The 128,546-nt window shown below is 46.4% G+C and overlaps 3 protein-coding genes and 1 pseudogene across 6 annotated transcripts; 3 read left to right on the top strand and 1 right to left on the bottom strand.

Moving 5' to 3' along the window:
* The first annotated feature begins 15,401 nt into the window (after window positions 1-15,401).
* Window positions 15,402-28,603, top strand: Txndc15 (thioredoxin domain containing 15). 2 transcript variants are annotated; one of them, XM_048447729.3, is made up of 6 exons: window positions 15,402-15,650; window positions 17,007-17,097; window positions 19,945-20,426; window positions 24,127-24,290; window positions 26,849-26,979; window positions 27,976-28,603. In XM_048447729.3, the coding sequence occupies exons 1-6, from the start codon at window positions 15,408-15,410 to the stop codon at window positions 28,170-28,172; spliced, it is 1,308 nt and encodes a 435-aa protein (XP_048303686.3). In that variant the 5' UTR covers window positions 15,402-15,407; the 3' UTR covers window positions 28,173-28,603. The 2 variants fall into 2 exon arrangements, with proteins under 2 accessions (XP_048303686.3, XP_048303687.3); XM_048447730.3 differs by lacking the exon at window positions 17,007-17,097 and having other exon boundaries at window positions 15,485-15,650.
* A 6,239-nt stretch (window positions 28,604-34,842) lies between these two features.
* On the top strand, window positions 34,843-90,085 carry Pcbd2 (pterin-4 alpha-carbinolamine dehydratase 2). Of its 3 annotated transcripts, XM_085699604.2 has the most exons (6): window positions 34,843-35,197; window positions 42,045-42,176; window positions 71,140-71,284; window positions 84,778-84,816; window positions 87,718-87,798; window positions 89,838-90,085. In XM_085699604.2, exons 1-6 carry the CDS (start codon window positions 35,117-35,119, stop codon window positions 89,861-89,863), a joined length of 504 nt encoding a protein of 167 aa, XP_085555730.1. In that variant the 5' UTR covers window positions 34,843-35,116; the 3' UTR covers window positions 89,864-90,085. The 3 variants fall into 3 exon arrangements, with proteins under 3 accessions (XP_085555730.1, XP_085555731.1, XP_085555732.1); XM_085699605.2 differs by lacking the exon at window positions 84,778-84,816 and having other exon boundaries at window positions 35,011-35,197; XM_085699606.1 differs by lacking the exons at window positions 71,140-71,284; window positions 84,778-84,816 and having other exon boundaries at window positions 35,084-35,197.
* Window positions 38,996-39,300, bottom strand: LOC125408906 (ATP synthase F(0) complex subunit e, mitochondrial pseudogene; annotated as a pseudogene).
* Window positions 90,086-93,204: 3,119 nt separating the features above from the next.
* Catsper3 (cation channel sperm associated 3) lies at window positions 93,205-112,532 on the top strand. Its single transcript, XM_048447728.3, has 8 exons — window positions 93,205-93,387; window positions 98,304-98,457; window positions 104,741-104,980; window positions 108,739-108,921; window positions 109,841-109,981; window positions 110,395-110,514; window positions 111,293-111,447; window positions 112,354-112,532. The coding sequence occupies exons 1-8, from the start codon at window positions 93,290-93,292 to the stop codon at window positions 112,451-112,453; spliced, it is 1,191 nt and encodes a 396-aa protein (XP_048303685.1). The 5' UTR covers window positions 93,205-93,289; the 3' UTR covers window positions 112,454-112,532.
* Window positions 112,533-128,546: the final 16,014 nt, after the last annotated feature.

A 128,546-nucleotide genomic window follows, 5' to 3' on the forward strand; every position in this document is an offset into this window, starting at 1 on the left:
CCTGGCTGTCCTGGAGTTTACTCTATAGATCAGGGTGATGTTGAACTCAGAGATCCACCTGCCTCTGCCTCTGCCTCCTGAGTGCTCGGATTAAAGGCATGTGCTACCACCACCTGGCTATTGTTGCATTTTTATTTATTGTGATTGGGTGTATGTGTGCGCGTAAGTGCGTGTAAGGTCAGAGGACAACTTGTGGAAATTGATTCCGCTGGGTGGGTTCTGGAGATCACACTCAGGTGGTCAGGCCTGGCAGCATTTTTTCTGCGAGCCATCTCACCAGCCTGTTTTATACATGCTGTTCCTGCAATCTTGCAGAATTCATATATTGCCTCTTAATACGGGTTTTTGTTTGTGTGTTTTTATTCCTAATGACTTCTCTTAATTGTTTTGCTAACACATATTAATTCCACATATTTAGAATGTATTTCAGAGCCTGGCCGTGGTGGAACATGCCTTTAATTCTAACATTCAGGAGGCAGAGGCAGTCAGATCTCTTGTAAGTTCAAGCAAGGTCAGCCTGGTCTGCAGCACAAGTTCCAGGAAAGGCTCCAAAGCTACTGAGAAACCCTGTCTCGAAAAACCAAGTAAATAAATAAAAATTTAAAAAATGTATTTTGATTATACTCAATCTTTGTTGGCCCCCTGCTCCAATCCCCTTTCTCTTCTGAAGCAGCTCCCCCTCTATTATGTCTGGCTTTGGTTATCCAAGAGTTTGAGGAGTGTTGCTTGTGAGCATGGGCACCATTGGTACACTGCTAAAGAAATGTCTTTCTCCAGCAACCATTGGACGCCTTAGTCCTGAGGGCGGGGCCAGGCTTCAGGAACCCTGTCCCTACATGTGAATGACCCAGTCTTGTGCAGGTGGCTGCAGTTGCTTCAGTTCAAGCCTGCACAGTGTCCCACATTCCACCCCATCCGCTGGCTTACCTTCTCTCTGCCCCCTTCCACTGTGTTCCTTGGCCCTTAGAGGGGGTGACAGACATGTCCTTGTCTTAGGGTCTCTGTTGCTGTGACGAAATGCCATTGTCAAAAGTCTTTTGAGGAGGAAAGGATATGGTTTACAGTGATCATCGAAGGCAGTCAGCACTGGAACATGGAGACAAGCTGCTGCGGAAGCCCCGAAAAATGCTCCTTACTGGCCTGCTCTTCGTGGCTGTCCGGCTCAGCCTGCTTTCTTACACAATCGAGGATCAGCAGCCCAGGGGTGCCCTTCCGCATCCATCACTAATTAAGAAAATGCCCAACAGGCTTGTCTTCTGGAGACGTCTTCTAAGCTGAGGGGCGCTGACACGGAAACTAGCCAGGACGGTTCGATTGGTGTCTGAACGTCTGTCTTTGGAGCCTGTCCTGGAGCTAACTTGTAGACCAGGCTGGACTCGAACTCACGGAGATCCGCCTTCCTGAGTCCTAGGATTAAAGGTGTGCGCCACGCCACCACTGCTTGGCTTAAACTTCTGTCTTAATCTGTTGCTGTGATAAAATGTCCTGACAATCAAACAGGGAAGAAAGGGTTTATTTGTCTTAAGTTCAGAGGGGCTATTAGTTCATTGTGGTAGGGACAGCGCAGCTGTAGGCCATCCTGGCAATTGGGAAGGAGAGTGAGCAGGAACTGGGACCAGGTTATAGAACCTCAAAGCCTACCTCCTAAGTGTATAACCTATGAATCCATGCCGTCACCTAGGACCAAGTGTTCAAACATGAGCACATGGAGGGTATTTATATTCAGACCACAACAGCATCCAAGAGTAACTTACTTTCCTAACTTCGATCGTTATGAATCTCTGCAGTTGCTGCTGCCTGCTGCAGAGCAGCCTCTGACCAAAGCTGACAGCAACACTAATTGTGGCTATAAACATAATTATTTAAAAGGAAATTTGACAGGCACAACAGGTCCATTTAGCAAATTCTTTTTACCTCTTGCTTTTATTTTTTAAAAAATATTTACTTATTTTTAGTTTATATGTGTGTGGTTGAATTTGTTTTTTATTCTTTGCTCTTTGGAGACCCACCACCCAGCTCCCATAAGACTTAGTCTTATGAATGCCCAGCCTCAGTGTGGCTTATTTCTAGCCAGCTTTTAAAAAAATTATCCTGTCTACTTTTTGTGTCTAGGCTTTTACTGTTCTCTATTCTGTGGGGGAATATTATTTTAAGGTGTGTGACTTTTGTTTAGGCTGCTTTTGTTTTACTCTGTGAAGTTATGATTTTTTGCCTGTCTAAAACACCTGATGGTCTAATAAAGAGCTGAACAGTCAATAGCAAGGCAAGAGAAAGATAGGCGAGGCTGGCAGGCAGAGAGGATAAATAGGAGGAGAAATCTGGAAAAAGAAGGAATAAGATAGAACAAGGAGAGGAGAACGCTAAGGGCCACCCCGTCACACAGCCAACCATGGAGTAAGAGCGAAAGTAAGGTATACAGAAGTAAGAAAAGAAAAAATTCCAGAGGCAAAAGGTAGATGGGATAATTTTTTAAGTTAGAAAAGATGGAAAGAAACAAGCCAAGATAAGGCCAGGCATTTACAAGAAAGAATAAGAGTCCATGGTGGTTTATTTGGGAGCTGAATGGTTGGCCCCCCCAAAAGAGTCAAAGAGTAAAGTAAAGAAGAGCCAACAACATTATTCTATGTCTTTCTTCTTACTCTGTTCTTGGCTGGGTGGCTGGCCCCTGGCATACTCTCTCCTCCTTTTCTTGCTTTTCCTCTTCTCTCTCTTCTTTTTATTCTCTCTGCCTGCTAGCTTTTCCTGTTTCTCTCTCCTACCTAGCTATTGGCCGTTCAGCTCTTTATTAGACCATCAGGTGTTTTAGGCTGGCACAGTAACACAGCCTCATAGAGTTAAACGCAACATAAAAGAATGCAACACATCTTTGCATTATTAAACAAATACTCCACAGCATAAAAGAATGTAATACATGTATAATATTCTACAACAGGCCCTAGATGTCATTCTATTGAGAGTATTCATTGTTAGGTTCAAAATGCTCCAGCTTTACACTGTAGAAGCCATTCAGGTTCCTTGGGCATTTAAAGAAGATGTTTATTATTTTTCTAAGTGCATGATGCATTTGTGTGGGCATGCGCATTTCAGGGCACAAGTGTTGCAGTCAGAGAACAACTTTGTGGAGCTGCTTCTCTCTTTACGTGAATTTTGAGATTAAGCTCAGGTAATCATGTTTGTACGGTGAGTATTTTACCTGATGTCAGCCCTTCCTTGGTCATTTTCACTTTGGATAGCTTCCTGTGTCTTGGAATGACTAAGAAATAAAAGATTGCCAGGCGGTGATGGCACACGCCTTTATTCCCAACACTTAGGAGGCAAAGGCAGACAGATCTCTGAGTTCGAGGCCAGCCTGGTCCACAGAGCAAGATCCAGGATAGCCAGGGCTACAAAGAGAAACCCTGTTTCAAAAAACAAACAAAAAAAGAAAAATAAAAGATCTTTGAGATAGCAAGAAAATTTAGGCAATAAATAAAATGTTTTAAAAGGAACTTAACAGAGACCTAATTTTTATTTTTCCTAGAATGATCTCATGCTCACTATGTAGCAGAAGGTGAGCTTGAACTCACGGTGCCACTGCCATAGCTCCCAAGTCCTGGGATTATGGGTATATGTCTTAGTGCTGGGCCAACAAAATCATATTTACAATTTTATTCTTAAATACAGTAAGTTAAAGAAAGGTAGGTTAGATGGCTGGAGATGTAATTTGGTTGAATGCTGGCTTAGTATAGTCAAAGGCCTAGGGTGGGTCCCCAGCAATCCATGAAACTAGGGGTACTGATTCATACTGGTTCGTGCCTGCACCCCTGCAATCCTGCACTTGGTTGGGATAGGCAGGAGGATCATACTCCACTATATTCATCCCGAGTATTAGACCAGTCATTGATTCATAGGACTCTGGCCTGGTTTTGTTTGTTTTATTTTGAAACAGGGTTTCTCTGTGTAGCCCTAGCTGTACTAGAACTCTCCTTGTAGACCAGGCTGGCCTTGAATTCAGAGATCTGCCTGCCTCTGCCTCCCAGTGCTGATATTAAAGGTGTAGGCCACCATCCCCAGCTAAGACTCAAAAAAGGAAAGCAGATATCCCCAAGGGCTCCTTTTTGAAGTGATGTATTTGTTCTAAGAGGAATTTCTAGTTCAGATCAGATTCCAGGGTGTCCCTTTATAGATAATAGAGTTGGGAATTAACAAGCCTCAAGCAGGTAAATGCAGGGATAGTTCAGGAGCCTGGTACTCCACTTGGTTTGGACTATGTGCCCCCTCTTCCAGTAAGGCACTTGGCAATCTGGATCCTTACCTGCAAATGCCACACACATCTCTCTCTTAGCAATGCGTCTAGTCACCTGTTAGCATACTAGGATCCCTGCTGGTCCTGAGATGCATACACATCCCACTCTGAATAATGGAATAGATTCCTCCTCCCCTGAACGACTGTCACATTTGGACAGATTCTACTCAGGTTTACTTAGCTTTATGTCCCATTCAGAGAGCAGAAATGCCAATCCTACCTAACTGTCTTGGGTTGTATTTACAATAAAGCAAACTGTCCTCAAAGTTGATTTCCAGGAGAATACCCTATTGCCATCTCCCCCCCCCCCCCCCCCGCCCCCAGACAGAGTGTCTCTGTGTAGCTGTCCTGGAGCTAGCTCTGACCAGGCTGACCTTGAACTCACAGAGATCCACCTGCCGCTGCTGGGATTAAATCTCAAATGCTGGGATTAAAGGTGTGTGCCACCACCCCCTATTGACATTTTAGCCTGTGCATAATTGGGCATGCATATGATTAAAGTCAGGTGCAGTGTGGGAAGGGACATATACATTAGAGAAATAGTTATAGAATAACCTGTCAATCAACATAGAAAAGCACTGAAACCATAACGCTTAGAACCAGCCGTTTTCTCCTTTAGGCTCAATAAAAAAGAAGTCCCAGGTAATACTCTTTCTAACCTGTACTATTGTTTTCCTTTGAATAAAGTAATTTTGCTGCTTTGTAATCTGTACCCTTCATTCTTAAGTAAGATGCCAAGATCCTGGGAACCCCGTCCAGACCATCCCAGACCCCACCACTAACAACAAGCCTACTCCTTTTGTTTTCCGATTACAGCCCTGGACCTCTTATTGGAAGAAGTAGGTCGCTGGGGGCTGGGCTTTGAGAGTTTGTGCTTCGCCTCATTTCCCAGTTTGATCAGTGCTTCATGTCTGTGCTTGAAGATGTGACTTCCCAGCTTCCTATGCTGCTGCTGCTGCTGTTATGGACTTCCCTCAGGACCCATAAACCACAATGAACTCTTTCTTCCATAAGCTTTTGACCATGATGTTTTGTTACAAAAGTAACTAGTACACACTTTTAAGAAGTACTGTTTTGTTTTTCATTTGTTGAGACAAACTCACTGTGTATACCACCTTGAACTTGAGCTTATTCTGCCTCTGGGCTGGGATTTACAGGCATGAGGACCTATCCTGGTATGGCCGCCTGCTCCGCAGAGGAAACAGCTTGTCTGCTCTTGCTCTTTGTGATAACGGGAGGGAGTACTCACCTTACCTTCTCACATTTATCCTCCCCTAGACTTAATCTTAGAGATGATCGCCTCTGGTAATCTTAAACCCCTCCCCATAGGCTCCTCACTCATAGTGTCTAAATTAAGCCAGTATTTATTCTGTGGCAGGATCTTACTTCACTGGTGTCAAATTCCCAGGCTTAAGTGATCTTTTGTTTTGTTTTGTTTTTGTTTTGTTTTAGTTTTTTGAGACAGGGTTTCTCTGTGTAACAGCCCTGACTGTCCTGGAACTCACTCTGTAGACCAGACTGCCATGAATTTAGAGATCCATCTTCCTTTGCTTCCCAATACTGGTATTAAAGGTATGAGCCACCACCACCTGGTTTAAGCGATCTTTTTAATGCTGGGACTATAGGTATGTGCCACTGTGTCCAAGTCCAAATTAGCTTACTTAAATGTGATGTTTATAAAAGTGATTATTTACAATTATTAATATATGTTAACCATCTGCCACTATGCCAGTTACCCCAGATGACAAGCTTACAATGTAGAGAGGTTCACTTTGGCTCGCAGTTGTGGAGGCTCCAGTCCATGATCAGCTGGCTCCATTGCTTTTGGGCCTGTGCTGAGGCAGCACCTCTTGCAGGAATTATTTGGTAGAGCCGGTTGCTCGTGGGAGGCTAGGAAGAGAAAGGGGGAAGAGACGGGGCCCTGTAGTACCCAGTGAGGGCACACCTCCACTGAGCCGACGACTTCCTGGGAGACCTCTCTTGGCATTCTTCTGTAACATGAGGGGGCCGACTTGTCGGGGTTTCCGTCCTGCCCAGTACCCCCCAGCCGGCAAACCCCAAAGAAAATCACATACGGGACCCCATAAGATTATAAACTGACTGGCCCATTAGGTCAGGCTTCTTGTTAACTCTTATAACTTATGTTAACCCATTATTCTCATCTATGTTAGCCATAATGGCTCCGTACCTTTCTCAGCTGGGTAAGTTACATGCTGCCTCTTCGGTGGTCTGCGCAGGAGTGGTGAGGGAGCTCTGCTTCCAGAATACTCCCAGTCTCTTTGCTCCACCCCTACTTCCTGTCTGGCTTTCCCGCCTATACTGCCTGCCTGGCCAATCAGCGTTTTATTAAAATGATTGACAGAATACAGACAATTCTCCCGCACCATTTCCCTCTTTTTTTAAAAAAAAAAACGAAAATACCCATAATCCATTTGTTGGGAATGTGGGCGTAGTATTTCAGGCTACTTCCTGCTGGTTGGGGGCGCTGATGATCTTATGGGGACCTAAAGAAAATTTAGAGTTATAATCAAGTCCTGACTGAAGTATCCTGTGAGTCTTGATCATCTCAGGCAGCAGTCTTGAATCTGTTCTGGATGTAGAACTCTGTCATCTGGGCCATCTGTTCCTGTCGAAGATTTCTCAGGTGGCCTCCCTTGGTCATACTGGATTTTTCTTAACTCAGAATGAATCCACCTCTCATTTTCTGTGGAAACAAAAGCAAAATCTCTTCTCCAAAGTAACAAACCTTTTGACTTCAGTCTTGAAGCCAAAGTATTTTCAAAATGCCTATCTTGGGTTAGTTCAGCAACATTTATAAACAACAGTCCTTTAGCAGCTGTTGCTCCTTCCTCAGCATTCAAACAATTCAAAGAGAGCATAATAGCATACAGTATCAAGATTCTCTGTATATTTTCCATCTTTATTTTAACCTCTATTTCTCTTTTATTTTTACTTATACTTTTTGAGACAGGTTCTCTGTATATCTTTGTCCTAGAATAACTCCATAGACCAGGCTGTCCTTGAACTCACAGAGATCCTTTCGCCTCTGCTTCCCCAGTGCTAGGATTAAAGGTGTGTGCTACCACACCTTGAACTCAGAGATCTGTCTGTCTCTGCCTCCCAGGCATTGGGATTAAAGGTGTGTGCTACCACACCTTGAAGTCATAGAGGTTAACTACCTCTGTCCCTTAAAGTCTCAGAGGTCAAGGTACCTCTGCCTCCCAGGCATTGGGATTAAAGGTGTGTTCTACCACACCCAACTACTCTTTCTTTTTACTTTAAGAACTTTAACTTTTATCCTGCATATATTTTTAACACACTGTAAACCATTTAAAGGTTTTCTTCAACTTCAAATCTTTTACTATATATCTCTCTTTTTCTGACTACAGGAGTCTTTAAGGAGAGGATGAAAGCCGTGGCTTTGACGGCTAAATCCTTGTGGCTGAGGTACCAGCCAGAGCTGTGTTCACTGCCACAACTCTATGGCGTTTCAAGGTCCTTGCCAGCAAGCTGCAGCATTCTGCTCACAGACCACACTCAGTCGGACTACCTGCCTGAAAGAGTCAGAGTTTGCCCTGGCAGGACAGCCCAGAAAGCCGGCATTTTAAAAGAGCGCAGCTTTTTTCCTGCTACGGCTGAAAACCGAAAAGCATGCGTTCAGCTTTTCACCAACACTGTTTAAGTGTTTCACGGCAGGACCTCTTAATGAGCTACAAAGTTTTGCAGCTAAAGCTGAGTCAGGAAGCCTCTCTTAGATGAGAGCATTTGCTTGCCTCTAGCAAGCAGAGCAGACCTGAGAAATTGCTGCTACCAACAAAACATGCTTTACTCTATTCTTTCCCAAGCTTTCTCAGGCTTTCTGTGGATTCATTTATCCACGTCTGGGCGCCATATGTAATATGACGGCCGGCTTGTTGGGGTTTCTGTCCCTCCCAGTACCCCAACAGCCGGCAAGCAACAAAGAAAATCACACACAAGACTCCATAAGATTATAAACTGACTGGCCCATTAGGTCAGGCTTCTTGTTAACTCTTATAACTTATGTTAACCCATTATTCTCATCTATGTTAGCCATAATGGCTCCGTACCTTTCTCAGCTGGGTAAGTTACATGCTGCCTCTTCGGTGGTCTGCGCAGGAGTGGTGAGGGAGCTCTGCTTCCAGAATACTCCCAGTCTCTTTGCTCCACCCCTACTTCCTGTCTGGCTTTCCCGCCTATACTGCCTGCCTGGCCAATCAGCGTTTTATTAAAATGATTGACAGAATACAGACAATTCTCCCGCACCATTCTTCCATCTCAACAATGCCAGTTGGGGACCCAGTCCTGACCACAAAGGGCTTTGGTGGGCAATCCAGATGTGTGGCATAGCATTTGCAGTGAACACAGCATAGCAGAAAAGGCTTTGAGTTCAGGCTAGTTAGTATTCTAGCATTAGCTTTGTGACCTAAACACAAAGTTTTGTTTCCTAGTGTGTCACATTGGAATGACATCTTTGTCTCATTAACTAGCCATGGTGCCGGCCATCCTGGAGCTCACTGTGTAGTCTATACAGTAACTATCTTGGAGGAAATAATAAATTATTGAAGGAGTTCGTTTTAATCTTTGTTGTAACTGTGAGGGCAACATCAAGGGACTCACAACTGCCTATAACTCCAGTTCCAGGGAATCTTATGCCCTGTGTCCTACACAGTCAACTACATACATCTAATACACATAAATTCACAAAGGCACACATCGATACACAGAAATAAAAACTAAAATGAGTACATTGAGTCAATTTTGTCAAAACAAAAAATGATAAAATTAGAAAAATTACTGAATATATTTCTCTACGTTTATTAAATGAATTCAGATTATCTTTAGGATCTTCCATTGCAAAATGAAATATGATTATCTATATAAAAAAGTAGTAACTTCACATTTCTGTGTTTTGTTTTGCTGTGTATATGCTAGGTAAGTGCTCTACCATGTGAGCCGGAAGCCCAGCCTAATATTAACTGTTTATTGTCAGTGCCTGCTTCTGCTGGGTATGTTCCTCACACCCACAATCACAACACATGGGAAGCCAAGGCAAGGAGGATCAGCAGTTCAAAGCCTACTGGCTACACAGAACTTGTCTTCAGAAAGCAAACAAGGGGCTGGAGAGATGGTTTCTCATTTAAAAGCATGCACTACTACTGTTGCGACCATCATAGGTTCAATTCCTGACACCCACATCAAGTAGCTCACCGCTATCTATGAATTCAGTTCTGGCTTCCCTCAGGCACCTGTATGCATGTGATGCATTTAAAGTCATGAAGGCATATGCAAGTCCTCATAAAAATAAACCTAAAACAAATGCTATGAATCAGGCATTTGGGAAGAGCTTATCAAGATGCCTCTTGCATGGTCTCTCATGGGGGCTGGAACAGGTTGGCAGTGCTGGGGGACTTGTTTACCTTTCATTATTATTACTATTATGATTATTATATTTTGTTTTTTCAAGATAGGGTTTCTTTGGGTAGCCTGATTCTCCTGGAACTTGCTCTGTAGACCAGACTGACCTGTAACTCAGAGATCCTCCTACCCCTGCCTCTAGAATGCTCAGATTAAGATTTTTTTTTAAGATTAGTGAGTAGACAGTTTATTAAGAAAGAGTGCACTTCCATGGAGGAAGTGGGCCAAAGTTGGAGAAAGGTTAGATGCTCAGTGACACTCCATACCTAGAAGATTGGGGTTTTTATAGACTGTGTTAGTTAAGGTTTCTATTGCTGTGAAGAGACACCATGACAATGACAACTCTTATAAAGGAAAACATTTAATTGAGGTGGCAGCTTACAGTTTCAGAGATTCAGTCCATTATCATCATGGTGGAGGGAGCATGGCAGTGTGTTTGCAGACATAGTACTGGCTACATCTTAATCAGAAGGCAACAAGAAGTGGACTGAGACACTGGGCAGTATCCTGAGCATAAAAAACCCCAAAGCCCGCCCTGCACTTCCTCAAACAAGGTCATACCCATATCAACAAAGCCACACCTCCTAGTAGTGCCACTCTCTATGAGATTATGGGGGCTGGTTACATTCAAACCACCACATAAGTCATCTGTGTGGTATACACTTCTCTACCCATTCTTGAGGAGTGGTGATCCAGTCTTCCTCACTGCCAGCTGTTCCTCTCACTCCCTGCCCTGCTACTGCTCTATCAGGGTTTCTCTGTGCAGGTTTGAGCTCCTTCAGAGCGTGGCAGACTCTGGGTAGTCTGAATGCAAAATTGGTGGCATGGGCTCCCTTGCAAATCCTTCAGCAAAGGAGGGTGAAGCTGTGCCTTTAATATTATGAGTCTTACGGCCATGTAAGACTCTTCTGTGGAGGGTGCATGGACCAGGAACCCACACAGATTCAAAGGGAGGAGCTTGATTCTACCTATGATCAGGCTGTAGCAAAACTACACCACAAAACCACACTGGGATGTTGAGTTGTGACTATGGGAAGTAATTTGACACGGGGACCTAAAGCACAGTGTTTGCCTGGACTTGTCTGTGTGCTGAGAGCAGTGGGAAGGTAGGTCTTACAACTCCTCAGATGAGAAAAAAATCTGTCGGAAGTCAGCTTCGACAAAGCTTGTACATTACAGGCTCGGAACGGGAACGTGAGGATTAGAATTATTAAGCAAAAGCAATGGAGATATGTGAGAAACAGAACAGCATCAGGAGGGACGTTCAGTGAATACTGAACTCGCCTCCCTTAGTTTCCACACGGTTATATACTTCACGCCAAAAGGGGCGGTGGCGGGGCAACAGACTTTATTAACATGATATAAGGAATAGACTTGAATTCTTTGAACCTTGGTCTAGGTGGAACGAATCCACTTCGACACTCAAAATACGAATTAACCACACCCTAAATCAGAATCTCTCTTTTGTAGCTGCACCTGTTTTTATACTATGAGAGAGTAAAGATAAACTCTCTGACTTCCACTCAAGAGAGAATAGGCTCACAGCTTTGTGGGCCCTCACAAAAATCTCAACTGGGCGGTGGTGGTGCAAGCTTTTAATTCCAGCACTCAGGAGGAAGAGGCAGGCATATATCTGTGAGCTCATGGCCAGCCTGGTCTACAGAGCAAGTTCCAGGACAGATCCCAAAGCTATAGAGGAACTCTGTCTCAAAAAACAAAACAAAACAAATAAAAAAAAACAAAACAAAATAAAACAAAGCAAAAATCCAAGCAGGATTTAAAGAGTAACCGCATATTGAACAGAAAGAAAATCTAAGCAGGTTTATCAAGGACAAGCTAGGACCCTAATAACAGGTATAGGTATATGGTTGTATGAAACAACTGTAATTAGTATCAACATTTTATATGAATAATCCTAGCCACATGTCTTGACACACTTTTAACTCCAGCAAAACCCAGGACAGACCTGAAGGTTTCTAATCCTGTCACTGGAACTGGGCAGGTGCCGCACCTGCTAGTGATGAGATAGTCTAATTAGGGTTATCCTGTGCCTTCCTTTACTGGAGTGACATTAGAGCAGGTGTGTACATTATGTCTTAGGGTTTCTATCGCTGTGATGAACACCATGTCCAAAAGCAAGCCATCTCTGAAGGAAGGCAAGGCAGGAACTAAAATGGGACAGGACCTGGTGACAGGAGCTGATGCAGAGGTCATGGAGGAATGTTGCTTACTGGCTTGCTCAGGCTGCTTTCTTATAGAGCCCAGAACCAACAGCCCAGGGATGACTCTGCAATGGGCTGACCCTCCTCACTGCTACTGTTATAAATCATAATGTAAATATCTGTATTTTCTGATAGTCTTAGGTGTCCCCTGTGGAAAGGTTGGTGACCCATATGCTGAGAACCATTGTAGAGGCTTGCCTGTAGTCCAGTCTTAGGAAAGCATTTCCTCAATCGAGGTTCACTCCTCTCAGGTAACTGTAACTTGTGTCAGGTGACATAAAACTAGCAGCACAACATCGGCCCTGTTGAAAGAACACTTACAACATCTGTGACACAGAACGGAGGGAAAGGGCATAGTAAAAAGGAGATCACAGTGACACTGGTGTGCACAGGCTGAAATGCACAGATGAGTGACATCATTCCCACCTCCAAATTCACATTCCCTCTAGTGCTTTGTCCTATTTGCTTTCCAATAAAGTAGGGGAAGTGTGGGAGACAGCAAGATTGTGCTGAATGAGTGTAGACAAACTCTAAAACTTGAGCCTTTTGGTTCATCTGTTCTTTGTTGCAGATTCCCCTGAATACACTTGAGGACTTAACCATGGTAAAAACATGGTTATGTGACTTATCCCTGGGGTCAGATTAGTGATGCATTTGTCTGACCTAATATTCTATCTGTTGGGCAAAAGGAGACTTTAGTTGTACTAGAATTGCAGGATCCAGTTAGCAATGGCTACTACTTTGAAGTGCTTATGTGCACCATACCCTGTGCTCATCACTTTTACATGGGCACAGGATACTATGTATTTCACCCCCATTTTATGGATGAAATAACTTTCAAGAAAATGTTATGTTGTGGAATATAATTTTAAGGTGTGTTACATTTGCTTAAGGATGTAAAGATGTGTTGCTTTTGTTTATGTTGCATTTGTTTAACTCTGTGAAGCTGTGATTCTTAGCTGTCTAAAACACTTGATGGTCTAATAAAGAGCTGAATGGTCAATAGTGAGGCAGGAGAAAGGATAGGCAGGGCTGGCAGGCAGAGAATAAATAGGAAGAGAACTCTAAGAGCGAAAGAAGGAGTAAGATAGACAAGGGGAAGAGTATGTCAGGGGCCAGTCACAGAGTAAGAATTAAAGTAAGATATACAGAAGTAAGAAAAGGAAAAAAGCCCAGAGGGTAAAGGTAGCTGGGATAAAATAAGAAAAGCTGGCTAGAAACAAGCCAAGCTAAGACTGGGCATTCACAAAGAAGAATAAGACTCTGTGTGATTTATTTGGGAGCTGGGTGGCTGATCCCCACAAAAGAGCCAAAAAGCAAAGAGTAAAAAACAACTAACAATACTACATAGCTCTAGAATTCACTATATAGGCCAGTTTGGCTTATGGAACTCACAATCATCTGCCTGCCTCTGCCTCCAGAGGGATTAGAGGCATATACCACCATACCCAGCCTATTTTTTTTTTAAAAATTTATTTTGTATGAATGTTTTGGCTGCGTGAATGTATGCTTACCACAACTGATGGTAGTCAGTTGCCTGATGTCTGAGAAGGACATAAGAGGGCATAAGATCCCCTGGAACTGGAGTTACAACCAGTTGTGAGCTACCTGATGTGGGTGCTGGGAATTGAACATGGATCCGCTGCAAGAGTGGAAAGTGTGCTTAACCTCTGAACCATCTCTCCAGCCCCAATATAATATTTCTTTTTATTTTCCTGTGTGTGTGTGTGTGTGTGTGTGTGTGTGTGTGTAGGCTTATTATTTCTTATAAATGCTTGGTCTTAACTTGGTTTGTTTCTTGCCAACTTTTCTTAAATTATCTTGTCTACTTTTTGCTTCTGGGCTTATACTTTTCTCTGTTTCTGTATTTCTTTTCCTTCCTTCTTATTTTGTGTCTGGCTGGGAAGCTGACCCTTTCTTTTCTTGATCCTTGATCTTCTCCTCCCAGATTTCTCCTTCTATTTATTTGCTGCCTGCTAGCCCAGCCTATCCTTTCTCCTGCCTTGTTATTGGCCATTCTTCTCTTTATTAAACCAATCAGGTATTTTAGACAGGGAAAGTAACACAGCCTCACAGAATTAAACAAATGCAACATAAAAGAATGCAACACATCTTTGTATCACTAAAAACAAATGTTCCACAGCATAAACAAATTAACACATCTTAATATTCCACAACATAGTGAGACCCTATCTCAAAAAAAGTTGCATAAAGTACTGATTTAATATTATTGTATGCCCAGGTGGTGGTGGTGGTGCACACCTTTAATCCCAGTACTCTAGAGGCAAAGGAAGGTGGATCTCTGAGTTTGAGGTCAGCCTGGTCTACAGAGCCAGTTCTAGGACATTCAAGATTACAAAAACCTGTCTCAAAAAACCAAAATACTTATTTATTTATATTTCATGTTTATGGGTGCTTTTCTGCATATATGCATGTGCACATGTGTGTGTGTGTGTGTGTGTGTGTGTGTGTGTATGTGTGTACCATGTTAGTGCACGGTACTGATGGAAGCCAGAGGCAGCACTGCATCTCTGGAATTGGAGTTATAGATGGTTGTGAGCTGCCATGTGAGTGCTGGGAATCAAACCCTGGTCCTGTGCTCTTAACAAGTGAGTCATTCCTCCAGGTTCTGGCTCTGCAGTTTAATGTCTGAGACTTGTAGCTCACAAGTCCTCAGAGGCTTATTGCTTTGGGCTTTGAGTGTCAGTAGCCAGCACCCAGCTAAGTATTACAGCTTCTTGACTCAGAGTGCCAAGACTTTTGGCTTGTAACCTTTGGCTTTCTGCAAGAGCACATGTGCTCTTAACCTCAAAGCCATCTTTCCCTCTACTTTTCCCTCCCCTCCTCTCATTTTGAGACAGGGTCTCACTCTGTAGCCTAGGATGGTTTGGATGTAGCCTTGACTAGCTTGGAACCCACAGTAATTCTCCTGCCTCTCAGGTTTCCTAGGCATGAACCACCACACCTGGTTAGGTCTTGGTTCTGAAGATGCTTCTAAAGAAGTCTTCCATTGTCCTTGAGTTCAAAGTACTTAGCATGCTAAAGCAGCATTATCTTCTGAGCCCCAGTGTTAAAACCAACTAATCAATTAAAACTTACTTGCCAGATGTTAGTAGATTATAGAATGCTCAGTTACAAAAAAACCCAAAACTTAGCAGTTTGAAATTTAAACTTAACTAGATTTGCTAGCGTCACACGGTGAAGTAATCAAGAAAATCAAGAAAATCTGCGACCTCCCAAGGTTCTGCCCCTCCTTCATTGTGTACCTACAAGCTTCTTAGACTTTATTTCTGGAAACGAAGGGTATTAACTCTGCAGGCAGGTGCAGTATGTGCTGCAAGCAGCCAGGAGATTGCCTGGGAGGCCTGCTGGAGCCCTGCTCTGATCTCGAAAATACCCATGCCAAAGCGTCTTCCGGTACAGGTCGCACGCGACTGGCCGGAGGTCGACTGCCCGACTCCAAGATGGCGTCTGCAGCAGCCTCCAGGAGCCAAGATGGCGACCCGCAACCGCGCCTGCGCTCTCAGGTCTCCTCCCCCCTCCCCCCAAGCCCGGCTGGGGTTGGGGGCGCGTCTACCGTTGCCGTGCGCCGGTTGTCTTCCACCGCAGTGGCTGTCGCCGCGGCTCCCTGTCGCGCGCCATGCGTCTCCTCTGCTGGTGGCAAGTACTGCTGTGCGTTCTGGGCCTTCCGGCCCACAGCCTGGAGGGTGAGTGCGGGCCCGGCCGGGGAAGGCGGCTGCGTGGGGGCGACGCGCTGCTCCTCGCTCGCCCGGCGGCAGTGCGGGGCTATGCGGGGCTATGCGGGGCGGCTGGCGCTGGAGGCCCAGCCGGTCTGAGCGGAGGGAGTATTTGGTGCTGGCCGAGGCATACCCTGATTGTTGCTGTGGCCATTAGAATCCCAGAGCCCTGCGTGATGCCTGCGTCATGGTGTCAGTCCCGGTCAGTCCTTCCACCGGCGCCGGGAGACAGCTTCTGTTAATACCGTCATCTCACTTGCTGGATGATATGCCCAGGCTCACAGGGGATAAGCAGTTTGTCTGTTCGCACTTCCTGGTAAAGACCAGAGCCTGAAGTCTCTCTGACTTCAGAGTCCCTGCTGGAGTCTATCCTGCTGGACCACTTTTCGAAGATGGCCACTCTTGCTCAGTAGGTATCTGCATGAGAGAAAGACCAGAAAACCAACAGCAGATTACTGGGGCCCATGCGTATAGAGACCCCCCAAATGAGGAAGGGAGCCACTCCGTGGGGCTAGAGTGGAAAACGGAGAGAGGCCTTAGTTCATGGCTCTTTTATCCACCCCATTAAAATCCATTTCTTTAGAATTTATTTATTATGTATACAGTGTTCTGCCTGCAGGCCAGAAGAGGGCACCAGATCTCATTACAGATGGTTGTGAGCCACCATGTGATTGCTGGGACTTGAACTCAAAACTTCTGGAAGAGCAGCTGGTGATCTTAACTGCTGAGCCATCTCTCCAACCCCCTAAAATCCATTTAACAGAAAAAGGTTTTTCCTTCCCTGGGGATGTCTTGCAGGGAAGCATTGCTGAACTCAGAGAACGGTGGTGCATAATAGCACAAATTATTATTATTTGGTGTTTTTGAGACAGAATTTCATGCGACCCTGGCTGGCTTTGTAGTCACAGTTCTCCAGCCTTCACTTCCACACCAAGAATTTTCTGTTGCCGGCGTTTGTTCTCAGACAGCCCTGACTGGCCCCAGATTGGTGATCCTGCTCCTTGCCCAATGCTGATTACAGACCTCAATGCTTCCACTTACGGATACCTCACCTGAAACTGAGACTCAGGACCAGTAAATCCCTGGTTCATGTTATACAGCCAGAGTTGAGGGCCAGGGTGTAAGCCCATGTCTGCCAGATCTCACAGCCAGGAGTTGCTGTTTTCATTCCATTTGCTCACTGGCCTTAAAAACGAGGAAGGTGTATGGATAATGGGCTCTCTTGACTTTGGAAGGCACTGGAACAAAAGATAAACGGGTGAGAGTGTTTGTTCTCCTCGCTTGGTTCCCTGGGGCTAATTACTGGCCTGGTCTGTCCCTCACCAGAAAGCAGCAATGCTGGGAATGCCAGGAAACAACTTTCTTCAGCCCCTGCTAGCTGTCCCAAGGCAGCATCTCTGCAGCAGCCATGAGATCTGTGAGTGGTACCCGGCTTTCCCTTTACCGTCCTGATCTTAGCATTCTTTAATGTTTAAAGCCAGATATGGCAGCTGAGGCCTGTGATCCCAGCACTGCAGAGGTTGAGGCAGAGTCAGGAGTTCAAAGCCAGCCTTTGCTATACAAGACCCTGTAACAAGTAAACAAAAGAAACAAAACAATATTACTTTTAGTTTCTCTACTTCTGTGCACACATTGATAGTCACCCGCTACAATCTCAGGTTTTCCAGGGTTGGTAGTCACTGTGAGCTCATAGCAAAATGCAGGCTACATTCATACATTCATGTGGACTCTGAGGATAGCCCCAACTTACTAGGGCATTGGTCATTTGCTAAGATATAGACAGAGGATAAAGGAACCATCCCAGCTGGTTCCTTCTCAGAGTGACTGAAAATGCCCCCCCAGCAGATACTACTGATAGTATTAGCACATGGGGCTAACGGTGCTGCCCAGGTGCCTAGGATTGTGGGTTAGCACCTGCTCTGGCAACCCAAAATCCTATGGTAGACTTTACTAGGCAGTCAGATAGCAGACTATTATTTTGTTATTTGTTTGTTTGAGGGCTGTCTCACAATGTAACCCGTCCTAGTTTGAAGTTAGAGAATCCTCCTGCCTCAGATTCCCCATTTCCAGCATTACCGGTACAATTTACCACATCCAGCCCATTTTCAGAGTCTTCCCATCCATTGTATGCTGTGCACTACTGGCACCGGTGTGCAGGGAAATACATCGTATGCCGTGTACTGCCGGCACCAGTGTGCAGAGAAATGCATTATATGTCGTGTACTGCCAACACCTGTTTGCAGGGAAATGCATCGTATGCCGTGTATTGTCAGCACCTTTGTGCAGGGAAATGCATTGTATGCCATGTACTGCTGGCACCGGTGTGCAGGGAAATGCATCATATGCTGTGTACTGATTGATGGCACCGGTGTGCAGGGAAGGATTAGGCGAAGTAGAGAACCTGCCTTCCTATCTGCAGGGCAAGGCAAGCATCAAATGAATATAAATTATTGAATGAATTATAAGAGTGGAAAATATATCAAGGAAAGCACAGGACATCACTGGGTGCCATCTGGAGATTTCTTGCCCTGATCTAAAGGTTAGGATAGAGGTCCTTGTAGAAGTGAAGTTTAGTGCCTCCATTCAAAGGATATTGGATTCACCTGGAGGTGAAGAGGTGTGGGTAGAGGGCTTTTTTAGCCGAGAAACCATCCTCCGAAATGGTCCAGGGCAGGTCGAGGACAACCAGAGTGATGGGGACCAGACACTATAGAGTATAAATCACGCGGGTCAGGGGAAGTCACTGAAAGTGTGTATATTGGGGAGAAGTGAGAATAGGTTTGCCCAGCAGATTATAGTTCCCCTTGGACCGCCATGAGGAGCAACTTTACGGAGGAGCTCTGGGAGATGGAGGTCGGTACAGCAGTTGTGCAGCGGGAGGTGGCTGTAGCCTGGTCTGGGCAGTGTTACTGGAGGGGGCAACAGTGGATGGAGTCCGGTTGTGGCATTCTACATCTCTTTGAACTGTAAGCACCCCTGGCTACCGTCACTGTGATGTTCATGTCCTAGGACCGAGGACATCTCTCCTCTACCCCTCACAGTAGTCATGTACGTTTCCCCACATTGGTGGCATTTTCTCATTTGTTATGGAAGCATGCTGGGGATTGCCTTTAGGAAGCTGAGGTTCGCTGCCCCCCCTTAGCCCCAGCCTGTCCTGCCTTTCCTCGTTAGGCTTCCTTGCACAGAAGGCAGAGGGTCTCCTGAGAGAGGCTGAGTGGTGGGAAGGCCCCAACTCTGGGTGGTGCTCCCTGGGAGAATGGGCCCAGTGCCCCCATTATCGTTTTACTTCCCGAGCAATTTACTTGAAACTCGTGATACAATAATTGTCATTTGATGCATGGCTCAAGCTATGATCAGTTTGTCAAGTTAAAGAAGAAATTATCCCTCCTCTCTTTTGACAGGGTCTCACTGTGTAGCCCTGGCTGGCCTGGAACTCACAGAGATCTGCTTGCCTCTGCCTCCCAAGTACTGGGTTTAGAGATGTGGGCCCCTGTAGCACGAATTCTAATCGGTCTTCATAATAAAAACCCAGAGTCAGATATTAGGGGGTGAAAGCTGAATGATGAGAGAAGCAGAGCAGTGGCCACTAGGTTTTACCTCTAGGACAGCCTCCGACCAAATGGGGCATCCTGTCTCTACAAGTCCAAGACTGGATGCTCGGAGCTCCTGTCTCCTCCCACCTTATAGTCCTCTCTCCACCTCCCTAGTGCTGGGATCAAAGGTATGAGTTCTGTTTCTCTTTTAGATTGATTTAATCTCATGTAACCCAGGTGGCCTTGCACTCACAGAGATCCATCTGTCTCTCAAGTGCTGGGATTAAAGGTGTGTGCCACCACTGCCTGTCCTCTATGGCTAACTACTGTGGCTTAGCTCTGCACTCTGATCTTCAGGCAAGCTTTATTTGTTACAGCACAAAGTATCGTCACAGGCCACCATCATTATTATTTTCTTAGTGTCTCTGTTATCTTTTCCTAGCTGGTGGTCTTCACTGGATGTTTTTTTTTATTTCTTTATTTTTAAATTGTACTTCATGTGGCAAATCACAGATTTCTAGTGTGTTCTGTGTTTATCTTTTTACTTGGCATCTATCAGTACAGCACTCCTGACTATGGTCCATAACTGGAGAAGGTAGGTGACTCTGATAGGAAAATGGAAACCTTTTCTCTCCATCAGGGTAGTTCTGCTACCCTTATCTACTTGGAAGATAAGTCTTTGGGATTTGTTGGCTTTGGAGTCAACATGACAATATGCTGCCTTGCTTTAGTTGCAGAGGAGAGTGGCCATGCGTGGCGGGAAGAGCAGCCTGGCCCCCCTCTTCAGGTTGGGGCCCTCTATCTGCATGAAGAGGAGGCCGCACAGGGACATCAGGGCCAGGCGAAGGTGGCAGAGCCTGCTGATGCCTCGCTGGGGCCCGGTCCTCGTGGAGATTCCGTGGTGGTGCTGTCAGTGATTCCCGGTGCAGCCGAGGACCAACGGAGTGTGGAGGCCCCAGATGGTACCTGCAGTGCGCTGGGTGAGGAAGACCCTCGCTGCAACCAAGAGAGCCTCTTCGCACTGCATGGTGCGGGCGGCTTCCCAGAGCGAGAAGAGGAGTACTACCCGGAGCCTGGAGTGGCGGAGGCCGAGCCTGTAGCCACCGAGGATGCCAACAGCACCGACAGCCTCAAGTCTCCCAAGGTGAACTGTGAGGAGAGGAATGTGACCGGGCTTGAAAATTTCACCCTGAAGATTTTAAACATGTCCCAGGTAGGAAGCCTGCATTAATGATGTCTGTCTGTCTACCTGCCTGCCTCTCTGTCATTCCTTTGTCTCTCCAAACTCATCTTATGCTTTAATACTCCATTGTTTATGATTTAATGCTCTGATACTGATTCGATACTCTATACTTAGGATTTAATACTCCAGTGTTTATGATTTAATGCTCTGATACTGATTCGATACTCTATACTTAGGATTTAATACTCCAGTGTTTATGATTTAATGCTCTGATACTGATTCGATACTCTGTACTTAGGATTTAACGCCCTAGTGCTCGTCAGCTTTTAGATGGACGTTCCCTGGGCTGGTCTCCAACACCTGGGCTCAGGGAGCTGTGACCAGAAGGCACACGAATAATAAAATCCCAGAGACAGATATTGGGGTTCAACCTGAAGTTCATAAAAGCAAAGCAGCCAGCCACTGGGTCTAACTTCTACCTCAGACCGAAATGGCGATCCTGCCTCCATGAATCCTCAGCATGAGACTGAGCTGAGACCTGTTTCCTTCTGTTTTATATTCCTCTGTAGGGCTGGGATTAAAGGCGCGTACCACCACCGCCCAGCCTGTGTGGCTGACTAGCTCCACTGTAAGCGAGGGTGGTGTTGAGTGACTTGTTCTCGGGGCATGTATGGGAAAAGATGAAATGTTACTGCCGTCCGCCATGCAACACTGGACAGGGTGCTGCAGGCCTGGAATCCCGGTTCTGGGGAGGCTGAGACCTGCAGCTCCTGCTCTTTTTTTGACAGGTCTCAGAAAAGACAGGTGTTTGGGCAGGTATCCTAGGTTGGTCTTGGATTTGCTATATAGCAAAGCATGACCTATGACCTTAAACTTGGTTCTTCTGCTCCCACCTCTGGGTGCTGGGGTCGCAGGCCTGGACCACCACACTTAATTTTATGAGGTGCTGGGGTTTGAACCCACGGCTTTGTCCATGTAAGCACTCTTGTAGCTGAGCTGTATTCCAGCCTGCTGTCTTAAAAAGAAAAGATTTTTTAAAAAATTAATGAATTAAATGTGCACTGGTGTTTTGCCGGTGTATACTCTGTGTGAGTGTGTTGGATCCCCTGGAACTGGAGTTACAGATGGTTCTGAGCTACAGTGTGGGTGTTAGGAATTGAACCTGGGTCTTCTGGAACAGTAGTCCTCTTAACCACTGAGCCATCTCTCCAGCCCCAAAAAGATGTTTTTTAGGTGACCAAAAACTAGTTATTCTTGTGATAATCTTACCTCCAAGTCTCATCAAAAACATTCTACTGATAGGTGCTTGGGGTCATAATGACATTTTTCTTTTCCTAGAGTTGAATGATAGACACCTGGCTAGCATGTGTAAGGCCCTGGCTTCAATCCCCAGCACCACCAAACAATAAATGACTTTAAAAAAATCTGAATGAGGGGCTAGAGAGATGGCTCAGCAGTGAAGAACATTCTGCTCTTCCAGAGGATTCAGGTTCAGTTGCCAGCACCCGTATTGGATGGCTCACAGTCACATGGAACTCTGGCTCCAGGGGATCCACTGCCCTCTTCTGGCCTCCTCAAGCACCTGCACTCTGGTGCACACACCAACACTCAGATCTACACACATGATTAAAACATAATAAATCTTTTTATAAGAAAAGAAAATCTGAACTTGAAGCATAATTAACAAGAACTCAGAGATGTAGATTGGGTTCAACCTGAATACCTGAAAAGCAAAGCAGCCAGCCACTAACTCTTACCTCGACCTAGGTTTGAAATGGTGTTCCTGCCTCCAAGAATCTCAGAATGAGACTGAGACTGAGAGCTGTCTCCTCCCATTTTATATTTCTCTCTAGTTCTGGAATTAAAGCGTGCACCACTGGAATTAAAGGCATGCACCAGTCGGTTTCTGTGGCAAACTTGTGTGGCTACTGGGATTAAAGGTGTGTGTCACCATTTCCTGGTCCAAAAGGCTGACCAGTGGGGCTGTTTTACTCTCTGACCTTCAGGCAAGCTTTATTAAAATACAGATGAAATGTCACTGCATGAACTACTAAAGCTACAGCTGAATATTTCTGCTGGAAAATGTGTTACACTGAGAAGTTCTCGTCCTCTAAAGAATGTGAGTCTAGTGTTTGTTCTGCAGTGAGTGAGTCCATTGTACCAAACCCAGCCACGTTTCCAGATTCTTAGATAAGCGATGACTCCCCAAGGGTATTCTGGATAATGGCTGACAGTTGCTGTCGATGGTCAAGAAGCCAGAAGGGCAGGATACAATCAGCCTGCTTACATGAGAGAAGCAAACTCTAGCTCTGGGAGCCATGACAGCTCAGTGTCATAGAGGACATGGTATATTTAATTCATGAAGCTTCTCTGGGGACCAGGGTCAGCGGCTCTCACTCCTTCCAGAGTGTCTCCTAAACACTGTTCTCAGGCCATGCAGGACTGGTTTGCTGTGTCGCACATATGACCAAGCCAATCTGGGTTGTAGCTTAAACAACGGTGGCAGGAGCAGTGCCCCTTGGCTTGCACTACCCTTTGGCCATACACGTTGATCTTATTTCTGCCAGGATGGCACTTGGGAAATATTTGATGTGCTATCTTTTTCTTCCCAAAACAAAATACCTGAGGCAATCAACTTAAAAAAGCTCAGTTTTGGAACCATCGCTTCACTCCACTGCTTTTGGGCCTGTGGTGAGGCAGCATACCATGGCGGGATCTCATGCTGGGAAAAACCTTCCGTGCTGGGGACTGGGAAGTACAAAGAGAATGAAGAGACCAAGGTTCATGGTGGCGCACACCTTTAATCCCAGCCCTGGGGAGGATGAGGCAGGTAGAGCTTTGCAAGTTTGAAATCAGCCTGGTCTGTATAGTGACTTCTGCATATATAAGTTAGCCAGAGCTATATAACGAGACCCTGTGAATGAAACAAAGAGGTCCAGGTTCAGCAATCCCCTTCAAAGTCATGCTCCCAGGGGTTAAGAGCACTGGCTGCTCTTGTAGAGGACCTGGGTTCGATTCCCTGCTCCCACATGGTAGCTCACAACTGTCTGTAACTCTAGTTCCAGAAGATCTGATGCCCTCTTCTGACTATCACAGCGCCAGGCACACACGTGGTGCACAGACAAACAGCACAAGACTCATAAACAACAAAGGCATGCTCCAGTGACCTATGACCCCCCCACTAGAGCTTACCTTCTGAAGTTGGAACTATTTTTCAATATTCCGCAGGCTGAGGAGTGAGCTTCCAACAGGAGTGCCTGCTGCTTTTCCAGAGGACCCAAGTTCAGTTCCAAACACCCATGTTGGGCTCACAACTGCCTGTAATTCCAGTTCCAGGCAACCCAATATAGTGGCTTCAGGAGAGGGCAGAGATAAGTGTGCCCTGGCCCTCATAGTGCTTTTCTGCCAATTCATGTGTTCTTTGGTTCCAAATCCCGACAGTGGTTAAGGGGTTCAGTCTCCCTCCTCTCCGTTCACCCGCTTGCTGTTCACTCGCTGGAGGCAGCTGGGAGTCCTTCTTGGGTATCCTTTTATAAACATGCACGTATGACTTTTTTTTTGGGGGGGGGTTGCTTTGTTTTTTAGACAGGGTCCCTCTGTGTATCCCTAACCGTCCTGGAACTTGCTCTGCAGACCAGCCTGTCCTTTAACCTAAGGAGTTTTTCCTCCTTGCCTAGGCCACACATATGCATTTAATGCTGATTTCTAACTGTTGTCTCTTTCTCTACAGGACCTTATGGATTTTCTAAACCCAAATGGTAGTGACTGTACGCTGGTCCTCTTCTACACCCCGTGGTGCCGGTTTTCTGCCAGCCTGGCCCCTCATTTTAACTCTCTGCCTCGGGCATTTCCAACTCTTGGCTTTTTGGCATTGGATGCATCTCAGCACAGCAGGTATCTTTGGTGGGGTTGTGGCTTGTTCTGTTAACTGATGGCCGTAGTCATATAATGCCTTTGTTGGTTAAACTTCAAATAGGGACTAGGCAGTGGTAGTGCACACCTTTAATCCCAGCATTTGGGAGGCAGAGGCAGGTGGAAATCAGTCAGTTTGAGACCAGCCTGGTTTACAAAGTGAGTTCCAGGACAGCCTGGGCTGTGCTACATACAATAGGGAAGAGGCCTTTGTAAAGGATGGACGGGAAAAGGCAAACACAGAGGCTGCTGGTTGCCAGGTTCCTCTGAGCACTGGTGGTGTTGGGTTCTAGAAGTCCGTAATGAAATAGTCCTGTTGTGTGTGTGTGTGTGGGGGGGTATAAGAATGGCAGGAAATGGCATTTGATGGCAGGGACATGGCTAGAGGACCAGGTTAAATTAGCACAGATAGTATCACGTAGGGGGTCTCTGTGATGGTAGCCTACAGTGTGGGTCTCAGCCCTGTGCTGTGCTGGGTCTGGGCATGTTTTTGTTTTTTTAATTGTTGTCTTCTTTTTAAAGTGCATTTATTTATTTATTTATTTATTTACTTACTTACTTACTTATTTACTTACTTACTTAACGTATATATATGGATGTTTTGGCTGCATATGTGGCTGTGTACTGCATGCCCATGGAGGCTGGAAGAGGCTGCTGGATACCCTGGAACTGGAGTTATGTGAACCACTAAGTGGGTGCAGAGAATCAAACTCAGATCCTCTGAAAGAGCAACCTGTGCTCTTAACCGTTGAGCTATCTCTATTACCCCTTCTTTAATCTTAAAAAGATTATCATTTATCTGTCTTTGTGCATGTGCTTATGTGTATGAGTGCCTGAAGATGCTAGGAAAGGGTGTCAGGCCCTGAGAGAGAGAGAGAGATAGAGAGAGAGATAGAGATAGAGAGAGAGAGAGAGAGATAGGGGAGGTGAGCACTGGACATGGGGTGTCAGGTCCCCGAGAGAAAGTTTCATTATTTTTACATTTGTTTATTGATTTAGTGTGTGTATGTGTTTTGACTGTTTATGAAGAAATAAGTTGTCCCTCAAATTAATAATTACCATTTTTAAAAGACTTATTTTGTTTTTTAATTTATGGTGTGTTAGGGTGTGTTAGAGGAACAGAACTGATAGACGGAATCTGTATATGTTAATCAGGGATCTGTTAAGAGTGGCTTACAGGCTGTGGCCCAGCTAATCCAGCAGAGACTGTCTCCAGCAGTTGTTCGGTCCACGAGGCTGGACATCTCAGCTGGTCTCTAGTCTACACTGGAATCCCTAAGAAGTAGACACTAAAGTCAGCGAAGGAACGCCCCTGAGCAGGGTGGAAGAACTTGCCAGCTAGGGTGAGGACAAACAGGCAAAAGGCTAAAACTTCTTTCGTGTTCTTTTATGTAGGCTGTCACCAAAGGTTTGGCCAGATTTAGGGTGTGTCTTCTTAACTCAAATTATATATATTTTGGGTGGGTCTTCTTACTTTAAATGACCCAATCAGGAAAATCCCTCACAGGTGTGTCCAGCTGCTTGGGTTTTAGTCGATTCCAGATGTGGTCAAGTTGGCAACCATGATTGGTCATCACATATGGTATGTGAGTGTCTGCATGTGTGTGGAGGCAGGAGAGTGTCAGGTCCCTGGAGCTGAGGTTATGGGCAGTTGTGAGCTGCCATACACAGGTCACTGCGCCATTCTCTTCAGCCCTAACTTAGCGGCACGTCTCGCTGCTCCAGGATAGTGTCTACCACGCCTGGCCTCAGGATAGCCACACTGGCCAGGCTCCAAAGCACACTAGACTCTGGCACTTAGGCCTGCACTCCCTCCCAGAGGCTGTTGGCAACGGCCTCACTGCCTTCCTTTGCCTCCATTGAATATCTTATGCCTGAGTGTGAAGGACCCTTGTTTTCATTACAGTGGCTGGAGCATCTGTTTGATTCATCTGTCAGTGTCTGAAGGACCAAAGTTACATGGCTCGTCCAGCATTGACTGTTTAGTCATAGGAGAAGCCGAGGCTTACTTAGTGAGGTTAAATAATTTTCCCAAAGGTCATAGGGGGTTCTGTCCTTAAACGATGGTCAGAACCTGGACTTGTCTGTGTGAAGGCAAATCAAGCCTGCAGGCTGGTTCTTCCGAGTTCTCCCTTCCTAGATGTCAGCCTCCTGGCGTGTAGGTTGATTCATGGATTCCTTTGAACCAATTTGCCAAAGAATTGCTTACTATGCTGATCTTTTTTGAGGGAGGGATGGGCATTATGAAGTTTGATTTTTTTTTCTTGTCAAATAAATTGACACACTTTGTTTTATCCACGAATTAGAATTTTCTGGTCTGTGTTGTTTTGACATTTGGAATTTAAATAGTGGAACCACGGGGTCATGGCTAGAGCTGTGTGCTAATATTAATTGAGTGGGATGGCAGAGTAGGAATGCCCGAACCCTGACCCTTGAGGAAGTGGCGAGGAGCAGACCAAAAGTCAAGAGTTTGACATGGGCAAGCCATGTGAACAAGCGTGTTTGGGATTTTCTAACCTGCTGCCTTCTTTCTCCTGTAGCCTTTCCACCAGATTCGGCACCGTAGCTGTCCCTAACATTTTGTTATTTCAAGGAGCTAAACCCATGGCAAGGTTTAATCACACAGACCGAACTCTGGAAACGCTGAAAATCTTCATCTTCAATCAGACAGGTATGCAGAAATAACATCCTGAGGGGGAAGAAAGACATGATCTCACTCTGCAACCCTGGCTGTCCTGGAACTCGCTCTGCAGACCAGGCTGGCCTCGAACTCACAGAGATCCGCCTGCTTCTGCCTCCCGATTGCTGGGATTAAAGGCGTGCGCCACTGTCATGTGTTCCATTTATTAATCCGTTTGCAGATGTTGTTTGAATTCCTTAGTGTTTGCCAAAGCTTATGGCCCTATGGTTTATTTCTTGTAAAAAGTTTGATTGTGGTGAGCTGAAGAAATCTTCCCCTGGAAACTGTCTCTTTTTAAAGACTTACAGCCTTGGCCATGAGGGTCCCCTTCTCTCTGAGGCGTACTTCCTGGAAATGAGTACAGTTTAGAATGCACCTCAGTGCACATTCTGCTCAGTTTTCTTCTAACATGAGTGAGCAAGGATCCTCATTAGCTCAGAGGTGAGAGGCTGCAAGGTCGCTGGGAATCCGGAGCCTTGTCCTGGATCCCTGACTGGTGTGGGGAGAGAAAGCCATTGATTGTGTGTAGTGCTTGTAACTAAATTCTAGGTGCCTGCTATCTTTAGCGATCATTGGCCCAGTGGTGGATAATCATTCAAGCGATTCTCTCAGTAACTTATTTAAAGGCATCTTGACTTTAACATAAATCAACCCATGGGAACATTTGCGAGTGGTCTTACTTGTTGAGCTTTGGTCTTAAGAGAACAAAAGTCTGCTCTACCAGGACGTTGGCTAGAAAAGCTTTGAGGAGCCACAGAATCTCTGGAGGTTTAGCTTTGAACTGCTGGACAGATTCCTGACCCTTTGATGTGCTGGGAAGAAAGGCAAGTGACAAATCGCCCTGGCACGCTGGTGAAATCCGTCCAAGAAACGCTCACGTGCTGTTTGCTTTAGGGTCGCTTGTCATTTTGCATGCCACGCATCATGTTGCAGACAAGCCTTAGATGTGTTTTCTCTCTAATTTGAAACAATTGATTTCTCTTTCAGGTATAGAAGCCAAGAAAAATGTGGTGGTAACCCAAGCTGACCGAATGGGCCCTCTCCCCAGCACGTTGATAAAGACCGTGGATTGGCTGCTTGTATTTTCCTTGTTCTTTTTAATTAGTTTTATTATGTATGCTACCATCCGGACTGAGAGCATTCGGTGGCTGATTCCGGGACAAGAGCAGGAGCACGCGGAGTAGAGGCTAAAGGGAAGAGGAGGTGCCCAGCGGGACTGATGTTACAGTCGCGGGCATTTTCTCCCCAAGCAGAAGTTGAATTCAGGAATCAAGTTCTTGTTGAACTACTGGAGGGCTGGAAGGATTGCGTGTGGGCGTGCTCTTACTGTGAGAATTCACAGATGCAGAAGCGCTCGCTAGAATCGACTGTTCTTGATTTTAATACTTGAACATGATGAACTCCTCTCCCAGTGTGGTGAAGCAGGAAAGTGCTGTGTGAGAAAAGTACCAGGAGGGGTGTGGGCCTCTCGGTAGCACCTGATGGGAAGTAAAAAGTCACATGCCCATTGTCCTGTGGTCTCTGCTTTCTCTGAAAGAATTCCAAGTGGTTTCACTTGTTTCTAGGAATAGCAGATGTTAGGGGGAAAATAAACATTCTAATTAAAACCTGTTAATTCCGTGCTGGAGCATAAACTTCAGTCAATTATATAACAGTTTTGCACTATTTGAGCCTTAAAACTCTGAGCACTGAGCTGGGTGATAGTGGGCAAACCCTTGGTCCCAGCACTTGGGAGGCAGAGGCAGGTGAAACTCTGAGTTGAAGGCTAGCCTGGTCTACTGAGTGAGTTCCAGGATGGCCATGGCTACAGAGAGACTGGATTGAAAAACCAAAACAAACGAATCTGACCCTGAGCTGGGTTGAGATCCAAAGGAACTATGAAACACCATTCTTGCCTGAAGGTTGAGTCTGGTCATGTTGAGGACACATTTAGAAAAGAGACGACATGGGCTGCTGGGATGGCTTAGCACATAAAGACGCTTGCCACCACGTGTGAAGACCTGAGCTCAGTCCCTGTGTCCACATGGTGGGAGGAGAGCACTGACTTCTAAAAGATGTCTTCTGACCATGTGCACACAGGCTTAGAAAAGTGCACATTTTATAGAGACAACATATAATTTATACAAGCCTCTTTTTAAAATTATTATCATTGTTATTGGTTTTTAGAGACGGTTTCTCTGTGTAGCCCTGGCTGTCCTGGAACTCGCTCTGCAGATCCTCCTGCCTCTGTGCTTTGCGTCTTTTGAGACAGGGTCTCGTTGTGCAGCCTTGACTGGCCTGGAGCTTGCATTGTAGACAAAGCTGGCCTTGGATTCGTGGAGATCCTCCTGCCTCTGCCTCCCAAGTGCTGGAATTAAAGGCCTATGCACCATGCCTGGCTTGATAAATTACTCTTATACTAATTTAGACATCACTGCGTATGGAATATTCCTCATCCTATAGAAATAGAGTGTTGTATTGAGAGCTTATGACTTTATGGCATGTATAACGTCACGAACAGCCCTTGCTGGGTGTCCACTGGAGAAGGGGACTGTGACTCAGAACACCATTATGTCTGTTTGCAAATGAGCAAATAGGCTGAGAATGATCAGGCTACTTGCCCAGCTTACAAAGACAGTAAGTTCTCACCTTGACCTGTAATTACAAATCAGAGAGGGAACAAACAAGCCTTAGTGATCCCGTCTCACAGGGACACTTGAGTCATTTCTGTGTGAATTCCAGGTACTGTTTAAAATTCTTTGCCGTACCGATTCAGTTACACATACAACTCAGAGATTGCTACTATCAAGTCTTCATTTCAGAAGGCAAAATGAAGCCTGGAATAACCCTTCGTTGTAAGGTTTTGTATTGTGTTCTTTGAATTGGAGTCTTGAGATGTAGCTCAGGCTGGCCTTGGACTCTGGCTCTCCCTGCCTCTTCCTCTTACTATGAGATTCCAGGTGTGTGTCACCACACGTGGCTCCAAGCCTACAGGAATGGCTCTGCCTTATTCTCTACCCTGGCCCGGGTGACCTTTGGATGTGTTTACCTCTGGTCTTTCGCCAGTGTGTTTCCGTGACAACAGAATTCAGCACTGGTCAGGGACCTTTCACTGTGATAAACTAACCCAAAGTGAGAGATGGAAGAAAGAGTTTATTTTGGCTTATGGTTCCAGAGAGAGTTGGGAATGTTGGGGAGGCAGAGAATAGGAAGGCGAGAGATCACCTTTTTAGCTGCAAACAGGAAGTGGAGAGAGTGGACTGGAACTGGGGCAAGGCGACAGACTCCCAAAACCTCTCCCCAGTGACACATCCTCCAGCCAGGCTCACCCTCTGGAGGTTCTATAACCCTTCAGACAGCACTACCAACTGGGGACCAAGTGTCCAAATGCTCTAGCCAGGTGTGTGTGGGGTGTTGCTCATTCAAACCACCAGAAGCAACTTTGATCTTTGTTATTTTTTGAGACAGCCTTCTGTGTGAGCTAGACTGGCCTCAGACTCTCCAGCTGCCCCAGCCCTGGGTGCCTCTATAGCTACTGGCGTGTGCTACCACACACATCTGGCATAACACCTTTGTTTATTTTGCTTATCAAATGATTAGTAGTTCACTGTTGCAAACACTTTAAGGCCTTTCCCTTTGTATTTAGTGTGTGTGTGCTCAGGCACGTGCGTCATGGCTCACAGGACGAGGTCAGAGGACAAGATGTGGGAGTCAGTTTTCTCCACATGTGGGTCCCAGGCATTGAATTCAGGTGGCCAAGCCTTGGTGGCAGCATTTTTACCTGCTGAGCCATCTTTCTGGCTCCCAGGAGTTTTCTCAGCCTTAGGGGTAAAATAGGCTTTGAAGTAAATTTAACATACTTGTCTATTAATCTGGATATTATCATAATATTCTCGTTTCCTTTGGAGTATCTTCTGGAATGAGAATTAGTCTTCTAAAAATGAGTTTTTAAGCCAGGCACAGTGGCGCACGCCTTTAATCCCAGCACTCGGGAGGCAGAGGCAGGTGGATCTCTTGTGATTTCTGGTCTACAGACTGAGTTTCAGGACAGTCAGGGCTATACAGAAAAACCCTGTCTCAAAATACAAACCAAAGAGGAAACATATCCTTTTTAAATATAATATCTTTTTTTTTTTGTTTTTTGAAGCCAGTGTGTCTAGAAGAGCAGCCAGTGAATGTCCTTAACTGCTGTCCCCAGCCCCGAAGAGACCAGGTCTTAGTCAGTGTTCCATTGCTGTAAAGAGACACTATGCCCACGGCAGTTCTTATAAAGGAGAACATTTAATTGGAGTGCCTTACAGTTCAGAGGTTAGTGCATTATTCTCATGGCAGGAAGCATGGCAGCACATAGGCAGACCTGGAGAAGGGGACATGGGGCTGGAGAGGTGGCCCCATGTGAAGCCCCTAAGCATGCCCCCAGTGACACACTTCTGTCATCAGACTTTTCTCTGGTCTGCCAACATGGATACTTGTTAATTGCAAAAGCTTGGCCTTTAGCTTAGGCTTGTCTCAACCAGCTCTTATTTAGTCTGTGTTCTGCCACACGGTGTTACCTCTCTTCCTTCCTGCAACTCCTGTCTCCTCTCCATTCTGGCTGGTGACTCTGCTTTTCTTCTCTGTCCTCTCTGTCCCCGGAGTCCTCTCTGTGCCCAGAAGTCCCATGTAACCTCTTTCTAGCTATTGGCTGTCCAGCTTTTATACCAATCACAGCACTACATTTTCACACAGTGGAAAAATAATCCCACAACACACTCCTCCAACGAGGCCACACCTACTGCAACAAGCGCCCCCCCCCCCCACGTCCTAATAGTGCGACTTCCTGGTGTCCAAGCATTCAGATCTATGAGCCTATGGGGGCCATTCTTATTCAGACCACCACAATGGGAGGCTTTATTCCAATCTACAGTCTAGGGAGTAGAGAGGGTGACCAGGATTCCTAGCAGACCATTGGCTTTGCTTCTAATATTTAACTCAAACTACCTACATGGGTCCCCTGGAGGGAACGCAGAACAAGGCTATTTGTTGCCTGGAGAGGAGGAATGGACATTAGTCAGAAAACTGGGGTGAAGGGGAGGAGGTGGAGGAGCCGCTCAAGATTGGTCCCATTATCACAAGCCAAGCGTGACTTCCACCAGAGAGAAGCTCCCAGGAAATCTTTGCTAAGGGGCTTAAATCTTATTAATCTGGGTGCTTTTTTAAAATAATTATTTTTTGAACTTTATTTTTTATATGTATGTCTTGCCTGCATGTATGTGCACCACGTGTGTGCCTGGTCTACTGGAGGCTAGAGGAGGGCGTCAGATCTCCTGGTACTGGAGTTACAGGCGGTTGTGAACTGCCATTTGGGTGCTGGGAATAGAACCCAGGTCCTCTGTAAGAACAGGAAAGAGCCCCTAACCTCTGAGCCATGGCTCCAGACCTGAGAGCCTTTTTATTATTTTTTTAATATTTATTTATTTATTTATTTATTATTTATTTATGTAAGTATGTTTTTTTGAGACAGGGTTTCTCTGTTGCTTTGGAGCCAGTCCTGGAACTAGCTCTTGTAGACCAGGCTGGCCTCAAACTCACAGAGATCCACCTGCCTCTACCTCCCAGATGCTGGGATTAAAGGTGTGCACCACCACAACCTGGCCTGAGAGTCTTTAAAAAATCAAAAAAGCAAAACAAAAGTGTGTGTGTGTGTGTGTGTGTGTGTGTGTCTGTGTGTAGCTCAGAGGACAATTTGTGGCAAGAGCTCTCTCCTGCCACTAGAGGGTCCTGGGGACCAAACTTAGGTCAGCAGGCTTGGCGGAAAGAACCATTACCTGCTGAGCCAGCTTCAGGGCCCACCTGGGGGCTTCTTGGGTAAGAACAGCACTCACAGTGCCTCTGTTGGATGATGAGTCACTTTCCTAGGCCCTAACACCTTTCTCCTGCTGCTTTATAGCTAGACTTGAGATGCCATGGTCTAGACGAGCGTAAGGAGGGAAAAGATGCACCACTACGTTGATAACACACAGCTACCAATTCATTTTCTGTTCTCAGCTTCTTCCTCCCTCCTCCTCTTCCAATGTGTAGGCCAGGCTGGTGTCAAACCTCAAACCCCGCTGCCTGTCCTCCCGATGCTGAGATTCCAGTAAGTGTCACACGCCCTGCAGGGATCCTCACTTTAATATGCAAATTTCAAAAATATTTTCCATAGTCATAAGCATTCAGTGAAAATACTAGAAACAAGACTTTTAGTTTTTTTTTTTTTTCTGTAGTAGCACGAATTCTAGTTGGTCTTAATAAATAAAACCTGGAGTCAGATATAGGGGTGAAAGCTGCAGGATCAGAGAAGCAGAGCGGCAGCCACTACAGAGACCTTTTACCTCTACCAGTGCTCAGACCAAAGAGGCGAGCCTGTCCTCAGACTGCATCTCCAGACTGCATCTGTCTCCACCAAACCTCAGACTGCCTGAGTTCCTGTCTCCTCCCATCTTATATTCCCCTCTGCCCAGCCATATCATTCCTGTCTCCACCTCCTCAAGTGCTGTAAAGATGTGGGATTCCAAGTGCTGGGATCACCTTTGTGTGAGTTCAGTTTTTCTTTTAGACAGATTCAATCTTGTGTAGCCCAGGGTGGCCTTGAAGTAACAGAGATCCCTCAGCCTCAGTCTCAGGAGTCCTGGAATTAAAGGTGTGTGCCACCACTTCCTGGCCTCTAGTGGCCAAGCTCTGTACCCTGATCTCCAGGCAAGCTTTATTTGTTAAAACATAAACAAAATATCACTACATTTTAGTTTTTCTCTGCATAACAGTCCTGGCTGTCCTGGAACTAGCTTTTTAGGCCAGGCTGGCCTCAAACTCACTGAGATCTGCCTGCCTCTGCCTCTTAAGTGCTGAGATTAATGGTGTATACCAGCGCTGCCTGGACAGAAATAAAACTTTTAAATTCTACTCCTGGCACCTCATCCTTAGGCATAAGTCTAAAGAAACGCACGCTGTCACCCAAGTTACTTCAAGTCAGTTCTGCCGGACCAGTGCAGCACCCTCTGAGTGCTTTAAGTCAGTGCCGCCCTCAGACTACCCCCAGTTTTTCTTTTCCAGATTGTTACGTCTTGTCAGTCAGGTAAAAAATGGGTCAAGACTGAAGTCTAAATTTTAGGCTATTTTGAGGCTTTATATTTTCTAAGTTCATTTGGGATATAAGACTGCTAACAATTGTGAAATAAAATATGCATTTTTGAGATAGGGTCTTATTATGTAGGCTGGCCTACAACTCCCTATGTAGCCCAGGCTGGCTTCTAATTACTAGCGATTTGCCTGCCTCCGCCTCTAGAGTTCTGGCACCATGCCTAGCAAACTGATAATATTAATGTGTTAATTTAGAAAAAAATAACGGAGCTGGACTTGTCCGTAATCCTTAGCTTCTGGAAGAGCGAGGCAGGTGTTCAAAGCCAGCCTCGGCAACATTGTACCTGGGCTACGTGAAACTGTCTCAAGAAAGGAATACAATAAAGTTACTTAGTTTAAAAAAGAGGAAAAAAAAAAGAAAGAAAAGAAAGGTGACCAGCCTGTGGTGGCACAACTCCTTTAATTCTAGCACTGGGGAGGCAGAGGCAGGTGGATCTGAGTTCGAGGCCAGCCAGGGCTACAGAGTGAGTTCCAGGACAACCGGGTCTACACAGAGAAACCCTGTCTCAAAGAACCCAAACCAAACCAAACAAGAAAAGGCTACACGCTGAACTAAAAGTCGCAGCAACATTTTAATCAAAACTTACCACAGTGTTAAAACCCTGGCCCCACACACCATTTTAAAGAGTGAATTTTATTGTCAATTACATCCCAAGGGAAAAAAATAGCAAAAGAATAATAAAGATTAATACACACATATGGCATATAAAAGAACACGTCTCAATGCACGGGAGGCAATTTGTCTCGGCCGGTCCCCCGGTCTCGGGTCGCTCCGGGGTGCTGCACCTGTGCGCGCGGCACAGTCGCTGCAGAAGCCAAGGCCACCAAGCGCGGAGGGGTGGCCCACGGACCGCGAGGCGCTCCCGCCAGCGTCCGCTCGCCCGACGCAGAGAGCTCAGGCTGCACCCAGCAGCGGGCGCGGCGGCCACCCCGCTCCGGGGGCCTTCGGGGCCTGGGCCGCGTCAGGCAGCGCGCCGGACAGCCCGGGGCCATGGCGGTGGTGGTGCGAGCGCGGGGCGCCCTGTGGGGGTTGGCGGCGCTGAGCGGCCGGGGTGCGAGCCGGGCGGCCATGGTGAGTGCAGCCGGTGCCGGAGAGCGGGCCTGCGGCGGGGAGGGGGCGGCTGCGCGCGCACCCCCGCGGCTCCCACGCGTCACCTCGGCGGAGCGCCGTGCGCACGCCCGCCCGCGCCCTGGCCCTGGGCTGGCAGAAGCTTGAGGACGCGTGTGAGTTCGAGGCCAGCCACGGCTGCGGGGTGGCACCTGCTGCAAAACAAAATACCCCGAGTAACTTCCGTCGTAGTTTATGAGCTTGTTCACCGGAAACAATATCGTGTAGAAAAAAAAAAAACCCAACATTCTAAATGTGAAGATTAGTGGCGAAGTCGATGGGCCGTGGTCGTTCCGTGCGCTGCGGGCGGCCCCGGGCGGCAGGCTCCCCTAAGTGGTCACTGAGCTGGGCAGCCTTGGTCGTGAGCTTTAGGAAGATTAGTAAATTACCTTTCCCCCCACGTTCTTGAACGGCACATCGATTTTTCTCACTACTTCTAAAAAGGACAGTTTTCTTATTTCAAACGTTAGTATTTTACACGTGCGTTGTGGCCTGCCATTCCTGCGCCTAGGTAGACTGAGGCAGGAGGATTACTGCGAAGCCAGCGGGGCGTGCTGGGAGCTCGCTGGAGCGCGCGCAACGAGACCCTCTGGGAGGGGTTGGAGGGCGTGGGCTGGAGGGAGAGTGGATTGAGGGGACGATTTAACACCAGCGCCATCTAGTGGAGAATGTAGTATGAAGCTCACCATTTCGTTTTCAGGAGCTTATGAGAGCCCGTTTGAAATTTTTTTATGAATAAATCATAGACATGGTTTATATTCCTGTAAAATTCTATAATTAATTCCCGAAAACAATAATTTTTCTTATATTGCACAGTAGAATTGTTGAAGTCAGAAAATTACTACTGATAACGTTCATTGTTTTTGACTAATGATTTAGAATTTTTTTTTCTGCTGTAATCCAGGACTAGTTATTGCATTTGGCTAGTTAACATTATTTTTTAAGTTAGTAATTTATTTAAAATAATTTTTATACAAGTGTGTATGTGTGTGTTCAGGTACTCTAAACATATTCTCCTGTGTGCCCTTCCCCACTTGTTCCCTTTCTTCCAATAAAAGAAGGTAGGAAATTTCATTTTTTTGTTTTGTTTTATTTCGTTTGTATTGAGCTATATATTTTTCTCTGCTCCCCTCCTTCCCCCTCCCCTTTTGCCCTCTCCCATGGTCCCCATGCTCCCTATTTACTCAGGAGACCTTGTCTTTTTCTACTGCCCATGTAGATTAGATCATTTTGTTTGTTTTTGATGAGCTAGGTCTTATGTAGCAAAGGCTGACCTTGAACTCTGGATACACGTGTGTTGTGGAATATTTAACTGTGTAAAGATGTGTTGCATTTGTTTATGCTGCATTTGCTTAGTTATGTAAAGATGTGTGACTGTTTCTCCTTATCTGCCTAAGGCACCTGATTGATCTAACAAATTGAATGGCCAATAGCTAGGCAGGAGAGGGGTATGCGGGGCTGGCAGGCAGAGAGAACAAATAGAAGAGAAGAGAGGAGAACAAGGGAGAAAAAGAGGAAGATGCTGGGAGCCAGCCAGCCTCCAGCCAGACATGGAGAAGACAGGAAAGTAGAACATACAAAGTGAGAAAGAAAGGTAAAAAGCCCCGAGGCAAAACGTAGATGAAGAGAAACAGGTTAATATAAGTTATAAGAGCTGGTGGGACAAGCACAAGATAAAACTGAGCATTCATAGCTAATAATAAGTCTCTGTGTCATGATCTGGAAGCTGATTGGTAGCCCAAAAGAAAGACTGTTACACATTTTCGCTTCTGCCTCCCTAGTGCTGAGAACACAGGCATGTGCCACCACCTGGCTGTGAAATTTCTTTAACACAGAATTCTACACAGTTTGACCGTTGTCACCTAGGTGTGTCTCAAGGCATACTCCTACCCAAAGTGCTGCTGATATTATGAAATCATGGTGTCTGGAACAGAATGAGCCAGTCTCTGTTGGGCACCATCACATTCACGGTCTCTGTCTTTCCCCCTCCTTTCAACCCTCCCTCCCTCCCATACCACACTGTCTTTCTTTGAATCTTGCAATGGGAACATAGATCAGGCTGGTCTTAATCACAGATTCACCTGCCTCTACCTCCTCAGTGCTGAGATTAAGGTGTACAAGAAAAGATCTCTTTAAGTCTTTCAAAACCAAAATAAGCAAAGCAAATCCTGGCATTTTGACACTGTAATATCCCTGCTATAGATAGGCCCAAGGTCCCTGGAATCCAGACCGGCCAAGTGTAGCAGACAGCAGTACAAAGTTACAGTGGTAATTGTTTACCCTCCCCAAGCCCTGTGCTGCTTCACATTTCCCTCCACACTTATGAAAAACATTCCCTGGCTACTGTGGAGTGTGCTGGGGGCTGGAAAGATACCTAACAGTTTAGATCACTTGCTGCTCTTGCAGAGGACCTGGGTTTTGCTCCAGTGCCCCATAGAATGGGGCACAGCCATCTGTAACTTCAGTACCAGAGAGTCTGGTGTCCTCTTCTGGCCTCAGTTAACATATGTGCACACAGTGCATGTGTGTGTGTGTGTGTGTGTGTGTGTGTGTGTGCATACATACACACACTGTATACACCCATACACAGGCAAAACACATAAAATAAAAGTAAATAAATCACACCGTTAATCCCAGAACTGGGGAGGCAGAAGCAGGTAGATCTCTGAGTTTGAGGCAAGCCTGTTCTACAAAGTGAGTTCCAGGACAGCTAGGGCTGTTACACAGAGAAACCCTGTCAACCCTGTCTCAAGAAGAAAAAAAGTAAATAAATCTTTAAGAAATAAATCATATTACTCCCCCTCCCCCACAAAAGGGTTCTGCTGTCTTTTGGGGGCCATTAGTGTTATATAGTTGAATTAGCTCCATTTCACAGTCCTGACTTGTGGAGTATTAATTTAAGATGTGTTTATGTACTCATTTATTGTGTTTGTTTAATGATGCAAAGATGTGTTGCATTCTTTTATGTTACATTTGTTTATGAGGCTGTGTTACTTTGCCTGCCAAAATACATCTGATTGGTCTAATAAAGAACTGAACAGCCAATAGCTAGGTAGGAGATGGATAGGCGGGGCTGCCAGGCAGAGAGAATAAATACAAGGAGAAAAAGAAGAAAGAGGTGGATTGAGAAAAGGAGGAGCGGAAGATGCCAGGGGCCAGCCACACAGCCAGCCACAGAATAAGAAGGAAAGAAAAGATATACAGAAATAAAAAAGTGTAAAAGCCCAGAGGCAAAAGGTAGATGGGATAATTTAAGTTAAGAAAAAGTAGCTAGAAATAAGCCAAGTTAAGGCTGGCCATTCATAAATAGGAAAAATTCTCTGTGTGATTATTTGGGAGCTGGGCAGCGGGTCCCAAAGAGTAAAGTCACTCAAAGAACAAAGAGTAACCCCCCCAAAAAAAACCCAAAGCAACAACACTGACTACAATCTCTGTTGCTGGGTGGACATCTTTTATGAGCCAGCCTGCATGCTTTTGGTCTCCAAAGGGTTGTGGAGAGCCCAGCACCAGAGAAAACAGCACCTCTACAGCTGCTGGATGATGATGGCTTCGTCCATAGTGTATTTCATAGTCTTCATTGCTGACAAGTCCCTGTGAAAAGCAAACAGAGGTGTTTGACAGTTTGGCTTGTTTCCTATAGTTTCTTTGTGAATGGAGGTTTCTCTGCCCTGCAGCTGATTTTAAATAACCACTCAGAGGTGTAATACTGATTACAAACTGATTGACCTATAGCTCAGACTTATTACTAACTAGCTCTTTTTTTCCCCACACGACAAAGCTTTATTCATCCTCAGCGACTTAAGAAAGGCAAGCTCACTGGCGCTTCACTTGAGTATGCTGTCATCTTGAGCTTCTGCCCGTTCTCTTTCAATCCGTTTGAGTTCATCTAGTCTCTTCTTTTCCTCCGCTGCCACCCTCCTCTCCTCCTCTGCCCAGGGCTTTAGGTAACTATAGCGCTTGGTGCCATAGGCCATGCCGAAGACCAGGGCTGAGTACCGGCCACGCTTGATGAGCGGAGAGACCTGAACTGGGGGCACCATCTTGTCCGTGACCTTCGCACCGGAAGCTTAACTCTAGCTCTTACATTTAAATTTAACCCATTTCTATTCATCTATGCATTACCACATGGCCATGACTTTTATCAGTTTGCTGGCTTCTTGTTTCTTTGGCTACTGGCTTGCATCTCTCTCCTGACTCCACCCTTCTCTCTGTCTCTCTGTTTGGCTTTCCTGACTAACTGTATTCTGCCTGGCTATGGGCCAATTTAGCTTTTATTATCAACCAATGAGAGCATCATATTCACAGCATACAGGAAGATTATTCTATAGCAGACCTTTGTGTGAAAAATTTCAGAACTCAGTGGATTTGGTAGTATATATCTGTAATTCCAGCGCTGAGGGGCTGAGGCAGGACAATTGTCATGAGTTCACAGTCAGTCTGGGCTAGTGAGAACTTATGTCACTCAGAGTGAGTGAGTGAGAGAGAGACAGAGAGAGAGAGAGAGAGAGAGAGAGAGATGGGCAATATTATTTTCAGCTGTGTGACTTTTGTTTGTGCTGCATTTGTTTAACTCTGTGAAGCTGTGCTGTCTAAAACACCTGATGGTCCTGATAAAGAGATGAACAGCCAATAGTGAGGCAAGAGCAAGGATAGGCAGGGCTGGCAGGCAGAGAGGATAAATAAAAGGAGACCAAGAAGCAACAAGAGACAAGGAGAGGAGGACACTGGGGGCCAAGCCACCCAGCTACATAGTCAGGCCATGAAGAAAGAAGTAAAGAAAGGTATACAGAAATAGAGAAAGATAAAAGCCCAGAGGCAAAAAGTAATTGGAATAACATAACTTAAGAAAAGTTGTCTAGAAACAAGCCAAGCGAAGGCTGGGCATTAAAACTAAGATTAAACCTCCATGTGTGATTTATCTGGGAGCTGGGTGGTGGCCCCCTGAAAAGCCAAAAGAGTAAAACAACACACAACAGAGAAACATTTCAGAGCTATTTTTTCCCCCAGTCTTGGAACTTGCTCTGTAGACCAGGCTGGCCTCAAACTTAGAGATCCACTTGCCTTTGTCACAAGTGCTTGGAATAGAGGCATGCCTGGCTATTCTTTATTTTTATTTTGTGTGCCTCATTGTTTTGTCATGGGAAGTTTAGGGTCCTCAAAAACAAAACTGAAGTTATAGTTGTGAGTTGCTGTGGGTGCTGGGAGTTGAACCTGGGTCCTCTGGAAGAGCAGTCAGTGTTCTTAATCACTGAGCCATCTCTTCAGCATCCCCTCCCCAGCTATTAATTCTTAGAATTAAATACTTATTTTGAATTACTTAGCCCCCCCCCTTTTTTCTTTTTGAGGCAGAGTTTCTCTGAATAGTCCTGGCTGTCCTGGAACTCACTCTGTAGACCAAAGGTCTTGAACTTGAAAATCTGCCTACCTCTGCCTCCTGAGTACTAAGATTGCTTATTTTGAATTACAAGATTTTAAATGTGTCTACTTAAGATACATTGTTATTCTCCCCTTTTGTAGTGAGAGAAAGTAGATGCTATATCAGGGAGAAAAAGCTAGAAAATGGTCTTATTAACCCCTCTCTCTCTCTCTCTCTCTCTCTCTCTCTCTCTCTCTCTCTCTCTCTCTCTCTCTCTTTCTCCCCCTGAGACAAGGTTTCTCTATGTAGCCCTGTCTGTTCTGGAACTCACTCTCTAGACCAGGTTGGCCTCGAACTCACAGAGATCCACCTGCCTCTGCCTCCCAAGTGCTGGGAGTAAAGCTGTGCTCTACCACCGCCTGGCGCTTATGCTCTCCTAACTGTATGGATGTCTGTGATAAAAAGTTTGAGGATTCTGGAAGCAGGAATGAGGTGCAGCTTCATGTACAGAGTCTGGAGCCTGCAGCTCCACCCCTCCCCCAGTGCCTTCAACATTAGCTCAGTGTTTCGGGGGACAGTCTTGCTGAGAAGGTCTCACCAGAGCCCATAGTCACCCCGCTAAAAGGTGAGGCCTGAGGTGGCTGTAGGTGCTTAAGCTGGAATGAGAAACTGTGTTCATTGTTTCTAGCAATGTGTTCATAGTGTGTAATGTTTTAGGTAGCAAAGGAAGGCACAGGATGAATGGCTCCAGGGCCGAGTTGTGACTGTCCCTGGGGAGCAGGGATGAGGTGGACAGTGCAGACAGGAGCTCCGGATGTTCCCGGTGGTCCCGTGACACATGAAGGGAGTGTGTTTCCCTGGCGCTCTTGTTTTCAAAGCAAGGACCTTTGCCTGTGGTAGAGGGACTGTGAATCCCCAGTGGGGGTTGTACAAAATTCCATGGAAATGCACACTTGGTCTCTGCTCTGTAGTGGGGTTTTCATTCTATATCAAAGGGAATAGACACCCGAAGTAGTTTAACCCACGTGAGTGAGCTGCAGAGGCAGGAGATGCTGAAGTCCATCCAGAGAGCGGCAGAACGGGGTTAGAGCCCTGAGTTCCCGGCCTGGTCCTTTCAGCAGCCTCTGGAGAGTTGGTTCTGCCTCGGTTGCATGTCCTGGACTTCTGATGCGTCTAAGAAGGCTGGTGGCAGTAGCAGTCTTAGTTGTAGCCGTACACACCAGAGCTGCTGAGCTGTGGCGTTTGAGGCAAGCACTTAGGAGCAGACACAGAACCCCAGCCATCTTTTTGGACAGCCCATACAGAGTTTGCCTGTCTTTGAGAGTAAACTAATGAAGGATGGCTAGAATTTGTTACCTTTTTTTTTTCTATATTGCTTCATAAGAGGTATAAGTTTTTGGAAAGAGTTTAAATAAATGCCTACCCTTTCAGACAGGGATTGTGTTTTCTTCCTAGTCTTCAAATGCGCAGTGGCTGACTGCAGAGGAGAGGAACGAACTTATTCCTGGCCTGAAGGCAGCAGGATGGTCACAATTAAGTGACAGAGATGCCATCTACAAAGAGTTCACCTTCAAAAATTTTAATCAGGTAAGTTCTGATGTGCCAGGCTCTGTTTTTGTCAGTTGCCCTGTTATGTGACTACTGTTTGTTTGGTGCCATGTGCGCTTGGACCCACACCCTCTCTTCCTTATGAGATTGTCCCTGCTGACTCAGACAGTCCGAGCTCTGGGGAAAGGGTTGGTTTTCTGTTGCTTAGAAATCAGGTCTGTGTGGTGGTGTAGACCTGGAATCCTAGCATTGGAGAAACTGAGACAGGATTGTGAGTTCAGGGTTAGCCTGGACTACATGGTGAGTTCCAGCCTGACTCCAGTTCATGATCTCGCCTCCCTGCCACACACACACACACACACACACACACACACACACACAGAGAGAGACAGAGAGAGAGAGAGAGAGAGAGAGAGAGAGAGAGAGAGAATGATTGACTATCAGATTCTGAAGCCACTGTAGCTTTGATTTGGGGTTGGGCAAGATCGTCTTTTTCTGAGTAACTCTAAATGAGAATGTGAGTGTTTTTCTGTGTACTAGAAGGTGTATGCAGGAGGCCAGGTGAGAGGCATACTCTGCTTGCTTTCTCTGCTTTATCAGGGCACTTAAAAAGAATCAACAACTCATAGTTGTGTTTTGCCTCTAAACCCTCTCCTATGCTGCACCTCTTCCCCTTCCTGGCCAGCTCCTAGCCTGCTATCCAGCCCTTGAACATTTTCTCAAAATCTGACCTCCCCGGGGGAGACCCAGCCTTCCCAGGTAACTGTTCCATTGGGCCGCACCCTGTTCAGAGAGTCGTCTCCCATGACTTAGCTTTCATGACTCCTCCACTGCGTTCGTGTACGGTCAATGCTTCTGATTAGCTCGTGTTTGCTCAGTTACTTCAGTAATCCTTTGGACAGATTTCTTGTTTTTATTTATGTTAGGTGTTGGCATCTAGCAGTCAGAGACCATGTTTGCTTTGCTCTCCATGCTTGTGAGTACAAACAGGCATCGATTACAGGGCAGACATTGATTACAGTGTTTGCTGGTTTCTGCAAGGGTGTGCAAGTCCCAGATTCCCACCAAAGGAACCCTTGGCATGTCTTCCTGGTAAATGCCATTGGCTCTGCTGAGCTGCCTGCCCTGTTCTGTTTGTCTGTCATCTGGCTGCCAGCCATTTGCCGTAAGTCCCCAGTTCCTGAGAAAGCCTGGACCAAGCTGACTGCTTGCTCTTGCCACCTTGTGTGCTCCACAGCGCTCGTCAGGGTCTTGGTGTTCTGTGGCTGATGGCAGGGCGCCTCACTGGTATGGTAAGCTGTACATAGTTCCAGGTAGCCTTTCCCAAGCTTATTAAAATCCTTACATATGTACAGCTTGACTTCTTTAAGCCTGGGCTAATTTATCGGGCTTGAACCTGTGACTTAAGGTACTAGCGTGGTGCTGCCTCAGGCGCTGCCTCAGGCTCCGCCTTGAGCTGGTCCTCCCACAGCCTGGGCAGGAGGGGAGCTGTGCAGGGCATGTGGGATTAACCGTGCCATTACTCACCGTGACTGTGATGTTTCACTGCCTGGGCCTTTCCCTCCCGTTTTTAGGTAGGGGAGCTAGGATCAACTCCCCAGCAGGCCCTGTGACTTCTGCCTGGGCAGTGGCCTGGGCTGGTATTGGTGCCACAATCAGCTATCACTGCCCACACACAATCACAATACACCCGTAACCGGCATGCTGGGCCCGCATTTCTCATCGCAGAGAGGGAGGGGACACACTGTGTGCAGGTCTCAGGAAGACAGTGTTGAAGACCTGGTGGCAGTGGCAGTGGCAGACGTGGAGTGTTCTGGGGAGGCAGCTTTGCCCACGATTGGGTATTGTCAGAATAAAGGCAGGTCTGTGATTCAGCACTTTATGGATCTCGCCTTTAGGGAGGTTAGACAAAGGAAGAGGCAGGGCTAAAGGAGAAAGAAGCATTAGCTAGTAAGCAGTGACATTCAGTGTGTGGCACGGAGCCCTCAGGCCTGTTTGTGCGGATAGCGTCATAGAGCCTGCTGCGTTTCCTGATTCGTGACCGCCGCAGAGTGGCTTTGTTGCTGTTATGCTCAAGAGGGGAGTACAGCTGATGCGGTGACAACCTGTAGTCCTAGTGCTTCGGATTCTGAGGCAGGAGGACCGCAGTGTGAGGTCAGCTCGGACCATGAAGAGGGCCTCTGACTCTAAGAATCAACCAAAACGTGGACTGCTGAGATGGCTCAGCAGGTAAAGGCACTTGTTGCTAACCCTGATGATCTGAGTTCAGTCCCCATGACTCAGCACGGTGGAAGAAGAGAACTGACTCCCTGAAGTTGGTCCCTGGCATGTATACTTGTACCATAGCACATGTATACACACATGCATACACACACGCACTCATATACACACACTAAAATATAAATATAGCAACAGCAACAGCAATAAAACATTAAAAAAGAATACACCAAGACGAAAGAGAACACTGCGGAAGGCCTAGTCAGCCCAGGCCAGCTCCCAGATGCAGCAGCTGCTTTCCCTCTGCGTGTCGTCTGCGAACAGGCCAGCGCTGCTGCGGCGGCACTGACAGAGCCTCACCCGAGACAAGATCTTGTATAGTTTTGACTGGCCCAGACTTTCTATATATCCCAGTCCTGGAAGTCATAGAGATCTGCCTGCATCTGTCTCCTCTGTGCTGGGATCAGGGTGTGAGCCACTACACCTGGCAGGCCATTTTGAACTGTAGCAATAGCGTGACATTATACTAAGAGAGTATGACTGTAGGTGCTCCCCTTGGAACCATATATCTCCTTATTGCCGTTAAGGTCTTTCTCTACAAGTCTAACTCAATCCTAGTGTAGCAATTGCGTTTTCTGTGAAGTGTCTTTAAATCAGTTTGATTTTTTAAAAAAAAACTAATTTTAATTATGCGTGTATGTATATCTGTATGGAGTACGCGCAGGTGAGTCAGGCTGCTGGAGGAGGCCTGAGACAGCCATTAGGTTCCCTGGTGGTTGTGAGTCACATGATGTGGGTGCTGGGAACTGAAGTCAGGTCCTCTGGAAGAGCAGCAAGTGTTCTTCAGCACCGAGCCACCCTCCAGGCTTTGATTTTTACCATACGAGTAACTCGTTAATTCTCTATGTTCTTTAAGCACTGTCTCTGTGGCTGGCGTGGCTCTAGGCTCCGGGCCACCCAGTCCTGTGGAGAGTATAGACGATGAGCAGAAGAGTAGATGATGTGGGCTGAGCTCACGGAGGGAGGGCTCCCTGAGAAACCAGGCCAGTGCTGAATAAAGGGCAAAGGGCAAGGCATCACCTTTCTTTTCTCTGCTGGGATTTGAACCTAGGAGCCTGACTGAACATGGTGGGCGTGTGCTCTGCTACTGAATTCCGTCACCAGCCCAGGAGGGGAAGGCAGTCTTTAAGATCACAGTCTCTCTGGGGAGAGAACATGTGGAGGCTGGTGGGCATGTGAGGATGTATGGAAAGAACATTCCAGAAGAGGACAGTTTTCCTCATGCAAAATAATCTCAAATGATGGGATAGGAACCGGAAGGGTAGTGATCTAGAGTGGACAGAGAGGAAGAAAGGGCTCTGGGGCCTTGTGGCATGGTGAGGCTTTTGGATTTTGTTCTGCAAAGGACAGATGGTAGAGGATTTCAAGTAGACAGAACTTGGCTTTTGTTTTAAAACAAACAAACAAACAAACAACAACAACAAGAAAATTTGCTCCAGTTCCTCTGCTGAGGATCGACAGAAAGAGGGCAAAAGTGGAAGCAGGGAAGCTGTTTGGACTCGGATTAGTTCAAGCCAGAGCTCAGAGAATGGAGGTGGCAGTGGGAATGGAAAGAAGTGGGCGGGGATGAATGGAGTGGGAGTGAGGATGGAATAATCAGGCCTCTACAAAGAACTGGGCTGTAGCTCAGTATATAGCTGTTTGCCTGTTGTGCCCAAGGTCCTGGGGTCTATCACAGCACCAGAGAGAGAGGGAGGAGGGGAGAGAGAAGAGAAACACACAGAGAGAAAGCAGAGACAGAGAAACACACAGAGAGACAGAGACACAGAGAGACAGAGACAGAGAGAGAGAGACTTGCAGATTGATTGATGTGGGTTGAGGAGGTATTAAGGATGACCCAAGGTTTTGGTAAATTGTAAGATGTCAGAGGATGTCATTGGTACCTCATGCAGAGTTGCAAAGGGGAGGGTATGGAAGAGAGGAGGGGACTAAGCCTGCTGTGTGCACATCAGGGATGAGACACTTAGTCGTTAGTTGGAGAAATCAGGTAACAGTTATGAGGTCAGAACGCAGACCGAGATGAGAATTACGGGGGGGGGGGGGGTAGGGGGCAGTGGTGAAAGCAGGTCCAGGCTAGCAAGAGGGATAGGACTGGAGTGGCCATGCAGGCACAGGGCCAGTTTGTCATTGTGTTAGGAAAGGACATTCATCCTAAGAAGACACAACTCTCTTCTGATTGTGTCTGTTCTTTTGGTGAGTCCTGTGGCTGCCGGCAAGGGCATTGGAGGTCTAGAGATAACAGAAGGAAGTTATTTAGTGTCTAAGGTAATGAACTAACGAGGGAGAGGTGGCTGATGCTGGGATATTTGGAGTGTTATTAAAGATTATGATGCAGCTTTCAAAGTGAAGATTTTGTTTTATCCAGCTGTATACAATTGCATGGGCACAGGCAGTAAATAGATACTGGGTTGGGCTGAAACAAAAAAGACAGCTGAATTTTGAGCAAACATATGCTGTGGAGTAATAGAAAGCAAGAGAAATGAAAGTGGGTACAAGGGAAGGATTAAACTGTTGGCCGTTGCCTCTGGTCAGGCATTTGGCATACTGGAGGAAGTACATCACCTTGAGGTCTTTGCTTAAGCTTTGCTCAGTATCACTTGACTTCCTGTTGCTTGTAAGATGCAGCTCGCTCAGTTCCAGCACCGTGTGTGCCTGCCCCGTCCTGCTCCCATCATGATGATAAGGAACTGAGCCACCCCAATTAAATGTTTTCCTTTCTAAGAGTTGCCGTGGTCATGGTGTTCCTTTACAGCTATTAAAATCCTAACTAAGACAACCTCCTTTTTTATTTGTTTATTAGTTTCAAGACAGAGCCTCACTGGGTAGCCCTGGTTGGCCTGGAACTCACTTTGTAAACTAGGAGGCTTTGAACTCACAGAGATTTGCCTTTCTTCTCTCTTTTTAGGCTGAAATCAAAATCAGGTTCTTCCACATGCTACTCTATTGTTCTTTACACCCAGGCTGCTAGGTCTGTGAACTTAAAATCTAAGTTCTTGTGGTCCTAACCTAGAAGTTTAGTATATACAGTCTTCCTGTGTGCAAGTTGGCTATACAGAACTGTCCCTCAAAGCTCTGTGGGTCTGTACTGTTTTTGCTCTTCTAAGGCTGGTGTGTGTGTGTGTGTGTGTGTGTGTGTGTGTGTGTGTGTGTGTGTGTGTTGCATGTATGTGAAGGGGCAGGTCTGACCTCACCCATACACTACACAGGCAACGGTTTCCACACAGGGAACTATGTCTTTCTCCTTCTGTCTGTCTTTATTGTTTGAGACAGGATCTTTCACTGAACTGGAAGCCTGACATTTGGGCTAGGCTGGCTGGGGCCAGAGGGTTGTTTGGATCCACCTGTCTTTCTATCTGTTCCACAATACTGGAGTTACAGGCATAAGCAGCCATGCCCTGCTTCTGAGGTTTGGTGAGAGTCTCTGTCTCAGGTGGAGAGACATTGGAATCTTTGCTTTAACTTTTCATGTGTGCTTATGGACACACCACACGGTGCACTACATACACATACACCACGCGTGCACGTACACATGCACATCCCCCTCAGCAATGTTTGCCAAGCAAGTGCTCTTCTGCCTAGCCTCCATTTTTCAAGGTTTAAATTTTTAACAAACATTTTGTTATTTATTTATTTTTTTTAGGCAGGAACTTACCAGGTAGCTTAGGCTAGCCTCAGACTTTTAATCCTTCTGCCTTAGGTGCCTGACACCCAAGTTCTAGGATTTTACAGGTGTGACAGGTGTGCAACACTTATGCCCAGTCATTTATTTGGTTCTTTAAATAGTCTTTTCAATTTTATTATGTAAAATCTTTTCTTTAAAAAGATTTATTTTATTTTATATATGTGAGTGCTTTGGCTGCATGTATGTCTGTGCACCACATGTATGTACATTCTGGTCTGCAGAGGCCAGTAGAGGGTGATGGATCCCCTGGAGCTGGAGTTACAGATGATTGTGAGCTGCCATGTAGGTGCTGAGAATCAAACCCGGGCCCTCTGCAGGGATAGCCTGTGCTCTTGACTGTGCACCACCTCTCTAGTGCCCCACACAGTCTCTCAGCAGGCACAGTGGTGCAGCCTGTAGTCCCAGTAGTTGAGGGCTAGAAGCATGAAGGATCAAGACCAGCCTGGGCCACATGGGTGTCTCTCTCTCAAAACAGTAAATGTTATGGCTTTTAAGTGGCTTGCTTATTAGTGTGTGTCACATGGTATCCCAAGCTTTATTCTTTGTTTCATTTACTGCTGTGGAGAATGAGCTATACATTTTCAGACTGTCTTCAGTGAGTTAGCCTTGGATAAAAACCTGTCTGCTAAGCTTAGAGCTCTCTTAGGCTTCGTTATAGTAATCAGTAGCCAGCAGAATACATTTGGTCTTATTTTCTCAAAAAGATTTTATTCTAAAATGTAGTTAGTTCCATATAATGAGAGCTCTTTTGATATTTTAAATGGGAATAAGTACTTGCTGATTATAAATGTGAAAATTCCTGGATTCTCTGGTACAGGTTGGTGAAGCAGCCATAGGTGTCCATTACTGTGGCCTCTGCCCTTAGTGGTATATGTCAGCTCTGTAGGACATTGTGGGTGGGCAGTCTGATGGCGTTAGAAAGACACTTTGAGGCACTGTGCTCTCAAGATGGGGAGTTGCCGTGCTCAGAATGCTTGGACTCAGGCAGGGCAGGGCTGGCATTTGCCAAGGAGTTTCACTTTTCTGCTCATGTAGACACAAGGAGGGAGAGGCTGTAACTGACATAAACTTACTGTTGGGTATTTGTCACCTGCAGGGTCTCGGAAGAACAGAAATGTCACTTAGAAATGTACATGTGTGTTCCCTGATGAGAAACTGTGTTATGAATGAGTGGGGTGAGCAGAAAGCTTTCAAAATGAAGACATTTTAAGTTTTAGAAGTGCAGCCCCTGTGGTTTTAGAACCCAGGAAGCAGCTTCCCCCAGTGCCAGCAAGTCTAGGGCCACCCTTGTAGGTTGGAACACACTCTGGGTCCAGGCTGGGTAAACAGTGGTGGCTAGGCACTGCACCTGTCTCTGGTGCCTTTGGGCATGCCACCTTCTAGGTGGAAGCCATGCGGGGTTTCCTGCTGGTAAAGGTGGGGCCTAAGCTCTATGAGCAGCTGTATGCCTGCGTTCCTGGAGGAGGTCCTATGTCTTTCTTAGTGGCCAGCCTGCCAGCCAGCGTGTTGGTTTTCTGAGCTGGAATCACATGAGCTGGCTTGTCCTCCTTTTCCCTTCCAAAGCGGATGCTTTCACGAGGTCTAGTCCAGCAGCCAGGACAACAGTGCTTGAAAGGCAAGGGGCGAGCTTCATCTGCTCTCTAGCTGATTCTTCTCATTCGCCTTTGTAGCTGTGGCCTTAGCTCATTCACCGGAGCTGGAGAGTGAGTGAGGGTGTCCAGTGATTGTCTAGCTCATGGCTGGCATGTTCTTTGTGGTGATAGTGTTTGGGCCCCCAGCAGTGGTTTGGAGGTTTGTAGAATGTGTCTCTTGTTGGGCCAAAGAGATGACCACACGTGCAGCTGAAAGTTATTATGGCTCTACTTTTTTTTTTTTTTTTTGAGACAGGGTTTCTTTGTGTAGTTCTAGCTGTCCTGGAACTTGCTTTGTAGACCAGGCTGGTCTTGAACTCACAGAGATCTGCCTGCCACTGCCTCACGAGTGCTGTAGGCAAAATGCTCATACACATAGGAAAATAAAATGATAACTTAAATATGTGCACTGAAGCATTAGGGTTAGCATTCTGAAATGCTTGGTGACCTCAGAGACTTGAGGACACCAGAAGAAAGGCAACCATCAATGGGAGTCTTTTCTAGACAGGGTTTCTCTGTGTAGCCCTGGCTAACCTGGAACTTGCTTTATAGACAAGGCTGGCCTGGAACTCAGATATTTGCCTGCCTTTGCCTTCCAAGTGCTGGGATTAAAGGCATGTGCCACCATGCTTGGTGTCAATGGGAGTCTTAACAGTCCTCTGCAGGATTTTAGTGGTGGCCTCTGCTGTTCGCATGAGAACAAATTAGTTGTTTGTTTTTTGTTGTGCATATCAAAATTATGAGTCAGTTTTTACCTTTGAGAGAGGATTCTGATGTTGATAGTAGCCACTCTGTACCCCGCCTCTGGCCCCCAGCCGCTGAAATGATGTGCCCATGCAGATGTTATTTTGTTTGAAACTATATGCTGGTGTTTGTGTTTCTGTCACAGGATGAGCTGAACATGGCTGCTGCAGACAACACTTTTGTTTAATGCGCTCAGCGATGGCTTTTGTGACCATAGTAGACTAGAAACCAGAAAGTGTCCTTTGGGACTGGCTCAGTGGTGAAGAGCACAAACTGATCTTGTAGAGGACCTGAGTTTAGTTTCCACACAGGGCAGCTCCAAGGGATCTGACACCCTCTTCTGGCTTCCACAAGCACCAGTACTCATGTGTGTGCATAGCCACATACAGACACCCACCCTCCACTTTATCTAAAGTAAGCAATGAAGGCATCGCTAGTTTTCCTTGGAGAAAGAGGTGGCTGTACTTTAGCCAACGTTACCTAAGACCCCAGAGGCTGATAGAAGTGTCTGCGCTGCCTTTTGGCATTCATGGTGGCGTTCACACTGGCATTGCCCCTGCAGTTTCAGGGCATCTGTCTGATGCTGTCACGTAGTGGCTGTCCACCAAGAAAGGGAGCTCAGAGCCTCCAGGGCTGTCGCTGGGCTCTGGCTTCTGCTCTTTGTGTCACAGCAGGCGCGGAGCTTGTGTGTGTCGTGTGTGTCCCTAGCAGGCCGGCTAGACGAAGGTAAATGGGAAACAGGTGTCAGTAAGGTAACTATGATCCACGCAGTATGAAAACACTGGTCACCGTGCCTCCCTTTAATAAAAAGGGACTTCTAACTGTATCAATTTTTCTTAGTCATGCAGTAAATCTTATGTTTACAGAAATTAGTCTGAGCATTTTATAAAAGTCAGATAGCCAAGAACTATAATTTCCTCCACAGCGTTTGTCTTGCCCTCATACAGATGGCGTGAAATCAGGTGCGTGGAAAGTCAGGAAGCAATCTGAGCTGACGAGACGGGCTTTCAGATTTATGCTTCGCAGATACCGCTGTGATGAATGTATTCGCTGCTTTTTTATTGCTTTTCTCTGATAATGTCAGCGCTGCCTGGAAGTTTAGACCGTTAATATCAGCAGATGTTCTCTGATAAATGTCATAATTACTATCAAATAGAACATCGTCATGAAATTCATGGACATAAATTTCATTTCTGCAAGTTGCTTTCATTAGCGTAAGTGAAATTAGTATACCTGGGTGTAGCTTAGGGTTTCTGAAGTACTTGATGAGGTTAGTGGGATAAAGTGAGCACGAGTGGATGGCCTTACATCTAACCGACAAGAAAATAATACTTAAGAATTAGGAATTCTGGCCAGGCCGTGGTGGTGCATCCCTTTAATCCAAGCATGTGGGAGGCAGAGACACGTGGATCTCTGTGAGACTGAGGCCAACCTGGTCTACAGAGAGAGTCCCAGGACAGGTCCCTAAACTAGAGAGACCTTGTCTTGATAAACCAAAAATAAATAAATAAAAATTAGGGAATTTTAGAGTATTTGTTTTTAGCTGACATTGCTAAAACTGTTTAAATACGTTGGAAATGAGTTTGGACCAATGAGCGGTTCAGTAACTGCAGGCAGTAATGGAAGGAGACCTTCCGTGCTGCCCGGCAGCATTTGGGTCTTGCTTTCCTCCGTGCTGCTTGTGCGTTTCCTCTGCAGTACTGTTGGAATTCGACAGTGGGCTTAGACCCTGGGACTCTGGTCCATTAGAACTGGGACAGAAACGTGGATTCATGTGTTTCAGAACACGGAGGTAGGGTGCTGGTGAAGCAGCTGTGCAGCTGGGCCCTTTGCAGTCCCAGCACAGAGCTGTGCCTGCATTCTGGTCAGTTGGGTTGTGACTGATGACTGTCTGGGTCCACTAGTGTGAACAGGTAGGGGAGGTTCTTCTCTAGTTCTGACCATTCTGGGTTCGATTCCTTTTGCTATGCCCTTTTAGGTTTATTTACTTTAAAATTTGTATGCGTGTGAGTGTTTTGCCTACACACGTATGTATTTTCATGCCGTGTATGCCTGGTGCCTGCAGCTCTCAGGAGAGGGCCTCAGATTGCCCAGAACTGTAGTTATGAATGGTTGTGAGCTGTGAGCCACCGTGTGAGTGCTGGGAACTGAACCTAGGTCCTTGTGTAAGAGCAGCCAATGCACTTAACTACTGAGTACCTTGATAGCCCTGGCTGTAAACAGCATTGGTGTCCTCTCCTTTCCTCAAATTACCTGTCAGATAGAATAGGACTGACTGACTCATTCACGGAACCTTACAGGATGACTCTGAGCCAAACTGAGGTTATAGGATGGCTTGTCACACTGGGCCACGTCCCCGTAGGTGCCAGGCTCCTATCTCTGGCTCCAGCAGCAATGTTTTCAGAGCTCCCTTCTTATTTCTGTGGTCATTTTCTAGCAGGGATCTTGTGTTCCAAGGGCGACCTGTTGGATGACTTTCCATAAGCCAGTTTCACCAGACCTTCCTGAGAAAGGAATACTCACCAGATGACACAAACAAAGCCACACTCATCTGGGAGTAGCCCATGTTTCACTACTGAACAATAGAAGGTCATTCACTTGAATCATTAAATCAAAACAGCAAATGCTACAATTGAGCCTGTTTGCTTGGTGCTCCTGGACAGCAGGGAGGACTGTGGTCTTCTACTAAGTCAGTCATCAAACTGTCTTCATATGTCCTGTCTTCTACTATCACAGCCTTGGGTGTGGGGGTGCCCAGGTGCCTGGAGCAGCACCTAGACAGGATCCACATAAGCTGGCTGGCTCAGTGAGTGCCACAAGACTCTGTGTGCCAACCACTGGGGTACTAGCGTCCTCTGGCCAGGATGAGGGAGGAAGGAACTGTAGCAGAAGTTCATGGTTCATGGGTTTATTTCTGTCCACAAACATGCCCAGGCTTGTTGGGGAGATGGTACATCCAAATTTTACAAAGCAGCAAATTTTTAAAAATTGTCCTGGTGAATAAGGTCTAACATGTGGAGTTCTGGTAGGCGAAGGAGACATGCTTTGGATGTGCCTGCAGAGGGGGGCTTGGAGTCGGTCCTTCAGGATCTGGCCTGTGTGTGAGGGAGGGGACCGAAAGGATGAGTTGGCAGGTGACAGGGCAAGGGCAGCCCTGATGTGAGACCCTGAGAGCAGCTCAGTGAGCTGGGCTGCAGGTGGCAGTGGGGCCTCGTGGGACACTGTTCCCGTTGCCTCGAGCTGAGGGTTTGCGAGAACAGACTCTTGTCACTCATTCGGCTTGTACTCTCCTCAGCAGTAACACCTCTTCTCAAACCACAGACTGGAGCACTGCCCAGTCTCCCTCAGGACTGTGCTGCTGGTGCAGGTGCCCCTACCATCCCCGTTACAGCAGGAACTTCCTGATTGCCTGTCTCCTGTAGGCTCTCCACATCCTTAGTTGACCCAAATGCTACGATGTTGTGAACATGCAATGCCACGATGTTGTGAACATGCGATGCCACGATGCTGTGAACATGCGATGCCACGATGTTGTGAACATGCGATGCCACGATGCTGTGAACATGCGATGCCACGATGCTGTGAACATGCGATGCCACGATGCTGTGAACATGCGATGCCACGATGCTGTGAACATGCGATGCCACGATGCTGTGAACTTGCTAGAACTCCAGCGCCTTCCTATTGTTTCTTCCCAGATATATTTCATCTTCTCAGAGGTTTCCAAAGCTGCCCATGCTCTTGCTCTGATCCTACCTCTCATGGCCTCTTTACCTAGAGATGAGAATCTCAATCTGTGAGGTCCTTCAGTTGTCCTTTCTGACTAACGTCATGTGACCCTTAGAGGTCCCGGCAGTTAGTGACATGCTGGAGCTGGCTCCAGTTCTGTCATCCCAGCTCCATCCTTGTTGCTTGTCCCCAAGCTGTTCTCCCTCCAATCCCTGACCCACCCGTCTGTCTACATCTGTCCACATCTGTCCACATCCTCCCACTTCTAGACTTTTCTTACATACTCAGTAAACAATCGCCAAGCCATTTATGTTAGATGTAACAGACGCTGAAGCGCAGTGAACAAGGCAGATCTTTCCCTCTCATTACGGAGCTTACAGCGTAGTGGGAATGGGACAGAACCAGGAAAGGATGAGTATGTATAAAATCCTAAATTGAGGTGAAGGCCGTGAAGGAAGGAAAATCCTGATAGCTAATACGAAGTAGACCTAAGGACTCCACTTGTGTTCCTTCCTGTAGTCTCCACAAAACTGTGAAGTAAATGTTCTTTCCCTTAATGTCTTGGATGGGGAAGCCAAGGTTTAGGCTGAGTGTCTTGGTGAAGGTCCTCCACCTGCCAAGGGACAGGTGCCGAGAGGGAATGACAGCCAGGGAAGTGTGTGTGGGGAGCGGTGAGGGGAGGGGAGTGAGGAAGTGGAGGCGGATGATTGTTTGGAGAGGACTCTCAGAGGCTGTCAAGTCTGGAGGCATAGTCAGTGGGGGAGAATAGCAAGGAAGCTATTCTCCAGAGGAGAGCCTGCTGCTGGGCTGGACACATTGCAAGATTGGACCGGGGCAGTGGTGGGAAAAACAGGGAAGTGCAGAGCTTGGATATATTTGTAAATGACCTGAACAGAAACAAGTGTGCACCCTTGTACAGGAAAGGCAGCCATGGGTCCGGGGTGTGGCGCAACCTCCCTGCACTAGCAAAGAGGAAAAGCGTAGCTAGGTACGGTGGTGAAAGCCTGTAATCCCAGCATTTGGGGAGGGGGAGGCAGGAGGACTGAAGAGTTCAAGGTCATCCTTAGCTCTTCTCTGATGAGGGAGGAGAGGAAGAGGAAAGGGGGTGCTGGGATGCTAGAGTTTGCACCGGAGGAACCAGGTACTTGCAGATGTATTTTCCGAGTTGGGGGAAAATACTGGATACAGCTGGGCACAGTGAACATGCTTTCTGATTAGACACTGTTAGGTGTGAATTGCTTTAAGATGTCCAGGTCAGTTCTGTAAACATGGCTTTATGTCTGAGATCAGAACTCAGATGAAATCCCAGCCACAGATAACAGAAAGGTCACAGGTATGTGTGGGGAAAAGCCAAGGGAAAAGGTGAAGCTACCCAGGGAGAAGCTGCAGTGTGAGAAGGAGAGCATGGGAGCTTGGGACTCCGCCCACTCGCTCACTGGGTGGAAGAGGAACTTGTGGGAGATCCAGGGAGACTTTTAATCACAGGCTCCAGAAGAAGGCAGTGATCCAAAAGAGGGGAGGAAGTGACCAGATGTGATGGTGCATAGCTATATCCTAGCAGTTGGGGGAATCGAGGCAAAAGGATTGCTGAGAATTAAAATGTTTTTTCCTCTCATTTATTGATTTGTGTCTGTGTGGGCTTGGATATGCCACAGCACATGTGTAGAGGCAGAGGGTAACCTGCTGGAGCTGGTTCTGTCCTTCCACTCTGTGGTGACTGAGTTCAGGTTCAATGGAATGGTTGCAGATTTGAGGCCAGCTCAGGTGCTACTGTGAGTTCAAGGCAAAGCCTTTGACAAAGTCGAGAGCTGAGTGTGATCCCTGGAACCCATGTGTATCTGTTGCTGTGATGAACAGCTGTGACCAAAGCCATTTATGGAAGGAAGAGTCTCTTTTGGCTTTGGCTCCAGAGGGAGAGTCCATCGTGGCAGGGGAGGCATGGTGGCAGGGGCAGGAAGCAGAGAGTTCACATCTTGAACCACAGTCAGCAGAGTTTCTTCTGCAAGGCTGCCCCACCCACACCTTCCCAGGCAGCACCACCGAGAGACAAGGGTTCCATATTCTTGGAGGACATTTCTCATTCCACCACCGTAGCTTATGAACGTGGCAATAAAGAGCCATCGCCCCAAAGTTGTCCTCTGACCTCTGCTCCTGTACCGTGACACTTACCCACCAACCCTCACAAGATAATAATTAAGCAAAATACAAAATAAAAAGAAGGAAGGGGTCAGCTCTCTTGAGACAAAGCATGCCATTGGATTGAGCAGCTGGAGGTCACTGATGAGCACAGTGAGGATGGGCAGGGTGGAGGCAGCCTTGAGCCAATGTGGAGCACATACGCTTGTATAGCCCCTGCTGTCCCAGACGCTCCTTCTCTGCTGTCTCTTTCTCGTTTTGGGATTCAGTCCTTGAATTGTCTTACTTGTTTCTGGCCTTCTTTAGGCTCATTTTGATATTAGACGTTTGCTTCTCAGTGCTTTGGTATTGACTGTGACGTCAGAGCTGGAAAGGTGGAGATGACCGGGACCTAGGCCAGCGCTCTGCTAGGGAAGACAGTGGCTCAGGGCCAGGACAGTTTAGGCCATGCAGAGGACTACTGCAGCTACACCCCTGAGTCTCTGGGTTGGCTCTGGCTACCCCAAGTTCAGAGACCTGGCTTGTGTGTATCTCCCACTGACCCACCCCAGTGTGATCTGGTCGTGCTTGAACACACAAGGCCTCTTGGTTGTCCCTGGTGAGCCTAACCTTTTTCTTCTTTTTGTCCTCTTGAAACTCTTTCTCACTAGGGACTTTCTTTTCCCCTTGTGCACCTGCTCCTAGTGACACAGTTTCTGATAGCAGTGGGCTTCTCTGGCTGCTAAGTGGCTCTGTGTGTCGGGATGAGAGTGGTCGGTGCCGTGAGGAACTCCCTGAACAGCATGGCCGCCTGGCCCTGTGTGTCGGGGTGACAGTGGTCGGTGGTGCCGCGAGCAACTCCCTGAACAACATGGACGCCTTTGCTGCAGGTGCAGTTTGGAGGCAGCCTCTTGCTGCATCTCTTCTCAGCTGCCTTCAGCAATGAGAGACAGCTTTTCAGTCACTCAGTATGTTGGCTTCACAACCTCAGCCACCCATAACTACAGCCCCAGTTTATTGTGAATGTTAGCGTCCCTTGGGCTCATGGTAGGTTCTTCCAGGACCCTACAGAGCCCCGTGCTGCCACAGGCCTGCTTCTCTGGTCTCCATTAGGCATTCATGCTGTTGCCACACAGCTCTCTGAGGAAAGTTTTGTTCTTTCCTTTTTCTGTGACCACTTGTTCAGTACTCATGGTATATACATCCCATCCGTCCATCCATCCGTCCGTCCGTCCATCCGTCCGTCCATCCATCCATCCATCCATCCACCCACCCACCCACCCATCCATCCATCCATCCATCCATCCATCCACCCATCCATCCACCCATCTATCCATCCATCTGTCCGTCCGTTCTTCTGTCCGTCTGTCCATCCATCCGTCTATCCTTCCTAACTTGACTGTGTGGTACTAGACAGAAGGCTCAGCAGTTAAGAGCATTTACTGCTTTTTCAGAAGATCTGGGTTTGGTTCTAGCTCCCACAGTGGGGCTCACAACTGTCTGTAACTCCATGGCCAGGGTATTGGATGTCCTCTTCTGGCCACCTTAGGCTTCTGCACACACATGGTACACACAAACACACACATACACACAGAGGCACACATGTATACATAAAATAAATTAGTAACTTGGTTGGTGTTCTGTAGAAAAGATAATACATGGAATATCTGGAATTGGTGATGTGTTCCTGTAATCCCAGCTACTTAGGAGGCTGCAGCAGGAGGGTCACAAGTTTGAGGCCAGCCTGAGCAATTTAGCAAAATCCTATCTCGGAATAAGGATTTGAAAGTGCTATGGATGTCATTTGTGGCTCTGGGCTTATTCCATAAAAGAAAAAGAATAAATGTGTTTCTATTTAGGAATTATTTTTAGGTTTTCATTTGATTTTTGAGGCAAGGATCTCATTATATTGCCCAGGCTGGTCATAAACTCCTGGGCTCAAACTGTCTTCCCATCTCAGCTTCTCTAGTGCTTGGGACTCCAGATGTATACTATTGGGCCTTCATGTTGCATTATTTAACCCAAATAAGCAGATCTGTTACTTATGAGGATAGTTTAAAGAGTCACAGATATGTGTGTATGTATGTGTGTACACATATGCTTGTGGAGTCAGGTCAGCCTCAGGTGTTATTCCTTAGGAAATCATCCGTGTTGTCTTTTGAGATAGGGTCTCTCACTGGCCTGCCATTTCCCAGTTGGGCTGAGCTGCCAGCATGTTCCAAGTATCTGCCTGTATCCGCCTCCCAGTCCTGAGATCACACGCTCACACCACCACACCAAGGTTTTTAAAATGTGGGTTTTGGGTACCAAGCTTGGTTCTCATGCTTTCAATGCAGCACTTTATCTATGGAGACGGCCCTAGTCTGAGAGTCCCATGGTGTTTCATGTTCTAGTAAGTGTTTGAGGCCCACTTAGGATTAGTTAGTAGCTCGTTGGGAGGTGACGTGGAGCAGCCAATAGTCATGAAGCCTGGTTGTTAGGATCCCCTCCTTGCTAGTTGTGCTAAGTTAGAGGGCTTAAGGATTGACTGTGAGGAAGCGGAGTAAGGCTTCTAGCTCCAAGTGCAGATACTCTAGCCAGAGACAGCTTTCAGTCTGTATTTTGAGGAACTAGAACTCAGAAGTAGATGACAGTTTTGTTTAGGAATGTCTTATCTTAGAGTGGACAACTTTGTCAATAAAAATTGAGGATTTCTGATGTTGGCTGCATGTTTTGAAGGAAAAGGTACCAGTTGGCATCTGGTAGGAATGTGACCTGAGGTTTGGTACCCAGCTCCCTGTGCCATGCCGAGAAAAGCACTAACTTACAATGTGTGGTATCCGTTATCTGTTCTAAGTCTCAGACACGTTTGAGCTCAGCTCTGTCTGGAGGGAAAGAGCAGTAAAGACGCTGCTTTTTCTGAAGAAGTGGAAGCCTGTGGAGAGAACATGCGCACTGTGTATCGAGAAACTCTAATTGGCTTTTTTAGTGGGGAGGGGAGAGGGACAACAGGGTCTGGTATTATCTGTTCTCCTGAGCTCTCATAGTGTGTAGTCCGCCGAGGACGACCTTGAACTCCTGCACCCGGACGACCTTGAACTCCTGCACCACCTGGCTGGCCACCACTCTGGCTGCCTAAGCCGCTGACCTGGCTGGGGTACAGAGATATAGAACAGAGGCCATCATTGTGTTTTAAGTGTCTTTTTTCCCTGTCATGATGGAGTTTTATTTGTAATTCACAAAAACAAGCAAGTAAAATAAGTCAATGCTTATTAGGAAACATGTAAAGGTTTCAAATTGGTAATAATGTCATAGCTCAATGAGAATGAGTGGGGAGACCTGATGAGGAAGCATTTATGTGGGATGTTATGTTGTTCAGTGTTTTGAATGTCTTCAACTGTGCTCTATGGTGTAAGTTTGCAACTTTGTGTTCCTTCCACCTTTCTATTTGTTTAGAACTGTGAGCTTTACACAGAAATGTTTAACCGTTGTGGATTGTTCATGCCCCACAGTGAACAGTTGAGGACTTACAGTAGCAAAGCCATCGTTGGCACATTGGTATGCTATGCTTAGCTGGTCCATAAGTATGTTTTTTCTCAATTGCATAATGCATCTTATAATTTGGAAAACAAAAAGAGTCAAATAAAAATATTTCTTCTACCCACTTTAAAACCATGCGTGTATATGTGCTTCTGGGGCCACGTGTGCATGTGCTTCTGGGGCCATGTGTTTATGTGCTTTTGGGGCCATGCATGTGCATGTGCTTCTGGGGCCATGTGTAGATGTGATTCTGGGGCCATGTGTGCATGTACTTCTGCGGCCACATGTGTGCATGTGCTTCTGGGGCCACATGTGTGCATGTGCTTCTGGGGCCATGTGTAGATGTGATTCTGGGGCCATGTGTGCGTGTACTTCTGGGGCCACATGTGTGCATGTGCTTCTGGGACCATGTATAGAAACGTTTTAGTTGTTTCATTCGCCTTGAGTGTAGTGAGCGTTTTCTGTATTTTCCCAGGTTTTCTGTCATGTTTTGTTTGGGGCAGGGTCACTGTATGGCCCCACAGAACTAGCCTGGAGCTCATTCTTCAGCCTCTCAAGTGATGGGGTTACAGAACCGAGTCACCACCCCAGCATTACTGCATCAATTTTTTAACTTTTTATGCATATAAATGTTTTGGTTGCATGGATGTATGTGCACCATGTGTCTGCCTAGTGCCCAAAGAAGCCATTGGAGGGTGTTGTCTCCTCCGAAACTAGAGTTATAGATGGTAGGTTGCCGTGTGAGTGCTGGGAACTGAACCCAGGCCTTCTGAAAGGGCAGCAAGGGCTCCTATATGCTGAGCCATCTCTCCAGGATCCACCTGGGGATTTTCAGTGGTAGGATATATAGTATCTCATAACACTGAAGGGTCACAGTCAGCTTAGTCAGGACTCTCACGGTGGAGACTTTGTGACCCACAGAAACAATGCTGTCAGCTCAGCACAGAGACATGGGGAATTCAGACTGCTTCCTCCTTGCTACTGGTCCTTAGGATCATGGTGCCCATTGCATTAAGATGAGGTCCAGTCACTTGTTACAAAAAGTAAATCAAGTCAGTTGGTAGCACATGCCTATAATCCCAGCACTCAAGAGGCTGAGGCAGGATTGTGAGTTCAAGGCCAGCGTGGCCTACACAGCAAGACCCTGCCTTTTAAAAAAAGTAAATAGAAATCATCACCTAGATAGGATTGATCTGTTGAAGCTTTAAAAAAAAAAATCACATCCTTCAAGCTCCTTGAGAAGCCCATAAGGGACCTGCTATGCTGAAGGGCTCTGTAGCTTCTGGTCCCTCAGTTTAGCACAAGGGTCCATGGAATATTTTCACAGAAAGCTTTCTCTTTCTGAGATTTCATTTCCCCAGATAAAGAGTGCTTGTTTAATCTGGGAAGAGTTATTTCGTGGGAAATTAAATATTTGTAAATTCTCTGTCACATTTCCACACTTGTCAGTTCTCTGGCAAAGGATGACTTTGGAGTGCTTGGGAAGGAGTTCTTAAAAGCAGACAGTCCTGTATTTTCTACTTAGCTGTGTTTTCAGTTTGGAGTCGAGTAAGTGGAGGAACCTAGGTCTTTCCCGTTGTGTTAGTCTGGTTGATGTCATATGTCCTTAAACTCGGAATGGTGATTCCTTGTAGAAATTTTTAAGAAATAATTTCGCTAGCTAAGATTGGGTGTGATGATGACGTCAGCGACCTTTGCAAAGGCATCAGAACTACTGTCTGGGACTGGCAGCCGGCTGCAGAGAAGGGCCTGTAGACATGGTAATTGGGACATCTTGCTTTGTTCTGCTCAGTGGTGTCTAATCACGTTGCGTGCTTGGGAATCATGAAAGAATTTTCTTCTCAAGTCTCAGTACATCGTTTTTTCTGACACTGATCAAAGGTTGAAAAACTAGAATTATATGTAGTCCTCAGAGCTGACTTACTTTTGGAATCTTTTGACTATTTTGTTGAAATATATCTGTGCCTCTTAAGTATTGAAAGCCAAACTACAGAGGTAGAATGGGTTTTATGTGGGCTGTTTAGCTGAGGACCACATCTTCAGCTCTTTATGTGCCACAGTGGCCTTGTCTCCCCTCCCATTGTCTGATAGTGAGGTCATTTTCAGTCCTCTGAGAAATTCTATTCCCAGCCAGATGCGGCTCATATATTAAAAGTAGCACCTGTGGCTAATATCAGAGCGGCTTACCATAAATTTACATGGTAACTAGGATTATATCTGTCAGGACTGGTAAAAAGCATCTAGATTTAATTTGATTTCCAGTATCGTAGAAGCTATGCAACGTTTTGCTTCATAACTATATTTTAAAAGTTAAAAATCAGTTCATTGTTAAGTTTTATGGCACCCCCAGTGCCCATTAAGTTGATTTGCTCAATGGAGGTTAGGGTAAAGCAACCTGGCTACATTAAGATCGGAAACCAACCCATTTGTGACAAATTTAGCCCTTTTGTGTGAATCTTCTCCATGTCTCTGCACTGATTGGATTCAGGTGTAGCTTATGTCAGTAGCGTTTAACCTCAAAAGCACGGGCAGTGTGATTGGGTTGTTGTAAATTATGAAGCGTTCTGCATTGGCTTATTTAAATGTAACCGGATCACTCCACTGCATCTGCCTACACCAGTGGTACGGTTTCAAAGACATCTCAGAAAACTAGGGTGTCTACCCTCACCCTGTTCCTTCCTAAACCGCTCTATTTCCCATTCTCCTTTGAATCATCTCCCACGTGTCCTGGTTTATGCATCTGCAGTTATAAAATTATTTGAGGTGCTGTTGAATCAGGCTGTTCCTCTTTCCAGCATTTATGAATACAGTAACGACTCCCCGTAAATCAAAATAATTTACAAGTTACAGAAAATCTGTTCCTTCAAATTATAATCGAATGATGAATTTCTTTATTTTCTTCCCATTTCCAGTTATTCTCAAACATGAAATCGGTAACATGTTTGTGTCTGCAAAGATTAGTTCATGGTACCAGCTGAATTAAACGCTGAAGTCAACCTTTGAACGTCTTATAGTTTAAAATATGTGAGGAAAGCATAAACCAATTAAGACATAAGCAGAAGTCTGTTTCTTGATTAGGAGTTGCAATTGCCTTGGCAGTAATCTTGCTTTTTGAAGGAGACAGCATTAATGTTAGCGTCGGCACTGATGTTAGGGCAGCATGTTGCCCATTAGTACAGCCACGACCCTGGGTGCACACGCTTGCTTTGGGTGCAACAAGCATGGAGGGACTTCTTGCCTGGTTGTCTGCATGTATGTCTGTGCACAATGTGTGTGCCTAATGTCCAAGGAGGCCAGAAGAGGACAGTGGATTCCCTGGGACTGGAATTATAGCTGCCATATGGGTGCTGAGAATCAACCCGGGATCTTCTGTAAAATGAGTTTCTGCTCTGAACCACTGAACCGTCTCTCCAGCCCATTATTTTATTCATTTTGAGACAGGATTTTTCTATGTATTAGCAGTTTATGAAGGAATGGAGTGAGATCAGACATCCCAATTTTCTGAGATGTCTTTGAAACCACACCGCTGGTGTGGGCAGATGTGGTGGAGTGGCCCTGCATTCCCGGCTGGCTTGGGACCTTCTGTTTGTCTCCCAAGTGCTGAGATTACAGGTGTGCACCACCACCGCTGCCTGTCTGGTGATCTATTCTAAATTCCACCTTTCTTCCCTTTCTCCTTCTCTCCAGGAGACAGTGTCTCATTATAGATGCCAGCTGGCCTCAAACTCACTATGAATCAGAGGTTGGCCTAGAACTCACAATCATCCTGCTTCAGTCTTCTAAATGCTGGGCTTATGGACATGTGCAGCCACATCAAGCTCAGCAAATAAGCTTTCTAGGGGGAAGGGTTTCTTTTCTAACATTTATTTTATTATTTTAAAAATATTTATGTGTATGTGTCTATGTGAATATATGCCACTGTGTGCAGGCGCCCTTGGAGGCCAGAAGAGGGCATAGAGGAATCCCCTGGAGCTGGAGTTATGGATGGGTGAGGCACTATATCTGGATCCTGGAACTGAATTCAGGTCCTTGTGCACCCCAGATTTTAGGGTTTTTTTTTGAGGGGGGGATTGTTTTTTGTACTGGTCCTTCCTTGAACTCGGGGCCTTGCATATGAAACAGGTGCTCTACCATTGAGCTACATCCCTAATCTCTAGAAGAAAGTTCTCTTTAGAATTTTTGAGCCTTAGTTTTACCAAAGAAGTGAAACAGCATTCAAAACTTACTGTGCTGAGGGTTGGCAAGATGGCCTAATGGGTAAAGGTGCTTGCTGCCAAACCTGAGAACCTGAGTATAATCTCTGGTACCCATAAGGTAGAAGAAGAGAAGCAGCTCTCACCACTTGTCCTGTGACTTTCACGTGAATCATGTCCTAGGTGTACACAAGCACACACATGATTGCATGCACACACACGTGCATACATACATACGCATATGCACAAATGCATGCTCACTAAATAAGTGTAATAACAGTTAAATTCCTATGCCGAATCATCCCAGAAGAAACGAGCAGTAAGGTAGGATGGTAATTCAGTGTGTTAGCAGGTAGACGTAGTCATCAGAAAACATCAGTGGCCACCTGGAACCTTGGAAGACATTTTAGGGAGTTGTGGATCACTGTCCCTAGGATAAGGTGATTTCCTTGGGTAGTGTAGGCTGTTGTTTCCATGTGGGCATTGATGGGAAAAGTGGGTAAACATGAGACAGGCTCGCTTTTCCTTTTGGCCTGTTTTCCCTCCAGCCTCCTTTTTCTTCGTGTGTTCTTCATGGCTGGCCTGACTGCCCACTCTCACTGCACTGTGAGATTCTTGAGGGTCAGCCTCTGGGATAGGAGCCTGGAGATGCCTGAGAGACGCCAGAGCAGTGGGTGGTATCCGTGGGCATCGCTGGAGTGTAGGAGCAGATGGGTGTGGAGTAGAGTCTGGCATTTTCAAATGAAAGTTCTCAGCGTTCACACTGAAAGCAGAAGCTCGACTGCTGGCCAGCTCTCATTTTCTCAGTTGTTTGTCTATTGCATTGGAAGCAAATATGGGATTCTGTCTCTAAGATTTCCTCTGATGTTCTGCACGGGGCAGAAACTACAGAGTTACTGAAGACCTAGCTCCCCAGCCATGTAGCCCATGGCCTAGTCTACAAAGTGCCCAGGAACTGTATCTGTCCAGGGGCCTAAGATACATGTTTAGAAGGCTGGTTTTGAGAATAGAAATAATACTATAAGAACTGATTTTTTTTTAAAGTGACTTCATTTCTGCACAACCCAGAAAAGAGATAAATTTTAAAATAATTATTGCAATGCCCAATGCCTGCCTTTACCACAAATTACTGCTGTATTACCTTAAATAGTTTAGATGTTGAAAAATGACTATAATTTAAAGCCAAGTAGACCGGCTTGCAGCGCTAGATAGGCACAAGATGCTTTTGCATGCATTGACTTATCAGGTAATATTTAGCTTGGTTCTTTCATAAATAACATTCCACGTTGGAAATGAAAACTGTGGTATTAGCTGTATTTTTATTGAAAATTTTGTTTTAAGTCATGCAAAATTCTGACATCTAATTGGCTTTTCAGATTATTATATATGAGCAAAGTATATATTTTCTCTAATGAAAAACCCTTACTTAGAAAAATTTGGCTGTTGTAGTTGGCTGAACAAATATATGCACCACACACACACACACACACACACACACTGATATAATATATATATATTTATATATATATATATATCCATATTATGTAAGAATGTTTTCCAGAGAAACCCTGTCTCGAAAAACCAAATTTTTTTCCTTTGATTCTATTCACAGACATTTTTTTGTTAAATAGAAGCAGTGTTTGGTAAACTGCTATAGATGAGTTTTACTTGAGAGACATTACTTTGTTCTATTGATACCATATTACAAACGGAATACTGTAGTATTCTAGAACTATCATCAGGGATTTCTATGGTAAATGTGGGGAAGAGGAAGAGAAGGAAGTTACACTACCCTGCCTACTCATCAATTAACTATTACCTGCTGAAAGCACATGAGACCCATACAGCGGACATCCGCTAATCCAGTGGGTAGCCGTTCCGGGCTCTAATGCACACTGTTTTACACGCTAACGGTTTTGAAGTTCCAGGCCAACGCTGACCTTTCACGTGTGCCCTGCTCACAGTAGGAATGTCCACTCATGGCTTCCTGTCAGGATGGATTACTGTGACACAGCCCAGAGCTCGTTTTGACTGCAATTAAGTTTTTGATCAGAATTATTTCGCTCACAAACAATCACATTTGTTAAAATGTTACATCTGCCCTGAGAGCCACTGGCAGCCTCCCTATTTACCAGTGGGATGTGAGTGCAATTCATTTGTTTTTCATAAAACGGCAAGCCGTCTTATGTGTGTTATTTAATCTTTTTTCTTTTGCTGTTTTCTGCCTTTCATTTTGTTGGGTCTGGAAGGAAGCCGTGTGCTGACACTGGGACGAAGCAGTTTGAAGATTTAGGGAATATGAATGGACTTATTCTTGGTGTAGAACAAAATTATACAGCTGGGACCCAGGACTCAATTTTTGCTTCCAAAAATTATCAGTGCTGATTCTGTTTCTACGTGAGGAAATGTTTTAGCTCTGTGGATGTGGGGGTTGAGGTTTGGTTCTTGGCTTGCAATCCTGTCCTCTCTGTGCCTTTATGGGAGTGTGTTTCCAGGTCTCTCTGTGACTGTGGGCTGTGTGTTTCCAGGTCTCTCTCTGTGACTGTGGGCTGTGTGGTTCCAGGTCTCTCTGTGGCTGTGGACTGTGTTTCCAGGTCTCTCTGTGGCTGTGGGCTGTGTGGTTCCAGGTCTCTCTTTGTGACTGTGAACTGTGTGTTTCCAGGTCTCTCTCTGCGACCGTGGAGTTTGGCACCAAAATTGAGGGCAGAATCAGTTTGCTCAGGCATCTCTCCTGGCTCTTTGATTTCTTACTAGAAAATGGCAGCCGAGACCCAAAAGGAGCTCTCTCTGCCAACTCACTGTCTCCTGTCTCCCTGGCGATGGGCACAGTGGACCTGCTCATGCTCAGCTGATCGCTCATCACCATCCTGGTTTTAGTCTCTTGGCAGTTTTGTGTCCTGCATGTGGTCCTTTGGGAGCTGAATTGGCTCAGAGTGTGTCTTAGCTTTTGACTTGCTTCTGTGAGAACGGAGCCTGGGAAGCTGGTGCCAAGGAGGTGGCAGGAGAAGGGACGGAATAGAATTGGAAAGTGATGAAGTCTGAAATGCTTGAATGTTGTCTGAGAGCTTGAAAAATTTTAATTACCTTAAATATATATGGGTACATCTAGAATATCATTAAAGGAATTTATTGCCAGGTTTTAAAATACTGCATTAAAACCTCAACCACTTCCCATTTGTTTTGACATAGCTGGACTCATTTATTATTAACTCATAAAGTCCCAAGTGGCACAAGAAAGGTATTGCCCCCAAAAAACTATTTCACTTTAATTTTTTAAGCTTTTTAATAAAGTAGGGCCTAGTTGCACGTCTAAAATGCAAAAGCTTTACTTGAACGGAATAGTGCAACCACTGGCTGCATTACTCCAGCCTTCATTTTCCTTGTCGACAGGTTTCTGAGCAGATTTTTCTTAAATCCATTATTATAATGAAAAAAACTGCCACATTTTGTTTTTTGTTTAAAGAAATGCTGAACAGTATTAAATTTTGAGAGAAAACTCTAACTTGAGACCTTAGTTATCAACAAGCATACCTAACTTTTTATTGTATTTTATTCATTGTTTGCGTGTAAAAAGGTGCGTGCAATTGTATGCTTACACTCCTGCGCACATGCCATGGTATACGAGTGGGGGCCAGAGGACAATTTGTGGGAGCCAGTTCTCCCTTTCCACCTGGGTCCTGGGGATCAAACTCAGGTTGTCCGTCTTGGTGCCAAGCCCCTTACCCGCTGAAGCATCCCTCCACCCTCTCCTAGCTCTTTTAACTTTACCCTCATTTAGCATGATCAGACTGGATAGGTAACTTTATTAAAATCTTACATCGACATAGCCTGTTTCTTAATTTCAGGTTTTTGTTGATTTTTAAACTTATTCTGAGATCGTGAGACTTTGGTTTAGATTTATCGCTGGTCATGCCCCTGTTAGTAGGCATCTGCTGGGTGGTAGGAAGGCAATTGGGAGTTTTTTTTTAAAGGAAAATCTGAGGCAGTGAGGGGAAAGAATCATGCGGTAATAACCCCATCTGCAAAACAAAGGAAAAACCCCCACTGGAGAAAAATGCTGCGACTGTCGCGTGTAAACAGTCTCCAGGCCTGCAACGCCTGCCTGCGCAGTGCAGCCACAGAAGGCTTAGCCCTCAGCCCCACTTGAAATGCGAAGAACTTCAGAAATACTCATTCTGGAGAGACCAAACAGACGGCTGTGGCCGGGATCCGCCTCACAGGCCTGAGAAAAGCTGGACACTTGACTACCTTCAAGTTTTACTAGTGCTTGTAAAAGCACTTCTGAGGTCCCAGTGGGTCCTGTGTGTCAGACAGAGGACACGAGATTCTCTCCCAGCTACTCTGGAAGCAAACCCTTACTTCCTGAATAGTGTGTGAATAGTGAATTACAGAGCCCCCTCCCTGTGCTATGAGAACTCACTAGGGAACACAACACACGTTTTCTCCGTTGGTCACATGCCACCTGTCATTGGTCCATTCTTTCTTCCTTTCTCCTCTCTCCTCCCCTTTGACAGGGTTTCACGTGTCCTAGTAGCTAAGGATGACCTTGAACTTACGATCCTTCTACCTCCTCCTCTTCCTCAGTGCTGGAATTATAGGCTTAAGCTGCCATGCCCAGCATTATATTGTTCTGGAGACTGAACTCAGGGCCGGTGTGTGCTGGACAAGTACTCTGCTAACTGAACGACATCCCCAGCATGTCTGTCGGAACCACCCAGGCTCATGCCCACTCTCCAAAACCCTAGCAGGGTGCATCCTAGTTGTATTCTAATCTTAGGTTTGCAACTGATTTTGGCCCCTGAGGTTTCAAGGAAGGAACATCTCAGCCCCAAGCACAGGGTGTTTGTGGTGAGGTCAGGCCAACTACAGGGCAGAGAAAGTTTTGGTCTCATTCTGAAGACTTAAGATGAGGGTCATGTCAGAGTAGCACTGTGTTGTTTGAACACAAGGACAGAAGACAAAAAAAAAACCTTTGTGTCCTCTGTCCTCAACTTTCACATTTTACAACATCCTCGGTGAGATGTTTTGTTTGTTATTTTTTTCTTTTCTTTTTTTTCAAGACAGGGTTTCTCTGTGGAGCCCCAGCTGTCCTAGAACTCATGCTACAGACCAGGCTGAGCTCAAACTCAAAGCTCCACTGCCTCTGCCTGTCAAGTGCTAGGACTAAAGATGAGCTTCTTTCCTGTAGGCTAGCGCAGGGGCAGAATGTGGTGGGTTTGTGGCTTGCCCACAGTCATACATGTATTTAGAAGTACTATGAGCTCAAGAACGGCCCCCTGAGAAGTCTGCTCCAAGACTTCTCTTGTGTTCTGTCCACAGTTGTGTGGCATGCTCCCTGAGGGTGTGGCAGAAGTGCTTTCCCTAGCTCACATTGGTGAGCTGTTTGCTCAGACAGTATCAGAAGCTGAGAAATAATTGTCATCTTAGCCAGGTGACTGTTAATATCTGAAATGATTAGTTGCTCTTGGTGCTCCTGTAAAGAGATCATTCTCATCTGTTTTCACTGGGACTTGGAAAAAATAGACTTGCAATAACTTCTCATCTATTTCATAAAATTCTGGTACAAGTTTGTCTCTGAAACAGTGCAGCATGTCTTGGCAGAGAGTTCAGTCTTTATGTTCAGAATGCCTGGCCTTAAGGCTGGCTGGAGAGATGACTCTGTGGTTAAGAACACTGGCTGATCTTGCAGAGGACCTGCGTTCAATTCCCAGCACCAACATGGTAACTTACACTGCTTGCAGCTTGATTTGATGCCCTCTGCAGGCACTGCGTGTACATGGTGTACAGATACACATGCAGGCAAAACTTCCATGTACATAAAAAAATTTAAAAAGAAAAAACAAATTTAAAAATCTATATTTATTTTACATGTTTTTCCTCTGCCTCAGCTGAGTGGTATGCATGGAGCATTTTCTAAAACAGTTTCTTACCAGCTGCTAATGTAAGGAAAAACCATGTTGCTTCATGGGCCATGAGGAAGGTGTTTCCTTATGGAGTGGTTTGCTTAGGCAACACAGGTAAATGGGAGCCCTGAGACTCTGGGAAAGGCACAGGCAGAGCTCTGCGATGGCATCTTCCCTTTTCTAAACCTTCTAGAATGCTGCTGCTGGTGGTGGTGGTTATCATCATCATCATCATCATCATCATCATCATCATCATCATCATCATCATCATCATTATTATTTTGAGGCAGGTTCTTGCTATGTAGCTCTGACTGTCCTGGAACTCTCTATGTAGACCAAGCTGGCTTTGAACTCAAGAACTCACAGAAATCCTCATACCTCTGCCTCCCAAGACCTGAGATAAAAGATGTATAATGCTAAAATTTACTTTGAAGTATGAGAAAAAGTGAAAAAAGTGTGCTCTGACATTGTTAGGGACTTGTATCTAGGGGTGTACGCACATGCACATACACACACAAAGGCACACATGACACACATGGCACACACCAGTCAAACTCAGAGCATTGTGCTTGCTAGACAGGTTCTTTACCATTGAGTCATACCCCAGCCCTAGAGCGGTGTTTCTCCTTTTTCTTCCTTCTAAGAACTGAATGGTAGAGTCAGCGGTCAGAGGGATGGTCCTAGGGTGCACCAGTTAGAATCCACAGCCTTGCAGAAGTAGGCCTGTCTAGAAGAGGAAGGGGTTTCTTGATCAGAAAACGATCTACGTGGGTGTTAGATGTATATGATGAAAATAGAGTAGTTTGTGGCTAATACTGAGTGCTCAGAACACAGGCACTGGCTGATGCTGTCCTTTAGCTTTCTACTGAGTATTAATGCAGCAATGGGTGGCCACTGTGCCATGTGATTGGCAGACATCGTCTCTCCTTATTCACGGAAACAGCTGGCAGAGCCATGCAGCCTGCTGTCTGGATTTTGGGACAAGGTTTGGGTTACACGTTTGATGCCCTTTCCATTCAAATCACTCTGCTTCTGTATATTAACTGTTTAAAACATGTTCTTATCTCAACAAATTAGACATTTAGCAAATAATGTGTATTCTGTTGAGGAGCATTTAATTTCTTTTAGGACTTATCATTGCATGTGTGTGTGAGTGCATGTGGAAGCCAGAGGTCAACGCCCATTAGCTCCTCTCCATGTTGTTTTTAGACAGATCTCTCACTGGCCCAGTGCTTGCCTGCTTGGGTAGACTGGGTGGGTAACAGGGACCCTCCTGACCCTCCTTCCCCAGTGCCGGAATCACAGGCATGCTACACCATGCTGGGGATTGAACTTGGGTCCTCACATTTATGTGGTGAGTACTTTCTTTTTTTATTAATTTTTTCATTTATTTTACATACCAACTACAATTTTGCCTCCCTCTACTCTTCCTATTCCCTCCTCACCTTCCTCCATTCAGAAAGGGGCAGGCCTCCTATGGGAGTCAGCAAAGCCTATCACATCACATTGAGGCAGGCTCAAACTCCTCCTGCATCAAGGCTGGGCAAGGACTGAGTCCCCCCCTCAGCCCAGAAAGTCATAGCTTTTGCTGTTGGGAGATAGCATTTGCTATGTAGCAGAAGTGGCTTGCAGCTGTGTAGCCCAGGTTGATCTTTAGCTCAAGCCCGACACTCTGCTCTTCTCTGACTTGGCTCTTCCTCCTTTTTGGTTTGTAAAGGTTGTGAGCTGGCATGTGGGTGCTAGGAACTGAAGAGCAACAGCTGCTTTTAACCACCGAGTCCCCTCCCCTCCGCTCCCCTCCCCTCCTCTCCCCTCCGCTCCCCTCCCCTCTTCTCCTCTCCCCTCCTCTCCCCCACTTTTCTTTTCTCACCCCTTCCCTCTCTTTCCCTCTGCTCTCCTCCTCCCAGCTAGTTTTTCTGAGACAGGGTTTCTCTGTGTAGCCCTGGCTGTTCTGGAACTCACTCTGTAGACCAGACTGGCCTTAAACTCAGAGATCTTCCTGCCTCTGCCTCCTCAGTGGTGGGATGAAAGGCGTGCACACCACTGCCCGGTTGTGTTTCAACTTCCTGAGTGTGAGAATTATAAACATGCACCACCATGCGCAGTGCTGGTGCATTAACTTGAATTGCCACTGGTACTGCAGATTTGAAAACATTACCTTTTTACATGCGTTCATGATACCAAGTCCAGGCCCAAACCACCAGGTGCTTGTTCCTTGTGAGAAGGCACTCCAGAATGGTGTTCTCCCTCTAACTTTCTACAGGGGAAAGTTCTAGGTTATGAAAAAAAAAAACTGTCACTACTTGTATCCTTCATTCATGTACACATACCTGTTGAGAGTCCAAACCGTGGTATGGGGAAGACAGACGAGCTCTGTGCATTTGACTGGCTGAACTGGGCTGGGCGTGGTAGCATGGGCCACAGTGGAGCTGGGACTGGGAGGCAGGCAGGGCTCCACCGTCCTGTCTCAGCGCTCTCCCCGTGCTCAGTGGGGGGGAGTCCTGTTTCACACTGGTCTCTTTGGGCAGAGATTATTATGTATATTTGCCTGGGTAAGCACATTGATCAACTTGTAATAAAGTGCATCAGACCATTTCCTTGGCAGGGCCGAGCAGAACAGCCTGTGAAGCAGAGCTGTTTCCAATGGAGCGTGAAGAGCTTTGAAAGTCTCGGGAACAGCAGAAAGCGGTATTTGAAACCACCCTTAAACAACTGTTTGTTTTCCTCCTCTCCAACCACGTTTATAAAAATTTGGTCAGACAGGCATTTCGTTTTGATTTAAACTTCTCTCGGTGACTTGCTATCTGCCCAGGGCATGCGCACCACGGTGCTTTTCCTTTCATTCTTGAAACTCTAAACCCTTTCCTCAAGTTCTCCCAGAAGCCCCCTGTGCCTAGTGAGGTCTCGTGTGTGCGGAGGGGTGAAAGGATGCAGGCCTTCGGGAGACCTTGAAATTTGAAGTGCGTTTGCGGACCAGAAGCGAGCATGGCCAGGTCATACCCAATTGTCTGTCTTTTTCTCCTACCAGGGTTCTTCACTGCAGAAGACATGGTTACCTTGGACATCTGGTTAATCAAATCATGTGTCCCCTGTAAGCATGACAAGAGGCGTGATTGAAGCATTTGTAAAAATTTGGCTCTTAGTAAGCCTCATAATTTTTTTTTTAAAGGAATTACTTTTTCACTGACATTAAAAACCAAAAGCCAATCGAAAGGCTGTGGTTCATAACACCACACCTGGTCCAGATTGTGCTGGATGAATCCATGTTTGCCTCACTGTAAATGATTCTGAGGGTGGAATTCTTGGATTGCTTTCTGTCTTGTAAGCCCTTGACATTGTACGGTACCTGTGTGCTCCCAAACCCCGGACATGGGAAAGGCCGGCTCAGCCTCCCACTGAAAGGCACGCTGGCTGCATTTACTCTGCGTGTCCTAGAAGGAGGACAGGATATGACAATAAACAGAAATGCCTTTGCTGAGGAGAGAAGGAAGGCTGGTGTTTATCTGGTCAGGTGGTTTAGATTAACTGTGATGCGGCTCTGTATTATGTTACTTTAAATCCTTGTGTCCCAACAGGACATAAATTATGAAGATTGTTACAGTATGTTTCATCCTATGTAAGATCAACAAATTGGAATAATTTTTTTATAGGAAAATCACAGAGCTTTCAGCCAGGACTATTGAAGCCTTTAATTTGACTCCGGTATTTCTCAAATATTATTGCCTAATATATAAAGTATGATTTGCATAAGATATGAAATAATAAACTTTTCAAAACAAAAGGGAGGAATGTTTCCCCCTGTAGCACTTGCATCAATTGGCCGTGCACCCCCCCCTCCCCGATTGTGCCTGCTCCTTCCCTGTGGGCTCTGCTGTGTCTGCTGTGGCCTCACCTGGCCAGAGAGATGACAGACCCGAAGGAGAGCAAGCATTCTTGTTCATACATCAGGAAAACACTTTCCCCAAATATATTGTGAATAGAAAATAAAACCCAAGCTAGAGAAAGCCCTACTAACTCAGCAGCTGAAGTTAAAGTAATTTATGTATGAATATTGAAGAAAACCAATGAAAATGTGTTCTCTCGCAAACCTTCTTCATCCTTCGCTCTCTTCTGAGTTCCGGTGCAGATATGAATCTTGATGTGATTGCTTTTCAGTTGTGCTTTATTAAGTTATGTCGTCACAAAGAACCAATGTTTTAGTTTAAAAAACATTGTTTGTGCATGATGAAGTCCCGTGGTGATTTGTCATCTGTGCACGGCAGTTCTGCCTTAATGAGACCTCTCAAGCCCCACAGAGAAATTGAGAGTCGGGGCAGCCTCTCAGGTTTACAGGGATGAGCAGAGGTTCGGAGTTTACTCAGTACCCAGAAGGAGACATCCCCAGATTCGAAGTTTTCAGGTTACGATGGCACTACCCACCCAAACACTGAGTCTTTGATACAGAAAATAAAGTGATTGCCAAGCTTGCCTACTCTCTCTGTGGCCGTGAGTGAGTGAGTGCCAAGCTTGCTTACTCTCTCTGTGGCCGTGAACCCTGAGGTTTTTCTTTAATTGTTTAGTAATGCTGTTTAAAACACAAAACCTAGTCCCTTCTTTCAGTCTGCAAGAGTGAGACTTTAGCACCCCTTAAGCTTCATCCTAACAGCTGGTGACAAGTCCTGAGTTTACTGTGGTTTCCTTCAGCTTGGCTCTGAAGACAGGTGTACAAACGCCCCATGCTCAGCACTGTGTGCGCTTCCACACAAACATAGATACACACACATGCACACCCGAGATAGGTGTATCAGCACCATGTGCTAAGCACTGTGGTGAGCTCTTCCACAAACACACACACACACCCCTCTGAGACAGGCATATCCGTGCCCTGTGCTCAGGACTGTGGTGTGCTCTTTAATACAAACACACACACACACACACACACACACACACACACACACATACCCAAGACAGGTGTACCAGCACCCTGTGCTCAGGACTGTGGTGTGCTCTTATACACGCACACCCGAGACAGCCTCTTTCCTGGTTGCTGCTGCTTGGCACAGATTCCTGGAACTTGGTTCTGGTAGCTGTTTTTCTTTGGGTAATGTGTTGTCACGGGAGGTCCTCTGTGGGGTTACCAGGATGTCCAATGTTTGGGTGATGTATTTCCTTACAGAAAATAATTGGCAAATGTGGTAGAAAGTACTTTAAAAATCCAAAAAGGAAATGGACTCCTGGCTTAAAACAAAGTAACGAAAGCATCACCGTGGACTTGTGGTTGTTTGCAGACTGGTTTGTGCCATCAGATGGCTGGGGATGTGAGACGGGAGGGCACGAACCAGATGTGACGTATGATGTGTGCGAATCCGCAGCGTGTATCCTATAGATGATAATGGGGTGGGCGTTTTGTCTGCCTGACTTCCAGGTTCATGTGTGCTAGTCTCTGTCCCTGGAAGGGTGTAGAGACCCCTGTGGCTTCATCTCCCATGTAAAACTGAACTGCGTAGTGTCCGTGTTAGCGGAGTCTCAAGAGCAGCTGGTTGATTGTGAAGAAGAAAAGCAGGTCTGGAGATGTGGCTCAGTTGGTGGGGTGCTGGCCTTGTGTGACTGACGTCCGATGCCCTCCGTTTGGTCCTCGGTATTGAATAAACTGGGCTTGATAGTGCACACTTGTAATCCCAACACTGAGATTGGGGCTGAGGGAAGTAGGGGCCTTAGAAGATCCAGGTCATCCTCAGTACAGGAGCCCAAGGCCACATGAGACCCCCCCCCCAAAAAAAAGCAGCCAGGCATGTAACTCCATAGCATTTGGGAGGCTGAGGCAGCAGGAAGGGTTCTCTGAAGGAACAGACCTCTATTTTGTGTATTATCCGGGTGCTTTTTGTTTTTAATGTGTCTGGCCTGAAAGTCTGAACCCCATGGTGTTGGATGCATGACATTGAAAATAAACACTTTTTCTATATAAAGTTGAATTTTTATGAATTTTATAATGATGAAAACATCAAGGAGCTGAAAGTTCAGTTCTTACAGAGATTGCTGAAAGGAAGCAAAGATCTTTGGTAAGTTTTGTAATACTTCTCACGTCATGAGATCCCGAGAGCTTAGGAGTCAGCTAAGAAAGCCTCTGGAGGACAGTCCTGAGGTGGCTGCGAGGTGACAGTCAGCGGTAGGTGCCAGGTGATGTTGTGACACTAGGCGTCTCCAGGAACTGCTTCTCTGGTGGCTTTCTCTGGGGCTGGTTCTGACCAGTGTTTTGTCTGTATTAGTGGAGGAGAGCTGGTGGCATGTGCTGATTTGGAGGGCGCAGAACCGAGGGACGTGAGAAATCCGGGAAGTGGGTGGTCAACCCAGGCAGTTAGGGCGAGTGTGTGGAGGAGTCAGGAAGGGCGGGTGTCTTTTGGGGGAAAGAGCTAGAATACTTTTTTTTTTTTTTTTTTTTTTTTTTTGTACAAATCAGCTTCTATGATCTATTTGAAGACCTCTCACTCTGAACAGAATAGGAGTGAAAGGTGAAAGGCTCTTAGGTAGATCGATAACATGCGGAAGGCTTGTGTGGGTGGATTCCTGCGGGGCGAGGAGGGTGGGAGGCTTCACTGGTATAGGAACCCAGGACGCATGCCCTCAACATGACAGGTCCTGATTCTGCAGCCTTGCGTTTTCTGTTAATGATGTGTTTTTGTGTTTGACGGTGGTGCCGTGCAATAGCTAAAGTGTTGCTTTCTTTTTCCAGTTGGCACTGTGGAGTTTACCAGAAATAGTGATGTTGGAATGAAAAAAATTCTCTTTATTATTATTACCGTCATCATTATCTGTGTGTGTGTGTGTGTGTGTGTGTGTGTGTGTGTGTGTGTGTGAGAGAGAGAGAGAGAGAGAGAGAGAGAGAGAGAGAGAGAGGATAATTCAGCCTGGGGCAGGGTAGAGGGGCTGGCTCTACATGAGAGCATGAGAAAGCTGGCACGAGAAAGCCAGTTCAGTGTTAGAATTGGGTTTTCTGGTCCTGAGTAACTGGAAATGGTGAGCTCTGTAGCAGATTAGCTGGAGGGCATGCAGACTGCAACCCCAGGACTGGTGGGGTTGTGTCTGCCCCCAGACAGATGGAAGCCTGAAGAATGGTTCTCAGGTCTTATACACACACACACACACACACACACACACACACACACACACCCATACATACACCCTATACACATCTTATACACACATACACATCCACCATATACACAATACCTTATACATACACACATACACACACTCACTACACATACACACAACCTGTGCTTGTCAGAGGACTAGTCTCTCGACTTAGCTGCTCACAGACCCCGAGGAAGTCTTCCCATGGCAACACCAACTTAAAGAAACCGTTCTCAAGATGTTGCAGGTTTTCTCAGCATTGCAAAGGTAAATTCGTTTGGTCTCCAGGTTGGTGTTGGTTTGGAAAAGAATGTTTCCTTTTCAGCCACAGGTGCTGCAGTGTTGAAGCACCAAACCAGTGCGTTAGAACCAGAAGCAATAAATGCTAATAGAGTGCCAGGTCGGGGAAGGTGGCACAGAGTGCTTGCCTCTCTTCTACACAGGAGGGAGCCCTGCTGAGGAGCTTTGCCGCTGTCCTGCCGCCAGAGACTACTGCAGTCTGCAGCTGAACCCAGGTCTCTGATCTCCAGCTCTGTAGTCGACCCCTGGGCTTATGTGCTGAGGGAAAAGCAGGAGTGAATCGTATCTTTGCCTGGGCCTGTCCCTCACAATTCTGGTCACGAATATTGTGTTGACCCACAAATTAAGATCTGATGTTCCCTTTGCAGTGGCTGGAACAGGGACCAGTGTTTCCAGTGGAGAAGTCACAGGGAGATGTGTAATCATGCTCGGGGCAGAGAATGTCTTCCCTCTGGGCACCAAGCAGTGTTTACGTGATTGATGTCACCAACGCCGAGGGAAGGTCTTGTCCTGTGGCATGTGCATGCTTGGCAATGATCTTGCCTTGTATTTTGCTTAATAATTTTCATTATTTTTAATTAAAGTTGAAGAAGTGCAGACTCGAGCTGAAATTAAGGTAGGCTGTGTTGCCGGAATCTGGTAATTACTTTAATTGATCACAAGATAGTTTCCTTGATCACCAATTAAAGGAAATTGCCGATCAAGTTTCAAGACGTGAAGAAATGCCCAAACTGATTTATGTAATAGTGTTTTCATTTCTAATCAGACATAAATATCATTTCCTTCCACAGCAATTGTGTTTTTTAAAAGAAGGGTTATAGGCCTACAAACATGAAGGTGATTCGTAAACAATAGAGAGTCTAATTCATTGCGTTAGTGAGGGAGTATTTAACGGCTTAATGGAGATTGTACTGGCGAAATTACTTGAGAGTACCTGGTGCTCATTTTCTTAGTGGGAGATATGTTCTTTTTTTAGTATGGAATTAAAATAGTCTATAATCAAAATATGAAGGCAGCTGATTTGAAGGACGTATATCAAAGGGAACTGTGCCGAGGACTGAAAGGTTCCTATTGTAACCGCGCCCGGAGTTAAGCCTGTGCACTTTGGTAAGTCATACATGTTCTTAGGACCGAGGCTCCGCTCTAAGTTTGGGGTGCTGTTATGTGTTTCACACATCGACACGGGGTCCCTGTTTCGGTTTTGTGCATCTGATAGTGTTCGTGGCTCCACGAGTGCACTGAAACAAAAGTCACCTTGAGAAAAGTTCAGGTTTCCAAAGAGGACTTGATTTGGGGTTCATGGAGAAAAAACTTTACTTGCCGATGATTTGGAGATTTCCAAATGACAAACTTCATCGGCCCAATTTGCGGTGATTGTAATGCCCGCGTTCCTCGAAATGGCAGAGTGACTTCAGGAGTCATACTTCATCATGCACTCATGGCTTGTTCGCGAAATGTCTGTGATTTGCAGTGCAGGAAAAGACTGAAACTATTATCAGCCATTATATGTTATTTGTTGACCATATGTTTGTTTGAAATGGCCGTGGCTCAACAGAACACGGCTCATAGACAAACTATGCTGTAAATTGGCACTAAAAATCCACCTCAACAGGTAGGCATATGTTAAGAAGTTAACATGAGCCAAAGTATTTTAATATGAACCATATTACATACATTGCAGGGTCGGCTCCCTTTTCGGTGATAACTTCATTTGCATGATTCCTTTATTTTTTTCCCCCAAACTAATTTTTAAAACTAGATGAGATATATTCATTGTGCAAATTCAAAAGGTACTAAGGACCCAGTGAGTCCTTCCTGTTTCTGGCCCTGGTCACCTGACTCCCAGCCAGTGCCTCCCACCCCTCACATTGCTCCTGTATTTCTGTAGACTGCTCTAGGGTAGGAGTGTTCAGATGAGCCTGGGCCTTGCCCGTCCTCTCATACAGCTCTAGACCCTGCGTTCCTCATGTCCTAATAGATCTTGGCAACACTCCCATGTCAGAGGGTGGTTTTCTCTTCCTTCTTGATGACTGCATCAAATTCCTGTGTCTAAGACAAGGTAGGAAGGAGAGTACACAAGGTGACCATTATTGTAACTGTTGTGTGAGTGCTGAGAAGAGGACCTGTTCATTCTAAACTCACGGACTCGTGTGCATGCATGTGTGTGCACATATGTACATTCGTGCATGTGTATGTGCATGTCTGTGTGAGAGCGTGAGCACGTGCGTGCTGTGGTGCATGTAGAGGCTAGAGGGTGACTTTAAGGAGTCGGTTCTGGTTTTCACTGTGGATTCCAGGCCTTGGACTCGGGCAGTCAGATTGTGTGGCAAGCACTTTTGTGTATAACCCATTCTGTTACTACCTGGTCCTCCCTCCTTTAAAAACAGGGCCTCATTATGTAACTCTGGCTGACTTGGAACTCAAACTCACAGAGATCCTCCTGCCTCTGTTTCCATGTGTTGGGATTAAAGGTGTGCACTACCAAGCCTGGCTTGTGAGGGTTTTTTTTTTTTTTTTGAGACAGGGTTTCTCTGTGGCTTTGGAGACTGTCCTGGAACTAGCTCTTGTAGACCAGGCTGGTCTCGAACTCACAAAGATCTGCCTGTCTCTGCCTCCCGAGTGCTGGGATTAAAGGCGTGCGCCACTACCGCCCAGCTTAGGCTTGTGGGTTTTTAAAAAATAATTTATTTTACTATTTGTTTGTTTGTTTATTTATTTATTTATTTTGGTGTTTGAGACAGGTTTTCTCTGTGTAGCTTGAAAAGCTGTCCTGGAACTAGCTCTGTAGACCAGGCTGGTCTCTGCCTCCAAGTGCTGGGATTAAAAGTGTGAGCCACCACCAATGGGCTAATCATTTTATTTTAAATTTTTTGCATATCTGTGTGTCTGTGTAAGTATCCCCTGAATCTGGAGTTATGACAGTTATGATTGTGAACTGCCCGACATGGTTTCCAGAAATTGAACTGTACTGGAAGAACAGCAAGGTCTTGTAATTGCTGAGCCCTCTCTCTAGCCCCTTGTTTTGCTTTTTGAGATAAATTACCATATGGCACAGGCTACCTTCAAGCTTGGGAGCCTCCGTATCCAGCCTCCTCCGTGTTTGATTATAGGTGTCTGCTGCCATGCCTAGCAGAGACTTTTACATTTATGTGTACTGGAAGTTTTCTGAGAGTTTCATGTATGAGCATTTCATCTGTGTCATCTCACCCTTTCCTCGCTCTTTATCTATCTATCTATCTATCTATCTATCTATCTATCTATCTATCTATCTGTCTGTCTGTCTATCATCTGTCTGTCTATCTATCTATCTGTCTATCATCTGTCTATCTATCTATTATCTATCTATCTGTCTATCTGTCTGTCTATCTGTCTATCATCTGTCTGTCTGTCTGTCTATCTATCATCTATCTGTCTGTCTGTCTATCTATCTATCATCTATCTGTCTGTCTATCTATCTATTATCTATCTATCTATCTATCTATCTATCTATCTATCTATCATCTATCTGTCTGTCTATCTATCACCTATCTATCTGTCTATCTATCTATCATCTATCTATCTATCTATCTATCTATCTATCTATCTATCTATCTATCATCCATCCGTCTATCTAATGTGCATAGGTGCTTTTTCTGCAAGTATGCCCAGCTCCATCTAAAAATAAACTTTTTTTTTTAAAAAAAGGATTATTTATTGTAAACAACATCTGAACCAATCCTCAATTCCCCCTAACTCCCACAACATTTTAAAGATTTATCCGTGGCTGGGTGGTGATGGCGGCACACGCCATTAATCTTAGCACTTCAGCAGGCAGATCTCTGTGAGTTTGAGGCCAGCCTGGTCTACAGAGAGAGTTCCAGAACAGCCAGGGTGGTTACACAGAGAAACCCTGTCTTGAAAAGTCAAAATTTAAAAAAAAGATTTTTTTCATTTTTATGTTTTATGTATGTGTTTGTTGGCATGCTTGTATGTGTATCATTAACATGCAGGGCCTGTGGAGGTCAAAAGTGGGTGTTGTATCCCTTGGAACTGGAGTTATGGGTGGTTGGAAACCTCCATGTAGGTGCTGGAAACCCAACCCAGGTCTTCAGCAGTTGCTCTTAACTGCTGAGCCATCTTCATAGCCCCTCCTCAACATTTTAATAAGGGGCTTATTGGAGCCTAGCAAGGTGATGGATGCCTGAGTTCAAGGTCAGCCTGGTCTACAAAGTGAGTTCCAGGACAGTCAGGACTATGCAGAGAAACCTGTCTCAAAAAAAAAAAAACCCACCCAAAACAAACAGAAAAAGAGGGCTTATTTGTGGTACAATAATGCAACAACTCAAACACAAATGTTTTATTTGCCTTATATTTTCTGTACTTTCTGCCTGGTTAATTTTGAGGCTATGTTTGTGTAGTACCAGTAACTCATAGTCTTCATTGCTGATGAGTTTATTCTGATTTTAATTGCTTGGATTTAGGCTGCGCACATTTATTGATTGTTTGGTTTTGTGAACCATGGCAAAAGCAGTGTCTCCTTACCTTAAACTATATATGAGTAATGCTGTATAAATGCGGTATTTTGGCGTGTTTTCAAGTTTTTAGTTGTGTTTTCCTTAGTTGGGAATGTTTGTTTTCAATTTTGAGGGTGCTGTTCCTCCTTCAGTGTTACATGACAAATCTAGCCCCTGTCCCCTTAGCACGTTCCCACTAGACGCTATCAGAGCTCCTCAGCGGCTTTCTCTCCCTCCCTTCCGCTGTTCAGTCCTACCTGATGCTGTTTCCTGGTTCCAGTCTCCTGTGTTCACCTCTAAAGACCTTTGACACTTGTCTTTCAGCTTTCAACTTGCCTGTGTTTCTCTTCCCTTTTCTAGTTGGTGACATTTAATAGCTGATAACATTTGCTTTTGGTTCCTTAATTGCTATAGTTGTGTTAAACGGTGTCCTAGCACTTAATGAGCATACTCTCATCACTAGCACCTTGGGCATGGTCTTCCCCTCGGCTCTCAGCTCTAACTCCTCCTTCTTCAGTCGTTTCCTTAGAAGGATGAATGGCAGTTGTTCTGAGCTGTTGCATTTTTTTTTTAGCTAAACAAATTTAAATGTGTGTGCATGTGTGTGTGAGTGTGCATGTGTGTGTGTATGCATGGTACGACATGAATGTAAGGTTCATAGGACAGTGTTATGGAGCCTGTAGTCCCTCCTTCCATTTCTATGTGGCTTCTAGGGATTGGACTCCGGTTGCCAGGCTTGTATGAGAAGGACTTTCCCCACGGAACCATGTTGCTGACTTGAAGTATTGCATTTCTGAAATGTCACTCCACTGTTTCTATTTATTTATTTGTTTGTTTGTGTATTTTGAGACTGGATTTTACTATGCTATCCCTAGCTATTCTGGAACTCACAGAGATCTGTCTGCCTCTATCTCCCGAGACTGGGATTAAAGGCGTGTGCCACCACACCAAGCTATTGCTTTTATTTTTTGAAAACTAGTTTAGCTGGCTGTAAAATTCTTGCTGGAAGTGACGGCACAAATCTTTAATCCCTCCCTCAGGAGGCAGAGGCAGATGGATCTCTGAGTTTGAGGTCAGCCTGGTCTACAGAGCAAATTCCAGGACAGCCAGGGCTGTACAGAGAAGCCCTGTCTGGAAAAACAACAGCAACAACAAAAAACAACAAAAAATTATGTTTTTTTAGTCTTTGTTTTCACTTCTATTTCCTAAAGTCTTTGCAGGTATTGTCCCTCTGATGCCAATATGTGGACATTTGAAGTCAACAGGTTTCTTTTTATTCTTATACATGGAATTTCTTACTAAATGATAAAAGAACTTTTTTTTTAAAAAAATCTAAGTTTATTAACTTTGCTAAAATGTAGAGACATGGTCGCATTCTTTTTTTTTTTTTCTTTTTCTTTTTTGTTTTGTTTTGTTTTTCAAGATAGGGTTTCCCTGTGTAGCACTGGCTGTCCTGGAACTCACTCTGTAGACCATGCTGGCCTCAAACTCACAGAGATCCGCCTGCCTCTGAGTGCTGGAATTAAAGGTGTGCGCTACCACTGCCTACCAGCTGACATCATTGCATTCTTATATTAGTGTGTGTGTGTTTGTGCGTGTGTAAGCATGAGAGCATGTGTGTAAGCATGCGTGTGAGCGTGAGAGCATGTGTGTGAGAATATGTATGAGCATGTGAGCATGTGTGTGAGTGTGCGAGCATGTGTGTGAGAATATGTATGAGCATGTGAGCATGTGTGTGAGTGTGCGAGCATGTGTGTGAGCATGTGAGAATATGTGTGAGCGTGTGAGCATGCGTGTGAGTGTGTGAGCATGTGTGTGAGCATGCGTGTGAGTATGTGAGCATGTGTGTGAGCATGCATGTGAGTATGTGAGCATGTGTGAGCATGAGAGCATGTGTGTGGAGGATAGAGGCTAATGCTATAGGATCGATTTTCCCTCTCTGCCTCTCCCTGGATTCTGGGGATGGAACTCTTAGGCTTGGGAGGCAAGAGCCATCTCACCAGTCTCTCTTTACAATGTTTCTTTTACAACTTTTTTCCTTTGCATTCTGGAGGTGAAACCCAGGCCCCCAGCAATGGCAGGTCTTCTGTCCTGAGCGGCCTGGCCTCTTGGCCCTATTTACAGCTTTTTTTTTTTTTGGACTGTAGTAATTAAGTTTATGTTAATCTTATTTGTCTCATATATTGGTTTTCTAATTCCTTTAAGCTCATGTTGGTTTCTTTTTATTTATTTTATGTTTATGGGTGTTTTTGCCTGCATGTATGTCTGTGTACCATGTGTATGTGTCCAGGGCGTTTGGAGGAGGATGTTGGATTCTCTGGAACTGGAGCTGTCATGTGGGTGCTGGGACTTGAACCTGGGTCCTCTGCAAGAGCAGCTGTGCTCTTAACCACTGAGCCACCTGTCCAGCTTGTTGGTTTTATGTCACTGCCCATTTCCTTAGTCACACTGGGTTGCTAGTGAGTCTGTTCTCTCCCAAGCTTTTCCAGCATTGCTGGATGGGACTGTTTTAGAAGACCCTACGCTCTTAATAACTCAGGGTCATTAGGTCCCAGCGGGAGTCTTGGTAAACAATAGCCTGCATGCTCACTTCCAGCTACGGCCCCGGGTGAGTTCCTTCATCGTAGTCCACAGCAGTAGTCACAATGCCCCCTTGACTTTCTCCTTTCCCCTGTTATCCACTCATGTAATTCCTGTAGCAGTCGGTCTGATGACTTGGATATATATTGTCATGCATGTTTTAAATGTGTAAGCTCTGAACTAGGCAGGTAATAGATTTGGGTCTGCTAAGTGGAAGGAGGCAAATGGGCTTTGCCCTCTGAGTCAATTGCTTACTTCTATGGAGAAATCATAAATAAATCTGGCGTGGCTTGCCAGATTTTGTGATGTTTTCTTTTCTAAGTTAAATTTATATTATTGTTTATTATTATTGTGTGTGTTACAGGTATGTGTATCATGACCCCTGTGGAAGTCAAAGGACAATGTGAGTTGGTTATTCCCTTCCACTGTGGTTCTGAGGGTCAAGCTCAGGTGTCAGGCTTGTGTAGCAAGTGCTTTCACCGGCTGAGCCAGCTCACTGGCCCTGTAATGTAATATTTTTTTTCTCTTCCTTCCTCCCTTTCTTCTTTCGTTCCTTCCCCTTTTCCTCTTTTTTTTTTTTTTTTTTTTTTTTTTTGAGACAAGGTCTCACTCTATAGCCCTGTCTGGCCTCAAACTTACAGAAATCCACTTGCCTCTGCTTCCTGTTATATTTTCTTCAATCTGACTATTAAGGGCTGGCAAGGTGGCTCAGTGGGTAAAGGTGTATACCACCAAGCCCGATGGCCTGTCTGACATCTACAGGCAGGCTTAGCATGCACATCTGTGTGTACACACTATTTAAGTGTGAGAAAATATTAAAAAAACAAAACCAATGTGACTATTATGTGACAGTTGAAAGAAATGGACAAAGTTGAGGCAAATATAAAATGTGGTGGTTTTGGCTGTGCACTTTAAAACAGTGACTTAGGTATGGCAGAGCCTCGTTATTTGATCAGTGCACCCCTCAAGCTGTGCACGTTCCCTGGAAAACCCACATCTTCCGAAGGTTTCACTGGTGTGCTGGAAGCATGCTGGAGGTTAAGGATGTGAGGTCTGTTTGTTCTTCTGAAATGGCAAGGGATGCTAGACAGCACTTGGGACCTTTTGGGATGACACAGTCTGCAGAGATTGTGGCTATAGGGCCGATGGCCTTAGGCTGACTTGACCTGACCTATTGTCATTACACTATCTCTCTATTCAGTATCATGCATGGTTTAGCCCTTTATTTCGTGTATGTCTGAGTCCCTTTACCTGACACGTGGGAGGTTTTTCTGAGGGACAGCAACTGAGTCTTAAACCCTAACACTGCTCGGCCTCCGTGCGCTCATCCTGAGCTCATAAGGCCCTACCCCGTTACCTCTGGCTCCTGACCCTTGCTAGATTCTGGGGGAGGGGGATCACTGTCTGCAGCTATACACCCACTACTGATTGCACCAGGCTCTCGTGTTATCTCTAAACTCCTGGCCACACACATGGCTCTGGCTAGTCTTGGTGGGTCCCAAAACAAAGGGAGTAGACGTGTGTGTGTGTGTGTGTGTGTGTGAGGGAGATTTGTGAGGGGTGAGGCAAGAGTAGACAGAGGCAGGAGGCAGGTGGGGTGAGAGGGTTCGGTATGCATTATGCATACGTGAGAATGCCTAAGAACAAATTAAATTAATTAAAAAAAGAACACTAAGGGCCAGACGGACATCTGGATAGACAGCTGCACGGACGGACAATGGTTCAGAGTGTGCGCTGCCTTTCCAGAGAACCGGAGTTCAGTTCCCCGTGTGGGCCGTGTACAGCCCCCCGGGACTCCAGCTCAGGATGGACATACGCACTCAAAGGGCACACATACACATCCTTCAAAAATCAAATCTTAAAAAATAACAGAGACGGGAGAGAGCGAGTGAGCACGTGTGCCCGGGAGAGCGAGCCGAGCCTGGAAACCATTTATGGAAACACATACCTGTACTTCTAGCACTTAACAGTAAATTTGAGGTCAGCCTGGCCTCATGAGAGCCTCTCTCAAAACCCCGGGAGTGGGATGGGGAGAGAAACGGAAAGAAAAAGAAAACGGAGCCTAGGATCACATGACAGTTAAGTGGTAGTGTCAGAATTTGAATCCAGAATTCCCAGGTTCCAAAGGCCAAGAGGCCCTGAGCTTTGTCACCATCTGTCACTGCGGGCAGTCAGTCTTCTGCTTCAGCTAATGCTGAATAAAAATCCGTCACTTCAACAGTAGAAATTCCCACACAGCATTGCTAACTCCGTGTTTGGCTAATTAAACCAGACTTGTACCTCAATGGCATCTAGGGAATCAGATTTGGAATGGAAGGGGACAGAAGAGTATATTTGCTTTGCTGTGGATCATTCTGTGTGTAGTAGATTCTTCCCTCCCCTTCCTTTTAAAATGCATTACCTGTGATTGACAGTTCACAGGACTAGTCTGCTGTGTGCCCAGGGCAGGTAACCAGGATGGTCATGTGCTCATGATTGTGCAGGTTGACAAGTGTCCCACCTTCCTTCATCCTGTCTTCAGCCTCTTGTCCACTTCGTGGTCCCCTTCCACAGTGTTCCCTGAGCCTTAGAGGGGCTGTGTGAAGTAGGATTATTATTTGCCATTGCCTTCGTAAAAATGTGAAAGGAAGCAAAAATGAATGTTTTCCTCAGAACAATGGCCTCCTGCTTGGTGTTTCTCTTTTCCCTGTGGTGTGAGCCCCAGCTGTCCAATTTTTTGGATGGGGCCATTGGCTTGTTTCCAGACTTGGCTTCTGTGGAGGCACACTGTCACCTCAGCTTGGTGGGGCTGTAGCCAGAGGCTCCCCGGCAGGCACGCAGGGCTTTTCTTTCAGGCTGCTTGGCGCTGAAGGTAGGCCTTCACTGGCTGTCCCTGAAGTGTGGGCTGGGGCAGCTGTGGGCCTTTCTTCACAGTCTTGCAGCTGATGGCCGAGGCAGCTTATTCACTAAAAACAGAAGGAATGGTTAAGGAGTAAATTGGCTCTGTTGATTTGGGGCAGGTAGACTCAGGGCTCTGGGTTGAAGAGAATTAGTCCTGTGCAGTCGGGAGGCCTAGGACAATTAAGCAGTCCAGACAGGTCACTAGGTGACACTCATTTCCTGGTTTGTTTATTTGAGCCAGATTGTTTCCCCACCTAGCAGTCTGCTGCCCTGGTGCCCTGGCCTGCAGAGAGCAGCCCTTCCCGTGTGATTTCTGAGGCTTCCTCAGTGTCCCAACCAGCCTTTATCTGGTTGGGTGGCTCTGGGGTCTCCCAGCTACAGAATGCGGGGTGGGGCCCATAATTCCGGACTTGGTGTTTTGCAGGCTTTCGGCTTCATGTCCAGGGTTGCCCTGCAGGCAGAAAAGATGAATCATCACCCAGAATGGTTCAACGTGTACAACAAGGTAACTGTACCTCTATCTTGCAATCACTAATTTGAGAATTGAAGAAACTTATTGTGAATGTGGTGTTGAGGATGTAGTCTTAACTCTAGCTCAGAGCCCTGTGTCATTGCTGGCAGAGTTCAGGGCTTTCCTGAGAGCAGAACTATACTTCTTTGCTCTTAGGCTTGGCTTCCAACATTTGTTTCAGAAGTTTGGACTATCCTGAGTTAATTGTGGATATCAGCCACGAAGATAGAACTTTACGTAATTTTTGTGGAGGGGTATTTATTTGAAGGGGCATATTATTTAAGTCAGAGTCTCCCTGTGTACCCTGGAATTCACTGAGAACACCAGGCTGGTGGGAGTTCCTCCTGTTTTGTGGAATTATAGGCAAGTACTGCCATGGCCAACTCAGTTACTTGAGACCTCAGAGTTTTAATTTGAAAATAATTTATTAAGAGGAATGATAGCAAATCAGATAGCATAGCCTTATGTGTCTCACTGAAATAAATCTCAGCAACTGTCTCTTTGTAGTAAATGTTTATTAAAAATTTGATCTCCAGAGGGCAGACTAAAAATCTTTTAAGGGGTGCAGCGAGAATATCCACACCCCAAAGAGTGTCTCACCACTCTGGATAGCTATCTAGATTTCTTTGAGGTTTTTTTTTCTTATAAAGGAAAGCATTTAATTGGGGTTGGTTTACAGTTTAGAAGTTTAGGTCATTGTCATCATGGTGGGAAGCTTAGCAAGATGCAGGCAGACATGGTGTTGAAGAGGTAGCTGAGAGTTCTACATCCAGGTCGGTGGGCAGCAGGAAGAGAGAGGGCCACAATGGGCCTGACTTGAGTGTCTGAGACCTCAAAGGCCACCCCTGTAATAAACTTATTTCAAAACATCTCCTAATAGTGCCACTCCCTATGGGTTTATGGGGCCAGTTTTATTCAAACCACCACATTCCACTCCCCGACCTCCATAGGTTTGTAGCTATATTATAATGCAATGTGCTTTTAGCCCAACTCTGAAAGGCCCCATAGATGTCACAGCATCCGTCCTGTAAAGGTCCAAAGTCTCTTCTGAGATTCATACAGTCTCTTAACTGTAATACCCCATAAAATCGAAAAGCAGATCAAATACTTCCAACATATGCACAGGACACACATTACCATTCCAAAATGGAGGAGAATGAGCACATTGAGGAGATACTGGGCCAAAGCAAGAGCAAAAACTCTCTGGAGTCTCTAACTTCTGCATCTCCATGTCTGATGTCAAAGTGTGCTCTTCAGACTCCAATTCCGTTCAGCTTTGTTGACTACAATGCACTTCTTTTTCTTGGGCTGTTCCCACTCCCTATCAGTAGCTTTTTAAAAAATTGTTTTTATTGAGCTATATATTTTCCTTCCCTCCCCTCCCTTTCTCCCCCTCCCCTTCTGCCCTCTATCATGACCCCCATGCTCCCAATTTACTCAAGAGATCTTGTCTTTTTCTACTTCCCATGTAGATTAGATCCATGTATGTCTCTCTTAGGGTCCTCTTTGTTGTCTAGGTTCTCTGAGATTGTGAATTGTAGGCTGGTTTTTCTTTGCTCTATGTCTAACAGCCACTTATCCTAAGTCCTCTGAGAAAAATAGAATTTCACTATTGTGATTTAAAAGGAAGCAGTTCCTAATTGTCCAGTTCCAGGGTGAGCATCTACTTTCTGGTCAGCTTGCTCTTTCTTGGTGGCCTGAGCAGGGTTGGTATAAAAAGTTCAGGGAGTTAAAATGGCGCTTCTGTCTCTGTTCATGCTTCCCAGGAAGCAAGATTTTCCATCCTGGCTGCTGACTTCCCTCTCTGGGAGCCTTCCCTCCTGGGTGACTATCGCACCCAGTTTGGTGCAGCCTGTACCCCAAGCTCACTGGGTTTGGGAAATGCAGTGTCTATTCATAAGGTAGTATTTTCTAAATCATCTACCCTCCAATTCTCAAATAGGAATGTTGAGAAATAGATTGACTTCTGAACCATCCAGGGTCTCTCCCGCAGGTCTCTGCTCAGATCTGAAAAGCTGTTTTCCCACCCGTAGGTCCAGATAACGCTCACCTCGCATGACTGTGGAGGCTTGAGCAAGCGCGATGTGAAGCTGGCCCAGTTCATCGACAGCGCTGCCGCTGCTCTGTGATCACCTTCCATGCGTGTAAAGATCAGAACCTGGTCGTCTGCAGTGTTTTTAAAGCCATTTATGTGAATCAGTTAAATCATAAATTTGTTTGTTTTTACATATATACATTTTTGTATAGTTGATGCTTAAATACAGAATGATTTGAACCTGAAGCTTGAGTTTCTTTATTACATCTAGTCAGACATAATAAACCAACCTGAGTTATTATTTAAAAATGAGAAGTGTGTGTATCTTTGTGTGAATACACGTGTGTCCAGTTGCTTGTGGAGCTCACCGGTGCAGGATCCCCTGGAGCTGGAGTCAGGCCGTTGTAAGCTGTCTGACATGGGTGCTGGAGCTGTACTCAGGGCCTCTGGAAGAGCAGTGTTAAGTTCTTGATTGCTGAGCCTGTGCTCCTGGGTGCTAGTCATGCAAAATGCCTCCATGATAAACTACCTCTTATTTCCTTTCGAAGGTGAGATCCATGCTTGTTTTTGCATTGACAAAGGTTATAGTTAAGAAGTAAAAAAAAAGAACAAGAGGAAGAAGATGGAGGATGAAGTGGAGAAGCAGCCTGAGAGACTCCCAGCTAGAGGGTGTAGTAAAGAAGGCCTTATAGCACACTGCGGGGAGTGGGGTACGAGGGTGGGGTGTGGAGGTGTAGGGAGTGGGAGGGGAAACGTAAGCACAGTCTTAAAACCTAACCTGGAAGCACACGAAGACCATCGTGGGACACATATGCTGACGGATGAATTGCTGGCCCAGCTATGCTGAGCTGGAAGGTGAAGTTCTCAGATCCTCTTGGTTCTAACTCAGTGGTTCTCAGCCTTCCTAATGCTGTGACCCTTTAAGGCAGTTCCCATACTGAGGTGACCCCGCCATAACGTTTTTGCTGCTTCATGGCTGCACATTCGACCCTAAGCGGTCACGACCCACAGGTTGAGAACCACTGCTCCAGATTCTTCCACATGGTGCCGTGTGGGTGAGGGGAGAGTGAAGCCATGGTCTGACCAAAGCTTGTGTTTCTGGGTTTGTGGCGTGTGGTGCCGGGAGGTGGTCAGTCCTCTGCGGGTACCTGCCCTGGACCCCACACTCCGCCTTGGCCTGTCTGGTGTGTGAAAGGACATCACTTCACTTGCAGTCACCAGATACTTTTTAAAGCTTTGATTTTGTTTTTGTTTTGTTTTGTGTTTTTTTTTAATCTGCAGATAATTGGATGGAACTAGGTGTGGTGGCACACACCTGTAATCCCAGCACACCACACTTAGGAGGAGGGGCTGTAGTCCTAGGTCATTCTCTGCTACATATAATGTTTGGGACCAGCCCGGGCTATATCAGATTGTGTCAGGAAATCAGTTTTAAAAAATTGTGTATCTTTATGAAGCACGGTGTGATGTACCGTGCTTGGCATTGACCAGCTCAGGGTGCTTCCCTCTGTCTCCAATACTTACCATTGGGATCAGATTTGAAGTCCTCTCCTAATTTTATCATGTGACATAATATTGTTGAATATAATCACCAGGACTTGTTTCTTCTCTTGTTCTCTTGGGCAGGTATAGATGCTATTATTTCTCACTTCAGTGTTTTAGTTTCTTATTTGAGTATTTTCCTACCAGCAATGGACCTGGACACATGTTTTAGAATACTAAGGACTAGCTGGGGTAGAGGCCCAACACACAGGGATGTGGGTTCCACCCCTAACACTGCAAATAACAGAGAAGCAAGAATACTAGGGACAGGAGCGATAGTGGGGTGGCTACTCCATCTCCTTAAAGCTTAAGAACTTGGGTTTTCAGGAAATTGACTAATTCAGTGATTAAACATTTAACACTACCCAGCAATCCAGATCTCCAGGTCTTGCCTTGTGAAAATCAAGACTAAAGGCGGGGGAGGGGGGAGATAGTAATTTTGAAGGTTAAACAGAGCTAAATCTCTATAGCTCTTGTACTTAAAGACACCTCTAGGTCGTGATCTCATTCCTCACACTCAGAAGTTTCCACATTGTTCATGACTATTCTCTGAGGAAAGCAACCAGTATCGTTGGGAGTTTAGCCGTATTGGCTTGCAGGATCATCCCAGCTGTGCTTGTTGACTGTGACATCCCCCGTGGAAGGAAGGATGGGAAGGCTTGCAGGACCCTGAGTATCCAGCCATTCTAGGGTTGCATGCAATTCTGCGCTGATTGCTTGTGGCCTGAGGGCAAGGCTAGAGTCTATGGGCTGGTGAGGGTTAGGGGAGGGTGCCTCCATTTATGCATCTATGGGAAAGAAATGATTCCTGTGTGACCTTTGGGAGGGAATTCCTACCTCCTGTATGTAATCCCTTATCTGTAAATAAGCTCTGTAAATAAGCCCAATAAACTCACTAATTTCCTGGGCGTGAACTTTGATGCAGTCTTCTCTGAATTTGTCTTTGGGACTTTAGACATTGTTTACATTTTCCTCAGGAAAGGAGTCTTGGTAACTGCTGTGGGACAATGGTCTTGTAGCCTGTAAAGGTTTGCCAGTTGACTGGTTTAATAAAATACTGATTGGCCAGTAGCCAGGCAGGAAGTATAGGCAGGGTGACCAGAATAGGAGAATTCTGGGAAGAGGAAAGATTCAGTCTGCAGTTGTCACAGAGACACAGAGGAAGCAAGATGAGAATGTCTCACTGATAAAAGGTACCAAGCCATGGTTGACTGACACAGACAAGAATTATGGGTTTATGCAGGATATAAGAGTTAATAAGAAGCCTGAGCTAATAGGCCAACCAGTTTATGATTAATGTAGACCTCTGTGTTTTTCTTTTGGGACTAAACAGCTATGGAACCTAGCGGGACAGAAACCTGTCAACATGTAACCACATCCACAACCTCCAAATAGCAAGACCTGGAGATGCTTTCTCTGCTTTCCCTGGGCTTTCATGTCCACTGCTTCACCCATTGAAATCTTCCTTTCCTTCTTCCTTTCCTTCAACACCACTGTTCCTGGTGTTGGCTCTGGCTGTGTTCTGTCCCTTAGAAACTTAGAAAATTTAAATTTTCCTCCTACATGACCCTCAGCTTGTCTTACCATGTTATAAAGGACCTTTGCTTCCCGGAGTGGGCACGCCATGAGGGGAAGTCTCCACATCTCCAGTGTTTTCTGCTTTACCTCTGTTGCTAGGTGCTCATCTCTTTGAGGCATTCCCCACCTCAAGAAGAGGGACTTGTAAGTGGCTGAACCCACAGGCCTCCTTCTCAGGCTAGCAACTGCCGGAATGCCTGAGAGTGACCTCACAGAGCAGAGAATTCTTTACGGGGTCCCTCTTGCTGCTTTTTAGAATCCAGATATCCTTAGGCAGAGGATTTTTGGTTATAGCATAAAAGCAAGGGATAAAAATAGAAAATTTGGGAAATGTCCCAATACTTTCACCGCAACCCTGTAAAAGTTGTGTCTAGCTCACTGCTTGGCACTGCATCAGAGGCATTATATGCAAGATTCAAGAAGATTAAGTAAGTATCCTTTACCTCCATGGTTAGACAGTATGGGAAGGGCAGCGTGGGGACAGGCACATGAAATCTCCTAGCCTCTTCTATAGGGACTTGTCTGCATCCCAAGGGATAAGAGCTTGTCTCAGACATGCTGGTTTCTTTGGAGGGTGAGGCTGGTACATTTGCTATTTACCTGGAGTCTGAATTAGACTCCACTGTTTATTAAAGAATTAGATAATTTGAAGGCTTTCCCCCCTTTTTCTACAAGACCTATTTCAAATCAAATTACATATTTTGTTATAGATTATAAGGTATATAGTCTATAGCAGGCTTTCTTGGTTATGAATGATTATTAGTTATGAATGCTCAGCCATAGCTTAGTCCTGTCCCACCAGCTGTTATAGTTTAATTTAGCCTATTTCTCTTCATCTACATTTTGCGTTGTGGCTTTTTACCTTTCTTTCATTCTGTATGTCCTACTCTGTGTCTGGCTGGCTGGTGGCTAGTCCCATGTCTCTCTTTCTCCCTTGTTCTCTCCTTCCTTCTCCTCTGGAGCCTAGATTCCTCCTCCTACTTGTTTTCTCTGCCTGCCAGCCCTGCCTATCTCTCTACTGCTTAACGGTTGGCTGTTCAGCTTTATATTAGACAAATCAGATGCCTTATATAGCAAAGCAACACATCTTTACATAGTTAAACAAATACAGCATAAACAAATTGCAGCACACCTTTACATGGTTAAAGTAAAATTCCACAACATTTCCCCCTTTTTTCTAAATAAAAAGGAGGTTTTAAATGTAAAACTATATACAATGAGAACAATTATCAAGTGAGAATTACATTTACAATATCCAATCCATTTGTATTTGGCGAATTCAGAGAAAATACTCCATTATTTATCCTATCTTGATGAGTCCAAAGTTTTGTACCTAATTTACCTTCTATCATAATTAAGAAGTACTGTAACTATCAAGCCTTCAACTCCATCAAAGACCCCAGAAGAAGATAATATTACCTGAGTAAACAGGAAAGTTACTTCTAAAACTATATAAATGGCAAAGACATCTGACTGCCTGGACAGTCACCTGAGGTTCCTCTGAAACATTGGGGCATATATCTTTGACCTACAGGCCTAGGATATCTGGCAAACTTTTCTATGAAGCAGGAATTTTGAAGGACTGTCATGCCTTGTTTTGACAAAGTTTTACAGTCTTTTCCTTTGTTCCCTGCTTGTCCAATTTGAATGGTATACTGTTAGCAGTCAAAGCAAGGACAATTTCTTGCCCAACTGACTAACTTTGACACATTAAATTCAAACTCCATATGAAAGTTCCTCTGTGCCCACCATCGTTTTATGAAGTAGACTGCCAGAAGCAGATGTGTCTCACTGACGTGAAAAACCCTATGTTATTAAACCTTTGAAATGCCACATTCTATAGGTCTTTGAAGTGTTTGAAGAACACCTATCTATCCAAAATGTTTCTGTTTAACCTTGAAAACATGCCTAACAAGTTTGATTATTATAGATGACTGCTATCCTGCATTTCTTAATTATACGTTACATTTTAAAATGAACTGCATAAGCACAATACCTTAAACAAGAGTAGAAACATATATACAGTATAACAAAAATAACTTTAAATTTGTATTAATATATACAAATCCATACCAACGTAAAATATTTGAGGTTAATAGTTGTCCTTTTATCCCATATTCCTATAACCCCCTAAACAATGACAAGCATCCATAACCTACCAAATGACCAAAAACCACCTATTAGAAATGTGGGTGCTGTAGTCTCTATATTTCTTCTTGTTGTCTAGGGCAATGCCATCTTTAGGGGATCCTGAGAAAATTGAGATAATGGCCAAGTCCTGGGAAGACTAGTTGTAGTATTTGTCATCAGTCTCAGAATAGTTCCCATGAAGAGGGATGAGTATATACACCACCTGTCTTGAAGTTTATTTCTCTGTATCTATAGCCAAGATTTTCAGGCAATCTCCCCCAATCAAACCTGATCTCTGTGAATCTTGAAGGAATCCACAGCCTTTAGTTTCCTGTGGAAGCAAAAGCATAACCTCTTCCTCAACACAATACATTTTCTGAATTCCATTTTGAAGTTAAGACATCCCAAAAGTATCTAGGCTGGTTTAACTTGGCAGTCCCTTTGCAATCCCATGTCTTAGCAGCTGTCATTTGCTTATCAGCATTTGAAAGATTCAAAGTCAATACAACACCATACAGGATCCAGACTCCCTGTGTGTTTCCATCTTCACGTGGCTTTTTCCTTTATATTACTTTACTCTCTCTTTAAAGACTTTATTATTTTTAAACTATTTTTTCCTATGACTGTCTATACTCATCTTTTCTTAAGTCTATGCACATTTTTTTACACACTGTCACCTGTTTAGAGGTTCCCTCCCCCCCATCTGAGGCTGTCTTTATTGCATGTCTAACTTTTTCTGACCTCATGAACCAAATCTTAAATTGCTGCTAAGCGGCTTTGCACTGGCAGCTGTCTCTTCTCTGCTCAGGTTCCAGTGCTGTGTCTAATGGGAAGCTATATTCAATCACCCCAGCTTTAAGAAGCTCATGCCTGCACTGTGGCAGGTACTTTTCACTTAGCTTTTTGTTTTCACTTGACATGTTGGCTACTCAAGTGTTCACTTTATGGCAGAGCCTCTTAAAGGAGCCATACCCATTTTTGTTTTGTTTTTTCAGCTTTCTCGGGCCCTATGTGGAAAATTGGGCCCCACGATGGAATGCCAAATGTAGCAGTCTTTTGGGCCACCAACCAGCTCCCAAATCATGGCATGGAGACTTGTTATTAGTATTTTTTTTTCTGAGACAGGGTTTCTCTGTAGCTTTGGTGCCTGTCTTGAAATCAGCTCTTGTAGACCAGGCTGGCCTCGAACTCACAGAGATCCACCTGCCTCTGCCTCCTAAGTGCTGGGATTAAAGGCATGCATCACCATTGCCCGGCTGACTTGTTATTAGTTATGAATGCTTGGCCGTAGCTTACTCTTGTCCCAGTAGCTCTTATACCTTAAATTAACCTGCTTCTGCTCATCTACCTTTTTACCTCAGGAATTTTTACCTTTCTTTCCCTATGTATGTCTTACTCAGTATCTGGTTAGCTGGGGGCTGTCTGCCTGGCTGCCTCTGGGCATCTCCCTCTTTTTTTCCCTCCCCTCCTCTCTCTCTTTCTCCTACTTATTTTCTCTGCCCACCATCCCTACCATCCCTCTACTGCCTAGCTATTGGCCGTTCAGCTTTTTATGAGACCAATCAGGTGCCTTAGGCAGGCAAGGGTGAAACAGCAACACATCTTTACATAATTAAACAAGTACAACATGAACAAATGCAACACATCTTTACATCATTAAAATAATAGTCCACAATAATAGTCTGTGGTCTTTTTGTTGTTTTTTTCTGTGTGTTTTACATGAGTGCCAGCATGTGTGTATGTGTACCACCTGCATCACCTGCAGAGGCTTGGGGGGGCTTCAGCTCCTTGGTGTTCTGTGTCTTAAGGTGAGGGCCTCACCATGTTGTAGGTCTAAGCTATCTTCCTGCCTCAGCCTCCTGAGTAGGTTTGGGGCCTCGGGTGCAGGCAGTTGAATTTCTCTCTCTCTCTCTCTCTCTCTCTCTCTCTCTCTCTCTCTCTCTCTCTCTCTCTCTGTGTATGTGTGTGTATGAGAATGTGTTCATTTGTTACAGATAGTAAAACACACTACTCTTTAAGAAAACTTTTAAAGCACAGATAAATGTGACTGAACAGGAAAAAGAACGCCTGTGGCCTCTCTGCTCCCACAGGCACTGCTGGGATGTGGCTGCCATTGCTCTTGGTGCCCTCCCCGTTACTTGTACATGGATGAAATCTTTTTGAGACGAGTATGTTTTCCTCTTGCTTTTGTGCTCTGTTCTCCACCAGATCATTCATCATTTTTCTAAGCCATGAGAAAATATATACATACTTTAGGAAATACGTCAGTATTTCATGGTATGCTATCCCATAGTTTACTTAACCAGTCTTTTAAAACTAAAAAGGGCATGTGTGTGCCCTGATACCTTTGTGGAGCTTAGAGGACAGCTTTTGGGATCTACCATGTGGGCCCTGAGCTCAGGTTGTTGGGCATGGCAGCAAGTGCATTTATCTCCTGGACCATCTCACCAGCCTGTAACAAGTCCTTTCTGTTAGATGTTAAAATCATTTCCATGTTCTCATCACTATAAATACCCTGGGAGAAACGTGTTGAACTAAGTCACCACATACATTTCAGGTTGTGTTCTTTTGGGCTAGAGTTTGGGGGAGAGAACAGGAACAGTTCTGGGTTTTTTTTTGTTTTTCATCAAATTAAGCTGATCAGTGTAGGTTTCCCTGTTCCTTAAGCGTGTCCCATCACACTCCACCCTCACTGGCGTGTTCCTTAAGCATGTCCCATCATGCTCTACCCTCGCTGGTGTTCACTGTCACATGGAAATTTGGACTGAATTTCTGGGAAAAAGCATGAAGGTGTTACTTTGTATCCCTGATTCCATTTGTACTGTCACGATTGGATGTGTGTCCCCTTTCTGTTAGAATGTTTGACTTTTCATCATAGATTGTGTGTGCATGGGCGTGCGCGTGGGTGCGTATGCTTACTCGTTATGTTTTTCCTATGAGATATGTTCCTGCTTCCCTGGTGTTTACTGACAGTAGTCACCTGGGAACGGTTTGTTAAGTAAGTGGAGATAGTGTTTCCTGGGTCTGAGAAGTGGTGACTGCTCCTTCTCAGGAGTCTGGGTGGAGGGTGGGGACAGGCTGTTCTGACCGCGTGTCGCAGGGCCTCTGTATGTTTCTTTTAACGCTGTGGGGAAAACAACCCCTAAGAGGGGTGCAGTTGAGCGGGAATCAAGCTGTCTGCGGTAACTACACCTCTCGCTCGCCCCTCTGACAGGAGGAAGGACGTGGAATGTCAGAAGTTCTTCAGGAAGGTCCTGAAGAGTTCTTTCTTCCAGGTGCTCATGATCAGCGCTATCACCACCAACGCTGCCTTCGTGGTCTTGAAGACCGATTACAACATACATTACAGGATGTTCCAAATCTTTGAGGTGAGCACGTCAATGCTTTTAGTCTACGCTGTCTGTTTTATTTCTGAAAGTGTTAACAGATTTCATGGGCATTTTGCTGCTGGAACTTTCTATAGAAACAGTTTAAAAGACCTTTGACCTCTACAGTAGCATCAGATGGTGGCAGAAGCAGCGGTGGCAATGTGACTGGTCAGCCTCCCTGAATTCTCTCTTATAACAGAGGAACTAGATTTCATCTCCAAGACTCACAGGCAGCTTTTCCAACCACACTAGTGCCAGTCCCTATGAGGAGGAAGCAGAGGGGCACTAGGGGGCAACTGTGCTGGACTGAGGTGAGGGTAGCCATCCAAAGCAAGAATTGTGCTGCCCATGCCAGCAGTGAGCACAGAAAGTTCTCAGTCATCTCCGAAGGGGCTAGAACAACCCAGAACCGAGGAGTTTGCAGAACTGACCAAGAAGGGCTCCCTCCGAAGAACTGTGCACTTAGGAGAATGGGCACAAGATCTAGCAGGTTGGAGACAGATATTTAAAAAAAATAGGGTTAGATAAAACAGAAGGAAATAGAATTCAACCAGTCCCTAAATAAAGTGGTGTATTTAAGGACAAAAATTGAATGGAGTTAGAAGCATAGTTTTTCAAGGTTAGGAAATGAATTCAGGAGGAAAAGCACAATAGGAAAGGAGGAAGGTAAAGTATCACATCTTATCATAAGAAAGCAGAACAAGGAATCAGATCATAGAGGTGTGAAGCCCCACTGTAAAGATAAGTCTACAAAATCAGATAAACAGGAAGGCATCCAGCCCCAGAGCAAAGGAATGTTCAGGAAGACTCTGCAGGTATAGGAAGGAACGGAAACAAAGTTTCAAAACTTAGGAAACAACTAGAAATCAAACAAAGCCATTTAGAAAACAAAGGCTAAAGTAGAGCAGACAGCTAAATACAGCAGATGATAGCCTGAGTTAAACTGAGGAATTAAAATCTCATTATGAATGGAAGTGATAAGAAATACGGGAAGTGCTGAGTACTGGTGTTGAGGGGCAGTGCCTGGGTAGGGACGGTGGGAACTCCTGGGTTTCAAATGTCCAGGGATCAGAATGCTAAAATCTAAACCAAAAAAAAAATCACCTCAAATTCTGCATGTTGAAAGTGTGCACATTGCACAACCAAGAATACGAACTCAACCCAGCAAATGCTAGGGCGCTGGAGAGAAACAATTGAGCTTCAAAGTGTGGGGAGTCCAGCTAATGAAGAAGCCAATCGCCATCACATTTCTCCATGGCTGTGCTCTCTGCCCATGGAGAGTGGGGTGACATGCGCAACTTCCTCAGGAAAGAAAATGCGAACCAAGAACATCAGGTGAATGGAGGAGTCTCAGACTTTATAAAAAGGCACCAGACTCACTGACGTTCAGAAACATGGTGTGTGCTTCCCTGCCTGTCCTTAAGAAAAAGTTGCAGCCAGCCTGAATGGCTGAAGAAAGGTCACTTCGTTGCTTTGGTGATGAACATGGCAGGTATAGTTGTTTGTAGAAGTAATGCTGACTTATTTCACAGGAAACACATAGCCTATAATGAATATGTTCTTTGATCCTAATGTGATAGCAGGACTGAAAGGTGAGAGCCATTACAAAGTTTCAAAACTTTGTTGTTGTTGTTGTTGTTGTTTTAGACAGGGTATCTCTGTGTAGCCGTGGCTGTCCTGGAACTCACTCTGTAGAACAGGCTGGCCTCTAATTCACAGAGATTCTCCTGCCTCTGCTTTCTGAGTGCTGGGATTAAAGGTATACACCACCACTGTCTAGCAAAATTGTGTTTATTATTTTAAAAATGTGTTTTATTTTTTTGAGAATTTCATACATACATACAATAAAATATGATCACATCTATCTTTCTCTTCCTCTCCAATTTTCTCCATATCTTTCCCATGATGCCTCTACCAATATTTCATATCTTTCAAATTTTTTGATGACCCACTAGGCCCGGTTAGTGTGTAATTACTCAATAAGTGCCTGCAGCACGGGCCGGCCCTCCGAGAGCTGGCCAGCAGAGAGAGCATTTCCTGGTTGGTTTGAGATGACTTCTTTATGTTCTGCGCCTTCTCTGTGGTCCTCTCTCTTCTGAAAGCGTGAGTTGTCTTCAGCAACAGAGTCTTACCATGCGGACCCATGTTTAACCATCGCTTTAGTTGTGATGCACACAGCAGTGTTATTCTGAGATACTGTGGAATCTGTGATACAGCACATGGGCTATTGTGGACTTTTTCCTTCTGTTTTTTTTTTTTTCAGGGTGAAGGGTGTGCTCACACATAGTAGGCAAGCATTCCACCACCAGCTTACATCTTCCACCCAGGACAGCTTACATTTTATTTGTTTTCTTCCATCTTCCACATTGTCTGTTTGTGGTATTTGCCTGTCTGTTTATAGCAAGCTTTTATGTGTAGCCCAGGCAACCTGAACTTGGGTTCCTTTTGCTTCAGCATTCAGCCTGCTGGCACCACCTCATGCTACTGAAAATGAGGATGCTCGTGGAGAAGGAAGATAGAGATGTGTAGACGCCATTGAATTCAAAGTCCGTGGTTCTGTGTTTGCTTTGGGAATGTCAGCATTAACAGCAGGGGCATTTTATCTTCTCCACCAATGGCTAGAACACAGACTGACTCAACGGTTACACATTCTTGGTACCTATGATGAGATGCTGGAACTGGAGCTTAGAGAAACAGCTGATCCTGGATCTTGTCATCTTCCCTGTAAGAAAGCTGTCAGAGTTTATTTGCAAAAGGATGCAGGAGATAATTTGGGGATACTTCTGCTGGCCGCAGATGAGACAATGTGAGGCATAAGGATAATAAGTACTATGGTTAGAAAATCCTCAAAGATTGAAGTGAGGCCAAGAAAGCAAGGGACTAAGTCTTCCTCTTGAAAAGAAAATTATGGAGAGTCAAGCTTTACTGGTATTTCTGACATGAACCCTAACCTTAAGGGGTCATCTACTGTGAGGCCACTCCTACTGCAGTTCCTGATTGTTCGTTTGGAGACAAGTCTATGTTCTGCAGCCCAGATTGGCTCCAAACTCATGACCTCTCTGCCACAGCCTCCCAAGTGTTGGGATTTCAGGTGTGCCACCACGCATGCTATTTCTACAAAGTGTTCCAGCTGATAAATTAGAAATGATAGCATGTCATCCACTTCAGCTCTGGAGAAGCAATGGGTCTGGCCATTGAGTATCAACAAGAAACCAGCAGAACCATGTGCCTGCTATGAAAGGGAGCACCTGCAGCCTTGCTTAGGGCAAACCTGAATGCATTCAAGGAACCAGCTGTCCACTGCCAAGAAACAGGGAGGAGAGGAAGGGCATGCTACAAAATGATGCAGGCTGGAATGTTCTTCAGTCATGCTACGTGGATTAAAAAAATTGTTTCTCTCTCTCTCTCTCTCTTCCTCTCTCTCTCTCTCTCTCTCTCTCTCTCTCTCTCTGTCTCTGTCTCTCTGTCTCTCTCTGTCTCGCTGTCTCTCTGTCTCTCTCTCTCTCTCTCTCTGTGTGTGTGTGTGTGTGTGTGTGTGTGTGTGCTGATACCTATGGAGTCCAAAAGATAGTGTTAGATTCTCTGCCTCTGGAGTGATAGGCAGTCTTGAGCCACCTGGTGTGGATGCTGGGGAATTAACTTGGGACCTTTTCCAGTTGTTCTAACCACTGATCCATCTCACAGCACTTGGAGTCCTTGCCAGATAATATGCAAGGAATTTTTTAAAATGGGGGATTAAAAATTTTATGGTAAATACTAAATTATTCTGGGAATACAGACATAGGTCTCTATTATAAAAAGCCAAGTTTTAATAAATAATAGGATGCCAGGCAGTGGTGACAAACTCCCTTAATCCCAGCACTTGGGAGCAAAGACAGGTAGATCTCTGTGAGTTCAAGGCTATCCTGGTATACAGAGCTAGTTCCAGGACAACAAGGACTCAACAGAGAAACCCTGTCTTTAAAAACAAACAAACAAACAACAATAACAAAACCAGGAAAATTGAAATAATTGCCTGTATTTTATCTGATCACCATGAAAAGTAAAACTACAAAGCCAGAGCAAGAGAAACCCATGGAAGCAATGAGTTCACTATTGAACAATGAATGGGCCCTCGAAGAAATAAAGGAGATAAGAGCATTCCTAGAGCAGATGAAATGGAAAGCATATCACAGCAGACCTACTTGAAAAAGTACTAAGAAGGAGGTCATAGCTGTAAGTGTCTGTCCTACAAAATTGGGCAGGCTAGTGAGATGTCTTGGTGAAAGACCCTAATTTCTAGGGTTCAGGAAGGATCCCCCAGACTCAATAAGCCACGCCAATGGATGCAAACAGCAAGAGGATTTTTTATTGTTGAAGATGCCAACGGGGGAAGCACTGTAGCCCCTGGTTTGGTCCCCAACATCTAGAAAGGAAAGAAAGAAGAGGAGGGGGAGAGGCGGGGGCAGGAGACAGAGAAGAAAGTAATGAGCCACAGTGTTGGAGGAAGAACAACAGGATAAATGAAACCAAGCAGGAGAAGGAAACAGTAAAGCTAAAAGCAGAAAATAATGAAATAGAAAACAGATTCAAATGTAGGCACCAGGAAAGCGACCGCAAGACCAGAGCAGGACTCTTGAAGTAGTTAAAGTGACTTCGTGTGAAAATAAAAATAAAAGAAAGGAATGCATAGGCATGGTAGATACTTTAAAAATCTGATAACAGCAGGATGGCTCAGTGGGTCCAGGCACCTGCCGGCAAACCTGATGACCTGAGTTTGATCCCCAGAACCCACGTGGTGGGAGGAGAGAACTGACTTTTGCAAGTTGTCCTCTGACCGCCACACACAACACCGCGGCACCTGTCGGTGTCCTTGTGCACACATCTGCACAGGCTAAATAAATAAAATGGAAGAAAAGAAATTGTAAAGCCTAACTTTAAAAAAGAAAGTCCGATAATTTAAATGCCAGTGCAGTTGAAAACCCAGCTGGAACAATGTTCTAGAAAAGAATTTGCAAAACTCTCTGTAAGAAAGTAAAAACCTTCAAACTTTGAACATCCATCATATAACCTTACCAACTAGAAAGTGTCATATTGAAATTCTATGCCCCACCCCCGAAAACCAGGCTAATCTGGACTGAAGATTTTGCACATACTCGGGAGGGTTGTCCAATTCTAGACATATAAAACCCCTCCGCCTCCTACATACATGGTAGGCGAGGGCAGTGTGATGGAGGGACATTGCACGCAGGGTCACTAACTCTGTTATAAACCCTCAGAGTGCCAGGAAACAAACACCTGAAAAAGAGAACAATCATCGCCAAGCTGCACTTTCCCAAAACTGCGCTTCTTCCCAAGCTCATCCAGAGACCTGCATTTACCCAGTCGCTGTGCCCGAGACTCAGGGTTTCTTGGATGTCTCTCCCCTGTCCATCCCTGTGTCAATGGCAAACCACTCTCTCTGCAGAATTCTTCTCACACTTCTTGCCTGGGTGATGTCGCCTCCCTGCCTCCCAAGTTGCTCTTGCCAGCTCCCCTGAAGTTTCTTCCACTGTCAGGGCTGCGATCCTATCTCCCCCCAGCCCCAACTTCCCCAACCCTGGGACTCTGTCTTAACCATTTGTTTTCCACTACTTAAAACAGGGCTTACTTGGCACATGGTTGCTCAGTCTTTTCAGTTGTGAGTGAATGAATATTAGATGATCGTCAAGATGATGAATGGGTTTTGATGGAGAGAAAGATCCTAGATGTTTCTAATGGACCCCCAGGCAATTGTAGAGCCATTGGAGTTATAGGCAAGGGAGAGACATTCGGAGGAGACTGGTTCACAGTATAAACGTGGGGAAAAAGCAGAAGGAATGTCCTTTAAAAATGGGATTTTAGTTGACTGATTTTTGAATATGTATGATGAAGGTAATGGATTATATATAACTATATATTTGTATACTTAAAAGTGTATATATTCAGGATGGCCAGAAAACCCTTGTGATGTTCCCCTTGGGGCAAGAGTTACGTCAGGTTGCCTGTTAAGTTGAATATTGACCAGGAACTGTATATATAGCCATTTGCGGCCAGCTGCTCAACTACGAGGTAGTCAAGTCTTGCATCTAGGGGAAACCTAGCCGCCCAAGGCTTAGTGCCACAGGCAAGGAGGAGCAGATGGGAAAGGGGATTCAGGCTCAGTAAGAAAGCTGGGGGCTCTGTCTGGGGTTTTCCACACCTGGCTGGGTGGTCTCAGTAGGGAGAGGGCCAGGATTATGGGGTTCTGCATTGTTTTGATCTCTGACCCCTATGACTGCTGCAGATCTCAGAGATTCTCTTTGTCTCCATGTACACCTGTGAGTTCCTCATGAAGGTCTATGTGGACCCCATTAAATACTGGCGCGACGGCTATAACCTACTGGATATGGTCATTATCATCATCATCTTGATACCCTATACCCTCCGAAAGATCAAGGGACGATTTTACAAAAATCTCAACATTGCTGACGGGATACAGTCTCTGCGAATCCTGAAGCTTATCTCCTATAGCAGAGGCATCAGGGTACGTGCCTCTTGTGTGTGCCTGCGTTGGTGTGGTGGGGAGGGGAGTGTTGGTGTGAGATAATGCCTAGTTGGGCATGGTAGCGCATGCCTTTGATCCCAACACTCAGGAGGCAGAGGCAGTCTGATCTCTGTCAATTTGAGGTCAGCCTGATCTACAAAGTGAAATCCAGGACAGCCAGGGATGCACAGAGAAACCCTGTCTCAAAAAATCAAGAAAACAAAAGATCTCTCAGAGAGGAGGCAGAGAGAGAGAGAGAGAGAGAGAGAGAGAGAGAGAGAGAGAGAGAGAGAGAGAGAGAGAGAGAGAGAGAGAGAACAGCAAATACAGTACAGAACCACCAAGCAGTGGCCAGGCCAGGAAAATCCACACTGAGGAGGCAGCCTGGAAAAATCAAGTAGCAGCAAGGAAACTGAGGCAAATGCCCTTCAGACGGGCAACAAGAGATTGTTAGCATCCTCAGAAAGGCTAGTCACTCAAGAAGAATGTTAATGGAGATTGCACTTTTGTTTCCTAGCTACCCAGACCTGAGTAATCACAGAGAAACCGTATTAATTACAACACTGTTCAGCCAATGGCTCGGATGTTTTCCTAGCTAGGTCTTACATCTTAAATTAACCCATTTCTAATATTTTGTACTTTACCACGAGGCTCGTGCTTTATTACCTTGCATCTTGCTTCTTGGGCAGCTATGTGGCATCTTCCTGACTCCACCATCTTTCTCCCTGCATTCAGATTAGTTTTCCCGCCTAGTTATATTCTGCTCTGCCACAGGCCAAAGCAGCTTCTTTATTAACCAATGGTAATAAAACATATTCATAGCATACAGAGGGGAATCCAGATGAGTTGCTGGAGCCTGGTGAACTTGTGCTTGAAGAATGTGGCCTTAAGCAGCTGGTAGGGTCCCTGCGGAGAGCATGACTTAATTCCTGCTGACTGTCATTTTCAAGGCTCCTCTGTTGTGATCTCAGGTGCCACCCATCCATGGTCTGGCCCAGAGGTGGGAACCTGGAACAGCCACTTCCTGAGCCCTATGCAGGTTCCACCACTGAGCACATTGGCTTTCTGCCTCTGTACCTTACATGGGTGCCATGGCCACAGTGCCCAGGGTTTCCCACTTTCTTTGGCCTTGTGTGTTAGTTAGCTTTCTGTAACTGTCACCGAAATGACTCGAGAGAGCAGCTTAAAGGTAGGAATTGTTTCTTATGTTCCACATTCATGCAAGGCTGCAGGGACGGAGCCGACTCGGGCAGTGAGGGAGTCAAGGAAGCACAAATGACACAGACAGACACACAGACAGACACACAGACAGACACACAGACGGCACAGACAGACACACAGACGGCACAGACAGACACACAGGCGGCGCAGACAGACACACAGATGACACAGACAGACATACAGACGGGTAAGCAGGAGTCAGTGTACTGTGAGCGTGGATGAAGAAAACTCAGCTGCCCACCTCAAGCTCGGTGTGTCGATGAGACAGAGCAGAGCAGCAGGTGATTGCACACAGATAAACAAGGAAGCAGGTCACACAGCTGATCAAGGGCACAGGCCTAGCTAATCCCAAAAGGAGCAGTCTCCATAGGCAAGCAGTTTTGAGTCTATAAACATCCCAGGAATGGGCAGAAAGCTACAGCGGACATTTTCCTCACTCGATGCACTGTCAAGAGTCACACTTGGATCAAAGGGAGGCTTTGCCTTGGCTCTGAGCCTCATGCCGAGGGGGAGGCTTTGCCATTCTTGCTCTAGCCTGAGGCTCTGCAATTCTGGACTCGGCTGTGCCCGGTCAACAGCACCCATTTTCCCGCCTCTTCCTCAGAGCTTCCTCTGCCCTCTATAGTTTTCATTCATTATTTTATTGTGCCTTTGTTCTGTTGGCAAGAATGTGGCGGAGGCACTGACCTCAGTTGTCCAGTGTGTGGCGGAGGCACTGACCTTGTGGCAGATGGGAAACAGAGCGGAGTAAAGGAAGGGGCCAGGGCAGCATCCTCAAGGGTGAGCCACCAGTGCATCACTGCCCTTAACTACGCTCCATTTCCAGCTCCCCCATATTATCAAACTGTGACTCCATCAGGTCATAATCCCTTGATGATGCCATCAGCTGATTATCAAGCCCAAGTATGTGAGCCTGTGGGAGGCAATTTATAATAGCTTGAGAAAGTTCCATCTCCGCCTAGCAGGGAGACAGGCCATTGTCAAGACTCAGTTCTTGCCAAATGAATCTGCAAACACTGCTCTTATTCCCCAGGGAAATTTAGGGCAGCGTGTTTCTCTGAGATGACCTTTCCACCTCCCAGAATTCCCATTGTCCTCTCTTCTTTTTTTTTTATATTTATTTATTATGTATACAATATTCTGTTTACATGTATGCCTGAAGGCCAGAAGAGGGCACCAGACCTTATTACAGATGGTTGTGAGTCACCATGTGGTTGCTGGGAATTGAACTCAGGACCTTTGAAAGAGCAGGCAATGCTCTTAACCACTGAGCCATCTCTCCAGCCCCATTGTCCTCTTTTCTGTGTTCAGCTCCTAGCTGCCTTCCTAGTGTTAAACCAGTCTTAAGAGTCACTGTGCTCAGGGCCACTGGTGGTTGGAGGTGTGGCATGGGGGAAGGGCTTAGGGCTCACTCCTTACTCTGCTGTTGTATTGTGACCAGGACAAACCGGTCTTCTAAGTCTCTGATCCATCATTCTGATACAAGCCACCTATTTGAAATTATGTTCTGCTGCTGGGAAGAGACACCATGACCAAAGCAACTCTTATAAAAGAAAGCATTTAATTGGGGGCTCACTTACAGTGTCAGAGGATTAGTCTGTCATCATTATGGGAGGAGCATGGTGGTAGGCAGGCAGGCATGGTGCTGGAGAAGTAACTGAGAGCTGCTACATCCTGATCTTCAGGCAGAGAGACTGGGCCTGGCATGGGCTTTTGAAACCTCAAAGCCCACCCCCAGTAACACACATTCACCAACAAGACCACTCCTCCTAATCCTTCTAATCCTTTCAAATAGTGCCACTCCCTGGTGACTGAATATTCAAATATATGAGGCTATGGGGCCATCCTTATCCAAACCACTACAGTTTGTGAAAATAAGCATTCTTAGTAGGTCAACAGTTATAAAGCACACACTCAGTGCAAGTCTCAGGGCATGGTAAACGTACAATAAATGTATGGAGCACTCCAGGGACATACAAAGGGAGGGAGGACAGGAAATTACCCATTTTACAGGATGAAGGTGAAGGTCATAAGATGCCTGTAAGGTGAGGTCCAGAAAGAACGGGGAGACATTTTTCTCTTAGCCCTCTCTATCCTCAGATATATGACGGTGTCCCTATTCCTCCTGGGCTTGGAGGAAAGAACATTTGGAGCTGGCTCTCAGAAGAGAAGCACAAATACAATATTCAGGGATGACTACAAATTCGGGCTGGGTTCAAGTTGAGAGGTCACTGGGGCTGATGGAGAGATGACCCAGTCCTGAGACTGTATACAGTCCACCTGTGACACGGGGTAGATGCCACGTCCTGAGACTGTGTACAGTTCGCCCGTGACACAGGGTAGACGCCACATCCTGAGTCTGGTGCAACCCTCTGGGCACAATTCTGATCATCCATTCATCTGATACTTACTGGGCATCCACCACGTGCCAGACGTGGTTCCAGGCCCTGAGGACAGCTGTGAACTGGGGAGGCTGGACCTCTGTGTTCTGGCTTCGCCAGGAGCTGCTGTCTAGCTGCAGTATCCCTGCCTTGTAGACACTCATCACTGCTGTGGGGCAGACGGTCTACACGGTGGCTTCCGTGCTGACCCTCCTCTTCGTCCTCATGTACATCTTCGCTATCCTGGGATTCTGCCTGTTTGGCGTTGTGGAGAGGGGCGACCTGAATAACTGGGGGAACCTGGCTTCAGCTTTCTTCACACTCTTCAGTTTGGCCACGGTACTGTGTGTGGGGACTGTGGCAAGGGTGGAGCCTGGAGAGGGACTGTCTAGGAAGTATGAGCTTGTAGGCATGTTGGGCCTCTTGTGGGGCCTTTCACCACTTTCAGGTGCTTATTAGTGGGCACAGGAAGCTGGGGTTCCCTGCTGAGGATAGTTGTAGACCAGCAGGTTCCATTTTTGTCTCTAATTCTATGATTTTATAAATCACTCCGTGTGTTGCACAGTGTAATAAAACTTTCTAGAATTCTCAAATAATACTTAATTTGGATTAACCTTGTTATAAATGAAGCCCACAACATACAATTATTTAAAAAAAAAAACAAGCTGTCACAAATTTACCCAGAATAAGCAAAGCCCAAGTCTCAAAGTCTAGATTTTTGAATTATATAAAGAGTGGCATTTAAAAAAAATTGTTTTGCTTTTATTTTTTTTCCAAGGATGGGCCTGGAAATAGACTGTACATTTTAGGAGAAAATGGGAGATCTTGAGACAAGAGACTCTCTTAAGCACATTGGCTTCCAACTAGTGGTACCTTGCATTTCTTTTTTCTTCTTTTTTTCCTTTTCTTCTTTTTTCTTTTTATTTCTTTTTGGTTTTTTTCGAGACAAGGTTTCTTTGTAGCTTTGGAGCCTGTCCTGGAACTAGCTCTTGTAGACCAGGCTGGCCTCGAACTCACAGAGATCCGCCTGCCTCTGCCTCCCAGGTGCTGGGATTAAAGGCGTGCTCTACCACTGCCTGGCTGATACCCTGCATTTCTATGTATACCTGACAGCCAGTGGATGGGGAGGGGCCAACGACTGATGAAGAGATGGAGTTGGCAACCGCCTCAGTGGGTCTGGTGCTCCTCTGGCATAGGTGACATGAAAACCTACCCTGCTGGGTCTCGGTGCTCAGTATACCCTGCCTTGTCTGACCAGGTTGATGGCTGGACAAACCTGCAGGAGCAGCTGGACAAGAGGAAGTTTGTTGTGAGCCGGGTGTTCACCATCCTCTTTATCTTGATTGCTTCTTTCATCTTCCTCAACATGTTTATAGGTGTGATGATCATGCACACAGAGGTGAGTCTGTGCCTGTAGTGTGTGCACGTGTGCAAGTGCATTGCTCAGGTTAGGTATGTTTATAGGTGTGATGATCATGCACACAGAGGTGAATCTGTGCCTGTAGTGTGTGCATGTGTGCAAGTGCATTCCTCAGGTTAGGTATGGCAGGTAGAGGTATGAGCCAGGTGTCTTGGACACGCTGAACTCGTGCCTTTCTTATGAAGTGATGTGGGGGTAGCCAGATGACCCCTCTCATGTGTGCCTCTTCTCCTTGAGTTCTCCACCTCACGATGGGACTGGAAGGCCAGTGGAGTGGGGTAGGCCTCTCTGCTGAGGCCTGAGCTTCAGGGCAAGTTAGGCAGAGAAAGGCTGGGACTGGAAAGCTGCAGAAGAGACACCGTGGTCTTGACTTGTCTGTTCTGCCTTGCTAGAACTCCATCAAAAAGTTCCAGAGGGAGCTGATGGTGGAGAGGCACGTGACACTTATGGAGGAGAAGCAAGTGATCCTGAGGCGCCAGCAGGAGGAGGTCAACAAGCTGGTGACCACCCAGGTAGGTGGCCACACCAGAGAGATGACAGACAGACAGAGGAAGGCTAGGAGGAAGAGCTTTGCACTCAAGTAGAGGTCAGGTGGTCTCAGGCACGTGTGGTTTTAGGTAAGGCAGGCCTCTTCCCCTGCAGCCACGAAAGCTGTGCCTTTCTTTCTGTGTGTGTGTGTGTGTGTGTGTGTGTGTGTGTGTGTATTTCCCTGAACAATGTGGATCCTTGGTGAATGGATCTCCACTCTGGCGTCCTTCGTGTTAGAACTTCTTACTGAGGTTCCTCTGGTATCAGGCAGCTCAACCCCAGGCCACTGCATGGGTGAGCATGGGACGCTTGGCCAGAGTGTCACTCAACCTCAAATCCCCGTGTTCCTTGAATCAGGACAAGAGTAAGCACAATGGGGCTGGAAGTCAGCCAAGCATGGCACCACCTTGTGGGCTGCACTCTTCTTTTCTGTCTGATGCTCTTGGTCTAACTTGGGGGTCCTTCTGGGTCCTTCCTCTGTAAGAGTGTCTCTTTTCTTTGGTGGAGATACCTGCCTGTCTAGCAGTGCCCAAGATTTGTTCAGGGTTGGAGGAGGCCACACAGAATCACCCTTAGACGTTCTCTTGTTCCTTTAGACCTTTGGCCTCACACCAGGGATGGTGATCCGTGAGACTGTTTCATTCTTACGGGCTCTGGGCTCAGTGGTCAGGACGAACTTGGGACTCTTGGGGTCTACAGGGTTATCAGGTCTCTGTAGCTTGACTGCTCTTGTCCTTGGTCTCTCATTGCTTTCCTCTCCAGAAAACTGGCGGCAAGAACTTCACACAGCTGGTCGAGGAATTCAAAAAGACCCTACGGCACACGGATCCCATGGTCCTGGATGATTTTGGCGCTAGCCTCCCCTTTGTCAGTATCTACTTGTCCACTCTGGACAACCAGGACAATACTCTCAACAAGTGCGTGACTGGTCCCCATGGCTTCTCCAATGCCAGGGCATATTGTAGACCCCAGGAGATGGAAGGGTTGGTAACCAAGGTGCATGGTGGGTGGGTACACAGAGGCCCTCCCTGAGAGTGCAGGATCCCATGTATGCCTGGGTGCTCAGGCTGCTGTGTGCATGGGTCTATGGTGGAGGGGACTCTGCTCTGCTGGCCCTCCTCCCCCCCTCTCTCATTTGTAACTGGATGTTTGCTTCCCTCACCCCTTCAGGCCCCTGCTCACAAACACTTTCCAGGGAGTAGCGAGGGTGTGGGTGTGAGGGTGGGGGTGCTAAGTCAAGTGCAGAGGGTCCTAGCTTGGCTCTGCTGCCATCTTCCCTTGTAGCTTTGAACATGTACCACACAAGGAGCCACTGAGCCAGCTACATGAGACCCAACTCAGGTCTTATCCTCAGTGCAAGCTAACTGGGGTTTTGTATGGAAGCTGAGGAACTGTGGACGCTAGGGAGCTACTGTGGACTTCTGAGCAAGAGCAGATATCAGAAGCCTGACCTCTTTATGAAATCCCTCTGGAAACTTCAGAGACAAGGGGAACTGACTGGAAAGGAGAGAATCAGGGAATGCTCTTTTTGGGTCCAAGCACAGGCCAGGTACTGTTCAGGCACAAGCACACCATCCCTACTTGCAGAGTACAGGGGTTTGTTGTGGATATGCTACATGAGACGGATGAGTTAACTTATGTCGGGGACCCCGGCAGAGGGACAGATGTAAGGTTCCAACCTACCTGGAGTCTTCTTTCTCTCCTAATCCTGCACAGACCCGGTGGGTTCGGTGACTTCATGGGTGCCAGTATGTGGTATGTGGAGACGGCATGGCATGGAACCTGCTTTATCCTCAGGTCCCCCCTCCTCCTCTGCTCTCCAGGCTTCAGAAGCTGTACTATGAGATCGTGAACGTGCTGTGTCTGATGCTTGAAGACATGCCCCAGGAGAAGACATCCCATAGCTCGGAGTTACTGATTTAGAGGTCGTGAGGCCATGTGTGGCCTCAAAAGCGTGGCAGTTCCATTAAACGGCGGCCTTCAGAGGTGGCTTCCAAACTTGTTACCGTCTTGGTGTTGGTAAGACCTGCCTTTGGGGGATAGGCCTGGGTGACTGCTCGTGGAAGTCGATCTCCTAGGGCTTCGGTTGCGGGAACAGGTGGGTTCAAGATCTGCCCTGGCTAATAACTACACCCTGCGGCCTCTCTAGACTCAACAGTAAGGGCCCACTGAGCTCCCAGGGAAGCTGCCTGAAGACCACAGACCTACAAGAGCCTCCGTGGCTCTGCCACTGCTCATGACCCCTGCAGGCTGACCTGTGCAGCTGTTCCCCACCACCCCCTCCCCTCCGCCCCCGTCTGACAGACCCTCTACCGCACAGACTCTACTTTAGAAGTCCATGTTGATTTCCTCAAGGTTCATGCCAGGGCCTGTGGTGTGACCAGAAAGGTTAACATCCTGGAGTTCTGCCCAGGGGAGCCGCCTACTGGCCATGTTAAGACATCTCCTGGAGTCTGGAGCAGCAGCTGGCCTTTCAGACTTCTTCTCTCCTGTGATTGGTTAGGACTGTTTAGATGGTGGCGTTTTTTTCTGTGTCACTACTGGCCAAATGTTTTTTGGAAGTGCGAAAGCGGTAGCACCACTGTGCAGGGTCACAAGAGAGCGCCATCTGAAGATCCCCAGGGGCAGGCCAGTGCAGGCCAGGGCAGCAGGACCTCTTATTCTAGACAGGTCAGCTCAATCCGGGCAGTACCACTTTCTCCTCACTGATGTGCTCTGTGCCTGAGACCTATCACCTGCACTGTGTCATCTTAAGTAGAGAGGGACGTCGGTCCTGAGAAATGTTGTGGAGGGAGACTGGTACCCACCGCTGGGTACCGCTGGCCCCAGCTGTGAGCTGAGGCCAGGACAGCAAGACCAGAGGTGGTAGACCTAGACATGGGCCTCAGCCTGTGAGGGACCCTTTCCCAGCAGGTGCCTAACATCACCCTGCGGAGCAGATATTTGCACTATGATTCATAACAGCAGCAAAATTACAGGCATGAAGTGGCAGCAGAGATAATTTTATGGTGGGGGTCATCACAATGTGAGGAACTCTATTGAAGGATCGCAGGGTTAGAAAGGTTGTAGACCAGAGGTTCCATGGTTGGCCAAGGGGCTCTGGCTTGAGTTGAGGCCAGGGAACAAGGGCAGGAGAGGGAACCTTTCCTCATTTGTACACAGAATAGTGTTCAGTGAACTGTGCCGTGTACGGGATCTTTGGTGATGGAAGCCAAGTACACTCCTGGCAGTCAGTCATCTAGCCAGTTAAGTGTTCAAATGTACAAAATACCTTCTTCTTCTCCTCCTCCTCTTCTTTTTTCTTTTCAAGACAGGGCTTCTCTGATCCAATCTATCCTGGAACTTGCTCTATAGACCAGGCTGGCCTTGAACTCACAGAGATCCACCTGCCTCTGCCTCCGGAGTGACGGGATTAAAGGCGTGTGCCACCACCACCTGGCTTTTTTTAAAAAGAGCCTCAGGTCATTTCCCCACCTTCCTCTCACCTTTCAAGGACATGGTAGGGATAGTGAGAGCCGCCGGAAGGAGACGTTGCTAGTGAGGGTGTGACAGCTTGCCCTGCTGTAGAGGGCCCACGGGGGTAGGAGGTGCCATCAATCTGTCTTCTGGGTGGAAGGACTTTGTGCTGATGTTTAGGCATGGGCCTGAGATCAGTTGAGTGTCTATATCCCTTTGGTAGTTGGAGAAGCTTGGGGTTTTAGTGCCAGTGAGGAGATTTAAATGACTGTGCTGAGAGCAGCCCACTAAGCAGGGTAAGCAGGTCTGAGGCAGCGGTTCCAGTTCGGGTCTAGGGCAAAGCAGGCAACTGTTAATTGCTGGCCCTCTATGTCTGCCTAGCATGAGGAACATGTAACTCACCCACCTGCTCCCGTTAGGAACCTTGGGAATTTCCCAGGCATTTTGAAGTGAAGAAAGAGATGGGAAACCTTGCCCAGGAAGGTCCCTGGTTTGGAGTTAGAAGACTGTGGCTGGTACCTACACCTTTGGTGCCACAGGTCTGTCCTCTCACAGTCGGACGAAACTGACTGGTTAGAAGGACCAAACTGAGCTGGGCAGTGGTGGCACACACCTTTAATCCCAGCCCTTGGGAGGCAGAGGCAGGTGGATCTCTGTGAGTTCGAGGCCAGCCTGGTCTACAAGAGCTAGTTCCAGGATAGACACCAAAGCTACAGAGAAACCCTGTCTCGGAGGGTACGGGGGAGAAAAAAGGAGCAAACTGAACACATGTAAGAGAGTAAGGAATGTTGCCAAGCCAGGATTTGGTGCTTCCTAGTGCTCAGCCCCCTCTGCCTTGGGTTTGGTGGGCCGTGGAAGCTGGGCAGTGCTCCAGGGGCCGGAGTCTATGCAGGGCCCTGTGTGAGTGTGTCTCCAGATAGAACTGGTTCCGAATGTGAAAACAGAAGGTCAGATCTGGAGAGCCAGGTCCTAAAGAACGCCCAGGTGCACAGGTCATCAGATGTGGGGTGCACTCGCAAGTCACCTTTAGGTACAAGAAGGCTTTGGAGAGCAGACAACTGAGAGAGGTGACGTGGTCAGGGCTGGCCCAGCCCCACTGGCGGAATAAACCCATGGCTATTTGGCTTAGAGCCCCAGAGCAGCGTTTCTGTTTGGCTCTCCCAGTCTACAGAGCAAACACTGGCAGCTTGCAAGTCCCACTTGGGTTCTCCCCAACTCAAACAGGCTTGGCCAAGACTTCGATTGATTTGCTTGGGACAGCAGAAGTTCTGCTTGCCCGGGCCTGGCTGTGGAAAACAGGACTTTCTTCCCTGTATAGCAGGGCTGTCCTGAGATTTCTGTTTGTGCCAGGTTCTCTCCCTGGCTCTTGCAGGAAAGATGTGGAATCTGAATTGGAGGTGGTTTCTCTGTTTCTGTTTGTTTGTTTTCTTGTTGCTGCTTCCCCTCTACCACTGCTGAGCCCTCCAGCAATCCAGGGAGGTGGAGACTGTCTCTATTCCAGCAGCCTTTCGAAACTTGGTAGCTGGACACTGGGAGCAGCCAGTACACCTTGGTATCTTTGAACAAACACATAGGATGTCTCTCAACTAAACTGGTCTTTGACAGGCAGGGTTCTCTCTCTTAGTGGCATCAGATCATCGCCTGTTTCTCACTCTGTCCTGGGCCCCTCGTGGGCTTGCTCCATTGTCCTGCAAACATTTGAAAAGGTGATGTGGGCAGAAAGGAGGGGATCCAGTGAGACTGACAGATCTTCTTTAGACTGCTCCTCCCGGGAGAGAGCCGGGAGAGAGCATCGTTGTGCCTGGCCAGCCAGGCTACCCTCTGCTGAGTGCTGTCTTACGTTTTTCCAGAGCAGTGGTTCTCAGTGCTTTCTAATGCTACAACCCTTTAATACAGTTCCTCATGCCGTGGTGACCCCCAACCATAAAGTTATTTCGTTGCTACTTCCTAACTGTAATTTTGCTTTTATGAATTGTAATGTAAATATTTGATATGCGCCCCCCAGAGGGTCAAGACTGACAGGTTGAGAACCACTGCATTAGAGACTTTGTGTGTCCTGGAAGGATTGTGCTGTTCAGGGCCAGGCTAGGAGGAGAACATTCTTAGCTCTTGGTTCTCCTCCAGGGTGGAGGAGGACCAGGGTAGCAGAGGGTAATCAATGCACAGCTGTGGGCTTGGTGCATCTGCTTGAGAGCAGCTGGGGGAAGGGAGGGGAGGGAGAGGGCAGAGCTGAGGCTGGGTAGATGGTCTCTGAAACAGTCTGAAGTATCTTTCTGGGCTGAGAGTTGGATTCTGCCATCCCCTGGGAAAGGCAAGCAATCTTTGGGATTTTTTTTTAAATTTATTTATTTATTATGTATACAATATTCTGTCTGTGTGTATGTCTGCAGGCCAGAAGAGGGCACCAGACCTCATTATAGATGGTTGTGAGCCACCATGTGGTTGCTGGGAATTGAACTCAGGACCTTAGGAAGAGTAGGCAATGCTCTTAACCACTGAGCCATCTCTCCAGCCCCCAAGGATTTTTTTTTTTTTTGATACAGGGTTTCTCTGTGTAGCCATGGTTGTTGTGGGACTCACTCTGTAGAATAGGCTGGCCTTGAACTCATAGAGATTCACCTGCCACTGCATTTGGAGTGCTGGGGATTAAAGGTGTATGCCACCACTGCCCAGCCTTTAGTTGCTATACTGGACCTTTTAAAAGTGGAGCCCAGTACTCTAATAGATTAGATCATGCGGATCCTGGATTTTATTTAGGTGATATTAAAGATCCTCTGGGGTGTAGGTGTCTAGCTCAGTGGTGGAGAGTTGCCTAGTGTATGTGTCAGGTTCTGGTTTCCAAGATCGAGAAACAGAGATATAGATAGATAAGACAAGATTATCTTTAAACTGGGAACTGTTAAGAAGTGTGGTGCACTCCTTTAATCCCAGTACTCTGGAGGCAGAGGCAGGCAGGTCTCTGAGTTTGAGGCTGGCTTGGTCTACAGAGCTAAGCAGCCAGGGCTAGGACAGCCAGGGCTACACAAAGAAACCCTGTCTTGAAAAACCAAACCCAAACCCAACCAACCAACCAACCAACCAACCAACCAACCAACCAACAAACTTTTATAAAATTTGGACTAAGCCTCCAGCTGGGGCTGGAAACTTCCTCTAGTCTCTTGGAGGTGGGAGCACCGAGCATGATGGTCTTTTGCAAAATGAAATGACTCAGAAAGGGAGCGTGGAAGAGGCCACAAGGGAATGGGGAGTTTGTTTTCTAACTCCAAGAAACAGGGTTGATTGAAGCCTGTGCATACCAACCACGAGAGAGGGAGGGGCTAGGGCAGAACCCCAACTGCCCTCTGACCCTTCCCAGGGTGACCTGCCTTGGGACTGAGGCCTGAGGTTAAAAAAAAAAATTCTCTTTAAAATGTGACGCTGAGCCAGAGGAGGAGGAGTCAAGCAGAGGTCAGGCCAGCCCCAAAGGTGCAGCTTTCTGTCTTTGTTGGCCAAGGAAATCCTGCCTTCTGCTTGCTGGCACTTCCGTTCACTGGCCTCCTAAACATGTACAGATGTAAGCACAGAACCCTAACATGGGCATCTTCATGGCTCCCATTGAGGAAGGGGCAAAACTGAGGTTCAAAGAGACGATGTAATGGGTCTGGGGTTGCACAAGTTGGGAAGAGGAACAGGATTTCAACCCAGCCTGCCTGGCTCTTCAGCCACCCTGCAGCCTCCACAGGAATCCTTTGTCCTGTTTTATAGGTGGGCAAGCTGGCACCAGGTGAGACCCATGTAGCCAAGATCAGCATTCAGTCAGTATCTGAAGGCAGGCCACACGCGTGCCCCTTTGTTCTTCTGGAGTAAGAACACAGTGGCCTTTTTCTTTCTCGCTGAAACTGTTTCTTGAACTCTAAAAACCAAGCCCCGGTCCCTTCTGAGTTGGCCTGGTTGGGAGGGAGGGGCTCACATAGGTCCGGTCTGGCTAGTCCCTTGGCCCCTTCCCAGTGCCCAGTGGGGCCCTCTGAAGTCTGGTTGGTCCTAGAGGCCCAGGACCCTAGAGAGTGAGAGGCCGCCGGAAGTAATCAGTGTGTGTGGAGAGGGTGGTGACTGTGGAGCCTAATCAGGAAATTACAGCCCAGGCGGAGAGAGGGTTTGGCTTAGACTGTGCCTTTCCCTAGACTTCAGCACAGCAGAACCACATGGAGGCTCGGCTGTGTCCAAGTGGGTGTGTAGAGCAGGCACAAGCGGCTCGGCGGGCAGAGCCAGGCCAGCCTCTTTGGAGGGGTAACCGGTGAGAGCTGTGGCACCTGGAGGAATGTGGCACAAGCTGCTGAAGTTTGGTTGGAGTTGTGTCTCTCCATCCCCTTCTCCCCCGACTATTGCCAGAAAAGGAGGGAAATAAATATTAGGTGTGAAAAGCCATTAGCCCTTAGGTGTGGAACTGCGCATACCCATGCATGCACACACTCACAGGTGCACACACGCATACTCTCACACACACGTACTCATGCATGTGAGCATACACACACACTGTTGATGAGTTTTCCACCCCCTTTTAAGTAACAGAAATGATAGACACCACCTAACGCTGCCCTGGGTTTGAAGAATGAGTCCCCTTTGTCTACATCTGGCCAAGCAGATAGGTGCAAACTCATCATAAGGTGATGTGGGTTGGCTTTTGCGCATGCATTTTCCAAGGAGCCCAATGACCAGGGAAGGAGATGCCTGAATGGGGATGCTCACTGTGACTGCAAACCAGAGGGACCAAGGAACCACCTCCCACTCACGACGATAAAGTGGACCGAGTTACTGTACATCCATACGCGTGGCCATCAGAAGAGTTTGTTGGCCAAAGATCATCTTTGTATTTAACGGACTGGGAAAAAATGGCTTCTGGAAGCAGAATCGTGAGAGTCATAGTTTGGGGGCAATTGTTACTTTTGTCCTCATCCTGACTGAAAACTTTTTGAGTGCTAAGAATTAATAGTATTTTACGATCAGGAAAAAGTACACAGTTTTTATGCTGAAAAATATGTTAAATGACACACGTGTGTGCTTGTGTGTGCACTTGAAGCTGCTGGCGCATCTGTGTGCGCATACCTATGGTAGGCGAAGGGCATTTCAGGCTGAAGGGAAAGAAGGCAGGAGTGTGCAGAGGGCTAGGAGAGAGCTGAGGCGTTGGTGAGGTCAGAGCTGCTTACAGGATGAGGGACCCCGTAGGCAGAGGTGGAGGAAGCAGACTGCCTCAGGGTCCTGAGTGTCTGTGAGCAAAGCAGCGACCTGGAGGCAGCCGTATTCGAGGTTGGCACCTGGATTTTAGGCTCTGCGGTTCTGTCCTCTGTGTCTTCCAGGAATTGCCCTTGCCCGACTCAGGCTGACTTCAGCTGCACACTATTCCCACAGCTGCCTGTCCTTAAGGCTCCATACCACGCCCCCTCTTACACAAAGCCTTCCCAGATTACTCCTGTTACCCTCGGACTTCTTCCTTCTTGCCCGTTTATGTAGTGACATTTCATCTGTATTTTAATAAGTAATATTAACCGTGCTCCACGTTTACCTTCGACCTTTCCCAGTTTTTCTTAATCCTTCTCCATGTGGACATTTTCTCTTACCATTTTCTGGAGACAGAAGTGGTCCAAGAGGTTGGTCCCTGAAATATGCCGGCTTTAGAACCCTGAGAGAGGAAAGGAGAACACGGGCAGGGTGGCAAACAGATCCCATGCTTATTTTGAGCCTTACTATGTCATAGACACGGTTACAGATATGGACATGGGTACTTCACAGGTTACATGGCAATGAGTACCAGCAACCCAATGCTATGAGTTATACCCGGGCTTGGCATGATTCTCTGCGCCTCTGATCGTCCTGCCTTGGACTCTCACCCCCAGGTGCTGGCTGAGGGGAGCAGCAAGGGGGGACCTTCCTGTGCACTGAAGGAAGGGAATTCCATCTCACTCCAGCTCCAGGCCCCGGGAGAGTCCAGGGCAGGGCAGCATCTCTGTAGCATCCTTAGGTGGTACAGGGAAAGAGTGTGCTGGAGCCTGGCCAGGAGGGAGGCTGGAAACTCTGAGCATGAAAGAGCACCCTATGGGCTCAAGCTATCGCTCCACAGGAGAGTGATTGCCGGCATGTTTCAGACCCTGGGGTAGATCCCAGCACCATGGAGGGCTGGGAGGGGAGACAGGGAAGGATCCCTTATTCAGCAATTCTCCAGAGGTGATGATGATGATGAATTTTGTACATTTGATCAATAGCCACCCTTAAAAGCCATGTGTACTGGTCACACCCAGGGCTCCTCACTCCCGGAAAGGAAGTGCTGGTTCACTCCAGGAACCAGCAGGCAGGTCCAGTTCCTGCTCAACAGTGGGAAACTCAAGCGCTGTGAGAGAAGCAAGGGTTTAAAGTTCCGGTGACCTAACAGAAAGAACTTGGCAGGCTCTCCAAGAAATGACAGCTGCTGAGTGGCTGGAATCCGGGTCTCTGTTCCCACCCCCAAGGCTTCCCAGGTTCCTCATCAGTCCTGACTGAGTGGGTATCCCTGCCTTGAGGGGCCGGGGAAGTCTTGGGAATCTGGTGGGCTGTGGGGGTGCAGCATCAGTCCCTCTGGGCTCCCCACTCTGGGAGAGCCAAGAAGCTCAGAAGCAGCCTGGCGCTTCCCATGGATTGGTCTTCTCACCAGCCCCAGTGGCTCAACAGCAGGCGGTGGGGGAACCCTTGGCTATACTTTCAGGGGCTGGGGACTTTCCTATAGAACACCCTTCACTGTGTGTGCCTCTGTGAGCGTGTGTGTGCATGAAAAGGCTGCCGTGGGATGAACATTTCTATTATGTCCTGGAAAGTTCCCAGAGAGACCACAGGCAGGCAGTCTGGGGAAGCCCTGGCGGGCCTGTCAGAACCTGGCAGGCAGAGAGGTGGCCAGACACTCTGAGGCTGCAGTGGCAAGTTTGCCAAGCACTTTCCATGAGGCCACTGGGATGTTAAACGCTTGGTTCAATTAAGTGGGTTAATAAGCTTTGTCTGATTATGATGGCTAATGATATTCTAATGTGATAACAGCAATAATAATGCCGTTAGCTGTGGCTGTCAAGTGTGCTGCACTGTCCCAGGCACAGAGGGAAGCTCAGCACACACACCCCTACCCAGGCCCCATTTTCCACTCATAAAACCCCACTCTTCAAAGCTCTTCCAATCCAACTCCCCGTATCCATTTTCAGGACAAATTACCAACACTTAAAAAAATTGGTCCATTTTGCATGGATGCCAAGTTCAAATGACTATTACTTCCCCCCATGTTTGAGATGTAAAGGGAGGGGGTAGGGACAGGGGCAGAAGGGGACCTGGGATGGTGGAGAGGAAAAGCTGCCGAGGGGGAGCACGGGGAGATGACCATGGCGGAGGAGAAGGAAGTGAGCTTTCTCAATTCAGTAAAAATGTATTTCTGGAATATTTCAATTCAGTTTACTTGGGCAGAAAAATTAGGAATGGTGGACTTATTAAGCTAAGGAAGCATGACTATTTTTAGTAGTGGTGTAAAACCTCGGTAATTTGGACCTCTTTCATAAGGATTCCATAATCATGGGGGCTTGCAAGCGGTCAGGCTGTGTGTGTGTGTGTGTGTCTGTGTGTGTCTGTGTGCACACACACAGACTGTATGTGTGTGCATGTGCAGGCTATGTGTGTGTGTGCATGAGTGCATGTGTATGTGTGTGCGTGTGCGCGCATGTGTATAAGCAGATAGGGCAATCTAGGAGGCTGAGTTGGGAGCATAGAAGGGAGGGAACCCTGAGGAACGAAGAGGGGAGAGATGGACTCTGTTTCAGCAAATCATCCCAGATGACTCTTCCTCCACACTCCTACTGGCATCTATTCATTTTTGTGTAAAGAAGGCCGTATTAGAAAACAAAAATATTCTTTCTGAAAAAGCATTTATTAGATGTAGCTGACGACACCGCACCTACTGCTCTGCCCGGAATGAGAGGGATCGCAAGCACTCAGTGTGTTTTATTGTATTATGTATGGAGACAAAAGTCTCACTGTGTAGCCTTAATTGGCCTAGAACCCTATGTAAACAGGCTGGCCTTGAACTCACGCAAATCACCTGCCTCTACTTCCGGAGTGCTGGAATTCAATGTGTGAGCCACCATGCCCGGCCACTTGGTGTGTTCTACGTAGACGCCTTGGGCTGAGGACATGGATACTGGGCAGAAGTCCTTTAGCTTTAACCCATGGATTATAGGTTTTTCCATTTTTCTTTTTTTAAAATTGTTTTTATTGAGTTATACATTTTTCTCTGCTCTCCTCACCTTCAACCCTCTCCCATGGTCCCCATGTTCCCAATTTACTCAGGAGATCTTGTCTTTTTCTACTTCCAATATAGATTAGATTCATGTTTGTCTCTCTTAGGGTCCTCTTTGTTATCTTGGTTTCCTGGAATTGAGAATTGTAGGCTGTTTTTTCTTTATTTTATGTCTAACAGCCACTTATGAGTGAGTACGTATGATATTTGTCTTTCTGGGTTGGTTTTTCCATTTTTAAAATAGTATTTATTGCTTTATTTCAGTGTTATAAAAGTATTACATGTGTGAAAAAGAAAAGCGTAGGATAAATGAGAAAAACATTTCTCAGTTTCTAAAAGTAGCTAGCATTAACAGTTTCCTGAGATGTCTCTGTACATAAAGCAATAGAAATGGTTCCACGCTGTAGGTCAGGATGCAGCTAACATTGCTTAGTTTTTTGCACTTCGTTTACTTTCTTGACAAGGAAGCACATGTTAAAACACAGTGACAAACCTGTCACTTAATTCTACGCCAGTCTTAGCATCCATTCCTTCTCCTAGTTCATAGTTGACAGCTCAGGAAATGTTGTGGGTTCCCACCGCCACACGGCTCAGGTAGATGGAGAATTGGGATGAGGGCCACGCGAAGGGCAATCGATTGCAAGGCCTCAGTAGGGTTGCCAGCTGAGAAGGGCTGGCTAACCTGCTGAGGTCCAGCTCTGGAAGAGTGGACTTGGCCCTGGGAGGCCTGGCACAGGACTTTAGATGCCTCTCTGGAAAAGGCAGGGGCATAAATACAGCTGGATAAGTTGTTCATTTTGAAAACAAAATGCTGCTGAGAAATACATATCATATGAGGTTGATCTTTTTAGTGGGTTCAGGTAATGAGTGCATACACACTGCTGGGCAACCACGTGTCCCCATGACTTGTCTCCTGGACCTCCCGACATTGTCACTTCCAGTTCCTCTCTCTTCAGCCTTGAGAAGCCATCGCCCTGTGTACGTGTCTGTTCTAGGTCCCTCAGATATGTGGACTCCCATTCACCCTCTGCATTTGCCATGTGTTAGAATTTCCTTCTTTTTAAAGGCTGAGTCATATTCCATCACATCGTATGCTGTTTTGTTTAGCCATTCGCTGCTTGGTGGCCACGGGCTGTTTCCTCCCCTTGCTCTGGCTGGCGTCAACATGGTTTAGCTACTGCTGTCAGCTTGGGCGAACAAATAGTTCTTTGACTCCCTGCTTTCAAATCTCAGAATTCCATACCAGAAGTGGAGTTGTTGGATCCTATGTTAATTCTACGTTCTGTGTGTGTTTGTGTGTGTGCAGGCGCCTGTGTATGTGCATCGGTGTGGAGGTCAGAGGTCAGCTACAGGTGTTCGGCAGGCCCCATCCCATCCACCTTGTTTTTCTGAAGCAGAATCTCTTACTGATCTAGTGCCCACAGGGAGGTGAGGTTGGTTGGTAGGTGCACCGGGGATCTGCATCTTCACCACCACACCTTGTTTTTCCCTTGGGTTCTGGAAATTGAATTTAGGCCCCTCCCATTTCCCCCACCAAGCCATCTCCCCAGACCTCAAGGTTTAATTTTCTGAGGAGGTCTCTTGCTTCTCCCCCCCCGCCCCGCCCGCCCAGGCAATGGCTGGTTTTATATTCTTAGCAGCAGTGCGTATGGATTCCAGCTTCTCCCTGTTCTCGAGACTCAAGATGTGTGTTCTGGTTTTGGCTTTGGTACCAGTCATTCCCGAGGATATGAGGTGATATCTTGGGGTGTTTTTTAAGGCACATGTCTTGGACTAGTCTTCTGGGCATCTTGTCCTTTATTGGCCATTTGTATCACATTCTTTGGAGAATTATCTGTTGAAATCCCCTGCTTATAGTTTTAATAGGTTCTTTTTTTAATTGTTCAGACATGCCTTTCCAAGCTGCCTGAGCTGGTGTGTGTGTGTGTGTGTGTGTGTGTGTGTGTGTGTGTGTGAGTGGGTGAGCGTGTGAGCATATGTGTATGTGTTGTGAGCTCATGTGTGTATGTATATGTGAGTGTATGGGCATGTGTGCATGTGTGTGAGTGTGAATGTGTGAGCATGTGTGTGTGTGTATATGTGACATATGTGTGAATAAATATGAGCTCATGTGTGGATGTGTGCAAGTGTTTGAGCATGTGTGTATGTATGTGTGAGTGTGAGTGTGTGAGCATGTGTGTGTGAGTGATAGCACAGAAGTGGGATGATTGTAAAAAGGGTGCTGGGGACTGGGAACAGGTCTGCAGGGAGTGGGGGCACGGAAGGACTTCTCAGGAACAGAGACTACAAGCCCCTGTCTGGAGAAGGCTGCAATACTGACTGGGGGCAGGGGGTGAGGGTGTGAGGGGCACTTGGCTTTAGGGCTGGTATTCCAGGGTCCTTTGCTTTCTGGTCTCCAATGCTTATACTGTTTGCTACTCTCACATTGCCCTGAGGTCTGGAGAGCAAATCCCAGGGCGCTTAGAGCCTCCTGAAGTGAGTTAACATTTTAGTTTCTTTTCCCACCTGAGTACAAGTGCGAGGCACATCATGGCAGCTCAGAGCACAGTTCACAGGGACAGCGCCTGACCAGGAGACCTGCGTTCATGTCCAACTCTACTCTTTACTCATTGGCTTATTTTGGGGAAGTTACTGATTCCCTCTGATTCTTGTGAAAACTAAGGGTGGCGGGTGCTGGGGTTCTTGCAAAATGTTTGTAAGGAGCCCATGTTCAGTGAGGTCCTAAACTAGCGAGTGAAGCGATACAGAAACAGAGTATCCAGGTAAGGTCAACCCAGGCTGCCTGGAGCCCCAGAGGAAACTGTTTCTGTGGTTCATGTTTTCCCAGCAGAGTAGTGGGTGGCAGGGATTGAATCTGGTTCAATCCTCTGGGTATCTCCAGACCAGGACCGGACCTGTGGAAGATGGTGAGGAAGCTGGACCCCCAGACCTAGGTTGGGTTCCTAGGGTCTAAGACCAGGAGGGCTCCTGGCAAGGGAAGGGGAAAGGGAAGCGTGATCAGCAGGAGGATCAATAATGGCTCACATGATATCTACTGACCCTGGGGAACTCTGTCAAGAAACTTTGAGGGGCTGGAGAGATAGGTGAGTGGTTAAAAGCACTGCCTGCTCTTCCAGAGAACCTGGGGTTCAATTCACAGCACCCACGTGGCAGTTCACAACTGTCTGTAACTCCAGTTCCAGAGAATCCGACTTCCCTCACACAGACATGCTGGCAAAATGTGGCTGCACATGACATAAAAATAAATAAAAATTTAAAAAGGAAGAAACTTTTAACACAGGCTGGGTATGTGGCTTGGTTGGCAGAATGCTTGCCTAGTGTGCATGAAGCCTGGGGTTGGTCCCTCGCACTACACAAGCCATCTGTGGTGGCACACACCTGTAATCCCCAGTTCTCGGGAGGCAGAGGGTGCAGAAGTTCAAAGTCATCCTTAGCATGGTATGTTTAAAGCCAACCTGGGCTATGTGGGGCCCTTTCTAAAAATGAAAAGAAAAGAAGAGAGAGAGAGAGAGAGAGAGAGAGAGAGAGAGAGAGAGAGAGAGCAACTAAACAAACCCACACCCCAACAGGAAGGACCCCAGCAGAAAAGCTCTACTTCACGCCAAAAGGACATAGTGAAGCAGGACACCCCGCTTCTGGACATTTCACTGATGTGTCTGATATAGACTCATGACAACACTAGCAAACCCCATCAATAATTCCCATTTCTTGAGTGAGATATGTGTGCCAGCAGCACCCCTGGAGCCTGGTGTGCATTGTCTCAGAATTCTGTAAACAACAGGGCAGAATGACTTTTCCTTTTATGGAAGAGGCAAGAGAGACTCAGGGATGTTAATATGTTGCCCAAGACACCTCAGTTATGGGGCCAGAACCCAAACTCTTTCAAAGACAAATGGGCAAGTTCCTGTGGATGCTGGGGCCGGTAACCAGCCCCTAAATGCAGAGGGTTAGAAACACCAACCCTTGTTTCTCACACCAGTCTACTTGGTGATCCGGGTTATCTCACCTGGGATGGGAATAGGGATGGGGATGGGGACGGGTTCTGGCACAGACAGCACAGGGCCTCCTTCAGGGCCTGGACTCATGCATAACACCCCATCTGGCAAATCTGTTTAGCTGTGGCGCCTCTATCCGGTCAGATAACTCTGGTACCCAGGCTTGAAAGCCTGTGACCCCAAGGGACACTGCAGTCCTTCCAAGGGGCAGCATAAAGCCAGGGAGGTAGCTTGGCTCCTCCCCTAGTGAACAGGCTCCTCCCCTCAGTGAGCCGGCACTCCAGGGTTGTATACAGAAGGATTAGATCATCAGGTCTAGCTCTCCTTTATTGGCCTCCATGTCTCTCCCTGTTTTCTGATCTTTCAAAGCTGTAGGTGACTTTTGGTGCTCACTCTCTGAGGGCTAAGGAAGAGCAAGACTGCTCAACGGAGGAAGAGGTAGTTCTGTTTCGCCCTTTGCTTTGCCTTTTGGTGAATGGCAAAGGACAGCCCAGTGTAGGGGGTAAAAAATCGGCACTGACTTTGAATTGATCCTGGCACCAACTGAGGCAATCTTTCTGAGCTTTGGGGGCTCATCGAGAAAAGGGATGATGAGGACCCTTCCTTCCTCCCTTCCTCCGTGCAGGCAAAGGGGTTCCATAATGAGATGTGTATACAGTGTAGGCCACTGGATCTATTTGGGTTCAATGAATGTATAGTCCTTATTATTAAAGATAACAGCAGAGCCCCTCCCCGGTCACCCCACCCCCAAGAACAGCCTTGCGTGACCAGCCTGCTGAAGGCAGGACTCCCATTTTTTCCCCTGTTAACAGCGTTGGTGTTTCTTGAACACCTTTGTAATTATACTGTACATGTGTGTACTTGTCTGGGAGAGTAGGGGCCACCTCTTCTCCACTGCCCAGTCCCTAGCACTACCAACAAGAGCACAGTCAATGTCGAATGTCCCCTCCCTTGTCCCTCTGGCAGAACAAACCACTTTTTTTTCCCCTTAGAGGATATGACTTTCAGAGACCCCAGTCTTTTCCACCCACCCCCGCCCCCTGGAGTTTACTGCCTTAGGAAAGGGCTGCGTGCTTTGTTTCAGCGAGAACAGCCATGGGGCTGATCCAGGCCCTTGCATTCGTGATGGATGAAGGGGTCCTCACAGGACAACCTCTACCTTCCACTGTCTGCAGCCGGCTGGTTTTGGTCCCCAGAGCAGTTTCTCCACCCTGCAGTGGCTCCCTCTCACCTGTACAGTGCCTGACTCTCTGGGCTGGGGGTGGGATGGTTTCTCTCTGCCCCCTTTCTTAGAGCCCTACCTCCTAGGTCTCCCTTACCTCCTTGCCTAGACCAGGACCCACAGGGCATGGCAGACGTGTAGGGCTGCGGGAAGCACTCTGTGAATCCAGATGGGATTTTGTTTATGTTTCTAGAGTGAGAGAAGGAGCTGGGATGGTTGCTGCTGGGGGAGGGGTGGTCAGGCTGCAGCCCCCCTGCCCCAAACTCCCCTCCCCTTATTCTCCCCCAGCTTGTGTGTCTGGCCCTGGCTATATAGCAGAAGCCCATACTGCAAGTCCCAGCCTGAAGCTGGCCTATCTATCCTCCAAGGTGGGCCTCCCCACGGTTCATCTGATGCCTGGCTGTGGAATCACAAGGTCCATTTGCTTAGTGTGACCTTGGCCCAGTTAAGGACTCCTAGAGCTTGGGTTCCATAAAGATGCCTGGCTGTGGAATCGCAAGGCCTATTTGCTTAGTGTGACCTTGGCCCAGTTATAGACTCCTAGAGCGTGGGTTCCATAAGGTTGGTGATGACCTGGTTTGTGACTGCTCTTCCTTCGTGACTAATCCTGTGGCCGTGCCCATCCCAGCCAGGGCTTGCCTGAGTCCAGCTCCAGGGCAGTGCCAATCTCCGCCACAAGGTGATACTGAAGCAGGGCAGGAGCCCCTCCTTCCTCCCCCGCAGCAGCTGCAAGCATTTTGTTTTGCCATTAGAAGTGACTTACTTAAGGGAAGCAGAATTTTACAGGCAGTTTACAGGCTGGTCTTGTTCAGTAGTTTTCAAAAGCTGGGGGTGGGGGACAGAGGCGGCCAGCAGCCTCCATGAGTTAAGATAGGAGAGAAGTGAGAAGTGAGCCCAGGGTAAGGGACACTTTCTCCGCAGAGTCGCAGGGCCTGGGCGGAAGCTAGCATATAGCTGGGGCATTAGGACAGTCAGAGGTTGAATCTGGCTAGAATCCGGAACATCCGGTCCTCCCACCCTAGTCCTCCTGATCTGTGCTCCATGGGGGACAAGGAGATGGGGTTG

The sequence above is a fragment of the Myodes glareolus genome, chromosome 14 (assembly GCF_982192425.1).
Source record: "Myodes glareolus chromosome 14, mMyoGla1.1, whole genome shotgun sequence".
Lineage (NCBI taxonomy): Eukaryota > Metazoa > Chordata > Mammalia > Rodentia > Cricetidae > Myodes > Myodes glareolus.

Coding starts and splice junctions, on each gene's coding strand:
- Txndc15 (XM_048447729.3), top strand. CDS start 15,408: ATGGCGTCTGCAGCAGCCTCCAGGAGCCAAGATGGCGACCCGCAACCG. Junction 15,651..17,006: donor TCCGGCCCACAGCCTGGAGG/GTGAGTGCGGGC, acceptor GTCCCTCACCAG/AAAGCAGCAATGCTGGGAAT. Junction 17,098..19,944: donor CTGCAGCAGCCATGAGATCT/GTGAGTGGTACC, acceptor GCCTTGCTTTAG/TTGCAGAGGAGAGTGGCCAT.
- Pcbd2 (XM_085699604.2), top strand. CDS start 35,117: ATGGCGGTGGTGGTGCGAGCGCGGGGCGCCCTGTGGGGGTTGGCGGCG. Junction 71,285..84,777: donor TGGGTCCTCACATTTATGTG/GTGAGTACTTTC, acceptor TGTGTGTTACAG/GTATGTGTATCATGACCCCT. Junction 84,817..87,717: donor TGTGGAAGTCAAAGGACAAT/GTGAGTTGGTTA, acceptor GGTGTTTTGCAG/GCTTTCGGCTTCATGTCCAG.
- Catsper3 (XM_048447728.3), top strand. CDS start 93,290: ATGTCCCAATACTTTCACCGCAACCCTGTAAAAGTTGTGTCTAGCTCA. Junction 108,922..109,840: donor CACTCTTCAGTTTGGCCACG/GTACTGTGTGTG, acceptor TTGTCTGACCAG/GTTGATGGCTGGACAAACCT. Junction 111,448..112,353: donor CAGGACAATACTCTCAACAA/GTGCGTGACTGG, acceptor TCTGCTCTCCAG/GCTTCAGAAGCTGTACTATG.